A 106,697-nucleotide genomic window follows, 5' to 3' on the forward strand; every position below is an offset into this window, starting at 1 on the left:
GGAGACAGTTACCTACAAATGAGTTCCTGTAAGACTATGAGTTCATTTCTTAAAAGCAACCTCACAGGCAAGAAGGGACTGGGAAGAAATGTTTAAAGTCATGAAAGGCAAGGACCTACATCCTAGGTTACTCTATCCAGCAAAGCTTTCATTTAAAATGGAGGAGCAGAAAAGCGCTGCCCAGATAAGGTCAAGTTCAAGGAGTTCATCATCACCAAGCCATTATCATATGATACATTAGAGGGACTTATCTAAGAAAAAGACGATAAAAAATATGAGCAGTAAAATGATAACAAACTCACAACTATCAACAAATGAACCCAAAAGAAAAGAAAAACAATGAAAACAAAAACTAAGCAAAGATCTAGAACAGGAAGGGAACCAGAGAAATGGACATCACACAGAGGTATTTCAGTGGGAAGGGAGAAGGGAAAAATAAGGAGGATAGGGTACAGGGAAGAAGAAGCATAATTAGTAGGAATAAAAGAGACAGGGAGAGCTAAACAATGGTATAGGAAACAGAGGACTCAAAGAAGTTATATGTACAACCCATGGACCTGAACTAAGTGGGGGGAGGGGATATGGTGGAGGGTTGGGGGCACGGGTGGAGGGGGGATAAAGAGGGAAAAATTGGAAAGACTGGAATGGCATAAGCAATAAAAACTACTTAAAAACTAAATAAATACTATAGCATAAAAGATCATTTGAAAAGCCACCCAACTCTTACTTGCCTGCTGTGGGCAGCAGAGCTCACTGAATATGAACAGCAGATGGGCTCTTATCATAACAGCTAACGTGTTTGTCAGTCCCTCACCCAGTGCTGTGCACTACACATCGATAGCACCTAACACACAACCTCTCCTCCAGCCATCGTAACCCGTGCATGCAGAACGCCCCATTATCAGTCTGTGTTATGCGTGCACGTACCAGAGAGTAGCAACTGTCTGACGTTTACTGAGTTGCTGTCACTGTCTAGCCTTCCTTCCCTCTGGTCATCAACCCTTATGGAGCAGCACAGGTTCTCCTCTGCCCCTGTGCACTGTCAGTGTGACGCAGACGGGACCTTAGAGGAAGGGCCTGTGGCTCACAGGGCTGCCTGTGACTAGCTAGCACGTTCGCTTCAAGGTAAGGAGTCAGCAAACCTCTCTGTGCTTCACAGCTGAACCTCATCTTCCAGTTAGTGTTTTTAAAGGAATTCTTGTGTGTGTCCCTTAATGAACTCTCAGTGTGAGTGATGTGGAGGCTGTTCTTTATGGATAAACTTGAGACCCCAGCATCTAGTATCCAGCTTACAATTTTTCTTAAACATATTGGGACATTTGGACTATTGATGTTTATTTCTAATCCTCACCAAAGGCCATGCTTATTGAATGTTTAGAGAGAGGGAATGGGAAGGAGAGAGGCAGAGAAACATAAATGTGAAAAATATCAGGGTTGCCTCCTGTATGTGTGCCCACTGGGACCAAACCCCCAACCTAGGTATATATGAGCCCTGACCAGGAATTGAACCCATAAACTTTCAGTTTATGGGACAATCCTTCATCCTACTGAGTCACACCAGCCAGGCCAGATTATTAATATAGTGACTTCCAATTGCTTGTGTTGTGTAGGCAGGGAGCTCTAAAGCAGACTGGGAGCCTGGAGCAGGAAAAGGACCTTGCCCCTTCCTGTCTGCCTGCTGCTCTTGTCAGCCTTGCCCAACAGCTCTTGGCAGTGGCAGCAAAGCCCCTCTGCCCAGCCTCAGGTACTGAGTGTCTCAGAACCAGCATGTCATTCCCTGCTGGGGCCACAGTGCTGCTGGGACACTCCTTCTCCTCATAGGGTCAAGTCTGAACCCCGACTTCCCTGACCTGGATTCTCATCTCCCAGCTTTGCTCTGTGCCCTTGAACCCTAGGGATGGCAGCTTCACTCAGTTCTGCTTGCTCATCTGAGAGCTCTGTGTTTCCTGTTGCAGTTCCCCAGTGTCCTTGTAACCACTGTGTGGTGTGAAAGTCTCTCTACTATCGTACCACACCAGCACGGTTTCTGTTTCCTGTTGGATCCCATCTGATTCAAAGCGAAGTGAGAAAACACTGTGAAATTAAGACACTTACAGAAATGATTGCAAACAAAAATGTCTGAGCAGGTTCAAGAGTGGAAGAACAGAAAACTAGTAAAAATACTTCTAAAGTTACCTGATGCTTTTCAGAGTGATTCTGTTCTTGTCGATGTATGCATCTGTATTACTTGTACCCTGAGGGAAAATACTGAATAAATTTAGAAGTTTGGTCTGCAATGGAGGGCAAAACATGAAAGAGGTAAAATTAAGGGAGAGCCAGGCCTGACAATGCTGTGGCCTCTGTCTGTAAAGCTGTCAGAGGACAGAAGCATAAAAGCCCAGGAAAGGATGCTACCCAGAAAACCCAAGTGCTGACAGGTCTAAATGTCTCAGTATTTACATTAAGCACTAATAGATTAGATCCTCTTATTTTCTCACTGATTCTTTTAAACCCACAAAACACAGCTGTATACAGTTGTTAAGAACAATGAAAACACAACCGCAGAGACAGGCTGGGGTAATGGCAATGAAGAGCACATGTTCTGCAAATCTGTAATTAGTTGGTGCAACAAGAGAATGAGAGATGTTTGTACTTACATTTATATAAGGCAAAAAGAATTGGTATAATGAGAGATACTAGATAATAATAAAGGTAATAGCCTACAAAGAAGATATAACAGTCATTAATATGTATAGCTATAACAACATGGTCACAGTATAGAATTAGGAAATAAAACAGAGAAGTCTATTGAAAAAATTTGTAAACCTCATTATAAAAGTGGGGAATTCAGAAATAATTGATAATACTGAAAAAAATGGATATCCAAGCTGTGAATATCAAAATTAACAAGCTTGCCCTAGTAAATATTTAAACAATCCAATGCCTGAGAAACAGAGAATATGTTACATGGAAATTAATATAAAAATTGCAAAGTGACTATATACAAACCAATAAAAGTCCTCAGATGTTTGAAAGAATCAATATCCCAAGGATTCATTATTTTACACCACAGGGATTATAAATTAAAAATAAGTGTAAAGATAATAAAAATATTTGGAAACCTGAAAATGCACTTCTACATAACTTGTGTTTTACTGACGGTGTTAGTTGTGAAAATTCTGAGTATCAGACTTGAGATGTGCAGCCAAAGTGGTGAATTAACAGCCAATTTAGAACCCAAATTACATTTATTAACAAAACAAGACAACTTAAAAAGTTAAATATTTAACTCAGGAAAATATCATGATCAAGAATGAAAATACAGATATGATATAATTTATCTAAGAGCAAATTTTATTGCCAAACATTAAAAAATTATGAAGATCATTAAAATATAAACCAGGGTCTTTTAGAAATGCCAGTAAAATAGATACGACTGATGACAACAAACAGGAAAGGTATATATGAAATAATGTGAGGAACAAAAAGTTATAGGATCAAAAAGTAGAGATATTAAAATGACACTATCAGTGTGAGGGCACTGTATCTGTGCAGTATGGGAGGGTGGTGTCTGGACTCCCGTCACCGATGCGCCCCTCACGGGACAGGGTTAACGGGGGAGAGCCCATCTCAGACCTCCTGCAGGGGGTGCTCTGGCAGTTGAAATGGTCCCTCTATGGTTTCCTTGTAGGGTGGCCTGTACACTGAAATAACTTTAGGAAATGGTCTTGTACCACCTTTGTATTCCAGTGTGAGGACAGAGGTAGATAAGAGAATAAAAGAGAAATTTAAATCACCAAGGCACCACCAGATTGTCTCAGTTGCAATGCCCAGAAGTCAAAAAGGAGGTCAGTTGCATCGCAGGAAGGGGAGGAAACAGTAGTAGTTGGAGTCCCGGGGGAAACCTGTGTCTTCCCCCCTTGACTCAGGATCTCTGGAGGTGAGAGGATAGAGATTGTTTCCTGGTGAGAGTTTCCCTTCCCTTTTGGCACTGCAGTTAAATCCTACCAAACAGGATTTAACAAGTCCCCTTGGGATGCCTTCTCCTTCTCCTGACCCCTCTTCTCCAGGTCCTGCTACCTGGTCTCTGGTTTCTGGTCTTACTTCATGAGTTGTGTTCCTTGTGGTGACTTGGTGAAAGAATGCAGAGGATCGTATGTTGTGGTCAGGTGTGAGAGAAAACTCAGCCAAGACTGAGGGTGGGGAAACCTAGGGGCCCCATCTGCCCTGTGTACCACCTGCTCTATTTAGAGGGTTAGTAGGTGGGGAAATTGAGTTCTTGAGCCATAGTGACTGCAAGGTGTGGTCATTGTCATGTGTGAAGGAGTCCCAGAAATCATTCTAGAGCTTGTAAATAGATGAACACACATCCCACAGTGAGTGAAGAAATCATCAACACCGCCGTCTTGCCACAAGTGTCCCTGTGGAGAACAGCAGAGATGAGTCCCTGTGGGGCCCCTTTCCCCTGGACGGGAGCTGATGGCAGTGTGCCTGGCAGGTCCTTCTCCCTCCCTACACCAAACACTCAGCAGTATATTGAGAGGTGGTGGGGCTGAGCAGAGAATAAATCATCTCTGTTTGTGTGGGTACCTTTTCTCCTAAGAGATCCTTATGAAATGACAATTTCCACACTAAGTCACAGATACTTTTCTCTGTATTAGTGTGTTTTTGCTCAACCCAAGTCACATTCAGCTGGGTCTTGTTTTTAGCTGTAAGTCTGTGGTAAGTTTCTTATGTTGTTCAGTCCTTTATCATTATTCATTTTCAGGCAGGCAGTGATGAAAAATCACAGTGAACAACGGAATTGTTATTGTCTGTCAGTGCCAGGTGTTTTCTAATTACAGACTTAGCTAACCGGATCCTTTAAATCACCAGGTTATTTAGAGACACCTAGTGTGGATCATTTACTTTGATAGATTTATTGTAAAATTGCTTGTTTAAATGATAAGATTAGCTGTTTGCCAGAGTTGCTTCAAAGTGTTTCCATTGTCCCATGAAACTCAGTCACGTTGTCAAGAAATCATGGACCAAATTGACCACAAAAGGAGTTTGTTACAGAAGAGTGTCTTGAAAGTTTTATTTGTGAAAATGAAAATCCACTTTCTGAGTTATTTGAATATGAGATTCATCGTCTTTTGAGTCCTTTTAGCAGACCTGTCACTCCGAGCAGGTTCCATACACCAGCACAGAGGGGTTGTCTGTCTGTCCTCAGCCAAGGCATGTGGGTGAACATTGAATATGTTTAGTAAATATCTGCAGTTTTTGTTTTGTGTGTTAGCTGTGTGCAGCAGATAGGAGGAAGATGAGATGACAGTCCCTGGTCCTTCTGCTTTAGTTTATTGTGTCCTTCGTCATAGGACATTTTAGAGATACCACTGCTGTCTTCTTTCACCCCAAATGTGGCAACAAAGCTGAAATGAAAACAACCAACACTTTTGTATACATTTAAGGCCAATGAGTGTTACAGTTAGAAGACACCTGAGCGTTTTTCTTGCTCAGCTTCTCCTATGACACGGGAATCCATATCTGTGAGTTAAAGCATCCACTGACATAAAGCTCGGCCCTACTAAAAGTACCAGTTTTCTTCCCAAAGGTGATTCTAACTGTTATGATGTTATTTCTTGCACCAGGATAAAATCATCTCCCAGTGTTTCTGCTGTAAACTCTGATTCTTTCTTTGAAGCAGGGTGACACCTTCACACTTTTGCTTATTAAACCTGCAAACATTAACTTATGAGGAAATTTGAATGGAGAATTGATATGGGATGGCAATTATGAATTCTTTTGAGATTCTTACTTTAGTGAAATTCAGATGGGTGTTTGACTGAAGAAGGACATGGAGTCAGAGAGACAAGGAAACAGAAGCAGGGGTTTAATAGTTACAAGTCAAACCTCAGAATTCCCCCTCTGGGACAAGTCCTTTTCTAAAGACTCATAAACCCCAGAAAGTAAAGATTCATGATGAATAATGTTTCCATGTTAGAGTTAAGCTGTAAAATATGTTAAGGGTACTATGGATATCAGTATCTAGTTATAGCTTTAGCTCTAGCCTTGGATATTGATCAGTAGTTTTACATCCCAGGCCATGACCCATCAAGAAATCATCCAACCAGCATTTTACTGGTGAAGTAGAGTAGAAAATAACATAGAAAATAGAAACCAGTCTTCCACTTAATAAGGATTCAAGCACATGTGTGCATATATGTGTATATAGAGCTATATATAAAACACATATATTATCCACACACATACAGGAATGGAATATAAATGCTCATACAGGGATAAGTGTGTGAGGGGTAATATCCAGTCGTGAAACAGCATGATCACAGTAGAATGTCTGTGGGTACAAAAGTGAAAAGACAAAGTTCTCTCCCTTAAATCCAGCTAAAGTTCAGGCAGTCTGCCTGCCATTCCTCAAATTAATTCAAGATGATGCGGCCAGTAAAAATTATAAGCTAACCAATAAGTCATCTAATGAAGACACAAATCTTTGAGATCCCATGATAGGAGGATCTCCCACAGGCTCCTGGTCCTCATTCCCACCCTCACGTGTGGGTGCAGATCCAGGCCCACAGCCCCCTCCTCACAGTGGCTGTGTGTGCACTGTGGGTTGGGACTCTCCCAGGCAGGTCTCAGAAACAGTGCTGCTGACTGAGGGAAGTGTCCGCTGTTAGGGAGGGAGTAGGTGTCTTAATGTGTTTTGAGCTGTGGTGGAAGTTTGCAAACAAAGTTAAGATTTACTGAACAGTGTAATACAACACTAGCATTTAATTTATCAGGATAAAAAAAATTTCTTTCTGTGTCATTTTCCGTGCATAGTATTCACTTAGGAACTAACAGTACAGAAGTGTCACTGAATTTGTTTTGTGTGGAAACAAATGATGACACACACACGTCTCCATGTTAAACACGCCCTTCAGACACTCAGACTTGATGAGCTCTCTCCCTTGTTCTTTCCCAGGAAAATGGGGGTCAACCAGACTTCTGTCACTGAGTTCCTCCTGGTGGGATTACCGCTCAGCCCAAGGATGAAGGTCATCCTGTTTGGGCTCTTCTCCCTGTTGTTTGCCTTCACCCTGCTGGGCAATGGGGTCATCCTGGGGCTCATCTCACTGGACTCCAAACTGCACACCCCCATGTACTTCTTCCTCTCCCAGCTGGCCACTGTTGATATAGCCTATGCCTGCAACACAGTGCCCCAGATGCTGGTCAACCTCCTGAGCCCAGCCCAGCCCATCTCCTTTGCTGGCTGCATGACACAGACCTTTCTCTTTTTGATTTTTGCTCACACTGAATGTCTTCTCCTGATGGTGATGTCCTATGATCGGTACGTGGCCATCTGCCTGCCTCTTCGGTATTCTACCATCATGAGCTGGAGAGTCTGCATTACCCTGGCAATGGCTTCCTGGACTTTAGGGTTCCTCCTGTCCCTAGTAGATATGTTAGTACTCTTACCATTGCCCTTCTGTGGTCCCCATAAAGTGAGTCACTTTTTCTGTGAAATTATAGCCATTCTCAAACTTGCCTGTGCAGATACGCACTTGACCAAACTTGTGGTTTTGGCTGTGGCAACGTTGGTGCTGGTGGGACCATTCTCTGCAATTGTGGTCTCCTATGGTCACATTGTGTGGGCAGCCCTGAAGATCCAGTCAGCAGAGGGGCGCCGGAAAGCTTTCTCCACCTGCTCCTCCCACCTCTGTGTGGTGGGGCTCTTTTATGGCACAGCCATTATCATATATGTTAGACCCCAACATGGGGACCCCGAGGAGCAAAAGAAATACCTCCCCCTGTTTCACAGCCTTTTCAATCCTATGCTGAATCCCCTGATCTACAGTCTGAGGAATAGAGAAGTCAAGGCTGCTCTGAGAAGGAGGCTGGACAAGGAGAGACCTTCGTGAGAGCCTCACTGAGAAAAAGTAACTGAGCTTATGGGGACCTGAGAAGTCACATCACCCAATATGTACACAGATTACAGAGACGTGCTCTAGGCCTAGGGCATCCTTTGCATATTGTCGAACTGCTTCTGTTACTACCTGCAGAGAAAGCCCATTCTGGTGCATTCCCCCGAGGATGCTGCACAAGAAAATGAGCCCTTCTTCTAGCTCTCTGTGTGGTGTGCTCACTTGTAACATGGTCATGAGGGATAATGTGAATAGAGGAAGTCAATTTATATATTCCATAATCAGGACTTGTAGACAAAATTTTATTTTAGAAAACAAGGTATTGGCAGATTATTTAAAATATAGAAATTGAGACTGATTACATAGCAATTATTTGAAATACTTTAAATTTAACAACTGTCATCTTCAAAGAATGGGTCTGCATTTAAAATACTTGGTCATTTTCCTGCATTTGGCTATGACAGTGATGTTTTCTGAGGCATCAGCAATATAAAATAGGAAGAGCATGAGCCAGGACTACAAGGGAAAGAGGATGAAGGGTGTAACTCCGATACAACTAAGAACAAGAAGAGAGCCCTGGAGGATGTCAGGCTGAAACACAGAGACACACTGGACCTGTCCCTGCCGCTGTGCTTCTCTGCCTGTGCAGCACTGCTGGGGGTCCGGGATGCTGGAGATGAGAGGAAGAAGGCAAAATGGACGTAGCTGGGAGTCCTTGGCAGAATTAACATTTTGTGTCATTGGTTCAGTCACTTGTCTCCTGTAGGAAATGATCAAAACTTAGAACATTCTCACAAATAAGGGCAGACTGTGTAATGGCTGTGATGACTGTTTTATCAATGATACAGGACTATAAATTATCAGTAATAATATGCTTTTTAAAGTAAGAGATATGAGGTGAGTTAAATAACCATTTCAGTTAAACATGAAATCCAACACAATTATGGAGTGATAGAACCCAGTGAAGAAGTAGTGGAAAGTCGTATAGAGTGTTTTGTAAAACTTTCCTCAAATTATATACTAAATTAAACCTGAATTCTTAAAGTGTATCAAAGGGAAATATTTGCTTTTAAAATAATGTTTCTTTTGTGTGTGTGTATGTGTGTAAAGACTTTTTAAAGAGGAAATACTATGGATTTCTTTCTTACAAAGCATACCTTTTATAAGGGAGTCTGCTATGTACATAGACATTACTCTACTACCTAAAAGAAAAGAAGGTTGAAATCAATGATTTTGAATTTAGATAAAGCTGGGATTTTTACCAAGTCTTGCTAGTTGCTAGATGAGAAAACTGATACATTATACTGAAATTATTTGGAATTTACATTTAGTATGTGTAAAATAAGTTCATGAAGGAAGCTCACAAGTTTGTAGAGAAGAAATACTATGCACAAAATGTTTAGCAATCCACGAGTTTTCATAAGAGATCAATAAATTGTAATTATTAATATTATAGCCTAGATATATTTATCATTTTTAAATATCAAGGACTATGACTTCAAAATGAAACAATGTAAAATAAAATTTTCTCTAGAAAATTTATACTAGAAAATGTAGGGATATTACACAATGTGGCCCCTCACGTGATGCAAAATGCCAAGATTTCAACTAATGTGTGAAGTAAATGAGTCATAGAGTCTTTCCCAGCAATCTCTGTTCTCTGAAGAAATAATATTTTAAAAGTACACAGATCAATACAATTCAGAATTGCAAAAATTTTTATCTGTATGTGCCTACACCCAAAATGTACACTCTTTGTTACAATACTGTTTGTGAGATTCATTAGGTTGCTAGAGGTAGCTCTATTTCATTAATGTAATTGTTTCATAGCATTACATTCTAAAAATCTATCACAATTTATGTATGATACTTCTGGTCGTACATATCTGGTTGTCTCCAATTCCGGCTGTAACACAGAATTAGTCCATGGATGTTATTATGCACCTTCTTTGGGGGCCATATGCAATCATTTCTATTGAAGACGTACTCAGGGAAATTCTGGGTCACGAATGTCCTGGACTTGGATCTGCTTTGGCGTGAACATCTGATAGGCTGTTGGTACCATGATTTTTACCTTTTACTCATCATTTCCACATTTCTCACACTAAGCTGGACATTGGTGAAGCAGTGATGAGTAAACACAAGTGACCCTTGTACAACACAGGGTGGAATTGTGTGGATTCACTTCTGTGCAGATTTTTTTCAACAAATACTGTAAATGTATTCTGTCTTCCCCATGATTTTCTTAACATTTGCCTATTGCTTATGTTATTGTAAGAGTGCAGTGTGTAGTACATGTAAGAAATATGAAAGGGACCCCAGAACCCTCAAAATTTATTTATAAAATATTATGCATTTATTCTTATGTGTTTAAACATCATCACCTTCAAAGTACTCTCTATTTGATGCAGGACACTTGTCAGGACATTTTTTCCATGCTCAAGAGTTTGAACTTACTGATTTTGATTCCTTTTAGTGCTTCTGCCTCTTTTGCTTCACCTCTTCTACATCAACAAAACATTTCCCTTTCAGGACTTTTCATGCAGGGAAAGAAATAAAAGCTCACTTGGGGCAAGATTGGGTGAATGTGGAGGGTGGGTCAAAAACAGCTGCACACTCAGTGTGGTGTGGGCAGGTGCACCCAGAAACCACCCATCATGGAATGGGCAGATGTGTTGAAATAGTCTCCAAAATAAAAATTCATAGCAGTTAAACGCAGCCTCTCACAACCATGCCAAAAGGTACCCCGATACACATGAGTCCTAGAACACTCACCTAGTGTGTGAACACTGTACCATAAGGGGCCCGCCCTCCAGAGGATACTTCCAGGTATGTTTGTCTTCTGTCTTTGTGGGTATTATTTGACTATGTCATGGGTACGCCTAAGGTCAACATCATGCTGTTAGTAATTGAGGTTTTCGGAAGTCCCATATTTTTGAATTCATGGGGGATCCATTCCCCTAGCCTCTGCATATAGGTGGGTTCCCCTAACGCCTTCATTTTTCATGGTCAATTGTATGAAATTTCCAACTACAGACAGGTGGGTTTAGAGTCCATATAAATGTAAAGAAATTGTCATTACTCTAATGTATTGTATACATAAATACGTTATTGGGTCATAAGTGTATTTTTCTTTTTTATAGATTTTATTTATTTATTTTTAGAGAGGGGAAGGGAGGGAGAAAGAGAGGGAGAGAAACATCAATGTGTGGTTGCCTCTCACAGGGCCCCCACTGGGGATGTGGCCTGCAACCCAGGCATGTGCCCTGACTGGGAATTGAACCTGCAATGCTTTGGTTTGCAGCCCATACTCAATCCACTGAGCTACACCAGCCAGGGCGTATTTATCTTTTCTTCTAAATAGTTGAATCAACAATAAGAAATTTATTCTATTATCATTACCTTATGTTCTTCATTAGCAGCACTGGAGGTTTGGGAGTGGGGAAAAGGAAGCTCTGTACGTATGTCAGGGCTATGTGAATTTGTAGACATTTCTGCTGCAGCTCTCTCAGTCTTGCTTGCCTGGTTTAACGAGCCTCTTTCCCACAGCATGCTGTCTGGGTCCATGTGTCAGTCTCTCTGTGGACTTGAGTTCCTTGGTGAGGGCAGCTGTGACCTGCTGAGATCTGGCCTCTCGGGAAGTGTCCCAGGACTTGTGTTGTCTCTGACCTGGAGCATGGGGCTGTGGGAAGTCGGTTCTCTGGTACATTGAGTCAGTGTCAGTTAGACGTCCTTGGTGTGTCACCCCCACCTTAATCACACCTTCCCTGGTGCTGTGAACCTCTGGGAAATTTGGCCAGGCCTTTCCTTTTGATCTCAGACATCATTGGACCCCCCTGACACCCTCAGGTACCAGGTTACTTCCCTGGCATCATGGCGATTCCCTGTTGAAGTGGTCACCCTACTTCTCCAATATTTGCACCCACTACCACCACTGGGGATGTGCAGAATCATCTGAATTCTTTCCAGAAACCATGGAGGCAGCAAGGAGCCAGGAGAACCTCCTCAGGCCTGTCTGTGTAGACAACTTAGTCCTGCAGCACTTGTCTCTCCTCGCTCCCCGGGCCGTGACGTCTTATGCACTTGACCTGCATGTTGGCCTCCACCCAGAGGCACTAATGGGAGATGTGGGGAAATGCTCATATGCTTTTCAGGGTCATTCTTGTGAGACCTAACAAACCTATCTCTGTCCTCAGATCCCAGCGGGAAAGCCAGCGTGCACATGCATCTGACCACCTACCTTTCTTACCTGTCTTCCTTTTCCCTTATACTTCATTGGGATCAGAGAAACAGAATTTTTACTCTTCCATATTGGGAGAGAGTGCCCTTACATCTCAGGCATTCTCTCTACTACTTGCTTTTGTCAAGGTCAGTGGCTTCATTTGCCTGGGTTCTCCCAAAATAAAACCCGAATAAAAGCTCATGCACCAACAATTAATTATAAGTGAGGAAAAAGCAGAGTGACAAAAGAGTAGGGAAAGCAAGTTCAAGGGTGACTTACTGAGGCTGCTCACTGTGTGATGTTAGAAACAGCGAATGCTTCTACCTCATAGGATTTCCTTATGAGAGGCCTTAAGCAGCAAGCACCTAAGGCAGCTGCTACCAGGAAGAGTAAAGGGAAGAACTTAAGCCCTGGCTGGTGTGGCACAGTTGGCTCAGTGCTTTTCCCACAAAGCAGATGGTACTGGTTCAATTTCCAGTCAGGGCAGGTGCCTGGGTTGTAGGTTCTGTCCCTGGTTGGGCTGTGTACAAGAGGTGACTAATCAGTGTTTCTCTCACGTAAGTGTTTCTCTCCCTCTTTTTCTCCCACCTTGTCCCATCTAAAAAAATATTAATGTGACGAACTTCATAGCTTACTGTTATCTTTCATCAGTAAATGGTGTGTCTCACTCCACAGGGTGTTGATTATCCCACAGGACAATTGTGTGTACACTGTGGCCACCAAGTAATCCAGAGATACTTTCCTCAGGGGCGAAAGGAAACCTTGGGTCAGGAAGCAAGAGGCCTGTGAAGTGACGTGAGTGAGGAGGCTAAGATGGAATAATCAACTGAGGGCCCCAGAGAGGTCTCAGAGCCCGAGAGGCCTGAGGAGGTGAGGGAGAGGCGTCTGCCCTAAGGGTTAAGTCCCAGAGAAATAGGTCTTGAAGCATTCATGAAATGTGAAGAATGTGGAGATCTTTCTTTAGACAAAGCCTCAATGTTAGGACTTGCATGTAGGTGTGGATCAGAAACTCCATGTTGGCCGTGAGAAGCAGATCTAGAGTGACTGAGGGAGTCTGCTGCAAGCTGGTCAGTGTTTTTAATAGAACGTGCTTTAGCATTTAGATATGAAACTGAAATGACTCCGTGGGAACTTTGTTGATTGATTTCAGCACAATTTACAATAGCCAAGTGCTGGAAGCAAACTAACGCCCCACGTGTAAATGAATGAATCAAAAAACTATGGTACATTTACACAAGGGAATTTTATACAGCAGAAAGAAAGAAGGAGCTCCTTCCCTCTGTGAAAGCATGGATGGAACTGGAGAGCATTATGCTAAGTGAAATAAGTCAGGCAGTGAAAGACAAATACCATAGGATCTCACCTTTAACTGGAACCTAATCAACAAAATGATGAAGCAAGCCAAATATAACCAAAGACATTGAAATTGAGAACAGGCTGAAAGTGACCAGAGGGGAGAGGAAAGGGGAGAATGGAGGAAGAGGGTAAAGGGTTTACAGGAACAATGATAAATGACACATGGACAATAACAAAGGGTTTGGAAACAGGGGAAGGAAGTAGGGAGGGCAGGGGTGATGTGGAGGGGTGGGGGGAAAAGGCAGAAAACTGTTCTTCAACAACAATAAAAAATGTTAAAAAATAAAAAGTGTTTAGAGGAATTCGTGTTCATTTTCCAAATGTGTAATATGGTGATTCTAATCATTAAAATATTTTATTTGTATTGTTTATAAGTTTGTTTCCATTTTTGACATAAATTATAGTTATTTGAACTCTTTTTTTTTACTGGTGTTACTGAAGCAAATCAAGGTCTTCCTGACCAGGGCTCTGGATTACTGGTCACTGCGGCCATTCATCTAGACTGAAGACACCCAGGGAACTTGAATCCTTGGGCCAACTGGTCAGTTTCCTGTGCTTTTACTTAGCGGGGCCCCTGTGCGTGGTACTGGTGTCCACGGGCATCCCCTTTGCCCTCCTGAGGATCCAGCCTGGGGAGGGCTGCAGGAAGTCACTCTCCACCTGCTCCTCTCACCTCTGCCTGGTCTGACTGTACTTTCGCAGTGCCATCATCATGTGCATGACCCCTGATCACTTGTCCAATGAGCAACAGGAGATCAATTCCCTGTTTCACAGCCTTTTCGAGCCCATGCTGAACCCAGTGATCTACAGTCTGAGGAACACCGAGGTCAAAAGTGCCCTACAGGGAGCGCTGGGGGAAAAGAGTCATCTCTAATTGCAATGACATTTGAATCCCCACTCTAAGTGCTCAGCTACCACCTGAATCCAGAGAAGCTCACTGCTGCTCCCTTCTGCCGCGGTTCATGATGCAAGATCAGGCCTTCCCTCTTCCTCTGAAGGAAGCTTTCCATAGGTTACACTCACTGATTTTTTAAATCAGATATAATTTTTCCTTTGTTGCTCATTGATTTGAATATCTGTGAAATTAAAAATTATATTAATTCCTATTCTGGGTCCAAACAGTTAAATAAAGTCTTTTTCCATCTGTACCCTGTGTAAACTCGGAAACCCCATGTGTCACAGTATTTGGGAAGGACTAGTAGAGTGTAGCTGGCTCTCCTGCCTTGCTGGCAGATTGACTTTTACTGATTCCGTCTACTTCTCAAACACAGTGGTCGGGGATGGGTCCCACACACCTAGGTGGCCTCTGAGGATGTTACCATTAACTGTACCTTCTAACCTGCTTTGAGGTGAAGTTGGCCACTTGCTCCAGAGTCTTTCTCCATCTCACACTGAGAGTGAAAAGGAGACTTGATCGGAGGTGTAAGTGTGTGCCCTTCACTTGGGGAGTAGTGATTACTCAGTAGCCCTCTTTTTTCCCCTCTGAAATTATCTTTAGTATGAAAGTTGTAAACAAAATTTAAACACAAGGATAAATTGGTCAAATTATCCCACATTAAATAAATGAGCTATTATACAGTCATTAAAATGATACTCAGAGAGATTTAAAAAAATATATTTTATTGATTATGCTATTACAGTTGTCCCATTTCCCCCCTTCACTCCCCTCCAACCTGTACACCCTCTCCTATCCACATTGCCCCCCTTTAGTTCATGCCTATGTGTCATACTTATAAGTTCTTTAGCTTCTACATTTCTCATACTATTTTTACCCTCCCCCTGTCTATTTTCTACCTACAATCTATGCTACTTATTCTCTGTACCTTTTCCCCCTCTCTCCTCCTCCCACTCCCCTGTTGCTAACCCTCCATGTGATCTCCATTCTGTGGTTCTGTTCCTGTTCTAGTTGTTTGCTTAGTTTCTTTTGGTTTTGCTTTAGGTGTGGTTGTTAATAATTGTGAATTTGCTGTGATTTTACTATACATTTTTTTTATCTTCTTTTCTTATATAAGTCCCTATAACATTTGATAAAATAAGGGCTTGGTGATGATGAACTCCTTTAACTTGACCTTATCTGAGAAGCACTTTATCTGCCTTTCCATTCTAAATGAAAGCTTTGCTGGATAGAGCAATCTTGGATGTAGGTTCTTGCCTTTCATGACTTGGAATACTTCTTTCCAGCCCCTTCTTGCCTGCAAGGTCTCTTTGGAGAAATCAGCTGACAGTTTGATGGGAACTCTTTGTAGGTTACTGTCCCCTTATCTCTTGCTGCTTCTAGTATTCTCTCCTTCATTTTTACCTTTGCTAATGTAATTATGATGTGCCCTGGTTGTTCCTTCTTGGGTCCAACTTCTTTGGGACTCTTTAATCTTCCTGGACTTCCTGGAAGTGTATTTCCTTTGCCAGAAAGGGGAAGTTCTCCTTTATTATTTGTTCAAATAAATTTTCAATCTGTTGCTCTTCCTCTTCTTCTTCTGGTACCCCTATAATTCGGATGTTGGAATGTTTAAATATGTCCTGGAGGTTCCTAAGCTTCTCCTCATTTTTTAAAAATTATTTCTCCATTCTTTCCTGTTCAGTTGTTTCTTTCTTCCTTCTGGTCCACTCTATTGTTTTGAGTCCCATCTGCCTTCCCATCACTATTGGTTCACTGTGCATTTTTCTTCATTTCTCTTATTGTAGCCTGCATTTGTTCATCTAATTTGCGACCAAAATCAACCAATTCTGTGAGCTTCCTGATCACCAGTGTCTTGAACTGTGCACCTCATAGGTTGGCTATTTCTTGGTTGCTTAAAAGGATGGGTTCTGGGGCTTTGATTTGTTCTTCTGTTTAAGCCATCTCTTTTTTTTTTTTTTGGTGTAGTCACATCTGTTAAGGTGAGGGGTGAAGCCTTAGGTGTTTAGGTGTTCACGGGGGTGGGGAGGCACCCCAGTCACTGAATTGTGACGTTGTGTGTGGGGGCGGGGCCGAGAGGGAACAATGGTGGTTGCTCCATTCTCCGTGGGACCTCAATCCCTTCTGCTGCTTCCCCCAAGCAAACTGGGCCCCTCTGGTGACAATTCCCATGTGGGTGGGCTTGTGCACACCATGGGACCTTCCAGGGGCCTCTCCTATGAGGCTGGGTATCTCTCCCTGTGCCTCAACCCCCACAGGTGTCCTCAACCAGTGTCCTGAGGCTCTATTTCCCAGTGCTGGGATCCTGGGTTGCTCCTGCTGCCTTGCTTTACAATCGTTGCCTTACTGGGTTTGCTGGTTGCCACCCCTCGGCTGGGGTCTGCCAGCTGCTGCTTGCACACTCAGGGTCCACCTGCTGCGGTCTTGCACGCCCCAGATACCTTACACCCCCAACTCTCTCTGCTCTCCGTGTCATGACCCATGCTGGCTGCTCGTCTCCACCCCTCCTACCAGTCTGATGAATGGGTCTATTTCAACTTCTTGGTTGTCCGACTTCCATTCAGATCAATTTTATGTCAGTTCTGGATGTTATTCTGTTTCTAAATTGTTGTTGTTCCTATCTTGGTTGTGCATGGAGGTATGGTGCCTCCATCTTGGCTCCATCTTGGCTGGAAGTTGATACTCAAGATAGATTTCACAGATACAGAAGAAAGAGTTACTATAAGATTTAAAGGGAAAATGTGAACCAATAATTACAAATGTTATGTAACTGCAATTATGGTATATATGCACAGTAAGTAGAAAAATGTACTCATACAATAGTATAGTACTGATTGTAGAGTGGTAGGATGATGAATGTTTATAACTTTTAAAAATTAAGTTTCATGCTGTAGGAAGGTTTGGAGATGTCAGGTCACTATGTTTACACCTGAAATGATCTAACCAGTAAGAGCTTGTACATCAACTATGCTGGAGTTAACATATATGTGAAAATTTAAAAAATGGAAACAAATTCAGCTACCGAAGTTCATAAAATGTAAAAGAAAACTCTTAAATTTTATCTCTGCCTTTATTTTACATAATGTAGCATAAAAGATCACGTGAAGAAGCCACCCAACACATACTTACCTGCTGTGGGCAGCAGAGCTCACTGAATATGAAGAGCAGATGGGCTCTTATCACAACAGCTAACGTGTTTGTCAGTCCCTCACCCAATGCTCTGCACTACACATCGATAGCACCTAACACACAACATCTCATCCAGCCATGTTAACCAGTCCAGGAAGAATGTCCCATTATCAGTCTGTTTTATGCGTGCACGTACCAGAAAGTAGCAACTGTCTGACTTTTACTGAGTCGCTGTCACTGCCCAGCCCTCCTTCCCTCTGGTCATCAACCCTTATGGAGCAGCACAGGTCTCCTCTGCATCTGTGCACTGTCAGTGTGACGCAGACTGGATGTTAGAGGGAGGGCCTGTGGCTCACAGTGCTGCCTGTGACTAGCTAGCACGTTCGCTTCCAGGTAAGGAATCAGGAAACGTCTTTGTGTATCACATCTAAACCTCATTTTCCAGTTAGTGTTTTTAAAGTAATTCTTGTGTCTGTTCCTTAAAGAACTCTCAGTATGAGTGATGTGGAGGTTGTTTTTTACTGATAAACTTGAGCTCCCAGAATCTGGTATCTAGTTTACATTTTTTCTTAACCAAATTGGGGGACATTTGGACTGTTGATTTTCATTTTCAGTCCTCATGAAAGGACATGATATTGAATTTTTAGAGAGAGAAAATGGGAGGGAGAGAAACAGAAAAGCATGTATGTGTACCAACTAGGACCAAACCCTCAATCTAAATACTATATGGGCCCTAAATGGGAACCAAACCCAGGAACTTTCTGTTTATGGAATGATGCTGCAACTTAGTGAACCACACCAGCCAGGGCAGATTTTTTATTTTAGTGGCTTCCAATTGTTTATGTTGTATAGATAGGGAGCTATAAAGCAGACTGGCACGTGGAGCAGGGAAAAGGACCTTCCTCCTTCCTCTCTTCCTGCTGCTCTTATCAGCCTTGTCCCAACAGCTCTTGGCAGTGGCAGCAGAGACCCCCTGCCCAGCCTTAGGTACTCAGCATCCCAGAGCCAGCCTCCTCATTCCTCACTGGAGCCACAGTGCCGCTGGGGCACCCCTTCTCCTCATAGGCTCAAGTCTAAACCCTGACTCTTCTGCTCTTCTGGATTCTAACCACCCAACCTCTGCTCTGTGCCCTTGAACCCTGGGGATGTCAGCCTCACTCAGTTCTGCTTGTTCATCTGAGAGCTCTGTGTTTCCTGTTGCAGTTCCCCAGTGTCCTTGTAACCATTGTGTGGTATGAAAGTCTGTGTACTATCGAACCACACCAGCATAGTTCCTGTTCCCTGTTGGATTCCCATCTGATTCAAAGAGAAATATTAGAGGATACATGTTGAGGTCAGGTGTGAGATAAAACTCAGCCAAGACTAGAGTTTAGGAATAACCTATGAGCCCCAGCTGCCCTGTGTACCACCTACTCGATTTGGTGGGTTAGTAGGTGGGGAAATTGAGTTCTTGAGCCATAGTGAATGCAAGGTGTGGTCATTGTAATGTGTGAAAGAGTCCCAGAAATCATTCTAGAGCTTCTTAATGCATGAACATGGACCTCACAATGAGGTCCATGAATGAGGTCCACAGTGAAAGAATGATCAATGCCACCATCTTGCCACATGTGTCCCTGTGGAGAACATCAGAGATTAGTCCCCAGAGAGCCCCTTTCCCCTGGAAGGGAGCTGATGGCAGTGTGCCTGGTGGATCTTTATCCCTCCCTACACCAAACACTCAGGAGTATATTGAAAGGTGGTGGAGCTGAGCAGAGAATAAATCATCTCTTGTCTGGGCACCTTTTCTCCTAAGAGATCCTTATGAGATGGCAATTTTAACACTAAGTCACAGATACTATTCTCCTTATTAGTGTGTTTTTGATTAACCCAAGTCACATTCAGTTGGGTCTTTTTTTTTTTTTGGGCTGTAAATCTATGGTAAGTTTCTTATATTGTCCAGTCTTTGTTCACTATGCACTTTCAGATAGGCTGTGGTGAAAAATCACAGTGCAGAAGGGAATTGTTTTTGTCTGTTAGTGCTGGGTTCTGCTATGTAGACTTAGCTAATAGGATCATTTAAGTCCCCATCTTGTTTAGAGACACCTAATATGGATCATTTACTTTGATACATTTAGTGGAAAATTCCTTGTTTAAACGATAAGATACATTAGCTGTTTGATAGACATGCTTTAAAGTGTTTCCATTGTCCTGCAAAATTCAGTCATGTTTTCATGAAATAATGGACCAAATTGACCACAAAAGGAGTTTGTTACAGTATGAGTGTCCTGAGGTTTTAATTTTGAAAATGAACTTCTACTTGGTGAGTTATTTGAATGTGAGAATTTTCATCTTTTGAGGCTTTGTCACTCCAAGCAGGTTCTATACACCAGCAGATAGGAATTGTCTTATATATCCTCAGCCAAGGCATGTGGATAAACATGGAATATGTTTAGTAAATGTCTGTGGATTTTTCTTTTGTGTGTTAGCTGTGTGCAGCAGATAGGAGGAAGATGAGATGACAGTCACTGGTCCTTCTGCTTTTGTTTATTGTGTCCTTCATCATAGGACATTTTAGAGATAGCAGTGCTGTCTTCATTCACACCAAAGGTGGCAAGAAAGCTGAAATGAAAGAGGCTAAAACTTTTCTATATATTTAGGGCCAGTGAGTCCTATAGTTGGAAGAGACTTGAGCACATTTTTTGCTCGACTTCTCCCATAACATGAGAATCCAAATCTCTGAGTTAAAGCATTCTCTGACACAAAGTTCAGTCCTACTAAAAGTACCAGTTTTATTTCCAAAGGTGATTCCAACTGTTATGACGTTATTTCTTGCACTAGGATAAAATCATCTCCCAGTGTTTCTGCTGTGAACTCTGATTCTTCCTTTAAAGCAGGGTGAAACCTTCATATTTTTGCGTATCAAACCTGGAAAATATTAACTTATGAGGAAATTTGAATGGAGAATTGATATCTGACCACAATTATGAGTTTTTGTGAGATTCTTATTTTCATGAAATTCAAATGGATGCTGGACAGTAGAAGGATATGGAGTCAGAGACACAAGGAAACATGCAGTAGTTTAATTGATACAGGTCAAACCTCTGAGTTCCCTCCCTGGGTCAAGTCCTTCTGTAAAGATTGATAAACCACATAAAGTAAAGATTTGTGGTGAATAATGTTTTCCTGTTAGAGTTTAGCCATAAGATATATTAAAGGTTCTAAGGTTATGAGTATCTAGTTAGAGCTTTAGCTCTAGCCTTGGATATTGATCAGTAGTTTTTAATCCCAGGCCATGACCCATCAAGAAATCATCCAACCAGCATTTTACTAGTGAAGGAGAGCAGAAAATAACATAGAAAATGGCAAGTAACGTGCAAAAGTGCACATAATAGTAGTTCAAGTGCATATGTGTGCATGATTTATGTATGGAACTGTATACATACCACATAATTTATCCACACATACAGGCATAGAGTATGAATATTCATATAGGGATAAGTGTGTGACAGGTAATATCCGATCATGAAACAGCATGATCAGAGTAAACATCTGTGGGTACAAAAGTGAAAAGACAAAGTTCTCTCCCTTAAATCCAGTTAAAGTTTGGCAGTCTGTCTGCCATGCTCACAAGTTAATTCAAGATGATGCTGCCAGTAAAAATTACAAGGCTAACACATAAGTCATCTAATAAAGGCACAAAACTGTGAGATCCCCTGATAGGAGGATCTCCCACAGGTTCCCCATCCTCCTTCCCACCCTCACATGTGGGTGCAGACTCAGGCCCACAGCCCCCTCCCCACGGTGGCTGTGTGTGCACTGCGGGTCAGGACTCCTGCCATGCAAGCCACTGAAGCAGTGCTGCTGACTGAGGAAAGTGTCCACTGTGAGGGAGGCGGTGGGAGTGTCAAGGTATTTTGAACTGTGGTGGAAGTTTGGAAATAAAGGTAAGATTGACTGAACAGTGTAATAGAACAGTAGCATTTAATTTACCAAGGTGAAAAAAATTCTTTCTGTATCATTTGCCATGCCTAGTATTCACTTAGAAATTGACTAACAGGACAGAAGTGTCACTGAATTTGTTTTGTGTGGAAACAAATGATGACACACACGCGTCTCCATGTTAAACACGTCCTTCAGGCACTCAGACTTGATGAGCTCTCTCCCTTGTTCTTTCCCAGGAAAATGGGGGGCAACCAGACTTCTGTCACAGAGTTCCTCCTGGTGGGATTCCCGCTCAGCCCAAGGACGCAGGTCATCCTGTTTGGGCTCTTCTCCGTGTTCTATGCCTTCACCCTGCTGGGCAACGGGGTCATCCTGGGGCTCATCTCACTGGACTCCCGACTGCACACCCCCATGTACTTCTTCCTCTCCCAGCTGGCCACTGTCGACATAGCCTATGCCTGCAACACAGTGCCCCAGATGCTGGTCAACCTCCTGAGCCCAGCCCAGCCCATCTCCTTTGCTGGCTGCATAACGCAGACTTTTCTCTACTTGACTTTTGGTCACACCGAATGTCTTCTCCTGGTGGTGATGTCCTATGATCGCTATGTGGCGGTCTGTCTCCCCCTTCGGTATTCTACCATCATAAGCTGGAGAGTCTGTGTCACCCTGGCAGTGACTTCCTGGACTTTAGGATTCCTCCTGACCCTAGTAGATGTGGTATTACTCTTACCATTGCCCTTCTGTGGGCCCCAGAAAGTAAATCACTTTTTCTGTGAAATTCTAGCTGTTCTCAATGTTGCCTGTGCAGATACTCACTTTAACAAAGTTGTGGTTTTCAGTGTGGCATCATTGGCACTGGTGGGACCACTGTCTGCAATTGTGGTCTCCTATGGTCGCATTGTGTGGGCAGCCCTGAGGATCCAGTCTGTAGAGGGTCGTTGGAAAGCTTTCTCCACCTGCTCCTCCCACCTTTGCGTTGTTGGGCTCTTTTATGGCATAGCCATGATCATGTGTGTTGGACCCCAACATGGGGACCCCCAGGAGCAGAAGAAGTACCTCCCCCTGTTTCACAGCCTTTTCAATCCTTTGCTGAATCCCCTGATCTACAGTCTGAGGAACCGAGAAGTCAAAGCTGCTCTGAGAAGGAGGCTGGAAAAGGGGAGACCTTCGTGAGAGCCTCACAGATAAAAGGTAACTCAGCTTACAGGGACCCTAGAAGTCACCTTGCTGGCAACTTACACAGGATACATACAGAGATGGTCTAGTTTCAGGGCATTCTTTGCATGTTCTTGAACTGCTCCTGTTACTGCCTACGGAGAAAGACCATCCTGCTCCCTCCCCCCGAGGATGCTGCACAAGGAAATGAGCCCCTCTCTGCTTGGTACGTGCACTTGTAATATTGTCATGCCGGATATTCTGAGTAAGATGAAATAAATTTATATATTCCATGACCAGAATTTATAGATAAAATTTTATAGAATAAATCAAGGTATTGGCAGACTACTTAAAATGTAGGAGTTGAGACTGATTACATAATAATTGAAATATTTTAAATTTAACAACTGTCATCTTCAAAAAATTGGTCTACATTTAAAATATTTGGTTGTTTTCCTGCATATTTCTTGGACACTGATGTTTTCTGAGGCATCAAGAACTTAAATTAGGAAGAGCATGAGCCAGCACTTCAAGGGAAAGAGGGTTAAGGGCGTAACTCTGATGGAACTAACAAGAAGAGAACCCTGAAGGATGCCAGGCTTCTCTCTGGAGAACCTGCCAATGGAGAACATTGGAACTTTCTCTGCCTGTGTATTTCCCTGCCTCTGGAGCGTATGTGGAGATCCAGAATGGTGGAGATGAGAGGAAGAAGGCAGAATGGATATAGCTGGGAGTCCTTGGCAGAATTTACATTTTGTCTCACTGGTTCTGTCTCTTGTCTCCTTTGGGAAATGACCAAAACATAGAACATTCTCTCAAATAAGGGCAGACTGTGTAATTCCTGTGATGACTGTTTGACCAATGACACGAGACTATAAAATATCAGTAATATTTGCTTTTAAAGTAAGAGATATTAGGTGAGTTAAATAACCATATTAGTCAAACATGAAATCCAACACAATTATGAAGTGATAGAAGACAGTTTAAGAGGTAGTGGGAAATGATGCATAAAGCAACTTTTTCAAAACTTTCCTCAAATGATATATGAAATTCAACTGGAACACTTAATATGGGATAAAGGAAAATATTTAGTTTTAAAATAATGTGTGTGTGTGTGAAGAGTTTTTAAAGAAGAAAAAATAGGATTTCTTTCTTATATGACATTTGTCTTATAAGGAAATCTGCTATGTAGATAGACATACTACCTAAAAAAATAAATAAAGAGGTTAAAAGCAATGATTCCTCCCCCTACCCACCCAAAAGCAATGATTTTGAACTTAGGAAAAGCTGGGATTTTTACCAAGTTATTCTAGGTGCTAGATGTGCAGACTGATGCATTATACTTAAATTATTTGGAATTTACATTTACTATATATAAAATAAATTCATTTAAGGTGTCTGCCTTAAGGGTTAAGCCCCAGAGTAATAGGTCTTGATGCATTCATGAAACATGGTGAATGTGGAGATCTTTCTTTAAACAAAGTCTGAATGTTCCCACTTGTGTGTAGGTGTGGATCAGAAACTCCATGTTGGCCGTGAGAAGCAGACACAGAGTGACTGAGGGAGTCTGCTGCAAGCTGGTCAGTATTTTTAATAGAACGTGCCTTAGTATTTAGTTATGAAATTGAAATGACTTCATATGAACTTTGTTGATGGATTTCAGCACAATTTACCAAAGCCAAGTGCTGGAAGCAACCTAAGTGCCCATGTGTAAATGAATGGATCCAAAAACTATGGTACATTTATACAATGGAATTTGATGCAGCAGAAAGAAAGAAGGAGCTCCTACCCTCTGTGAAAGCATGGATAGAACTGGAGCACATTATGCTAAGTGAAATAAACCAGGTGATAAAAGACGAATACTGTATGATCTCACCTTAAACTGGAACCTAATCAAGAAAATGAACAAGCAAGCAAAATTCAAGCAAAGGCATTGAAACTGAGAGCAGGCTGACAATAACCAGAGGGAAGAGGGGAGGGGATGATGAGGAAAAAGGGTGAAGGGTTTACAGGAACAATTGTAAAGGACACTGGGACAATAACAAGGGCAGGTGGAAACAAGGGAAGGAGGTGGGTAGGGCTGGGGTGGTGGGGAGAGGTTGAGGGAAAAGGCAGAGAATGGTACTTGACTGACAATAAAAAAGTGTTTTTTTTTTTAAAGACATGTTTAGAGGAATTCATGTTCATTTTCCAAACCAGTTGCAAAAACAGTTGGCTAGTCATGAGGAGGGGATCACTCAAAGCTGTGAGTATGGTGATTCAGGGGCTACAGTAGATGTGGTTCTGCAGGTTAGGTCATTCACTCATTGCTGCACTGTGCATGTGGGTCCCTGTTAGTGTCAGCAGCTGTGCCTTAAAAACACAGAGAAGTCAGCCCAGCGCCAGCAGCAGAGCAGCTCTGCAAGACCCCCTGGGGATGTGCTCACAGTGGGGAACAGGAGGAGACCTTTCTGAGACAGAAGACTGCTGGCCCAGTCCCCTTTCAGGAATCCTTATTAATCCTCCAGTTTCTAACTGGATGTCTCCTCTGAATGAAGTATTTTAACAAGTTTCTTTCCCAAAGTGTTTTAAAAGTTTAAAGAAAAAAAAGACCAAGCAGGATCAGAACACAACATTTAAGTATCTTTGTAAACATTCTCAGACACTTTAAAAATAATTCCTGAAATTATCAGGACAAATATAATAGTAAATATTAGAATAAAAAAGATACAATTGGTTAATAAAATTATATAGGTTTCAGCCCTGGCTGATGTGGCTAAGTGGATTGAGTGCTGGCCTGAGAACCAAAGGGTCACCAGTTCAATTCCCAGTCAGGGCAATGCCTGGGTTGCAGGTTAGGTCCTGAATAGGGAGCACATGAGAGGGAGCCGCACATTGATGTTTCTCTCCCTCTCTTTCTTCCCTCCTTTACTCTGTGTCTAAAAAGAAATAAATAACATTTTTAAAATAAAATTATATAGGTTTCAGCTGTACAATTCTGTAATACATCATCTGTACATTGTACTGTGTGATCACCACTCTGACTCAAGTCTTTTTTCATCACCATTTATCCCTCCTTTACCCTCTCCTACCTCCCGCCACTCCTCTCTCCCTCTGGTAATCACCATACCGTTGTCTGTGGCTATGCATTGATTGATTGATTGATTTTTTCTTAATCCTTTCAACCTTTTTACACAGCCCCCTAACCCTCTCTCCTCTGACACCTCTCAGTCTGTTCTCTATCTATGAGTCTTCTTTCTATTTTATGGTAAAGCTTTGAGAAAGTAGGCAATACCACACAGTGCTTATCTTGCCCAGGACAATTTGGTACATAAGAGCAGAGATGAACACCAGAAGTTTATTTCGATCCAGTAATTCCCATTCAAAGAATTTATCCAAGGAAATTATATGTGAGCAAAGATTCCTCTTTGTAGTGTTAGTTTGTAGTAGCTAAATATTGAAAACATCCAAGATTTCCAATACTAGGAGACAGGTAAAATACATATTTATACACAATGTGCATATGAAATAATATCTTCTTCAAATTCAGTTTTTGTTGTATATTTATTGGCTTGCAATAAATTTACAATTCATATTAAACGAAAAAAAGATTACTCATACCACATGTATAATATGCAATTATTGAAAGAAATCTCACAGCAATAATAAAATGTTTTTCTTCTATGTGCATATTTCACTTTTCAAATCCAAATATGATGAATTGTCTCTATAACAAATATACATGTATAATGTATTGTCTATTTAACAAATATAAACATTTTTAAAATTATAGTTTTAAAAGCAGAAAATCTATGAAACAAATAGAGGTTTATAACTCTGAGCATGTACAGACAAGAAAATACTATGGACTGGAATAAGGGAGAATCGAAGAAAATAGGAATGGAGGCATGCATGAAAGAGGTTGTCAAATTTGTCATGAGACAGTCTGTTCTTTGTTTGGATCTCTTTGAGAAATGCTGCTACTCTGGGACCCCCTGGTGTGTATCCTGGAAGGTGTGTTTATTTTTCATATTTAGAATGAAAGGCCACCTGAAATTTATCTCGGGCCTCATGTGTGGCGGCCAGGTTAGAGTTTTCTCCATGGAAAGCTGACAGGTCTCGTGGACTTCACTGAAAACACTGGCACCGCCTTTGTGTGTCTGAACTTCCGAGTCACCCAAGCTGCTGTGTCGCTTTATTGGTTTATCTTTGCCCCAGTCCCCCAGTGATTTAATTATTTTGTGTTTATGATAAATGTTACTAGTCAGTAGTTTAAGTCCTTTTCCTTCATTCTCTTTTCTGAAGGTCTGTTGGCTATCCTTGACATTTGCATTTTCATATGTGATATTTAGGAAAAGATTATTAATTTCCACACAATAAAACACCTGCTAGGAGTCTGACTTGATTTTCATTGAATGTATAGGCCAATTTGGAGAGATTTTGAATTTTTACATATTTCCCAATCCTTTGTTATATATACATTTTTTATTTTGCACACTGACCTTGAATTCAGTGTTTTTATAAATTTGCTTGTGAATTTCAGTAGCTCACCTGTAGAAACTTTTCTTTGTAGGCAATTGTGTTTTGTGAATAATGACATTTTATATTCTCCATTTCAATTCTTATGGCTTTTACTTCTTTTTGTCTTTTTGTTGACTAATTATTGAGTCAACTGTCAGCAGAAACTCTGTTAGTGGAGTACATTTTCTAAATCAGAGAAAAAGCTTTTACTATCTCACCATTAAATATAATGTTTCTGAAGATTCCAGGGACAAAGTGATTAAAAGAATCACTTTCACTTTGTAATTAAAATTTGTAGCAACTAGATCCTGAATTTTTTATGGAATATTCCTTTTATTATTATTGTATAGAAGCTCTCATATGACTATAAATGCTTTGAGGTGATATCAATAATGCTACTACCAGTTTTTTTATGACTAGACTTTTTTTGTAATTTCATATTTAACTTTTGGGTGTGTATGCATGTGTGTGTGTGAGACAGAGAGAAAGGGAAAGAGGATGAAAGAGGGGGAATTTAGGTATTTCAGGTGTCCTTTTTGTAAAGCTTTTGTACCTTGTTTTTTTTTTCTCCTATTCTGATTATCTCTGTGTTTTAGTGTCTTACATTAGTGTGGTAATCAATACACATAGATTTATTAAGACCCCCTGTTTCATGTTGTCTATTGGAAAATTTAGTTACTTCTTTATTTCTCCTTTGTTGCTTTCTGCCTGGTTTTGGCTTAATCATGCTTTGAGTTTCTTTCACTTGTCATGTAATTTTGAAAACCATAGTTTCTATGTCTATTTTTGATGAGGTATATTAGGTGGTAACATCCCAGTTGAGGAATTACACTAACAAATGTAAAGTCACTCGGGGTTCCAGTTCTCATCAAGAGTCTTAGCAGGCTTTAATGATGAAGCATCTGTTCCTCATTTACTTATTAATTCCAAAAGGTTTAATTGTATTCTTTTAAAATACCAGAGTAATTATTTTAAGTCAATAGGTATAAAGTTTGCCAAGACAGTTTTCAAATTGTGTTTCTATATTGTTTTCATGTATTGCTTTACCTATGGGTTCACTGGGATTTGTGTTGAGGAATACACTGTATTTGTACATGAAGGATCTGTAGGGCCTCATACCTCCATATTCACATATTTAATAACACCTCACTTTGCTCTCAAGCACTCAGGAGTGTTCTTGACGATATCAAAATGTAGAAGAGTGGCTTACCCCTTCTTGGAACACTGAAGACAGTATCTGATTGCCTTCAGACCCTTTCCTATTGATGAGAAATCACCATCAGCTGGGTGGTTGTTCCTGTGAATCTAATTGTATTTTACCTTTGGTAGCTTTTAATTTTCCTCTTAATCCTGCAAAATATGGATTGTGTAAAATAGTCAAACAAAGACTGCTGAAGAGGCAAATTAAATTGCACCTTCTATGAAATACCATAACACTGGTGAAACAGTAAAGGGATTCTAAGGGATCAAACAAAACAATAGACGTAGAAAGAATCCACTTAAAAATCTTAGAAAGCAAAAATAAAGTTACTTAAAAATGATTTGTAAGCTAGGCAAATGAGACAAATGTCTAGCAGCTGTCAGTCATAGAATAGGTGTGCAATTTGAATATAGTTGTGACATGCCTAGAACAGTGTGAAGGCAGCAAAAGGGAAACAATCTGAAAGGGTAATTAATGAAGAGACATGAGAGAGGTCCATTGACTACGTCACTGTTTGAATGGGGTTCCAGCAGGTGTAGACACAGTGACATGTAGGGAACGGAAGAAAGACAATAGTCAAAGAGATCATTGCTAAGAAATTCCATTCATTGAGAATTTATTTTTTATTTGTGCTCTTCCATCCCCAGAGTACATTTTTTACTTAAAGATTTATGTCATCTTTACTTATAAAAAGTTTTGAGTGTACATCTATCTTCCTTTATTGCACTCACTAAATAGAAATTTTTTTTGCAAATTAAGGACTTTAGTCTGTTTTCAGTTTTGTAATGTTTTTGGTTAAGTCTCTTCAAATAATGTTTCTTTACCATTCTCTTTATCTTTTGTTTTAGGAACTTTATAATATGTAAGTTTAGTCTCTCAATCTAGTATTTGGGTCTCTAAACAGCACTTTCAAAAGTGTATCCTTGTATGTGTGTGAGCCCCAGCCCAGGTGCTTGGGTTCGGGGAATCGTGTTGGGGCCCCATCTCCCAAAACTTTCCTGGACTCCACACAAGCTGAGGCCCAGGTGTGACACTCTGCTTTCATGATGGAGCATGTCGTGTTTCTGATTTATTCCTGGTGTATGAAGGAACTGTCCCATTTAAAACTCTGACTGTGTAGTTGGGGGTTTACATTTTATATTTTGATCTTTTGTGTTCATGGGTTTCAAGTAGAGGAGAGCTAAACAACTCACTTTGAGCATCAGTCTTTTCTTAAAACTGTGGAACACAACCAAGCGTGTAAGTGCTGTGATAAAATTAGGTGTCACTCCCCTTCAATTTCTGGAAGAAAACAGAGATTCCTAGAAGTTGTGATAAATGAAAAGGCATCTGTCTTTCTCTCTTCATTAGCTTCAGCTGGTTATTGCTCATAGTGTATTCTAAAAAGTATCAAATGTTCTATTTATTTAATGGAAGCCAGAGACCCTAATTTTTTGTGAAATCTCTCAATTTTTAATAGTGGCTAACATCTAAACTTTCTAAATATCTTCAAAGCCAAATTTGCAGATCAGAATCACTGGACTGTGGGTGGGATTAAATCCATCACTTACTGATTCGGTGGCTTTTGGTGCAAATTCTCACTCTATGTGAGCATACCATTTCTTTTCTCCTTTTCTGCTTTTCAACTGTGAAGTTTCTGTCCTAAGGGCAGCCTTCTATTCAGCAGTCAAAAGGAGATGGAAAACAATCAGACATGGATCACAGGGGTTATCCTGCTGGGCTTCCAGGTTGACCCAGAATTTGAAGTTTTCCTCTTTGGGTTCTGCCTGCTATTCTACCCTGTCACCCTGCTGGGCACTGGGGTCATCCTGGGGCTCATCTGCCTGGACTCCCGCCTGCACACCCCCATGTACTTCTTCCTCTCAAACCTGGCTATTGTTGACATATGTCTCAACTACTGTTCCTAAGATGCTGGCAAATCTGGTGACGCACAAGAAAACCATCACCTTTGGTGCATGCATCCTTCAGGCTTTCCTGTATTTGATATTTGCTGTCACAGAGTGCACATGTTTGGTGGTGATGTCCTATGATCGGTATGTGGCCATCTGCCACCCCCTCCAGTACACTGTCATCGTGAGCTAGAGAGTGTTCATGGTTCTGTCCACCACATCCTGGGTGTTTAGCTTCTTCCTGTCTCTTGTCTACATTACTCTCTCCCTGAGGCTGCCCTTTTGTGGGCCTCAGAAAATCAATGACTTCTGTCAAATCATGTCAGTGTTCAAATTGGCCTGTGCTGACATTAGGCTCAATGAACTTGTGGTCTTTGTGGGCTCCGTGTTTGTTCTAGTGGGGCCCCTGTGCTTGGTGCTGGTCTCCTACACCCTCATTGTCTGTGCCATCCTGAGGATCCAGTCTGGGGAGGGCCGCAGGAAGGCCTTCTCCACCTGCTCCTCCCACCTCTGCTTGGTCAGGCTTTTCTTTGGCTGTGCCATCGTCATGTACTTGGCCCCCAAGTCCCCCCACTTTCGAGAATAAATGAAGATCCTGTCATTGTTTTACAGCCTTTTCATCCCCATGCTGAACCCGCTGATCTACAGCCTGAGGAACACAGAGGTCAAGGGTGCCCTGCGGAGGTTTCTGGGGAGAAGGAGGTCCCTGGGAGGGATGGTTGGGAGTATTTTGTGTGTGTAAGTTGGTCCTCATCACGCCGGGACCTTGAATGCCTTTTTGAATGTTTTACTTTAACCAACCCAGGATTCTGTCCTTGAACCTGTTATAAAGTGAAAAAATAACTACTCTTGCTGTGTATGTCATTGATACCAAATGTAAGATAAAGTATGAAGCTGAAAATCAGTCTAAACCTATTCATGAAAGAGATGCAAATGACTTAAAGAATATATTAGTAGAACAAATTCATAAAATAAAATAACTTTATGTTTCAAGAAAGTTTTTATGCCCGAATGCTAGAATTGTTTAATGTTAAAACAATGAACATAATCTGCCACATTAACAAATTAAAGGTACATATCAGTAGATCTAATACAGTTCTTGACAAAAATTAACATTAATTCATGATAAAATCCTTTACATGCTAGTGTTAACAAACAGTAAGCATTTCTAAAGAGGACCTACAGAGAAAAAGAAAAGGAAACCCACACAGCTAACATGGTACTTAACGATGAAATGCTAAAATTTCTCCTGTAAGTAAAAAATGACATAAAGCTGTACACCATTGGCCTTGTTTTCATCTTTTTACTAGAGATTCTACCTAGCTGTATATTTTACAGACTAATTATTTAGAGGTACTCAAGATTTGGTTAATTTTTATTGGTGAAGAGTTATCCATGTGATGGAGATTTACTTGGAAAAGATGACACCAGGAAAAGAAGAAATTTTTTTGTTATGAATTACATGGAATAATTTCCCTAGCCAAAGGAAATTGTAGTGGAGTATATTATGGAGAGAGGTTCCATTTGAGGACAATTAACATATTGGCTATTGTGTAAAATATGCATTTACTTATTATCAGTGTCCTCACAGTTCCTCGTGAGTGTGTGGGAACGTATTTACTGCTGCAGAATGTGAAGCCAAATGAGAACTAACTAATGTCAACCTGTGTGTCTCACTGAGCATAGCATTAAAGACAGGGTCAGGGGGCTAGCATGTGCTCTCTAAATATGTTTGATTCCTGTGGTTCACAGGCTATGTTTTTATGGTGGGGATGGAGAAAGTACAGACAAGAAACCAAGATGTTAGGTGTTGGCAGAGTGAGGTGGAGGAAGGCTGAGCTAGTCAACAATAGTTTAACTTTCTCTTTATAGGATTTCGTGTTGAATGTGCACCTTTTTTTTTATTCTGCCCTTTCTCCCAAAACACATTTTCATAGTAAAATCTTCTTGGAGCTCATCACCTTTAACCTGCTTGTGTGATTCAGGTCCTGTATGAGGAATTTCTGATCCATGCTTTAGATTTCTTTTTTGTCCAGGTGATTTGGCAGTTTATCAATAGTACTTATTTATGAAAAAAAAAAGGCGCCTCATCTCTTGTTTTTGGGAAGGGATTCGTTTTATTCCCAAGTGTTGCTCAAATGAGGCTAATTTGGTTGTGGGTCTGGTTTTCACGGTTTAGATCCATTTTGCAAATTTTCTTCAGGGACTGCATCTTGTTCTCCAAAGCACAATGGAATGATGCATAAGCCAGGATACCTAAATTTTTATTCATTTAAAATTGGAGATGCAGCTGCGTAAAGAGCAAGGAAGTGTGCTGATCTTTGCTATAGAAGTATCCACCCTGGAAGATACTTTACCACCTAATGGGTGAGCAGTGAACCTGGAGTCAGACTCAGAGGGGCTAATCAGAGGTCCTCCTGACCAGGGCTCTGGATTCCTGGTCACTGTGGCCATCCATCTAGACTGAACACATCCAGATGACTAGCATCCGTGGACCAACCTGTCATTTCCCTTGAGCTTATACTTAGTGGGGCCCCTGTGTGTGATGCTCGTGTCCTCCACACAGATAATCTGGGCCATCCTGAGGATCCAGTCTGGGGAGGGCCGAAGGAAGGCCTTCTCCATCTGCTCCTCCCACTCTGCATGGTTTGCCTCTGCTTTCGTAGTGCCATCAACATGTACATGGCCCCCAAATTGCGTGATCCTGAGGAGCAGCTGCAGATCCTTTCTTTGGTTACAGCCTTTCCAACCCCAAAGTGAACCCGCTGATCTACAGCCTGAGGAACACTGAGGAAGTGTGCCCTTTGGAGAGCACTGTGTGAGGAGAGCCATTTCTAATTGCTGTGACATTTGAGTCCCCAGCCTAAGTGCTCAGCTACCACCTGAATCCAGAGAAGCTAAGTGCTCCCTTCTGCCGTGGTTCCTCATGATGGGAGATCAGGCCTTCCCTCTTCCTCTGGAGGAAGCTCTCCATAGGTTACACTCACTGATTTTTTTAATCAGATATAATTTTTTCTTTATTGTTCATTGCATTGAATATCCATATACTTACACATATATTAATTCCTATTCTGTATCCCAAAGGTTGAATACAGTCTATCTCCATCTGTATCCTAACTGTGTAAACTCAGTAACTGCATATGTCGTAGGATTTGGGAAGGAAGAAAAAGCTGCAGTGGAAGGACGTGGTCCTGCAAACCCAAGGGCTGCTTATCGGTTTTCCCAGGTTGTACTTGCCACTTAAAGACCATCTCAGGGAGCTCAAGTTTCTTGTGTTGCATGATGCAGAGACTTTTCATGTGAAAATTACTTACTCCTATTGGCAAGTGAACAGGCTGAGTGAAGGAACAAAATTAATACAGGGTGTGTAGGGGAAAGGGGAGAAGGAGAAACATGTTGTGGGAGCCGAGCTCAACCTTGGGGGCAAGCTGCTGAGCCAGTAGCTGGCAAAGTGCACAGCTGGGCATTGGGTCTCAGAGAAACAATTTGGGCTGTGTGTGGTCCCCACGATCTTTTGAGTGTTGAGCTGTGATTATGTAGATATACAAATTGTTTCCATGTTCTCCAGTGTCTTTCACCAGCATTTTCACCCTGGTTAGTCCAGGTCTGTGCTATTTCCCTCATGAGAATGCTAATCCTGACATTTTACCAGACGCTGTAGGTGACTAGTAGAGTGTGGCTGGCTCTCCTGCCTTGGTGGCAGATTGACTTTCACTGATTCCTTCTACTTCTCAAACACAGTGGTCGGGGATGGGTCCCTGAGGGTGTTGCCATAAACTGTACCTTCTAACCAGCTTTGAGGTGAGGGTGGCCACTTGCTTCCAGAGTCTTTCTCCATCTCACACTGAGAGCACACAGGGGACTTGATCAGAGGAGTAAGTGTGTGCCCTTCCCTTGGGGAGTAATGATTACTCAGTAGCCTTCTTTTTTCCCCTCTGAAATTATCCTTAATATGAAAGTTGTAAACAAAATTTTAACACAAAGATAAATTGGTCAAAGTATTCCACAGTAACTCAATGAGCTGTTTATACAGTCATTAAAATGATAGAGATATTTTACAGTTACACAGGAAAGAATTATTATAATATTTAAAGGGAAAATGTGAAGCAATAATTGCAAATGTTATATAACTACAAAATGCTACACATATATGCAGTAAATAGTGAAATCTATGACATACAATAGTATAGTATTGGTTGTATAGTGGTAGGATGATGACTGTTTACAACTTCTAAAAATTATGTTCCGTGCTCTGGTAAGGTTTGGAGATGTCAGATCACTATATTTACATGTGAAATAATCTAACCAGTATTAGCTTTACACCAACTATGCTTAAATTTAGATGTATGTGATATTAAAAAAAGGAAATAAATATAGCTACTGAAGTTCATAACATGTAGAACAAAACTCTTAAGTTTTATCTCTGCCTTTATTTCAAATACTATAGCATAAAAGATCATTTTAAAAAGCCACCCAACTCTTACTTACCTGCTGTGGGCAGCAGAGCTCACTGAATATGAAGAGCAGATGGGCTCTTATCACAACAGCTAACGTGTTTGTCAGTCCCTCACCCAGTGCTGTGCACTACACATCGATAGCACCTAACACACGACATGTCATCCAGCCATGGTAACCCGTGCATGCAGAACGTCCCATTATCAGTCTGTGTTATGCGTGCACGTACCAGAAAGTAGCAACTGTCCGACTTTTACTGAGGTGCTGTCGCTACTCAGCCCTCCTTCCCTCTGGTCGTCAAGTGTTAGCAAGCAGCACACATTCTCCTCTGTGTCTGCTCTGTCATCGAGACCTAGGCTGGACCTTAGAGGGAAGGCCTGTGGCTCCCAGGGCTGCCTGTGACTAGCTAGCACGTTCCCTTCAAGGTAAGGAATCAGCAAACCTCTCTGTGCATCACAGCTAAACCTCATCTTCCAGTTAGTGTTTTTAAAGTAATTCTTGTGTCTGTCCCTTAATGAACTCTCAGTCGGAGTGATGTGGAGGTTGTTTTTCACTGATAAACTTGAGACCCCAGCATCTGGTATCCAGTTTACAATTTTTCTTAACCAAATTGGGACATTTGGACTATTGATTTTTATTTTTAAACCTTACGCAGGGACATGCTTATGGAATTTTTAGAGAGAGGGGATGGGAGGGAGAGAGGCAGAGAAACATGTGAGAAACATCCATTGGTTGCCTCCTGTATGTGTGCTGACTGGGACCAAACCTTCAGCCTAGGTATATATGGGTCCTGACCAGGATTGAACCTGTGAACTTTCTGTTTAAGGGACAATCCTCCAACCTACTGAGCCACACCAGCCAGGGAGGATTATTGCATTTCGTGGCTTCCAATTGCTTATGTTGTTAGGTATGGAGCTCTAAAGCAAACTAGGAGCCTGGAGCAGAATATGGACCTTGCTCCTTCCTGTCTGCCCATTGCTCTTGTCAGCCTTGCCCAACAGCCCTTGGCAGTGGCAGTGAAGCCCCTCTGCCCAGCCTCAGGTACTCAGGGTCCCAGAACCAGCCTTGTCACTCCCTGCTGGCGCCACAGTGCCCCTGGAATGCCCCTTCTCCTCATAGGGTTAAGTCTGAACCCCAACTCTTCTGACCTTCTGGATTCCAGTCACCAAGCCTCTGCTCTGTACCCTTGAACCGTTGGAATAGCAGGTTCACTCCATTTGCTTGTTCATCTGAGAGCTCTGTGTTTACTGCTGTAGTTCCCCAGTATCCTTGTAACCATTGTGTGGTATGAAAGTCTCTCTACTATTGTACCACACCAGCATGGTTTCTGTTCCCTGTTGGATCCCATCTGATTCAAAGAGAAAAAATACAGAAGATACCTGTTCTAGTCAGGTGTGAGATAAAACTCAGCCAAGCCTAGAAGATGGGAAAAACTTATGGGCCCCAGCTGCCCTGTGTACCACCTACTCTGTTTGGCAGGTTTGTAGGTGGGGAAATTGAGTTCTTGAGCCACAGTGAATGCAAGGTGTGGTCATTGTCATGTGTGAAGGAGTCCCAGAAATCATTCTAGAGCTTGTAAATAGATGAACACACACCCCACAGTGAGTGAAGGAATCATCAGCACCACCGTCTTGCCACAAGTGTCCCTGTGGAGAACAGCAGAGATGAGTCCCTGTGGAGCCCCTTTCCCCTGGACGGGAGCTGATGGCAGTGTGCCTGGCGGGTCTTTCTCCCTCCCTACACCAAACACTCAGCAGTATATTGAGAGGTGGTGGAGCTGAGCAGAGAATAAATCATCTCTTCTTGTTTGGGCACCTTTTCTCCTAAGAGATCCTTGTGAGACGGCAATTTCCACACTAACTCACAGATACTTTTCTCTTTCTTAGTGTGTTTTAGGCAACCAAAGTCACATTCAGCTGGTCTTCTCGTTTTTAGCTGTAAGTCTGTGGTAAGTTTCTTATGTTGTCCAGTCTTTGTTCACTACTCAATTTCAGACAGGGAGTGATGAAAAATCACAGTGCAGAAGGGAGCTGTTATTGTCTGTCAGTGCCAGGTGCTGCTATTTACAGACTTAGCTAATTGGATCATTTAAGTCACCTTCTCATTTAGATACACCTAAGGTTGATTATTTAGTATAAAACTCCTTGTTTAAATGATAAGACACATTAGGCATTTGAGAGATTTGCTTGAAAGTGTTTCCATTGTCCCATGAAATTCAGTCATGTTTTCATGAAATAATGGACCAACCTGACCACAATAGGAGTTTGTTACAGTAGAGCACCCTGAAGATTTTTTGAAAGTGAACTTCTACTCGGTGAGTTATTTGAATGTGAGAATTATCATCTTTTGAGACTTTTTAAGAAACTTGTCACTCCAGGTAGGTTCTGCAAACCAGCAGATAGGAATTGTCTTGTGTGTCCTCAGCAAAAACATGTGGATGAACACTGAATATGTGTAGTAAATATTTGTGGATTTTTGTTTTGTGTTTTAGCTATGTGCAGCAGATAGGAGGAAGATGAGGTGACAGTCACTGGTCCTTCTGCTTTAGTTTATTGTGTCCTTCACCATAGGACATTTTAGACATACCACTGCTGTCTTTGTTCACTGCAAAGTGGCAACAAAGCTGAAACAAAAGTGGCTAAAACTTTTCCATACATTTAGGTCCAGTGAATCCTATAGTTAGAAGACACCTGAGCATTTTTCTTGCTCACCTTCTCCCATAACATGAGAATCCAAATCTCTGAGTTAAAGCACTCACTGATATAAAGCTCAGTCCTACTAAAACAGCCAGTTTTCTTCCCAAAGGTGATTCTAACTGTTATGGCCATATTTCTTGGACTAAGACAAAATCATCTCCCAGTGTTTCTGCTATGAATCTTGATTCTCCCCTTGAAGCAGGGTGAAACCTTCACACTTTTGCTTATCCAGCCTTGCAAATATTAACTTATGAGGAAATTTAATGGAGAATTGATATAGGACTGCAATTATGAGTTTTTGTGAGATTCTTACTTTAGTGACATTCAGATGGATGCTGGACTGAAGAAGGACATGGAGTCAGAGAGACAAGGAAACACAAGCAGGGGTTTAATTGTTACAAGTCATACCTCAGAATTCCCTCCCTGGGACAAGTCCTTTCCTAAAGACTGATAAACCCCAGAAAGTAAAGATTCATGATGAATAATGTTTCCTCTTAGAGTTTAGCTGTAAGATATGTTAAAGGTTTTATGGAGATGAGTATATAGTTAAAGCTTTAGGTCTACCTTTGGATATTGATCAGTAGTTTTAAATCCCAGGCCATGACTCATCAAGAAATCATTACACCAGCATTTTACAAGTGAAGTCAAGTAGGAAATAATATAGAAAATAGCAACTAGTCTTCCATATAATAAGGATTCAAGTGCATGTGTGTACATATATGTGTTTATGGAACTATATACATAACATATACATTCTCCACACACAGGGATAGAATATAAATATTCATATAGGAATAAGAATATAATAAGGTTTATATTCACATAACATGCACCTACATGCACATGATATTCACATGATATACACATATATGCACATAAGGATTGAAGTGCATGTGTGTGCATATATATGTGTGCATGTAACTAAATACATAACATGGACTTCATCCACACATACAGGAATGGAATATAAATGCTCATGTAGGGATAAGTGTGTGATGGATAGAATCCGATCATGAAACAGCATGATCAGAGTAGAATGTCTCTGGGTACAAAGGTCAAAAGACAAAGTTCTCTCCCCTAAATCCAGTTAAAGTTGTGGCAGTCTGCCTGCCATGTTGTCAACTGAATTTAAGATTGTACAGCCAGTAAAAATGACAAGGCTAACCAATAAAGCATCTAATGAAAGCACAAATCTGTGAGATCCCCTGATAGGAGGATCCCCCACAGGCTCCTGGTCCTCCTTCCCACCCTCACGTGTGGGTGCAGACTCAGGCCCACAGCCCCCTCCCCACGGTGTCCATTGTGCACTTTGGTTTGGGACTCGACCCCAGAAAGCCTCCAAAGCAGTTGTGTGACTGAGGAAAGTGTCCACTGTTAGGGAGGGAGTAGGCATGTTAATGTGTTAGGAACTGTGGTGGAAGTTTGGAAATAAGGTGAGATTTACTGAACACTGTAATAGAACACTGGTGTTTAATTGATCAGGGTGAAAAAATTCCTTTTGTGTCATTTGCAGTGCATAGTATTGTCTTAGTAACTGATGAACAGGACAGAGGTGTCACTGAACAAGTTTTGTGTGGAAAGAAACGATGACACACCTGTTTACCATGTTAAACATGTCCCTTGGGCATTCAGACTTGATGAGCTCTCTCCTTTGTTCATTCCCAGGAAAATGGGGGGCAACCAGACATCTGTCACAGAGTTCTTCCTAGTGGGATTCCCACTCAGCCCAAGGATGCAGGTGCTCCTGTTTGGGCTCTTCTCCCTGTTGTACGCCTTCACCCTGCTGGGCAATGGGGTCATCCTGGGGCTCATCTCACTGGACACTCAACTGCACACCCCCATGTACTTCTTCATCTCCAACCTGGCCACTGTGGACATAGCCTATGCCAGCAACACAGTGCCCCAGATGCTGGTCAACCTCCTGAGCCCAGCCCAGCCCATCTCCTTTGCTGGCTGCCTGACACAAACCTTTCTCTTCTTGACTTTTTCTCTCACCGAATGTTTTCTCCTGGTGGTGATGTCCTATGATCGGCATGTGGCCATCTGCCTGCCCCTTCGGTATTCTACCATCATGAGCTGGAAAGTCTGCATCACCCTGGCAGTGGCTTCCTGGACTTTAGGAGTCCTCATGGCCCTAGTAGATATGGTGTTACTCTTACCATTGCCCTTCTGTGGGCCCCAGAAAGTGAATCACTTTTTCTGTGAAATTACAGCCATTCTCAAATTGGCCTGTGCAGATACACACCTCAATGAGGTTGTGATTGTGGCTTCGGGAGTGTTGGTGCTGGTGGGACCAGTGTCAGCAATTGTGGTCTCCTATGGTCACATTCTACATGCGGTCCTGAAGATCCAGTCAGCAGAGGGGCGCTGGAAAGCTTTCTCCACCTGCTCCTCCCACCTCTGTGTGGTGGGGCTCTTTTATGGCACAGCCATTATCATGTATGTTGGACCCCAACATGGGGACCCCCAGGAGCAGAAGAAATACCTCCTCCTGTTTCACAGCCTCTTCAATCCCATGCTGAATCCCCTGATCTACAGTCTGAGGAACAGAGAAGTCAAAGCTGCTCTGAGAAGGAGGCTGCAAAAGGAGAGACCTTTGTGACAGCCTCACTGATAACAAATAACTGAGTGTAAGAGACACAATGACTTACTTCACCCAATATGTGCACAAGTTACAGAGACGTGCTCTATGCCTAAGGCATCCTTTGCATGTCTTGAACTTCTCCTGTGACTACCTCCTGAGAAAGCCCATTCTTCTCCCTCTCTACAAGGATGCTCCACAAGAAAATGAGCCCCTCTTCCAGCTCTCTGCATCATGTATGCACTTGTAATATGGTCATGAGGGATATTCTGGATAAGAGGAAACAAATTTATATATTCCATAATCAGGACTTGCATACAAAATTTTATTGAAGAAACCAATGTATTGGCAGAATATTTAAAATATAGGACTTGAGACTGATTACATAGCATTTTTGAAATATTTTAAATTTAACAACTGTCATCTTCAAAAAATTGGTCTGCATTTAAAATACCTGAATGTTTTCCTGCATATGTCTATGACAGTGATATGCTCTGAGTCATCAACAACTCACATACGGAAGAGCATGAGCCAACACTACAAGGGGAAGAGCATTAAGGGTGTAACTCTGATGGAACTAACAAGAAGAAGAGAACCCTGAAGGATGTATCTGTCACACAGACACACTGGAACTTTCTCTGCCGCTGTGTTTCTCTGATGTTGCAGTGTTGGTAGAGATCTGGGATGGTGGAAACAAGAGGAAGAAGGCACAATGGACATAGCTGAGAGCCTTTGGAAAAATTACACATTTTGTCTCATTGTTTTGGTCACTTGTCTCCTATGGGAGATAACCAAAACTTAGAACATTCTTGCAAATAAGAGCAGACTGTGTAATTGCTGTGATGACTGTTTGACCAGTGATATAAGGCTATAAATTATCAGTATTAATTCTCTCTTTAAAGTAAGAGATATGAGGTGAGTTAAATAACCACTTTAGTCAAACATGAAATCAAACACAATTGTGAAGTGATGGAACACAGTTAACAAGTAGTAGGAAAGGTTGTATGAGACTTTTTCAAAACTTTCCTTAAATTACATCCTAAATGAAACCTGAGTACTTTAACTGCATCAAAAGGAAACATTTACTTTTAAAATTATGTTTTATGTGTGTGTGAGGAGTTTTTAAAGAAGAAAATGTATGGATTTCTTTCTTACAAAGCATACTTAAATTCTTTGAGTAATTCTTGCAAAGCTTAAACTCTCAAGGTTTGTTGAGAGGAAATACTATGTGCAAAATGCTTAGCAGAATCCATGAATTATAATAAGAGCTCAATGTTGTAATTATTAACAGTGTACTCTACATACTTTTATCATTTTGAAAGAACAAGGACTATGACTTAATGAGACAAATAAAATGAGATTTGCTCCTAAACATCCTGGGCGTTCAGCTTCCTCCTGGCCCTTGTCCTGGTGTTTGCTGTCCTGAGGCTGCCCTTCCGTGGACCCCGTGAGGTCGACCACCTCTTCTGTGAGATCCCGTCTGTCCTCGTGCTGGCCTGTGCTGCCACTGGGTTCAACCAGCTTGTCACCTTTGTTGCTTCTGTGTTTGATCTTAGTGGGGCCCCTGGGCTTGGTGCTGGTCTCCTACACACACAACCTCTTTGGCATCCTGAGGATCCAGTGTCAAACTCCTCAGTTCATTCATGTCACATCTCCCTCTTTTTTGGTTTACTCCCTTGTTTTGGTGGAGTACATCCTACAATAGCATTGCACAGCTAAAAAGGTCTACCATGGCAAGTTATGGTAGGAACAGTTATGAACACTTCTAATTTCTCATCATAGCTTATATTATTTTATTTTTCTCAGACAGCCCAGTGAAAAATGCTCTGGACCAAGTGGTGTTGAAAAACTAAGACAGGACTGAAGCCTGTGAAGCAGGAATTTCTGTCTCAGCAGAAATAATATTAAAAGGATATTAGGTATAGCTATGGGTTTGCATCTAATTGTGATTTGCAAACATTTTTATTCCTAAATTGACCTTCATTTAATAAAGGTCCATCCCTAATGATTGCACTGTTTATGCTTTGTAATGTTTATTCTTACTGAAATGTAAAATAGTAATCCATATAAATATTAATAACACACAAGAAATCTAGATTTTTGAGAGTAAATATTTTTGGTCTAGTGTTTCAAATATTAGCAGCAAAAAATTAAAAATGATGATGAACCATGACACCTTTTGGTACCCACTGTGAGCTGTGTTCAATGCCCTCAGGTTGTCCTCATCAAAAGAAATAAACACAGTGTCCTGACTGGGTGGCTCAGTTGGGTGGAGCATCATCCCCTACACCAAAAGGCTGTGGGTTCAGTCCCCAGTCAGTGTGTGTACATGAGGCAACCGATGGATGTTTCTCTCTCTTCACCTTTCTCTCTCTCAAAAATCAATGAACATATCCTCAGGTGAGGATCTAAAATTTTTTTAAAAAGGAATTAAAACTGGTCATTATGCATATCTGAATGACCATACAGCCAGTCATCCTGAGCTCTCTCTGAGTATTGATGGGTGAAATTTATTTTTCTATAATAATCTTGTTTTGCTTGTAAAGTATAGGAAAGGTGAGCAATATAAAAATATTAAAACTAAAAAAGTGACTTCAGCACAACCGTGATGGGCGTTACAACAAGGGCATTCAGTCTGCTGGTGCAGGGAGTCCAGCTCCAGCTGAGACAGCAGAAGAGGGCTCCAAGAGCGCTCTGAGGGACAGGGATTCTGTCTGAACTCAAGTGGGTGATACAAGGATGAGACAGACTTGTAACCAGGAATGAGAATTTCAAGAGTGGCAGTATTGTGATGCTCAGTCAAGTGCAGCCACAAGAGGAGACACAGCAGAGGCTGAGGAAAGAACAAAGTTTATCATCTCCACAGATCCTAGAGAGAGAAGGCATGCAGGGCCACATGGCACAGACAGCAGGAGGCAGGAGCAGGGGACCCGTGAAGGGGGTGTATGCTAACAGATTGGACTGCTTCTAATAGATGAATCTGCACTGTGGACAGATGGGGGCAGTGTGTGCAGGTGGTGCCAGAGGCTTCCACAGCTGAGGACTGCTCTGATACTCGGAGCAGAGTTATCTCACACTTAATAACCTCACTTGAAATCCATCTGGCCTCTCTTTCCCCTTTGAAATGTAATTTTTCAGGTTGCTTCTACTGCACCGGCTCTCTTTTGGGAAGAGGTTTCCAGGAACCACTCTCCACGAGGCCATCTGACTGTGTGTTGTTCAGTTCTCAGCTGGATGGTCATGGAGTAACTATACACCTTGATGATCACAGGCTAAGAAATGTCCCTGGTTAAATGGACGGAAGGCACCAGCTGGGGTGCTGGGCACAGGTGTATGTTTATTTCTGTGGGTGGAAAGCTACTGAACAGAACAGAGGAAGACGATGGGTCACTGTGGGAACAAAACATAGACCTCACATGGCAGGTATGAATTCCCTGGGAGCGGGCCCCACACGGCAGGAGGAAGTTTCTAGGAGACATTATGATCTCTACCCAGACTCAGTAACATTGAGGGGGGACTACCACTTCTCTAGAATAATATGGGTGGCCCAGTTTTTGTGGGCTAACAAAACATATCTTGGAACTGCACTCATGCCATGGTATTCAATGGAAATAACGAGTGTGGTGGATTGTCCCCCAAAATGGAAGAAAAGGGCTATGGGAGAGACAGGTGGCTCTCGTGGGATCACCAAACAAGCTGAGTTTACTTTGATGAGGACGAACAGTCCGTGGAAAAAGACTTGTTACCAGGAATGAGCAGATTAGGAAGATCCAACTACCTCACCTAACTCAGTCATCTCGAATACCCATCTGGACAGTCAAAGGTATCAGAAGATCAGGTTAAAGCCTCCTCAGAATGTAGCACCAGTGGTGAATGCAACCCTAGGAAGGTGGTGATTTATCTGTCTGCTCATTTCTGTGCCTGAGAGTTCTGCACAGGTTATTACAAGGCAGGAATAACACAGCTCAAAGGGGAGAAGGTACCAATCCAATTAGCACAGAAGTATCAAGAGGTATGTCATGGCTTTATACAGGATGCAGCTGTCACTCTGAGTTGTCCCTGGGCCGCAGTGGCTCCTCCAGGTGTGGGGCACAGCTGCGCTGGGGCCGTGTTTCTTGTGCTAAATAAACCGTGAATGTGTCTGTTGTGTACATGCCCCCTAAACCTAGGGCCCCCTAAGGGTAATGCTCAGGGGGTCTGTGCATTTTGCTGTAGAAGGTCCATGGGCCAGGTGGGTGGACTGTGCACCCAACTGTTCACTCAGGTAAGTTTACATGAACTGAAAATGAAAAGACACTTGGAACACTGTAGTCCTGTCCCTGAGAGGGAGGCACAGGAGTGGAAATTGTGTTCTTCCGAGGTGGGGCTCAGAATTGCCCGGACAGTGTGGGGTGGGAGTTCTGGAGGTGGGTGAGCTGATAACAAAGACGCTGGGAGGGGGGTGTCTCCCTAAGGACCAACCCAGGATGTAAGGGGTGGGGACCCGGCACAGCGGGTAAGAAAAGGACTCGGCGGGCAGGTGGGATTCTGAGGAAGGCCTCCCAAGTCACCTGCCCCCTCGTCACCTAACCAGGCCTGGTTTGGGACTGCTGGGAAGGGATTTGGGGACCAACTGATCCTGAAAGGGGGAGGCTTTGGTGGTGGGCTGGACCCAGTCAGGGGAGCCCCCTAAGAGCAGAAGTCCCCTCATCCCCAGGCAGAGAGGAAGTCAGAGGGGGAAGTGAAGAGTGAAGGTGGAGGGACCACAGGCAGGACCACAGATGGTTTGAACACTCGGCCAGAGCCTGGTCTGCACCTGCGAGTCCTACCCTGAGGATGCAGCCCAGCCCACCGGGCCTGCAGCCCATGGTAACCCGGAGACACTACCACACACGGTGCTGGTGGAAGCCCGTTCTCACGTTTGTGTTCATCTGCTGCAGCGACAGGAACCTGAAACACTGTTGATGTCCCATGGAACTCACTCCCTTCCAGCTCGGACCCTTGCCAGACTGGTCGTCTGTCATTCCATGCAGGACACCCTTGAACTCTGAAAAATCACTAAGGACCCGAAGACACTTTATTTGAGTGTTTATATGTGTTGGTGTGTGTGTCACAGAGAAATGAAAACAGAGAGGTTGTTAAATATGTTCTTTTAATTCACTTAACACCATTTCCATTACATGTTAACATAAAGAATGTATTTTGATGGAAACTACCTTGTGTGGAACATGAAAACAGTGACAGGAGCAGCTGCGGTGTGCAGCTCCGGAAACCCTCTAAGTGTGGGGCGAGCAGAGACAGCTGGGCTGACGTCCCCTGCGCTCCCTCTGCTGCCGCATCGAACGTCACGGCGCCCTGGGGAGCCCCCCTGTGCACTCCCGAGAGGGGGAGGGTGAAGAAGGCAGAGCATCTGAGTGTCATTGTGGGAACAGGTCGGACCCCGCAGAGCCTTGGAAAGGTTCTCAGAGACTCCCTGTGGTCCCCGGGCCACACTCAGAGGACTCGTGACAGAGCACTCAGACTTGGAGCTCCACATCTGTGAAGGGAAAACTGTGATCACATTGAACTGTGTGGTGTCACTATAATGTTCTGGCACAGTTTCTGAAACATAAGAAGGACTCAGTAATTGTTGCTCATGGATGTCACAATCCTTCCTCCTTTGTACCTATGAACCCTGATTGCAGAGGGTGACACCTCCTGGCCTGGGGACCTGTTCTCTCTCAGGGTCACCCTAACAGTTTCCACAGAATCCCACCCTCTACATGATGTAGAGGAGCACAAGTTCATAATGCTCGTCATTTCAAGAGTGTGGCTGCCATCACTTGTGGTGTCTGTCTCAGGGTTACAGCCCCTGAGACCGCTGCAAGGTCACGCAGAAGCTGCACAGTGCTGACAGCCGCCCTGCCTGGTCCCCAGGGCTCTCCCACCAGGGACAGTCAGACCCGGTCTTCACTCTCCTCCAGAGAGGGAATCCAGAGAGTGTTTTCTTTTCCTGTGGGGAGAAGATAACTAGGCAGAATACCTTATGATCCTCGTGGGAATCTGAACTCTCAGTAGAAACCCCTGGGGTTCTCTGAAGGACTCGCAGAAAGGCCTGCGGCCCCTCTGGTGTCTGGGTCTCCACCTGCAGAAGCTGCACAGGGGCTGCCCCTGCTCACAGGGGCATCTCTCTCCCCCGTGGGGTTTATCCCAGGTCAGAGTAGGTGCTCATGGGAAAATCCCTTGCAGAAGAGACTGATTTGTGCTGGGAGGTCGAGTTCAGTGTGGGTAGTTGGGGCCAAACAGGAGAGCAGTAGGCACCCCTGAGACTGTGTGCACGAGACTGGCATTGCTGCTGCTCTGTCCTCCTGACTCCCACGGGGCACTGCAGGTCAGTGGAACCAGCACCTAGATTTCTTCCTTCCCCACCTTCGGGACTGTCTGCCTCCTGTGCTGTGAGCAGGGCCCTGAGCCCCCTCAGCGTCTCTCACACTTGCCTCTGGATGTGCTTGCCTGGAGGTGGTCAGAGCCAGCACTCAGTCTCAGCCAGGGCTTTATAGCCAGGCAGTGGCTCTGAGCAAGGCTCTGAGGAGCCAGATTCTGGACGGTCCAGGTTACCTAGCCTGGACAGAGAGAGTGATGTCCGGAAAAGTTCTCTCCATGGAAGAGAATCTCCCAAGAAGGGTGACAGTAAATCATTTCTTTGCGGAAACCAGGTAAGATGTAAGTTTACCATATAGTTACTTCCTTTCCTGACCATCCCAGGTAATCAGCTCATGGTGATGACTGTCCGACTGGAAATCACAGTGTGTGATGGAGAATTCTCTCTCCCATCATCCAACAGGACAGAATGAGTGCGAGACTCCCGGCCAGAGCTGGGGAAGTGGGGTACAACTCCAGAGCTGAAGAAACTCTGAGTCCCCGGACTGCCCAGGGGAAGAGCTGCGGCTGCCGCCCTTTGGGGGAACCTCTGTCTGTGTGCTCCTAGTGTTTTATTCTCGCCGTCGTAGTTTCTTCTCTGCTCCAGTATGTGTCTGCTTACGGGATCTAATGTGTCTTCCCTCTTATTTTCATGTTGCTTATTTTTTAATAGCCAAATGATAACAGTGGTAATAAAAATAAAAATAAAATGGTAAATACATCTAAAATAAAATAATCTATTTACAGAGATACAAAAAGAATAAACTAAAAAGTTAGTAAACAAATGTTCCTACTGACTACTGATAGATTGAGTTACATTCAACAAAACTATTATTCTTCATGTTCAGAGATTATATGTGTTTCAAACATTACTTTTGTGTCCAGCTGTGTTTAAGGAGAATTTGGCAATACTTTTGTGGCTCTCTTACTTTATATAAGAAAGGAGTATTCTTTAATTGTAGGAAAAATTAATATCACACAGTTAACTCACATTTACATAGAACCTTCCCAAGTGTACTCATATTCTTGAGAGTGAAAAGCTAGGATTTCATCTGTGTCTTCCAGGGATCAAGTTCTAACTGTGTGCTTTTCTAATAAAATAGAAACCGTGTCTTACTTAATAGACCCTGGCAAACAGAAGATGTTTAACATATATATTTTTTTAACTAAAAATAACAATAATCTATTTAACAAACATTTCCTGAGTGCCTATTTCATCTAGAAGTATACTAATGGTTATGAGACATAAAAATATGTAAGACATATAAGGATAAAAAGTTAATTATTTGGTGAGAGGGAATCTCAGCTTAAATAAGTGACATTTGATATGAATCTCTTTATCTTTGACATGTTCTGAAGTTTCCCCACACCCTTATAGTGAGGATATAACTGTTGTAACTGTTCAACAGAGTGAACCCGGTGAATTTAGGAGGAAAGGTGTCAGGGCTGTGGAGTTAGACAGCCTTCGCCCTTGGCTGTTTCTGAGAGAGCTATCTCCCTGCCACCAGCATTTTGTTGTTTGATCTTTAGATGCCTAGAGATAGAGTGGTACATGAACACAGATACATAAATTGTGTGACTGATTTCAATGAGCACTGTCACATCTCAGAATTTCCTAGAAGGATTCATGAGTCAAAAATTTACTCACTGAAGCATTATATTGCACAAAGCTAATGAGATAATAAAGAAAATATTTGTACTCAAGGAAATAGTGTGCAACTGTTCACAGCATGTTACATAGAAATATTTTGACATGGGAAATAGTTTCTGATATGTTTCTAAATGAAGACATGGGCAAACTAGCAACATTGGTTGATATATATAATTAAATTCATGATCCATATGAAAATGTAAAGTAAAATGGTATAATTGTATGTACACATTATTAATGATGCTTATTTGGTTTTTTTTCAGGGTATGACCTCTTTAGTCCTAAATAGAGTTTCGTCATGTTTTTCTAAGGGAGTTTTGAGACTTGGTGTCAGAAGCTCATACAAGGTAAGAACCACTGTATTCACACAATCACCCATGTTCTTAAACTCTAATCTTTAAAATGTTCAATTTTGTGATTTTTTAAGTAGGAATAAAACAATAATATAAACTTGGTAATTAACAATCTGTTACTTACAAATATATATTTTGCCTAACACTAAACTACTAAATAACATCAAGACCATTTCCTTCAATGCTAATGTTAATTTAGTGAATAATTTGACTCCATAAAAGGGAAGTCAGTTCAGCTGTTTTCAATTTTCAGAAACATGAGAATGTGTTATCCCAGGAACAATTTGTATTCCTTGCTAAATTTTGTGCTTGCTGTTTTAAAAGAGGACATCAGAAATGGGACAAAGGTCATGATAAAAGTGTAAATTATCGAGATTAAGATTCTGGTTTATGAATATGATTCTTCCCTCAAGTAATCAGACCCTTGGAGAAGAGTCTGTGTCCCTGGCTGAAGTGGGGAATGTGTAAAAGTGTGAAAAGCCATCAGAAGTAAGGAAGTGCTCAAAATTATGGAGATGTGTTAAAAAACAAAAGGACAAATATGGTAGGTTTATATCTAGAATAATTAAGAATAAATAAATAAAGAGAAGAAATAATTGTAATCCCTTGATTACAAAATTCATGAGTCCATACTGACAGACAGATGATAGATGCAGACGTATAAAGATATATAGATGATTGATAGATAGGTGGGTAGACGATAGAGCCTTTCCTTGTGAGGAAATTGACAACCATTAATGTAATAACAGTGATGGAATGAGAACACCATGTTTTGCAATAATGACTACTTTTCAGGCAAGATAATCAATAGGCACTGAAATTAGTGGCTGAGAAGCTCTATGAGGAACAGAATATTAGATAGTAACTTTAATAGATGCTCCAGAAATTACACTAGGGAAAATGGTAATGATTTCATAATGGAGGCACCGTGTTTACCCACTGATCCGAGTGAGTGTCACCAGTGACAGAACAGTGAACTCATGCACCTACCCATGAAGCCCAGTGGAGGATACTTAATTTCCCTGCAGAAAGGGAATAATCTCAATGAAAAAATGAGGAGCTTCCATGCAGTCCCATTTGGAGAACATTGTAGTGAAGAACTCTATAATCTTCCATAATTCAGTGTTCATGATGGCACAGGCAGACGGGGTAGCTATTTCAGATGAAAGGAGACTAAAGATGAATGACATTAAATATCACATGTCATTTTGGATTGGGTCCCAGGTGAGGGGAGCAGAGAGAGAATGTTACAGAGGAAAGAATCACGTCAATATTAAGTTGCCTGATTTTGATAACTGTGGTTAGATTACTGAATATCTTTGCTTTGGGTGGAAAAGAAGAGAAATTTAGGGGTACATTGGTATCATGTTTATTTATACTTTAATCTCAAGTGCCTCAGAAAAAAGTAATATATAATAATATAGAGAAAAAGAATTATATAGCAAATATGAAATAAATACTCAAATTTGTTAAATCTGCACATATGGGTATATTGGAGTTCTTTGCATAATTCTTGACTGTTTTCTATAAGTTTAAATTTATTTCATAGTAAAGTTAAAAACAGGTTACCAGTTTTTACCTGGGGGAGTAGGGGAATCTTTCAAACAGTGACAAGGATACAACCTTTCTCTGAGCTCATATTGAGATTAATTCCACTTTTTATTGCTTGTCCAGCCCTGCCCTTTATCACACTTCAGTTCTTGACCAGCTGCCTTTAAGGAATGGGGGGAAACCGGTCACGGGTCACAGAGTTCGTGCTGCTGGGATTCCAGCTCAGCGCACAGACGGAACTGCTCCTCTTCTGGGTCTTCTCCCTGCTCTACAGCTGCAGTCTGCTGGCAAACGGCATGATCTTTGCGCTCATCTGTCTGGACCACAGATTACACACCCCCATGTACTTCTTCCTCTCCCACCTGGCCGTCATTGACATGTCTTATGCTTCCAACAATGTCCCCAAGATGCTGGCAAACTTAGTGACCCAAAATAGAGCCATCTCCTTTGTTCCATGCGTCATGCAGACATTTTTGTATTTGGGTCTTGCTGCTACAGAGTGCCTGATTTTGGCGGCGATGTCCTATGATCGGTACGTGGCCATCTGCCACCCCCTCCAGTACACAGTCATCATGAGCTGGACTGTGTGCACGGTACTGGCTGCCATTTCTTGGTCATGTGGATTTGTCCTGGCTCTGATACATGCCATTCTCCTTCTAAGACTGCCGTTCTGTGGGTCTCGTGAGGTAAACCACCTGTTCTGTGAGATCCTGTCTGTCCTCAAGCTGGCCTGTGCTGACACCTCGCTCAACAAAGTGGTCATCTTCGCTGCTTCTGTCTTGGTCTTAGTCGGGCCCCTCTGCTTAATGCTGGTTTCCTACACACACATCCTCTGGGCCATCCTGAAGATCCAGTCTGGGGAGGGCCGCAGAAAGGCCTTCTCCACCTGCTCCTCCCACCTCTGCGTGGTCGGGCTCTTCTTTGGCATAGCCATGGTGGTTTATATGGTCCCTGACTCCAGTCAACGAGAGGAGAAGGAGAAAATACTGTCCTTGTTTCACAGTCTCTTTAACCCGATGCTGAACCCCCTCATCTACAGCCTGAGGAATGCCCAGGTGAAGGACGCCTTGTGTAGGGTGCTGCAGGTGAGGGCCAGGTGAAGGGAAAACTCAGGAAGTTTTCCCAATTAGAAGTTTCATATTCAAATAGTAATTGTTCAAATTCTAGCTCTGAAAATAGGGTAAACTTCCATGGAAGAGCATAGCTTTTAAAGTTGTAATGGGACAACTAAATTATTAGAATTTTTAGTTTTTCTTTTAAAAACAGTGAATTCTCATTTTCTCAAGCCAGGAATAGTATACGCAGAAGAAATTAAATGTGAGAAAATTATATCAATACACTTCTCTGGCTTAGATATTTGCCTTCTTATCAGCTTTTTGTAGCTGGAATCAGCACAGTAAAAGTAATGCCCTATGAGAGAACCTCCAAAGTGAACTGAAATTTTACTACAGAAAATACTGCAGAGTTATATAAATCTGCCTCACCAGTTGTGTGGTGAATGAAATCAAAGTTTAAAGAAACTCTAAATTCCTTATGAAATAATTTAGTAGCCAAGGGGAAAAGTTAGGGAAATGTGTAGTACAACAAGAAACTATGTAAAAAATCCTAAAATGTCTTAGAGGTCAAATGAAGGAAATATGTCAGTAAATGTTTAAGTGGTTCTAGAGGTAAACATTTTGAGCACTACTCAAACTTTACACTTATTCTTGGGTTATGATAATTTCTAACACAGCAAGATTAAATCCCCTGTTGAGGTTCTTGAAATTTTTCCCAACAATATTTCCTCAGTGTCTGAACCCCTCAGCTGAAGATGGCTTGAGGTAGCAGCAAGCAGCACAAGACAACTGTGACAGAGCTGAGTAGGCAAGGGGGGAAGGGATGTGGTGGGAGAGGATGCTGGGGAAGTGAATCCCTTCACCTTTTCACCCAGCCCCCACCCCCTCCCTCTGACAGCTGTCATCTGTTCTCTGTATCTATGAGTCTGTTTCTATTGTGTATGTTAGCTGATTGTGTTCATTAGATTCCACATGTAGATGAGATCCAGTGGTACTTGTCTTTCTCTGACTGGCTTACTTCCCTTAGCATAATGCTCTCCCAGATCCATTCATGCTGTCCCAAAGGGTAAGATTTCCTTTTCTGTGGCAGTGTAGTATTCCATGGTGTAATGTTCCACAACTTTTTTATCCGTTCATCTACTGATGGACACTTGGGCTGCTTCCAGTTTTTCCTACTGTAAACAACACTGTAATGAACATAGGGGTGCATGTGCAGGGTCCGGCAGAAGTAACACCTGCTTGAGTGTGGTTGGGAGGGTAATGATATGGGCATAATAATCTATAGTTTTAATGTGAACATTTCACCTAAATTGTCATGTGGTGTGCTTGAGTGTGATATTGTTATGTTACAGAATTATATGCTTATGATTTTGTAATAAGAGGTTTTGTAATAAAAATTTTGTAATACTATTTGTGCCCACCCTATATTCTCTCAAATTAGTGTTGTAGGCTTCTTTGGATTCATTCCCAGAAGTGAATTGGCTAGGGCATAAGGCAGTTCCACTTTTAATTTTTTGAGGAAACTCCATACCGTTGTCCACAGTGGCTGCATTCCCAGTCTGCATTCCCCCAAACAGTGCAGGAGGGTTCCTTTTCTCCACATCCTCGCCAGCACTTGTTGTTTGTGGATTTATGGATGACAGCCATTCTGACAGGTGTGAGGTGATCTACTTTGTGGTTTTCATTTGCATCTCTCTAATGTTTAGTGACATTGAGCATCTTTTCTTATGTCTGCTGGCCATCTGTCAGTCCTGTTTGGAGAAGTGTCTACTCAGGACCTTTGCCCATTTTTTAGCTGGATTGCTTGTTTATTGGTGCTGAGCTGTCTGAGTTCTTTATAGGTTTTGGACATTGTTAACACCTTATCAGATATATCATTGATGAATATTTCTCCCATTCAGTGGGTGGTCTTTTTGTTTTATTGATGGTTTCTCTTGCTGTGCAAACACTTTTCAGCTTGATGGAGTTCCATTTGTTTACTCTTTCTTTTGTTTCCCTTGCCTGAAGAGATGTACCAGCAAAAATATTTCTAGAATAAATATCCAAGATATTACTGCCTGTTTTCTTCTAGGATTTTTATGGTTCGGGTCTTACATTTAAATGCCCCAGTTCTCTTTTCAAAAATCTGAGAAGCCCTGTCCAGGTGGCTCAGTTGGCTGGAGCATCATCCCATGAACCAAAAGGTCATGGATTCAGTTCTCACCCAAGGCACACACAAAGATTGCAGGTTAAGTCACAAGTTGGGGTGCATGTGAGAAGCAACCTATCGATGTTTCTCTCTCCCATTGATGTTTCTCTCCCTCTTTCCCCTCCCTCTAAAATCAATAAGCATGTCCTCAGGAGAGGATAAAAACATCTGAGAAATGTATAAAAATAAAAATATGATTCAAGGAAGCCAGTGTCAGAGAAAATGGAAACTGTAGAAATACATTCCCCTCATTCAGTCACAACTCTCATAGTCAGAACCCAGGCTGCTACCAACTGAAGTGTTTGTATCTCCGTCTGTGCTTGATACACTGCAGTCCATTCTTTATTCTCTCATTTTTCAAAATGCAAAGGAAAACATCAAACTTTTCACTTTTCAACATAAAGTGCTCCATAAATACACTTACCAACAATTTATAATTATTTCCATCAATTATACATCTATTGCGACTTTCTGAATATCCATTCATTCTTGAATTGGGTATTTCCCACATCATTGAAACACCAACAACTTGAAAACGGATTTTCAGGTAATTTAGTTTGGGAGTCATTTAAATGATCAGTATGTTGATTTTCACTCATTCTGCTTTCAAATTGAAAGTATAATCAAATGCTACAGGACCTTGCTAGAACCACAGGAGCTATCAGTGCAGGTTGAAATGAGAGCTGTGGTCACAGGAAGTCCCTAGTGCTGACAGATAACGTACATACCTAAGAACGTGTTTATTGCAGTTAAGAGCTGGCTGTGTTGTGTGTGTCCTTGTCCCTTGTGTATATTTGTGTTTTGTGTATGTGTATTTTTTGCTGTGATCACATTTAGAAGTTAGAGGATAGTCACCTTGATAATGCAACAAAAACGTGTCACTTTGAGATGATGCATTTCCCAAAGTTATAGTTTGTTTGGTATCATAATCATTAATATTTTATTATTTATTGTCTTCTAATTTTTTATTGTTATAATTGATGGTCAGATGATGACAAACTTGGAAAACTATGTCCTAAACTACTGTTTTCACAGGATCAGTTGGCTACTAATTTTGTCACCTATATGTCAGTTTTCAGATTTTCTGATTTTCTGAAGATCACCTGCACCATAAAACAAAAAGGGAAGAAGAAAAATGCCAATATTTATGGATTGCCCAGTAGGCACCAGGGTTTTCACATCATTGCAAGCCATTTTTGATGTTCCTTGTCACCGTGGAAATGTAGAGTCACAGCACAGGTGGGCTTCTTCCCAAAACTTGATTAACTGCTCAGTCTTCCCAAGTTCAGGTCGTGATCCCAGAAAGTCAGGAATCACACTGTAATGAATGAATGAGTTTGTAAACTGCATGCTTTATTGATATGAGATTTCCAAAATAACATTTTGACTCCATTACATTCAGCATGAGATTGCAGCAGAGCACAAGTAAATATGACAAAGTCTTAGGTAGAAGATCCTCTCCTGGTCCCAGAAGAGGCATGAAGCTTAGAGGGAAAGCCACCTCAGAAAGGGTCCTTTGCTCCCCACCCTTGAAGGGCTGGACTCCCACTTCAGGATAGAGACTAGTGGGTACCTCCAATGCTTTGTGCCCTGGAAAATCCTCTCCCAGGTAGATTCTAATAAGCCCCATGTTGACACCTTGACCATACTCTGGAGTCCCCAGGCCACCCACTACTGCCTCCATAACCCGCTGTCTACAGCATCTCAACACCTTGAGTTGCCCCTTGGACTCTGCTGGTCTTTCTGGGTCCTTTCTGGCCATCTCTGCTGTGATTCATGGGACCCAGCTTAAACATCAAGGTTAATGCCAGGAACTTACTCCTTGTCACACTGGTTCTGCTTCCTTAGGGGTTCACCTGGACCAGGTTTGGGGACCAGGGCGGTGCTGGGATGAGAAAAATCCAAATAGCACTGAGTATCCAGGTTGGGTAATGAGTGCTGTCATCTCAGAGCAGTGCTCTGTGGCTGTCTGTGGCTGTGTGTCCTGTGGGCTCGAGAGCAGAAACAGGAGAAGAGAGTTGCTCTGTCTCCTTCCCGGTGGCGGGGGCAGGCAGTGCATGTCAGGGCCCGCCCTCCAGTGAGACCCAAGGGCTGCCACCTAGGTCGAGCCCATTAAAGACGAAAACCCCCTTTTCTGAGGATTCTGCCCCATTTTCAATCAGGAACAAAGGGGAGGGTCTGCAGTTCCCACAGGAGCTCCCAGAAGGCAGGAACCTGCCCACACTTCAGGTGCTTTCCCTTCTGAGGTCGTTGGGGACAAATGCAGGTGCTAAATAGGTTGACTACTTTTACTTTACTTCCTTGGTGTGAATGCCTAGCTCACTGTTTACAACCTTAGGGGTAAGCTGCTGAGCCAGTAGCTAGCCAAGGGCAGAGCTGGGCATTGGGTCTCAGAGAAACAGTTTGGGCTGTGTATGGTCCCCAGGAACTTTTGAGTGTTGGGCTGTGAATGATGTAGATGTACAGACTGTTTCCATGTTCTCCAGTGTCTTTCACCTGCACTCACCTGGTTAGTCCAGGTCTGTGTCATTTCCCTCAAGAGAATGCCTCTCCTGACACAGGACATTTTACCAGACGCTGGAGGTGACTAGTAGAGTGTGGCTGGCTCTTCTGCCTTGGAGGCAGATTGACTTTCACTCATTCCTTCTACTTCTCAAACTCAGTGGTTGGGGATGTGCCCACAGATTTTAGGTGGCCTCTGAGGGTGTTACCATAAAGTGTACCTTCTAACCCACTTGAGGTGAGGTTGGCCACTTGCTTCCTAAGTCCCTCTCAATCTCACACTGAGAGTGAAGAGGAGACTTGATTGGAAAAGTTAATGTGTGCCCTTCACTTGGGGAGCAATGATTACTCAGTGCTACTCTTTTCTCCACTAAAATTATCTTTAATATGAAAGTTGAACAGTCATATTTAACAAAATGATAAATTGATCAATTATTCCACTTAACTCAATGAGCTTTATATACAGTCATTAAAATGATACTCGGAGAGATTTTACAGATAGATAGGAAAGAGTGATCATAAAATAGAAAGGAAAACATGAACCAATAATTGCAAATGCCCTGTGATTACAATTAGGTACACATATATGCACTAAATAGAGACATCTAAGACACAATAGTATAGTATTCATTGTAGTGACAAGATGATGACTGTTTATAACTTTTAAAAATTATGTTTTATGCTGTAGGAAGGTTTGGAGATGTCAGATCACTATTTTTACACCTGATATAATATAACCAGTAAGAGCTTGTACGCAAACTATGCTGAAATTAACATATATGTGAAAACTTAAAAAATAGAAGTAAATTCACTTACTAAAGTTTCTAAGATGTAAGAAAAACTCTCCTATTAAGGAATTCCAGCAAGATGGAGGAATAGGTGGATGCACCATGCCTCCTCGCACAACCAAGAATAGAACAACAATGATTTGCAGACAGAATATCACTCAGAACCGACAGAAGATTTATCTGATTGGAAGTCGGACAGCCAAGAAGTTGAAGTGGACCCGTACATCCAGGCTGGTAGGAGACGACGAGCCGGGCGGGCATGGGGCTGGCACGGGTCGGCGGCGCTCGGAGGTTGGGGAAAATTTGGTGAGAAATCGGCGCGACAGCCATCTGGGGTGTAAGAACGCAGCAGTGGTCCCTGAGTACGCAAGCTGTGGCTGGGGACCCAGTGAGGCAGCCATTGTGGACCAGGGCAGAGCTCGCAGCCCAGGATCCCAGAGAAGGGTCTGAGCCCAGGAGAATGGAACTACCGCCATTGTTCCCTCCCGCCCCCGCCCCCACCCGCACATATAATGTGCGGAATTGATTGATTTTGGGCGCAATTGATATGAAAGGATGCAGGTTACCATAAAAGAGATGCAGGAAGATATACGGAGGAGAGCCAATAGTGAAAGGAAGGAATCTGAGTCTCAAAACAATACAGTGGACCAGAAGGAAGATAGAATCAACCAAGCAGGAAAGCATGATGAAATAAGAATTCAAAAAATTGAGGAAAAGCTTAAGAGCATCCAGGACACCTTTAAACATTCCAACATCCGAATTATAGGGGTACCAGAATGGGAAGGAGAAAAGCAACAGATTGAGCACATATTTGAACAAATAATAAAGGAGAACTTCCCCAGTCTGGCAAAGGGAACAGTCTTCCAAGAAATCCAAGAAGCTCAGAGAGCCCCAAAGAAGTTGGACCCAAGAAGAAACACACCAAGGCACATCATAATTACATTAGCCAAGGTAAAAACGAAGGAGAGAATCCTAGAAGCAGCAAGAGATAAGGGGACAGTCACCTACAAAGGAGTTCCCATCAGACTGTCAGCTGATTTCTCCAAAGAGACCTTACAGGCAAGAAGGGGCTGGAAAGAAATATTCCAAGTCATGAAAGACAAGGATCTACATCCCAGATTGCTCTATCCAGCAAAGCTTTCATTTAGAATGGAAGGGCAGATAAAGTGCTTTTCAGATAAGGTCAAGTTAAAGGAGTTCATCATCACCAAGCCCTTATTTTATGAAATGCTAAAGGGACTTATCTAAGAAAAGAAGATAAAGAAAAGACATGTGTAGTAAAAGGACAGCAACCTCACAATTATTAACAACCACACCTAAAGCAAAACCAAAAGAAACTAAGTAAACAACTAGAACAGGAACAGAACCACAGAAATGGAGGTCACATGGAGGGCTAGCAGCAGGGGGGTGGGAGGAGGAGAGAGGGGGAAAAGGTATAGAGAATAAGTAGCATAGAATGTAGGTTGAAAATAGGGGAGGGCAAGAATAGTACGGGAAATGTAGAAGCTAAAGAACTCATAAGTATGACACATGGACATGAACTAAAGGGGAATGTGGGCGGGAGAGGGGGTACAGGGTGGAGGGGAAAGAAGGGGGGAAATGGGAGAACTGTAATAGCATAATCAATAAAATACATTAAATATATATGTATATGTATATATATATAAATAAAAGAAAAAATCTCCTATTTCATCTCTGTCTTTATTTTACATACTGTAGCATAAAAGATCATGAGCAAAACCACCCAACTCGTACTTACCTGCTGTGGGCAGCAGAGCTCACTGAATATGAAGAGCAGATGGGCTCTTATCACAACAGCTAACGTGTTTGTCAGTCCCTCACCCAGTGCTGTGCACTACACATCGATAGCACCTCACACACCACATCTCCTCCAGCCATCTTAACCAGTCCATGCAGAACGTCCCATTATCAGTCTGTGTTATGCCTGCATGTACCAGAGAGGAGCAAATGTCCAACTTTCACTGAGTCGCTGTCACTGCCCAGCCCTCCTTCCCTCTGGTTGTCAACCCTTATGGAGCAGCACAGGTTCTCCTCTGCCCCTGTGCACTGTCAGTGTGACACAGACGGGACCTTAGAGGGAAGGCCTATGGCTCCCAGTGCTGTCTGTGACTAGCTAGCACGTTTGCTTCAAGGTAAGGAATCAGCAAACCTCTCTGTGCATCACGGCTAAACCTCACCTGCCAGTTAGTGTTTTTAAAGTAATTCTTGTGTCTGTCCCTGAATGAACTCTCAGTATGAGTGATTTGGAGGTTGTTTTTATGGATAAACTTGAGACCCCAGAATCTGGTATCCAGCTTAAATTTTTTCTTAACCAAATTTGGACATCTGAACTGTTGATTGTTATTTTTAATCTTCACGGAAGGACATGCTTTCTGAATCTTTAGAGAGAGGATGGGAGGGAGAGAAGCAGAAAAGCATGTATGTGTGCCAACTGGGACCAAACCCTCAATCTAAATACAATATGGGCCCTGACCAGAGGCCAAAACCGGGAACTTCCTGTTTATGCTGCTGCAACTTAGTGAATCACACCAGCCAGAGTGGATTATTGATTTCAGTGGTTTCCAATTGCTTACGTTGTGTAGGTAGGGAGCTCTAAAGCCGACTGGGAGCCTGGAGCAGGGAAAAGGACCGTGCTCCTTCCTGTCTGCCTGCTGCTCTTGTCAGCCTTGCCCAACAGCTCCTGGCAGTGGCAGCAGAGACCCTCTGCCCAGCCTCAGGTACTCAGGGTCCCAGAACCAGCCTTGTCATTCCCTGCTGGGGCCACAGCGCTGCTGGGCCACCCCTTCTCCTCATAGGCTCAAGTCTAAACCCTGACTCTTCTGCTCTTCTGGATTCTAATCACCCAGCCTCTGCTCTGTGCCCTTGACCCTGGGGATAGCAGCTTCACACAGTTCTGCTTGTTCATCTGAGAGCTCTGTGTTTAGTGTTGTAGTTCCCCAGTATCCTTGTAACCATTGTGTGGTATGAAAGTCTCTCTACTATCGTACAACACCAGCAAGGCTTCTTCTCCCTGTTGGGTTCCCATCTGATTCAAAGAAAAGTATTAGAGGATACATGTTCCAGTCAGGTGTGAGACAAAACTCAGCCAAGACTAGAGATTGGGAAAAACCTGTGGGCCCATCTGCCCTGTGTACCACCCACTCCATTTGGAAGTTTAGTAGGTGGGGAAATGCAGTTCTTGCACCATAGTGAATGCAAGGTGTTGTCATTGTAATGTGTGAAGACAGAAACCATTCTAGAACTTCTAAATGGATGAACATACACCCCACAGTGAGTGAAGGAATCCCCAATGACACCATGTTGCCACGAGTGTCCCTGTGGAGAACAGCAGAGATGAGTCCCTGTGGAGCCCCTTTCCCCTGGACGGGAGCTGATGGCAGTGTGCCTGGCAGGTCCTTCTCCCTCCCTACACCAAACACTCAGCAGTATATTGAGAGGTGGTGGGGCTGAGCAGAGAATAAACCATCTCTTCTTGTTTGGGCAACTTTTCTCCTAAGAGATGCTTATGAGAAGGCAACACTAAGTCACAGATACTATTCTCCTTATTAGTGTGTTTTTGCTCAGCCAAAGTCACATTCAGCTGGTTCTCATTTTTAGCTGTAAGTCTGTGGTAAGTTTTGTGTGTTGTCCAGTCCTTGTTCACTACTCAATTTCATATAGGCTGTGATGAAAATTCACAGTGCAGAACTGAATTGTTATTGTTTGCCAGTGCTGGGTGCTGCTATTTACAGACTTAGCTAATAGGATCATTTAAGTCCCCATCTCGTTTAGAGACACCTGGTGTGGATCATTTACTTTGATACATTTAGTGTAAAATTCCTTGTTTAAATGATAAGATACATTAGTTGTGTGAGAGACATTCTTTGAAGCATTTCCATTGTCCTGTGAAAATCAGTCATTTTTTCATGACCTATTGGACCAAATTGACAAAAAAAGTAGCTTTTTACAGTGGGGTGTCCAGAAAGTCTTATTTTTGAAAGTTAATTTACACTTGATGAGTTAATTGAATATGATAATTATTAGGTTTTCAGTCTTTTTAACAGACTTGTCACTCTAAGCAGGTTTTATACACCAGCAGATAGGAATTGTCTTGTATGTCTCAGCCAAGACATGTGTATGAACATGGAATATGTTTAGTAAAAATCTGTGGATTTTCGCTTTGTGTGTTAGCTCTGTGCAGCAGATAGGAGGGAGATGAGATGACAGTCCCTGGTCCTTCTGCTTTAGTTTATTGTATCCTTCATCATAGGACATTTTAGAGATACCACTGCTGTCTTTCACCCCAAGTATGGCAACAAAGCTGAAATGAAAATGGCTAGCCCTTTTTGTACATTTAGGGCCAATGAGTCTTATAGTTAGAAGAGACCTGAGCATTTTTCTTGCTCGCCTTCTCCCATAACATGGGCATCCAAATCTCTGAGCTAAAGCATCCACTGACATGAAGTTCAGTCCCACTAAAACAACCAGTTTTCTTCACAAAGGTGATTCCAACGGTTATGACATTATTTCTTGGACTAGGATAAAATCATTTCCCAGTGTTTCTGCTGTGAACTCTGATTTTCCTTTGAAGCAGGGTGAAACCTTCACACTTTTGTTTATCAAACCTGGAAAATATTAACTTATGAGGAAATTTGAATGGAGAATTGATATATGACCACAATTACAAGTTTTTGTGAGATTGTTATTTTAGTGAAATTCAGAAGGATGCTGGACGGTAGAAGGATATGGAGTCAGAGAGACAAGGAAACAGAAGCAGGGGTTTGATTGTTATTTTCCAAACCTCAGAATTCCCACCCTTGGACAATTCCTTTTCTAAAGGTTGAAAACCCCAAGAAAGTAAAGATTTGTGATGAATAATGTTTTTATATGAGAGTTAAGCTATAAAATATGTTAAAGGTTCTAAGGATATGAGCATCTAGTTAAAGCTTTAGCTCTAGCCTTGGATATTGATCAGTAGTTTTAAATCCAATGCCATGAGCTGTCAAGAAATCATCCAAGCAGCATTTTACTAGTGAAGTAGAGTAGAAAATAATACAGAAAATAGCAAGTACCTTACAAAAAAGCACATAATAATAGTTCAAGTGACTATGTGTGCGTGGTGTGTGTATGTAACTATATACATACCATATACTTTATCCACACAAGCATAGATATGAATATTTATATAGGGATGAGTGTGTGATGAGTAATATCCAATCATGAAACAGCATGATCAGAGTAGAATGTGTGAGTACAAAAGTCAAAAAGCCAAGTTCTCTCCCTTAAATCGAGCTAAAGTTGTGGCAGTCTGCCTGCCATGCTCTCAATTTAATTCAAGATGATGCTGCCAGTAAAAATTACAAGGCTAACACATAAGGCATCTAATGAAGGCACGAATCTGTGAGATCCCCTCATAAGAGGATCTCCCACGGGTTCCTGGTCCTCATTCCCACCCTCACGTGTGGGTGCAGACCCAGTCCCACAGCCCCCTCCCCACGGTGGCTGTGTGTGCACTGTGGGTCGGGACTCATCCCAGGCCAGCCTCAGAAGCAATTGTGCTGACTGAGGAAGTGTCCACTGTTAGGGAGCCAGTAAGTGTGTTAATGTGTTAGGAACTGTGGTGGAAGTTTGGAAACAAACTTAAGATTTACTGAACACTGTAATAGAACACTAGCATTTGATTTTTTAGGGTGAAAAAATTCCTTCTGTGTCATTTTCCATGCATAGTATTCACTTTGTACCTGATGAATAGGATAGAAGTGTCACTGAAGTTGTTTTCTGAGGGAAGAATTGATGACACACAGAGGTCTACCATGTTAAACACATTCCTCAGGCACTCACAGTTGAACAGCTCTCTCCCTTATTCTTTCCCAGGAAAATGGGGGACAACCAGACTTCTGTCACAGAGTTCCTCCTGGTGGGATTCCCACTCAGCCCAAGGATGCAGCTGCTCCTGTTTGGGCTCTTCTCCCTGTTGTTCACCTGCACCCTGCTGGGCAATGGGGTCATCCTAGGGCTCATCTCACTGGCCTCCCGACTGCACACCCCCATGTACTTCTTCCTCTCCCAGCTGGCCACTGTCGACATAGCCTATGCCTGCAACACAGTGCCCCAGATGCTGGTCAACCTCCTGAGCCCAGCCCAGCCCATCTCCTTTGCTGGCTGCATGACACAGACCTTTCTCTCCTTGACTTTTGGTTACACTGAATGTCTTCTCCTGGTGGTGATGTCCTACGACCGGTATGTGGCCATCTGCCTGCCCCTTCGGTATTCTACCATCATGAGATGGAGAGTCTGTGTCACCATGGCAGTGGCCTTCTGGACTTCAGGATTCCTCATGACCCTAGTAGATATGTTGTTACTCCTACTGGTGCCTTTCTGTGGTCCCCAGAAAGTGAACCACTTTTTCTGTGAAATTCTAGCTGTTCTCAAACTGGCCTGTGCAGATACGCACTTTAACCAGGTTGTGATTGGGAGTGGGGGAGTGTTGGTGCTGGTCGGATCAGTGTCAGCAATTGTGGTCTCCTACGGTCACATTCTACATGCGGTCCTGAAGGTCCAGTCAGCAGAGGGGCGCTGGAAAGCTTTGTCCACCTGCTCCTCCCACCTCTGTGTGGTGGGGCTCTTTTATGGCACAGCCATTATCATATATGTTAGACCCCAACATGGGGACCCCCAGGAGCAGAAGAAATACCTCCCCCTGTTTCACAGCCTCTTCAATCCCATGCTGAATCCCCTGATCTACAGTCTGAGGAACAGGGAAGTCAAGGCTGCTCTGAGAAGGAGGCTGGAAAAGGGGAGACCTTTGTGAGAGCCTCACAGATAGAACATAACTGATCTTATGGGGACCTGAGAAGTCACCTCACCTGTGACTTACACAGGATACACAGAGATATTCTAGTTCCAGGGCATCCTTTACGTGTTCTTGAACTTCTCCTACTACTGCCTCCAGAGGAAGCCCATTTTGGTTCCTCCCCGCGCGGAGGACGCTGCACAAGGAAATGAGCCCCTCTTCCAGCTCTCTGCTTGGTACATGCACTTGTAATATGGTCATGCCGGATATTCTGAATAAGATGAAATAAATTTATATATTCCACTATCAGGATTTGTAGATAAAATTTTATTAAATAAACCAAGGTATTGGCAGACTATTTAAAATGTAGGAGTTGAGACTGATTACATAATAATCGAAATATTTTAAATTTAACAACTGTCATCTTCAAAAATTGGTCTACATTTAAAATATTTGGTTGTTTTCCTGCATATGTCTATGACACTGATGTTTTCTGAGGCATCAAGGACATAAATTAGGAAGAGCATGAGCCAGGACTTCAAGGGGAAGAGCATTAAGAGTAAAACTCTGATGGAACTAACAAGGAAAAGAGAACTCGCAAGGATGCCACGCTGAAACACACAGACCCATTTGGAAATTTCTCTGCTGTTGTGTTTCTATGCTTTTGCAGTGTAGGTGAAGATTTGGGATGCTGGAGATGAGAGAAAGAAGGCAGAATGGACATAGCTGAGAGTCCCTGGCAGAATTAACATTTTGTCTCATTGGTTCAGTCACTTGTCTCCTAGGGGAAATGACCAAAACTTAGAACATTCTCACAAATAAGGGCAGACTGTGTAATTGCTGTAATGAGTGTTGGACCAATGATACAAGACTATAAATTATCAGTAATACTGTGCTTTTTAAAGTAAGAGATATGAGGTGAGTTAAATAACCATATTAGTCAAACATCATGCCCTGGCTGGTGTAGCTCAGTGGATTGAGTGCAGGCTACAAACCAAAGCATTGCAGGCTTGATTCCCAGTCAGGGCACATGCTTGGGTTGTAGGCCGCGGCCCCCAGCAACTGCACATTGATGCTTCTCTCTCTCTTTCTTTCTCCCTTTCTTCCCTCTCTAAAAATAAATAAATAAAATCTTTAAAAAATAACCATATTAGTCAAACATCAAATCCAACAAAATGATGAAGTGATAGAAGACAGTTTAAGAGGTAGTGGGAAATGATGTATAAAGAGATTTTTTCAAAACTTTCCTCAAATAATATATGAAATTCAACCTGAACATTTAATATGGGACAAAGGGAAATATTTAGTTTTAAAATAATGTTTGTGTGTGTGTGTGTGTGAAGACTTTTTAAAGAGGAAAAATAAGGATTTCTTTCTTACACGGCATTTGTTCTGTAAGAAAGTCTGCTATGTAGATAGATATTACTACCTAAAAATAAATAAAGAGGTTAAAACCAATGATTTTGAACTTAAGAAAAGCTGGGATTTTTACTAAGTTCTGCTAGTTGCTAGATGTCCAAACTGAAGCATTATACTTAAATTGTTTGGGATTTACATTTACTATATATAAATAAATTCATTTAAGGTGTCTGCCTTAAGGGTTAAGCCCCAGAGTAATAGGTCTTGATGGATTCGTGAAACATGGTGAATGTAGAGATCTTCCTTTAGACAAAGCCTGAATGTTCCCACTTGTGTGTAGGTGTGGATCAAAACCTCCATGTTGGCCATGAGAAGCAGACACAGAGTGACTGAGGGAGTCTCCTGCAAGCTGGTCAGTGTTTTTAATAGAACGTGCTTTAGCATTTAGATATGAAATTGAAATGATTCCATGGGAACTTTGTTGATTGATTTCAGCACAATTTACAATAGCCAAGTGCTGGAAGCAACCTAAGTGCCCATGTGTAAATGAATAGATCACAAAACTATGGTGCATTTACACAATGGAATTTGATGCAGCAGAAAGAAAGAAAGAAGGAGCTCCTACCCTCTGTGACAGCATGGATGGAGCTGGAAAGCATTATGCTAAGCGAAATAAACCAGGTGATAAAAGACAAATACTGTATGATCTCACCTTAAACTGGAACCTAATCAACATATGAACAAGCAAGCAAAATACAACCAAACACATTGAAATTGAGAGCAGGCTGACAATGACCAGAGGGAAGAGGGGAGGGGATAATGGGGGGAAAGGGTGAAGGGTTTACAGGAACAATTGTAAAGGACACATGGAAAACAAGGGGAGTGGAAACATGGGAAAGAGGTGGGGAGGGCTGGGGTGGTGGGAGGGGGTTGGGGGAAAAGGCACAAAACTGTACTTGAACAATAAAAAAGTGTTTTTTAAAAAGAAATGTTTAGAGGAATTCATGTTCATTTTCCAAATCAGTTGCAAAAACAGTTGTCTAGTCATGAGGAGGGGATCACTCAAAGCTGTGAGTATGGTGATTCGGGGGCCACAGTAGATGTGGTTATGCAGGTTAGGTCATTCACTTATTGCTGCACTGTGCATGTTGGTCCACGTTAGTGTAAGCAGGTATTCCTTAAAAACAGAGAAAGTCAGCCCAGCTCCAGCAGCAGAGCAGCCCTGTAAGACCCCCTGGGGATGTGCTCACAGTGGGGAACAGGAGGAGACCTTTCTGAGACAGAAGGCTGCTGGCCCAGTCCCCTTTCAGGAATCCTTATTCAGCCTCCAGTTTCTAACTGGATGTCTCCTCTGAATGAAGTATCTTAACAACTTAGTTTCTTTCCCAAAGTGTTTTAAGAGTTTAAAGAAAAAAAAAAAAAGGACCAAGCATGAGCAGAACACAACATTTAAGTATCTTTGTAAACATTCTCAGACACTTTAAAAATAATTTCCCAAATAATCAGGACAAATATAATAGTAAATATTAAAATAAAAAAGATACAATTGGTTAATAAAATTATATAGATTTCAGCCCTGGCTGATATGGCTAAGTGGATTGAGTGCTGGCCTGTGAACCAAAGGGTCACAAGTTCAATTCCTAGTCAGGGAACATGCTTGGGTTGCAGGTTAGGTTCCAGATAGGGGGCACACGAGAGGGAACCATACATTGATATTTCTCTCCCTCTCTTTCTCCCTCCCTTCCCCTCTGTCTAAAAATAAATAAATACATTTTTTAAAAAATTAAAGTATATAGGTTTCCGCTGTACATCTCTGTAGTATGTTATCTGTACATTGTAATGTGTGTTCACCACGCTAAGTCAAGTCTCCTTCCATCACCCTTTATTCCCCCTTTACCCTCTTCTCCCTCTCCCACTCCCCTCTCCCTCAGGTCATCACCATACTGTTGTCAGTGGCTATGGCTTTGATCTATTTATTTATTTTTGCTTAATCCCTTCAACTTTTTCACCCAGCCCCCTAACCCTCTCTCCTCTGACACCTCTCAGTCTGTTCTCTAACAAGTCTTGTTTCTATTTTATGGTAAAGATTTGAGAAAATAGGTAATACCACACAGTGCTTATCTTGCCCAGGACAATTTGGTACATAAGAGCAGAGATGAACACCAGAAGTTTATTTTGATCCAGTAATTCCTATTTAAACAATTTATTCCAGGAAATAATTAGGTGAGCAAAGATTCCTCTTTGTAGTGTTAGTTTGTTGTAGTTAAATATTGAAAACATCCAAGATTTCCAATACTAGGAGACAGGTAAAATACATATTTATACACAATGTGCATATGAAATAATATCTTCTTCAAATTCAGTTTTTGTTGTATATTCATTGGCTTGCAATAAATTTACAATTCATATTAAACGAAAAAAAGATTACTCATACCACATGTATAATATGCAATTATTGAAAGAAATCTCACAGCAATAATAAAGAAAATGTTTTTCTTCCATGTGCATATTTCACTTTTCAAATCCAAATATGATGAATTGTCTCTATAACAAATATACATATATAATGTATTGTCTATTTAACTTGTATAAAAATTTTGAAAATTATAGTTCTAAAAGCAGAAAATCTATGAAACAAGTAGAGGTTTATAAATCTGAGCATGTATGGACAAGAAAAGACTAAGGACTGGAATAAGGGAGAATCCAAGAAAATAGGAATGGAGGCATGCATTAAAGAAGAAGACAAGACATTTGGAAAAGGACGGGGGTGGTAAGCGTCCCATGACAGAACACAAGCCGGAAAGTGGAGCGGGAGGGAGGGGCAAGGGTGAGGAACGTGCGTCACAGGAATAACTCGTGTCTGTGGGCGGGGCCTGAGACGGGAGCCGGCACCCTTGCAGTGCAGCTGTGTTTGCATCAAGTGCTCCTCTGTGAGGGGAATCAGCAGGCATCTGACTCCCTCCCCGGGTAGGTTACCTCTGGGATTTCTAGAATAGAAACCGTGGCAATACAGCAGAGTGGCCGTCCTGAAAACCATGTTAGGACAAAGCACCTAAAACTACTGGATAGAACATTTTAAAAATCATAAATCTTAAATGTATAACTGTGCTTGAAAGAGAGTAAGGCAAACTCTCCAAGGACAAGAAGGAGGCAGAATCAGGAACCGAATGGGGAGATCTGCGGCCAGCACCTGGCTTCAAGTCCCTTTCAGTCCCTAAGGTCCCAGGTTGAAATGATGGCAATGGCCTATGAGACCAGGCCTTCCCTCATGCAGGGCGGGGAACTAGAGTACAGGTGCCCTCATGGAACTGGGTCCTCCCTGTAGTACCATGAGGGATACAGCAATAATAATAATAATAATTTCTGACTGCTCCGTGGGAACCTTTGAGGTCAGAGGTCAATGAGCAGTATCCGCAAAGTGGTGAAAAAATAGCTGTCAATTCAAAAGTTTATATACAGGAAAATATGCTTCCAACATTAAGATGAAATGAGCATGTTTTCAAACAGAAACACAAGTCAAAAATAAAACAAGCAAACAAACCCAAGCAACCAACCCAAGTCTTTATGGTCGGCAGGACTGCATGCAAATGACACTGAAGGGTATCATCTTTTTTCTACCTAAAGCAACAATTCCTGTTGATAATGGTTAATAAATAAGTATTTTTTCTGAGTTTTAGGAATATTTACTTTATCATTGGTTTTCAGAAATGTCACTGTAATACTGCAGGATCGTGGTGTTTATGTAAATGTATCCTACTTGTGATTTGCTGAGATTTCTGTGCTCATGGGAGCATATCCCTCATCACAGTTGGGAAATTCTCACAAATAACATCCTCAGTATTATCTGTTTCCCCATTTAATGTTTCTTTCTTCTTGAGTATCTGTTAGAACACTTTTTAGAACTTTTAAGACATCTTTCTGACTCAACTTCAGTTTTTTATTTTATGCCTGTATATAATAATTTTCTCTTAATTTTCATTTGAGTTCATTGGTCCTGCTGTTTGTTGGGCACAGCCCTCTGTTGTATTTGATGTTTTCTTAATTGAAGTCATTACATATTGCTGTTTAAGAATGAATCATTGTTTTCTTGCAGATTGTAAAACTTCATTGAAATATTTTATTTTTCAATTTTTATGACTTTGTTTCCCTTTTTGACATAAATTACAGTTATCTGAAGTCTTTTTTTACTGGTGTTCTATTTCACTTGTCCCAATTTTCTCTTGTTGCTCCCACAGTCAGTCCCCACCCTGGTGTCCATATCCATGGGCCACTTATACCTGTTCCTTAACCTTCTTTCTCCTTCCCTACTTATCACCCTCCCGCTTTCCCTCTTGTCACTGTCAGTCTGTTCCTCGTTTCCATGCCTCTGGTTCTATTTGTTTGTTTGTTTGTTTTGTTTGTTTTGTTCATTAGGTTCCCCTTGTAGGTGACATCATATGGGATCTACCCTTTACTGCCTGGCTTATTTCACTTAGCATGATACTCTTCAGTTCCATCCATGTTGTCATAAAATGTAGTAGTTTGTTCTTTCTTTCTGCTGCATAGTGTTCTGTTGTGTAAATGATGGCCAGTTTTTTGATCCACTCAATTACTAATAGGCAATAGGCTGTTTCCAGCACTCAGCTATTGCAAATAACACTGCTGTGAACATTGGGGTGCATGGGTTCTTTTGAATTGGTGTTTCTTGGTTCTTAGGGTGTAATCCCAGCAATGGAATCACTGGATCAAAATACAGTTCCATTTTTAATTTTTTGACAAAATTCCACACTGTTTTCCACAGGAGCTGCACAAGTTTGCATTCTAACCAACAGTGCACTAGGGTTCCCTTTTCACCACATCCTCACTAGCACTTTCTATTTGTTGATTTGTTAATGATGGCCATTCTGAATGGTGTGAGGTGGTATCTCCTTGTGGTTATAATTTGAATCTTTCTGATGGCTACTGATGTTGAGCATCCTTTGATATGCCTATAGGCCCTCTGTTTGTTCTCCCTGTACAAGTGTCTGTTCAGGTCCTTTGCCCATGTTTTCATTGGATTGTTTGCCTACCCGGTGGTGAGTTCTTTATATATTTTGGAGATCAAAGCCTTGTCTGAAGTATCATTGGCAAATATGGTTTTTTTAAAAGATTTTATTTATTTATTTTTAGAGAGGGAAGGGAGGGAGATAGAGAGAGAGAAACATCAATGTGTGATTGCTGGGGGTCATGGCCTGCAACCCAGGCATGTACCCTGACTGGGAATCCAACCTGCAACACTTTGGTTCGCAGCCAGTGCTCAATCCACTGAGCTACACCAGCCAGGGCTAGCAAATATGTTTTTCCATATGGTTGATTTCCTTTTCATTTTGATGATATTTTGTTTAGCCACACAGAGCTTTTTAATTTGATGTAGTCCCATTTGTTTAATCTTTCCTTTATTTCCCTTGGGTAGAAGGATATATCAGCAAAAATTTTGCTGCATGGATATGTGAAATTTTACTGCCTACATTTTCCTTGAAGACTTTTATGATGTCACAGCTTATGTTTAAGTCTTAGGTCCATTTTGAGTTAATTCTGATGTGTGGTTTACTAGGTGGTCTAATTTCATTTTTCTTTGCATGTAATGTTTCAGTTCTCCCAACATTATTTGTTGAAGATGCTATTTTTCCTCCATTTTATGCTCCTGCCCTCTTTGTCAAATATTGTTAACCAAAGAGACATGAATTTATTTGTGGGCTCTCTCTTCTGTTTCACTGATGTATGTATCTGTTCTTATGCCAATGCCAGACTGATTGCAGTAGCCTTATAATTCAATTTGATATAAGATATTGTGATCCCTCCTACTTTGTTATTCTTTCTCAAGATTGCTGAGACTATTTTGGGTTGTTTTTGTTTCCATATATATTTTTGAAATATTTGTTCTAAATCTGTGAAATATGTCATTGGTGTGTTAATAGAGATTGCATTGGATCTATGGCTTGCTTTCGGTAGTGTGGACATTTTATTGATGGTAATTCTTCCAATCCGTGAACACCATATATGCTTCCATTTATTTGTATCTTCCTTAGTTTCTTTCTTCAGTGTTGTGTAGTTTTCTGAGTACAGGTCCTTTACCTCCTTGGTTCAGTTTATTCCTAGGTACTTTGTTTTTCTTGTTGCTACAGTAAAGAGGATTTTTTTTTTGCTAGTTTCTGTTTCTGATATTTCATTGTTGGTGTACAAAAATGCTTTCAATCTGAATATTGAGTTTGCATCCTGCTATTTTGCTCATTAGGTTCAATATTTTTTTGGTGGAGAGTATATGATTTTCTATGTACACTATCATGTCATCTGCAAACAATGAAAGTTTTAATTTTTCCTTTCCAATTTGGATGTCCTTTATTTTTTTTCTTGTCTGATTACTGAATCTTGAACTTCTGATACTATGTTGAATGAAAGTGGTGAAAGTGGACACCTTTGTCTTATTCTTGATCTTAGTAAGAAAGCCTTAAATTTTGCCCATTGAGTGAGGTGTAGGCTGTAGATTTCTCATATATGGTCTTTATTATGTTGAGGTATGCTTCCTCTATTCTCACTTTGCTGGGTGTTTTTATCATAAATGAGTACTGTACTCTATCAAATGCTTGCTCATTGATATGATCATTTGATTTTTATCTTTCATTTTGTTTATGTTGAAGTCCTTATTTGTTCCTTTTATTGCCTGTGTTATATCTGGAATTCTGCTGTTGCCTATTATGCTATACTCCTCTAAAAATTATTGAGGTTTTGTGCATCTCCCCTGAACAAGCACTTTCTATGGGACGTCATCACTCCCAGTGACTTAATATATTTTATATGCTCCTAGCACATAATTTAATCTCTCATGCCAGGCCTCCTCCCAAATTGCAGTGTTTGAGATTCGTGTTTACTATTGCACACCATTTGTGCACAGCAGTGCCCACTGAATCCAACCTCAGCATAGCAAACTCAGTGTCCTTGAAGTGACCTAACGGGCACTAAATATAAGGAAATAGGCTTTGATCTCTCTGGGTTTCCCAGGAAAAATGGCACAATGCAGCAGACCAAGATGGTTCACTCCCTCAGGGGGAAGCAGTCCTTTGAGGTGCTCACCTTAACAAGCTCCACAGTGGCCACACACACCACATCATGAAGCTTAAACCATTCTCCTCGGAAGTACAGAGGTGGGCTCCACCTCAGATCAGCTGCTCAGAATCCAGATACTTAGGTACTGTGGAGATTGTGCTGTGACACATCCTGTAACATCTGACTTGTCTACCTGTTACCTTTTCATGCCAGGATCCTGCTGAGTAGGATCACCCCTATCATTTCTCCTGAATTCTCTCTTCTGTAATAGTACCACACATACAGTCACTCACACACTCACACTCACTCATACTCTCAGTTAGAAAGCTGGAGTCAAGAGAAGAAGGTCAGGATTGTTCTGCTTAGTAGGAAAGGCATGGAATGGTGGGAAGACGCTTTGTAATTTGTTCCCTGGACTCCACAGGTATGTGTCTGGAGAATGGGTGGGCTTTAGGTGGTCAGAGTGTAAAACCCTCTTATTTAGAAGCCTCTTTTGAGCTCCTCTGTGTCCTGTTCTTGTGTTCAGGACAGGAAGGGCATCTGTGACTCATCACCCAGGGAGCCCACCTCAGGCAGTAGGTGCTTCAGCTGCAACCTCTCCCCTTCCTGGCATTCACACACCCTATGAAAAAAAACCATGCACAGTACCCTCCTACAGACGAATCATTATATATAAACTGGTTAATGACTAACAGAAGAGCAGGACAAAAGGTTGGCCAAAGTCCTCAGGGTTAGGTGAAGGGAAAGACATCTTTCTGAAGACCCTTTCCTTGCACTATGCCATGGTGGGGGTGCTCAGAGTAACATCTGACACCCATGCTGTCAAAGCCTAGGTTTCTCACTCCTCTTAGTCAGAACGCCTCCCTGGTCACATTTCTGGGGAGGGCCTGGTTCCACTACATGTCCCTGTTTCATGGTGCATGAGAGGGGCATGAAAGCCATATAATACTGTTGCCTCCTTTTACAGTGGAAGGTGAAGCTGGAGCTGTTACACAATTTCTCATTCATGTCTTCCTATGTGAGAACTATCTGCTTCTACCACCTCCTGGAAAAACTTCCTTTTCTTTGTTGCCCTGTACAGAGGTGCTGACATATGGCAACCAAAATATCCTACAAGAATTTGATAAAAACTCCCATTGTATTTTTCTTGTTTCAGTGAAGCTGGTAGAGGCGGCCGATTCGCTTTTCCTGATTCGGTGTTTCGGGCTTGCTGTCCATGGATGGCTGCCCTGATCCCAGGGAGACCCATTGTCAGGTCCTAGAATGGGATTATGTGGCTGACAGTGCCACTCACCCGAGTTTAGGAAAAGTATTAGCTGGTGGAATACGGTAAATCTGTTCTACTAGGAAAACAACTTCTCTGCCTCACTTCTCTACCTGGCATAGGAATCCATGAAAACATGTGCTCTACACAAAATGGTAAACGTAAATGCATTCCTACTCTGTTTACTTTTTAAGTCACTTTGAGAAGTGGTGTTCAAAACTACTGATGCTGAAGTGAAAATGTGTTGTTCTTCAACTTTAAAAGTAGAGGAACAAACGTGAGAGAAGCCAGCCTGTGCGTGCAAAGTTGTCATGAGACAGTCTGTTCTTTGTCTGGATCTCTCTGAGAAATGCTGCTACTCTGTGACTCCCTAGCTGTATCCTGGAAGGTGTGTTCATCTTTCATATTTGGAACGAAACCCCACCTGAAATTTATCTTGGACCTCATGTGTGGTGGTCAGGTTAGAGTTTTCTCCGTGGATAGCTGCGGGACCACAATGACTTCCCTGAAAACACTGGCACCGCCTTTGTGTGTCTGAACTTCGAGTCACCCAAGCTGCTGCATTGCTTTCTTGGTTTATCTTTGCCCCAGTCCTCCAGTGATTTATTTTGTGTTTATGATAAATGTTACTAGTCAATAGTTTAAGTCCTCTTCCTTCATTCTCTTTTCTGAAGGTCTTTTGGCTATCCTTGACCTTTTGCATTTTCATAGGTGACATTTAGGAAAAGATTGTGAATTTACACACGATAAAAACAGCTGCTAGGAGTCTGGCTTGATTTTCATTGGGTGTATAGGCCAAATCAGAGAGATTTTGAATCTATAAATATTTCCCAGTCCTTTGACATATATACATTTTTTATTTTGCACATTGACCTTGAATCCAGTGTTTTTATAAATTTGCTTATGAATTTCAGTAGTTCACCTGTAGAAGCTTTTTCTTTGTAGGCAATTGTGTTTTGTGAATACTGACATTTTATATTCTGCATTTCAATTCTTATGGCCTTCATTTCTTTTTGTCTTGTAGTTGGTTAGTTATTGAGTCAACATTCAATAGATATTGTGTTAGTGGAATACATTTTCTAACTCAGAGAAAAAGCTTTTAATATCTCACCGTTAAATATAATGCTTCTGAAGTTTCGGAGGAGAAAGTGATTAAAAGTATCACTTCCACTTTGTATTTAAAATTTGTAGGGACTAGATCCTGAATTTTGTTTTTGGTGGAATGTTCCTTTTATTACTATTGTATAGTAGTTCCCATATGGGCATAAATGTTTTGAAGTGATATCAGTAATGCTACTACCAGTTTTTTTATGACTAGTCATGTTTTTTTATAATTTCATCTTTAATTTTTGGGTGTGTGTGCAAATGTGTGTGTGAGAGAGAGAGAGGGAGGGAAGGAGGGAGAGGGGATGAAAGAGGGGGAATTTAGGTATATTGAGTATCCCTTTTGTAAAGATTTTGTACCTTGATTTTTTCCCTCATATTCCTATTATCTCTGTGTTTCCGTGTCTTACATTAGTGTGGTAATTGGTATACATATATTTATTAATACCAGCTCTTTTGTGTTGTCTATTGGAAGATTTAGTTGCCTCTGTATTTCTCCTTTGTTGCTTTCTGCCTGCTTTTGGCTTAATCATGCTTTGAGTTTCTTTCACTTGTCATGTGATTTTGAAAACCATATTTTTTATGTCTATTTTTGATGAGGTAGATTAGGTGGTAACATCCCAGTTGAGGAATTACACTAACAAATGTAAAGTCACTCGGGGTTCCAGGTCTCATCAAGAGTCTTAGCAGTCTTTACTGATCAGATGTCTCTTCCTCTGTTTTCTTATTAATTCCAAAAGGTTTAATTGTATCTTTTTAAAATACTACAGTAATTATTTTAAGTCAATAGGTATAAAGTTTGCCAAGATAGTTTTCAAATTATGTTTCTATATTGTTTTCATGTATTGCTTTACCTGTGGGTTCACTGGGATTCATATTGAGGAATACACTTTATTTATACACGGAGGATCTGTAGGGCCTCATACTTCCATATTTGCATATTTAATAATGCCTCAATTTGCTCTCATACACTCAGGAGTTCTCTTGACGATATCAAAATGTAAAACAGCAGCTTACCCCTTGTTGGAACACTGAAGACAGTATCTGATTGCCTTCAGACCCTTTCCTATTGATGAGAAGTCACCATCAGCTGGGTGGTTGTTCCTGTGAGTGTAATTGTATTTTACCTTTGGTAACTTTTAATTTTTCTCTTAATACTACAAAATATAGATTGTGTAGGACGGTCAAACAAACACTGCTTAAGAGGCAAATTAAATTGCAGCTTCCATGAAATACTGTAACACTGATGAAACAGTAAAGGGATTCTAACGGATCAAACAAAACAATTGACGTAGAAAAAATCCACTTAAAAATCTTAGAAAGCAAAAATAAAGTTACTTAAAAATGTTTTGTAAACTAGGCAAATGAGACAAATATCAACAAGGTGTCAGTCATAGAATAAGTGTGCAATTAGAATATAGCTGTGAAATGTCTAGAACAGCGAGAAGACAGCAAAAGAGAAAACAATCTGAGAGGGTAATCAATTAAGAGACATGAGAGAGGTTCATTGACTACATCACTGTTTGAATGGATGTTCCAGAAGGTGTAGACACAGTGAAATGTAGGGAATGGAAGAAAGACAATAGTCAAAGAGTTCATTGTTAAGAAATTCCATTTATTTAGAATTTATACTTTATATCTTCTATTCCATCCTCAGAGTACATTTTCTACTTAAAGATTTATGTCATCTTTAGTTATAAAAAGTTTTGAGTATACATTTATCTTTCTTTATTGCACTCACTAAACAAAAAGATTTTTCGCAAATTAAGAACTTTAGTCTGCTTTCAATTTTGTGATGTTTTTTTGGTTAAGTCTCTTCAAATACTGTTTCTTTACCATTCTCTTTATCTTTTGCTCTGGAAATTTTATAATATCTAAGTTTAGTCTCTCAATCTAGTATTTGGGTCTCTAAACGGCACTTTCAAAAGTGTATCCTTGTGTCTGTGTGAGCCCCAGCACAGGTGCTTGGGTTCGGGGAACCGTGTTGGTGCCCCATCTCCCATAACTTTCCTGGACTCCACACAAGCTGAGTTCCAGGTATGACACTCTGCTTTCATGATGGGGGGTGCCATGTGTCTGATTCATTCCTGGTTTATGAAACAATTGTCCCATTTGAAACTCTGGCTGTGTAGTTGGGGGTTTGCATTTTATATGGTGATCTGTCGTGTTCATGGGTTTCAGGTAGAGGAGAACTGAACAATTCACTCTGAGCATCCATCTTTTCTTAAAACTGTGGAACACAACCAATCATGCAAGTGCCACGATAAAATTAGGTGTCGCTCCCCTTCAATTTCTGGGAGAAAACAGAGATTCGTGGAAGTTGTGGCAAGTGAAAAGGGATCGGCCTGTCTCTCTTCATTAGCTTCAGCTGGCTATTGCTCATAGTGTATTCCAAGGACTATCAAATCTTCTATTTATTTTATGGAAGCCAGAGACCCTAATTTTTCTGTGAAATATCTCAATTTTTAACATTGGTTAACATCTAAAGTTTTTAAGTATCTCTAAAGCCAAATTTGCAGATCAGCATCACAGGACTGTGGGTGGGACTGAATCCATGACTTACTGATTTGTGGCTTTGGGCATAAGTCCTGACTCTGTGTGAGCATACCATTTCTTTTTTTCCTATTCTACTTCTCAGCTCTGAAGTTTCTGTCGTAAGCCTCAAGTTTGTTGTGTTGCATGATGCAGAGATATTTCATATGAAAATTACAGATTCCTATTGGGGAGTGAACGAGCAGGCTGAGTGAAGGAACACAAATAATGCAGGGTGTGTAGGGGAAAGGGGAGAAGGAGAAACCTGCAGACAGTGTGGGAGCCGTGCTCACTGCTCACAGCCTTGGGGGCAAGCTGCTGAGCCAGAAGCTTGCAAAGGGCGGAGCTGGGCATTGGGTCTCCGAGAAACAGTTTGGGCTGTGTGTGGTCCCCAGGAACTTTTGAGTGTTGGGCTGTGAATGATGTAGATGTACAGACTGTTTACATATTCTCCAGTGTCTTTCACCAGCACTTTCACCTGGTTCGTCCAGGTCTGTGTCATTTCCCTCATGAGAAGGCTTGTCCTGACACAGGACATTTTATCAGACCCTGTAGGTGACTAGTAGAGTGTAGCTGGCTCCCCTCCCTTGGAGGCAGATTGACTTTCACTGATTCCTTCTAGTTTTCCAACACAGTGGTCGGGGATGTGCCCACAGACTTTAGGTGGCCTCTGAGGGTGTTACCATAAACTGTATGTTCTATCCCACTTGAGGTGAGGGTGGCCACTTGCTTCCAGAGTCTTTCTCCATCTCACACTGAGAGCGCACAGGGGACTTGATCAGAGGAGTAAGTGTGTGCCCTTCCCTTGGGGAGTAGTGATACTCAGTGCAACTCTCTTTTTTCCCCTTTGAAATTGTCTTTAACATGAAAGTTGTAAACAAAATTTTAACACAAGGATAAATTGGTCAAATTATTTCACATTAACTCAATCAGCTGTTTATACAGTCATTAAAATGATAGAGAGATTTTACAGATATATAGGAATGAATTATTATAAGATTTAAAGGGAAAATATGAACCAATAATTTCAAATGTTACGTAACTGCAGTTATGGTACATATATATGCAGTAAATAGTGAAATCTATGACATAGAGTAGTATAGTCCTGGTTGCACAGTGGCAGGATGATGACTGTTTACAACTTTTAAAAATTCAATTTCATGATGTAGGAAGGTCTGGAGATGTCAGATCGCTGGTGAGAAATAATCTAACGAATACTATCTGGTACACCATCTAAACTTAAATTAACATATATATAAAAATTTAATATATGGAGACAAATTTATCTACTGAATTTCATAAAATGTAAAAAACCTCTTAAATTTTATCTCTGCCTTTATTTAAATACTATAGTGTAAGAGATCATTTTAAAAAGCCACCCAACTCTTACCTACCTCCTGTGGGCAGCAGAGCTCACTGAATATGAAGAGCAGATGGGCTCTTATCACAACAGCTAACGTGTTTGTCAGTCCCTCACCCAGTGCTGTGCACTACACATCGATAGCACCTAACACACAACATCTCCTCCAGCCATCGTAACCCGTCCATGCAGAACGTCCCATTATCAGTCTGTGTTATGCGTGCACGTACCAGAAAGTAGCAACTGTCCGACTTTTACTGAGTCACTGTCACTGCCCAGCCCTCCTTCCCTCTGGTGTCAACCCTTATGGAGCAGCACAGGTTCTCCTCTGCCCCTGTGCACTGTCACTGTGATGCAGACTGGACCTTAGAGGGAGGGCCTGGGGCTCACAGGGCTGCCTGTGACTAGCTAGCATGTTCGCTTCCAGGTAAGGAATCAGCAAACCTCTCTGTGCATCACAGCTGAATTTCATCTTCCAATTAGTATTTTTAAAGTGATTCTTGTGTCTGTCCCTGAATGAACTCTCAGTATGAGTGATGTAGAGGTTGTTTTTACTGATAAAATTGAGACCCCAGCATATGGTATCCAGCTTACAACTTTCCTTAATCAAATTTGCACATTTGGACTATTGATTTTTATTTTTAATCCTCAGCCAGGGACATGCTTACTGAATTTTTAGAGAGAGGGGATGGGAAGGAGAGAGGCAGAGAGACATAAATGGGAGAAACATCCATTGGTTGCCTCCTGTATGTGTACTGACTGGGAACAAACCCCCAACCTAGGCATATATGGGCCCTGACCAGGATTGAACCTGGGAACTTTCTGGTTATGGGACAATCCTTCAACCTACTGAGCCAACCAGCCAGGGCAGATGATTGATTTCAGTGGCTTCCAATTGCTTGTGTTGTGTACTTAGGGAGCTCTAAAGCAGACTGGGAGCCTGGAGCAGGGAACAGGACCTTGCTCCTTCCTGTCTGCCCACTGCTCTTGTCAGCCTTGCCCAACAGCTCTTGGCAGTGGCAGTGAAGCCCCTCTGCCCAGCCTCAGGTACTCAGTGTCCCAGAACCAGCCTTGTCATTCCCTGCTGGGGCCACAGTGCCCCGGAATGCCCCTTCTCCTCATAGGGTCAAGTCTGAACCCCAACTCCTCTGACCTATGGATTCTAATCACTCAGCCTCTGCTCTGTACCCTTGAACCCTGGGGATGGCAGCTTCACTCAGTTCTGCTTGTTCATCTGAGAGCTCTGTGTTTCCTGTTGCAGTTCCCCAGTGTCCTTGTAACCTTTGTGTGGTATGAAAGTCTCTCTACTATCGAACCACACCAGCATAGTTTCTGTTCTTTGTTGGATGTCAATCTGATTCGAACAGAAAAAATATACAGGATACATGTTCCAGTCCGGTGTGAGAGAAAACTCAGCCAAGACTGAGGATAGGAACAACCTTTGATCCCCAGCTGCCCCATGTACCACCTACTCTGTTTGGAGGGTTAGTAGGTTGGAAAATTGAGTTCTTGAGCCATGGTGAATGCAAGGTGTGGTCATTGTAATGTGTGTAGGAATTCTAGAAATCATTCTAGAGCTCCTAAGTGGATGAACACAGACCCCACAGTGAGTGAAGGAATCATCAACACCACCATCTTGCCACAAGTGTCCTGTGGAGAACAGCAGAGATGAGTCCCTGTGGAGCCTCTTTCCCCTGGACAGGAGCTGATGGCAGTGTGCCTGGCGGGTCCTTCTCCCTCCCTACACCTAACACTCAGCAGTATATTGAGAGGTGGCGGGGCTGAGCAGAGAATAACCATCTCTTCTTGTTTGGTTCACACCTCCTCCTAAAAGATGCTTGAGATGGCAATTTCAACACTAAGTCACAGATACTATTCTCCTTATTAGTGTGTTTTTGGTTAACCCAAGTCACATTCAGCTGGTTCTTTTTTAGCTGTAAGTCTGCGGCAAGTTTGTGTCTTGTCCAGTTTGGTCGCTACTCAATTTCAGACAGGCTGTGATGAAAAACCACAGTGCAGAAGAGAATTGTTATTGTCTGTCAGTGCCAGGTGTTTCCAAATTATAGGCTTAGCTAATAGGATCATTTAAGTCATCAGGTCACCTAATGTGGATCATTTACTTTGATACATTTAGTGTAAAACTCCTTGTTTAAATATTAAGATACATTAGCTGTTTGACAGATTTGGTTGAAAGTTAGTCCATTGTCCCGTGAAATTCAGTCATGTTTTCATGAAATAATGGACCAAACTGACCACAAAATAAGTTTGTTACAAAGAACATCCTGACGATTTTATTTTTGAAAGTGAACTTCTACTTGGCGAATAGTTTGAATGTTAGAATTATCATTTTTTGAGTCTTTTTAACAGACTTGTCACTCCAAGCAGGTTATATACACCACCAGATAGGAATTGTCTTGTATGTCCTCAGCCAAGACATGTGGATGAACATTGAGTATGCTTAGTAAATATCTCTGGATTTTTGTTTTTTGTGTTAGCTACGTGCAGCAGATAGGAAGAAGATGAGATGACAGTCACTGGTCCTTCTGCTTTTGTTTATTGTGTCCTTCATCTTAGGACATTTTAGAAATACCACTGCTGTCTTCATTCAGTCCAAAGTGGCAAGAAGGCTGAAATGAAAATGGCTACCACTTCTCTATACACTTAGGGCCAATGAGTCTTATAGTTGGAAGAATCCTGAGCATTTTTCTTGCTCAGCTTCTTCCATAACATGGGAATCCAAATATCTGAACTAAAGCATTCTCTGACATAAAGGTCGGTCCTACTAAAACAACCAGCTTTCTTCCCAAAGGTGGTTCTAACTGTTATGGCCTTATTTCTTGGACTAAGACAGCATCATCTCCCAGTGTTTCTGCTGTGAATTCTGATTCTTCTTTTGAAGCACGGTGAAACCTTCACACTTCTGGCTACCAAACCTTGCAAATATTAACTTATGAGGAAATTTGAATGGAGAATTGATATGGGATTGTAATTACAAGTTTTTGTGAGATTCTTACTTTAGTGAAATTCAGATGGGTGCTGGAGTGAAGAAGGACATGGAGTCAGAGAGACCAGGAAACAGAAGCAGGGGTTTAATTGTTACAAGTCAAAGCTCAGAATTCCCACCCTGGTGCAAGTTCTTTTGTAAAGATGGGTAAACTATAGAAATTAAAGATTCATGATGAATAATGTTTTCAAGTTAGAATAAAGCTGTAAAATATGTTAAAGGTTCTAAGGATATGAGTATATAGTTAGAGCTTTAGGTCTACCTTTGGATAATAATCAATAGTTTTTAAATCCCAGGCAATAATCCATGAAGTAATAATTCAGCCAGGATTTTACTAGTGAAATAGAGTAGAAACTAAGATAGAAAATAGCAACTAGTCTTGCACATAATAAGAATTCAAATGCATGTGTGCACATATGTGTGTATGTAACTATATACATAACATATACATTCTCTACACACACAGGCATAGAATATAAATGTTCATATAGGAATAAATATATAATAAGAATTATATTCACATAATATGCACATAGGTGCACAAGATAGTCATGTGATATACATATGTATGCACAAAAGGATACAAGTGCATGTGTGTGCTTATATGTGTGTATGTATCTATATATATAACATATAGTTTATCCACACATCTAGGCATAGAGTATGAATATCCATGTAGGGATAAGTATATGGTGGGTAATATCCAATCATGAAACAGCATGATCACTGTAGAACGTCTGTGGGTACAAAGGTGAAAATACAAAGTTCTCTCCCTTAAATCCAGCTAAAGTTGTGGCAGTCTGCCTGCCATGCTCTCAATTTAATTCAAGATGATGCTGCCAGTAAAAATTACAAGCTAACAAGTAAGTCATCTAATGGAGGCATGACTCTGTGAGATCCCCTGATAGGAGGATCTCCCACAGGCTCCTGGTCCTCCTTCCCACCCTCCCGTGTGGGTGCAGACACAGGCCCACAGCCCCCTCCCCATGGTGGCTGTGTGTGCACTGCGGGTTGGGCCTCTCCCAGGCAACCCTCCAAAGCAGTTGTGTGACTAAGGAAAGTGTCCAGTCTTAGGGAGGGAGTAGGCATGTTAACAAGTTTTGAACAGTGGTGGAAGTTTGGAAATAAAGGTAAGTTTACTGAACAGTTTAATAGAACACTGGCATTTAATATATCAAGGTGAAAAAAATTCTTTCTATGTCATTTGCAGTGCATAGTATTCACTTAGTAACTGACGAACAGGACAGACATGTCGCTGAAGATGTTTTCCGAGGGAAGAAATGATGACACACATATGTCTCCCATGTTAAACACGTCTTTCAGGCACTCAGACTTGATGAGCTCTCTCCCTTGTTCTTTCCCAGGAAAATGGGGGGCAACCAGACTTCTGTCACAGAGTTCCTCCTAGTGGGATTCCCGCTCAGCCCAAGGATGCAGCTACTCCTGTTTGGGCTCTTCTCCCTGTTGTTCACCTTCACCCTGCTGGGCAATGGGGTCATCCTGGGGCTCATCGCACTGGACTCCAAACTGCACACCCCCATGTACTTCTTCCTCTCCCAGCTGGCCACTGTCGACATAACCTATGCCTGCAACACAGTGCCCCAGATGCTGGTCAACCTCCTGAGCCCAGCCCAGCCCATCTCCTTTGCTGGCTGCATGACACAGACCTTTCTCTTCTTGACTTGTGGTCAGACTGAATGTTTTCTCCTGGTGGTGATGTCCTATGATCGGTATGTGGCCATCTGCCTGCCCCTTCGTTATTCTACCATCATGAGCTGGAGAATCTGCATCACCCTGGCAATGACTTCCTGGACTTCAGGAGTCCTCCTGGCCTTATTAGATATGTTGTTACTCTTACCATTGCCCTTCTGTGGTCCCCAGAAAGTGAACCACTATTTCTGTGAAATTCTAGCCATTCTCAAACTGGCTTGTGCAGATACCCACCTTAACGAGGTTCTGATTATGACTGGGGGAGTGTTTATGCTGTTGGGACCAGTGTCTGCAATTGTGGCCTCCTATGGTCACATTGTACATGCAATCCTGAAGATCCAGTCAGCAGAGGGGCGCTGGAAAGCTTTTTCCACCTGTTCCTCCCACCTCTGTGTGGTGGGGCTCTATTATGGCACAGGTATTATCATGTATGTTGGACCCCAACATGGGGACCCACAGGAGAAGAAGAAGTACCTCCTCCTCTTTCACAGCCTCTTCAATCCCATGCTGAATCCCCTGATCTACAGTCTGAGGAACAGAGAAGTCAAGGCTGCTCTGAGAAGGAGGCTCGAAAAGGGGAGACCTTCCTGAGAGCCTCACTGATAAAAGAGAACTGAGCATGAAGAGACCCAATGTGTTACCTCACCTGATATGTGCCCAGGATACAGAGATGTGCTCTATGACTAGGACATCTTTTGCATGTTCTTCAACTTGTCCTGTGACTAACTTCCAAGAAAGGCCATTCTCCTCCCTTCCCCCGAGGATACTGGACAAGGAAATGAGTCCCTATTGCAGCTCCCTGCTTGGTGCACACACTTGTAATATGGTCATGAGGGATATTCTGAATAAGATGAAATAAATTTATAGATTCCATAATCAGGACTTGTAGACAAACTTTTATTGAGGAAAACAAGGTACTGGGAGAATATTTAAAACAAAGGAGTTGAGACTGATTACATCATAATTGTTGAAATATTTTAAATTTAACAACAGTCACCTTCAAAAAATTGGTCTACATTTAAAATATTTGGTCGTTTTCCTGCATATTTGTTGGGCACTGATATTTTCTGAGGTATCAAGAACTTAAATTAGGAAGAACATGAGTCAGGACTTCAAGGGAAAGAGATTTAAGGGTGTAACTCTGATGGACCTAACAACAAGAAGAGAAAGCTCAAGGATGTCAGGCTGAAACACACAGAAACATGGGAACTTTCTCTGCCGCTGTGTTTCTCTGCCTTTGCAGTGTAGGTGGAGATCTGGGATGGTGGAGACAAGAGGAAGAAATCAGAATGGACGTAGCTGTGAGTCCTGGGAAGAATTACACATTTTCTGTCATTGTTTGAGTCACTTGTCTCCTATGGGAGATGACCAAAACTTAGAACATTCTTGCTAAAAAGAACAGACTGTGTAATTGCTGTGATGACTGTTTGACCAATGATATGTGGCTATAAATTATCAGTAATAATGTGCTTTTTCAAGTAAGAGATAGGAGGTGAGTTAAATAACCACTTTAGTCAAACATGAAATCCAACACAATTAGGAAATGATAGAATACAGTTAAGAAGTAGTGAGAAGGGTTGTATAAAGGCTTTTTCAAAACTTTCCTTAAATTCTGTTCTGATTTAAACCTGAATACTTAAACTGCATCAAAGAGAAATATCTACTTTTAAAATTATGTTTTATGTGTATGTGAAGTGTCTTTGAAGAAGAAAATATATGGATTTCATTCTTGGAAAGCATGCTTAAATTCTTTGAGTAATTCTTACAAAGCTTACTTAAATTCTCAAGGTTTGTTGACAGGAAATACTATGTGCAAAATGCTTAGCAGAATCCATGAATTATTATAAGAGCTCAACACTGTAATTATTAATAGTGTACTCTACATACTCTTATCATTTTGAAAGAACAAGGACTATGACTTAATGAGACAAATAAAATGAGATTTGCTCCTAAACGTCCTGGGCGTTCAGCTTCCTCCTAGCCCTTGTCCTGCTATTTCCTGTCCTGAGGCTGCCCTTCCGTGGACCCCGTGAGGTCAACCACCTCTTCTGTGAGATCCCGTCTGTCCTCGTGCTGGCCTGTGCTGCCACTGGGTTCAACCAGCTTGTCTCCTTTGTTGCTTCTGTGTTTGATCTTAGTGGGGCCCTTGTGCTTGGTGCTGGTCTCCTACACATGCATCCTCTTTGCCATCCTGAAGATCCAGTGTTAAACTTCTTAGTTTGTTCATGTCATGTCTTCCTCTTTTTTGGTTTACTCCCTTGTTTTGGTGGAGTACATCCTACAGTAGCATTGTACAGTTAAAAAGGTGTACCATGAGCCCTGGCTGGCGTAGTTCAGTGGATTGAGCACGGGTTGCAAACCAAAGTGTCCCAGGTTTGACTCCCAGTCAGGGCACATGCCTGGGTTGCAGGCAATGGCCCCCGGCAACCACACATTGCTGTTTCTCTCTCTCTCTTTCTCCCTCCCTTCCCTCTCTAAAAATAAATAAATAAAATCCTTTAAAAAATAATTAACCCTTTTAAAAAATTGTGCCATGGCAAGTTATGGTGGGAACAGTCATGAACACTTCTAATTTCTCATCATTGCTTATATTATTTTATTTTTCTCAGCTAGCACATTGAAATGTTCTGTGGCAAGTGGTCTTGAAAAAGCTAAGAGAACACTGAAGCCCTGTGAAGAAGGAATTTTTGTCTCGGCTGATATAATATTAAAAAGATATTAGGTATAGCTATGGGTTTGCATCTAATTTTGATTTGCAAACATTTTTATTCCTAAATTGACCTTCATTTAATAAAGGTCCATCACTGATGATGCTGCCATTTATTCTTTGTAATATTTATTCTTACTGAAATGTAAAATCATAATCTATATAAATATTAATAACACATAAGAATTCTAAAATTTTTGAGACTAAATATTTTTGCTCTAGTGTTTCAAAGATTAGCAGCAAAAAATTAAAAAAAAGATGATGAACCATGACACCTGTTGTTACCCACTGTGAGCTGTGTTCAATGCCATCATACTGTCCTCATCAAAACAAATAAACACAGTGCCCTGACTGGGTGGCTCAGTTGGGTGGAGCATCGTCCCCTACACCAAAAGGTTGTGGATTCAGTCTGCAGTCAGTGTGTGTACATGAGGCAACTGATGGATGTTTCTCTCTCTCCCCCTTCCTCTCTCTCAAGAGTCAATGAACATATCCTCAGGTGAGGATTTAAAATTTTATTAAAAAGGAATTAAAACTGGTCATTATGCATATCTGAATGACCATGTACCTAATCATTATCCTTAGCTCTCTCTGGGTATTGATGGGTGAAATTTATTTTTCTATAATAATCATGTTTTGCTTGTAAAATGTAGGAAAGGTGAACAATATAAGAATATTAAAACTAAAACAAGTGACGTCGGCACACCCGTGAAGGGCGTTATGAGAGCATTCAGTCTGCTGGTGCAGGGAGTCCAGCTCCAGCTGAGACAGCAGAAGAGGGCTCCTCGAGCACTCTGAGGGACAGGGATGCTATCTGAACTCAAGTGGGTGATACAAAGATGAGACAGACTTGTAATCAGGAATGAGAATTTCAAGAGTGGCAGCATTGTGATGTTCAGTCAAGTGCAGCCACAAGAGGAGACACAGGAGAGGCTGAGGAAAGAACAACGTTTATCATTTCACAGGTCCTAGAGAGAGAGAAGGCCTGCAGGGCCACAAGGCACAGACAGCAGGAGGCAGGAGCAGGGGACCCGTGAAGGGGGTGTATGCTAACAGATTGGACTGCTTCTAATAGATGAATCTGCACTGTGGACAGAAGGGGGCCGTGTTGGCAGGTGCTGCCAGAGGCTTCCACAGCTGTGGACTGCTCTGATACTCGGAGCCGAGTTACCTCACACTTAATAACCTCACTTGAAATCCATCTGGCCTCTCTTCCCCTTTGAAATGTAATTTTTCAGGTTGCTTCTACTGCACTGGCTCTCTTTTGGGAAGAGGTTTCCAGGAACCACTCTCCACGAGGCCATCAGACTGTGTGTTGTTCAGTTCTCAGCTGGCTGATCACAGTGTAATGGTACACCTGATGGTCGTAGGCTAAGAAATGTCCCTGGTTAAATGGATGAAAGGCACCAACTGCGGTACTGGGCACAGGTATGTATTTATTTTTGTGGATGGAAAGATATTGAACAGAACAGAGGAAGACGATGGGTCACTGTGGGAACAAAACATAGACCTCACCTGGTAGGTATGAATTCCCTGGGAATGGGCCCCACGTGGCAGGAGGAAGTTTCTAGGAGGCCTTATGGCCTCTACCCAGACTAAGTTACATTGAGGGGGGACAACCACTTCTCTAGCATTAATGTGGGGAACCCACTTTTTGTGGGGTAACAAAACATACCTTGCAGCTGCACTCATGCCATTGGTATACAATGGAAATAATGAGCGTGGTGGACTAACCCCCAAAAGAGAACCATAGGGCTTCGGGAGAGACAGGTGGCTCACATGCCATCATGGGACAAGCTGAGTTTACCTTGATGAGGAGGAACAGTCCGTGGAAAAAGACTTGTTACCTAGAATGAGCATATTAGGAAGATCCAACTACCTCACCTAAGTCAGTCATTTGGAATACCCATCTGGACAGTCAAAAGTATCAGAAGATCGGGTTAAAGCCTCCTCAGAATGTAGCACCAGTGGCGAATGCAACCCAAGGAAGGTGGTGATTTATCTGTCTGCTCATTTCTGTGCCTGAGAGTTCTGCACAGGTTATTACAAGGCAGGAATAACACAGCTCAAAGGGGAGAAGGTACCAATCGAATTAGCACAGAAGTATCAAGAGGTATGCCATGGCTTTATACAGGATGCAGCTGTCACTCCGAGTTGTCCCTGGGCCGCAGTGGCTCCTCCAGGTGTGGGGCACAGCTGCACTGGGGCCGTGTTTCTTGTATTAAATAAACCATGAACCTGTCTGTTGTGTACATGCCCCCTAAACCTAGAAGCTCAGGAGGTCTGTGCATTTAGCTGTAGAAGGTCCTCGGGCCAGGGGGGCTGGCTGTGCATCCAACTGTTCACTCAGGTAAGTTTACGTAAACTGAAAATGGAAAGACACTTGAAACACTGTAATCCTGTTCCTGAGAGGGAGGCACAGGAATTGTGTTCTTCCGAGGTGGGACTCAAGATTGCCCGGACGGTGTGGGGTGGGAGTTCTGGAGGTGGGTGCGCTGATAGCAAAGAGGGTGGGACGTGGTGGTCTCCCTAAGGACGAACACAGGATGTAAGCACAGGATCCGGCACAGTGGGTGAGAAAAGGACTCGGGGGGCATGTGGGATTCTGAGGAAGGCCTCCCAAGTCACCTGCCCGCTCATCACCTAATCCAGCCCTGGTCTGGGACTGCTGGGAAGGGATTTGGGGATGAACTGATCCTGAAAAGGGGAGGCCGAGGTGGTGGGCTGGACCCAGTCAGGGGAGCCCCCTAAGAGCAGAGGTCCCCCTGCCCCTGACAGAGAGGAAGTCAGAGGGGGAAGTCAAGACTGAAGGCGGAGGGACCACAGGCAGGGCCACAGACGGGGTCGCACACCTGGCCAGAGCCTGGTCTCCACCTGTGAGTCCTGCACCCAGGATGCAGCGGAGCCCGCCAGGCCTGCAGCCCACGGGAACCACGAGACACTACCACACACGGTGCTGGTGGAAGCCCGTTCTCACGTTTGTGTTCATCTGCTGCGGTGACAGGAACCTGAAACACTGTTGATGTCCCATGGAGCTCACTGACTTCCAGCTCTGGCCCTTGCCAGCCTGGTCGTCTGTCACTCCATGCTGGACGCCCTTGAACTCTGAAAAATCACTAAGGGCACGAAGACACTTTATTTGAGTGTTTATGTGTGTTTATGTGTGTGTCACAGAGAAATGAAAACTGAGAGTTTATTAAATATGTGCTTTTAATTCATTTAGAACTACTTCCATTACATGTTAACATAAAGAATGGATTTTGATGGAAACTACCTTGTGTGGAACATGAAAACAGTGACAGGAGCAGCTGCGGTGTGCAGCTCCGGAAACCCTCTAAGTGCGGGGCGAGCAGAGACAGCTGGGCTGACGTCCCCTGCGCTCCCTCTGCTGCCGCATCGAACGTTACGGTGCCCCGGGGAGCCCCCTGTGCACTCCCGAGAGGGGGAGGGTGAAGAAGGCAGAGCATCTGGGTGTCATTGTGGGAACAGGTCGGACCCCGCAGAGCCTTGGAAAGGCTCTCAGAGACCCCCTGTGGTCCCCGGGCCACACTCAGAGGACTCGTGACAGAGCACTCAGACTTGGAGCTCCACACCTGTGAAGGGAAAACTGTGATCACATTGAACTGTGTGGTCCATATGGGTATTTGCATATTTTCTGAAACATAAGAAGGACTCAGTAATTGTTGCTCATGGATGTTATAATCCTTCCTCTTTGTACCTATGAACCCTGAGTGCAGGCGGTGAAACGCCTTGTCTTGGGAGGGCTGTTCTCTCTCAGGGTCACCCTATCAGGTTCCACAGAATCCCACTCTCTACAAGAAGAGAAGCACAGGTTCATAATGCTCATCATGTCTGAGTGTGCTGTCTGTCTCAGGGTTACAGCCCCTGAGATGGCTGCAAGGTCACGCAGAAGCTGCACAGTGCTCACAGCTGCCCTGCCTGGTCCCCAGGGCTCTTCCTCCGGGGACTTTCAGACCCGGTCTTCACTCTCACCCAGGGAGGGAACTCACAGAGTGTTTTCTTTTCCTGTGGGGAGAACATAACTAGGCAGAATACCTTATGATCCTTCTAGGAATTGGAACTCTCGGTAGAAACTAAAAAAAATTTCAGTTCGTCTCATGGACGCTATGCCCCTGGGGTTCTCTGAAGGACCTACTGCAAGGCCTGGGCCCCTCTGGTGTCTGGGTCTCCACCTGCAGAAGCTACACAGGGGCTGCCCCTGCTCAAAGGGGCATCTCTCTCCCCCGTGGGGTTTATTCCAGGTCACAGTAAATGCTCCTGAGAAAATCCCTTGCAGAAGAGACTGATTTGTACTAGGAGGTCGAGTTCAGTGTGGGTAGTTGGGGCTGGACAGGAGAGCAGCAGACACCCCCGTGGCTGTGTGCACGAGACTGGCATTGCTGCTGCTCTGTCCTCCTGACTCCCACGGGGCACCGCAGGTCAGTGGAACCTGCACCTAGATTTCTTCCTTCCCCACCTTGGGGACTGTCTGCCTCCTGTGCAGTGAGCAGGGCCCTGAGCCCCCTCAGCGTCTCTCACACTTGCCTCTGGATGTGCTTGCATGGAGGTGGTCAGAGCCAGCACTCAGTCTCAGCCAGGGCTTTATAGCCAGGCAGTGGCTCTGAGCAAGGCTCTGAGGAGCCAGATTCCAGACTGTCCGTGTTACCTAGCGTGGACAGTGAGACTGATGTCCGGAAAAGTTCTCTCCATGGAAGAGAGTCTCCCAGGAAGCATGACAGTAAATCATTTTCTTGAGGAAACCAGGTAAGATGTAAGTTTACCATATAGTTACTTCCTTTCCTGACCATCCCAGGTGATCAGCTCATGGTGATGACTGTCAGACTGGAAATCACAGTGTGTGATGTAGAAGTCTCTCTCCCATCATCCAACAGGACAGAATGAGTGCGAGACTCCCGGCCAGAGCTAGGGAAGTGGGGTACAGCTCCAGAGCTGAAGGAACTCCAAGTCCCAGGACTGCCCAGGGGAAGAGCTGCGGCTGCCGCCCTTGGGGGAACCTCTGTCTGTGTGCTCCTAGTGTTTTATTCTCGCCGTCGTCGTTTCTTTTCTGCTCCAGTGTGTGTCTGCTTAAGGGATCTAATGTGTCTTCCCTTTTATTTTCATGTTGCTTATTTCTTTAAAAGGAAAATGATTACAGTGGTAATGACAATAAAAATAAAATGATAAATACATCTCAAATAAAATAATCTATTTACGGAGATACAAAAATAATAACCTAAAAAGTTAGTAAACAAGTGTTCCTACTGACTACTCATAGAGTTACATTCAACAAAATTATTATTCTTCATGTTCAGAGATTAAATGTGTTTCAAACATTACTTATTGTGTCCAGCTGTGTTTAAGGAGAATTTGGCAATACTGATCTGTCTTTCTCACTTTATACAACAGGAATATTCTTTAATTATAGGAAAAGTTAATGTCACACACTTAACTCACATTTACATAAAACCTTCCCAAATGTCCTCATATTTCTGAGAGTGAAAAGCTAGGATTTTGTCTGTTTCTTCCATGGATCAAGTTCTAACTGTGTACTTTTCTAATAAAATAGAACCGTATCTTGGTCGATAGACCTTGGCAAAGAGAAGATGTTGAACATAAGCATTTTTTAACTACAAATGACAATCATCAATTTAACAAGCATTTCCTCAGTGCCTATTTCATCTAGAAGTATACTAATGGTTATGAGACATAAAGATGTGTAGGACATATGATGATAAAAAGTTAATTATTTGGTGAAAGGGAATCTCAGCCTGAATAAGTGACATTTGATCTGAATCTCTTTATCTCTGACATGTCCTGAAGTTTCCCCACACCCTTATAGTGAGGATGTAACTGCTGTAACTGTTCAACAGAGTGAACCGGGTGAATTCAGGAGGAAGGGCGTCAGGGCTGTGGAGTTAGACAGCCTTCTCCCTCGGCGGTTTCTGACGGAGCTGTCTCCCTGCCACCAGCATTTTGTTGTTTGGTCTTTAGATGACTAGAGATAGAACAATGCATGAACACAGATACATAAACTGTGTGACTGATTTCACTGAGCACTGTCACATCTCAGAATTTCCTAGAAGGATTCATGAGTCAAAAATTTACTCACTGAAGCATTATATTACACAAACCTAATGAGATAACAGAGAAAATATTTATACTCAAGGAAATAGTGTGCAGCTGTTCACAGCATGTTGCATAGAAATATTTTGACATGGGAAAGAGTTTCTGATATGTTTCTAAATGAAAGAAATAGGTAAACTAGCAACATTCGCTGATATATGTATATATTTAAATTCAGGATACTCGTGAAAATGTAGAGTAAAATGGTATAATTGTATATACACATTATTAATAATGCTCATTTGGTTTTTTTCAGGGTATGACCTCTTTAGTCTTAAATAGAGTTTCATCATGTTTTTCTAAGAGAGTTTTGAGACTTGGTGTCAGATGCTCATACAAGGTAAGAACCATCGTATTCACACAATGACCCATACTCTTAACCTTTATTCTTTAAAATGTTTGATTCTCTAATTTTCTAAGTAAGAATAAAACAATAATGTAAACTTGGTAATTAACAAGGTGTTACTTACAAATATATATATTTTGACTAAAACTAAACTACTAAATAATATCAAGACCATTTCCTTCAATGCTAATGTTAATTTAGTGAATAATTTGACTCCATGAGAGGGAAGTCAATTAAGCTTTTTTCAGTGTTTAGAAACATGAGAATGTGTTATCCCAGGAACAATTTGTATTCCTTGCTAAATTTTATGCTTGCTGTTTTAAAACAGGACATCAGAAATGTGACAAAAGTCATGATAAAAGTGTAAATTATTGCGATGAAGATTCTGGTTTATGAATATGATTCCTCCCTCAAGTAATCAGACCCTTCTGGGGAAGAGTCTGTGTCCCTGGCTGAAGTGGGGAATGTATAAGAAAAGTGTGAAACAGCCGTCAGAAGTGCTCAAAAGTTACGGAGATGTGTCAAAAAACAAAAGGGCAAGCTTGGTGTGTTTCTATCTAGAATAATTAGAAATGAGTAACTAAAAAAAAAGAATTATACTCCCTTGATTACAAAATTCATGAGTCCATACTGACAGACAGAAGATAGATGCAGACGTATAAAGATATATAGATGATTGATAGGTAGGTAGGTAGACGATAGAGCCTTTCCTTATGAGGAAATTGACAACCATTGATGTAACAGCAGTGATGGAGTGAGAACACCACGTTTTACAATAATCACTACTCATCAGGGAAGATAATCAATAGGCTCTGAAATTAGTGCTGAGAAGCTCTATGAGGAACAGAATATTAGATACTAACTTGAATGGATGCTCCAGAAACTACACTAGGGAACAAGGTAATGATTTTATAATGCAGGCACCGTGTTCACCCGCTGATCCGAGTGAGTGTCACCAGTGACAGAACAGTGAACTCATGCGCCTGCCAGTGAAGCCAATGGAGGACACTTAATTTCCCTGCAGAAAGGGAAGAATCTGAACAAAAGTATGAGGAGCTGCATGCAGTCCCATTTGGAGAACATGGTAGTGAAGAACTTCTCTATACTCTTCCAAAGTTCAGTGCTTATCATGATGGCAAAGGCAGACGGGGTAGCTATTTCAGATGAAAGGAGACTAAAGATGAATGACATTAAATATCACATGTCATTTTGGACTAGGTCCCAGGTGAGGGGAGCAGAGAGAGAATGTTATGGATCAAAGTACCATGTCAATATTAAGTTGCCTGATTCTGATAATTGTGGTTAGATTACTGAATATGTTTGTCTTCTGTGGAAAAAGAGGAATTTAGGGGTAAATGGGTATCATGTTTATTTATACTTTAATCTCAAGTGCTTCAGAAAGACTAATACTCATATATAATAATATAGAAAAAATGAATTATAAGGCAAATATGAAATAAATAGTAAACTTTGTTAAATCTGGGCATATGGTTATATTGGAATTCTTGGCATAATTTTCTACTGTTTTCTATAAGTTTACATTTATATCATAGTAAAGTTAAAAACAGGTAACCAGTTTGTGGGAGTAGGGCAAGCTTTCAAACAGTGACAAGGATATAACCTTTCTCTGAGCTCATGTTGAGATTAACCCTATCTTTTGCTAATTATCCAGCCCTGCCCTTTATCACACTTCAGTTCTTGACCAGCTTCCTTTAAGGAATGGGGGGAAACCGGTCATGGGTCACAGAGTTCGTGCTGCTGGGATTCCAGCTCAGTGCACAGACGGAACTGCTCCTCTTCTGGGTCTTCTCCCTGCTCTACACCTGCAGTCTGCTGGCAAACGGCATGATCTTTGTGCTCATCTGTCTGGACCAGAGATTACACACCCCCATGTACTTCTTCCTCTCCCACCTGGCCATTATTGACGTGTCCTATGCTTCCAACAATGTCCCCAAGATGCTGGCAAACTTAGTGACCCAGAATAGAACCATCTCCTTTGTCCCATGCATCATGCAGACATTTTTGTATTTGGGCCTTGCTGATGCAGAGTGCCTGATTTTGTTGGCGATGTCCTATGATCGGTATGTGGCCATCTGCCACCCCCTCCAGTACACGGTCATCATGAGCTGGACTATGTGCATGGTACTGGCTGCCACTTCCTGGTCATTTGGGTTTGTCTTGGCTCTGGTACATGCGGTTCTCCTTGTAAGGCTCCCATTCTGTGGGTCTTGGGAAGTCAACCACTTCTTCTGTGAGATTCTGTCTGTCCTCAAGCTGGCCTGTGCTGACACCTGGCTCAACAAAGTGGTCATCTTCGCTGCTGCTGTCTTGCTCTTAGTCGGGCCCCTGTGCTTGGTGCTGGTCTCCTACACACACATCGTCTGGGCCATCCTGAAGATCCAGTCTGGGGAGGGCCGCAGAAAGGCCTTCTCCACCTGCTCCTCCCACCTCTGTGTGGTGGGGCTCTTCTTTGGCATAGCCATGGTGGTTTACATGGTCCCTGACTCCAGTCAACGAGAGGAGAAGGAGAAAATACTGGCCTTGTTTTACAATCTCTTAAATCCGATGCTAAACCCCCTCATCTACAGCCTGAGGAACGCCCAGGTGAAGGACGCCTTGTGTAAGGCCCTGCAGGTGAGGGCCAGGTGAAGGGAGAACTCAGAGAGTTTTCCCAATTAGAAGTTTCATATACAAATAGTAATTGTTCAAATTCTAGCTCTGAAAATAGGGTAAACTTCCATGGAAGAGCATAGCTTTTAAAGTTGTATGGGAAAACCAAATTATTAGAATTTTTAGTTTTTCTTTTAAAAAACATAGTGAATTCTCATTTTCTCAAGCCAGGAATATTACATGGAGAAGAAATTAAATGTGAGAAAATTATATCAACACACTTCTGTGGCTTAGATATTTGACTTCTTATCGCCTTGTGGTAGTTGGCAACAGCACAATAAACATGATGCCCTATGAGAGAACCTCCAAAGTGGACTGAAATTTTACTACAGAAAATACTGCAGAGTTATATGAACCTGCCTCACCAGTTGTGTGGTGAATGAAATGAAAGTTTAAAGAAACTCTAAATTCCTTCATGAAGTAATTTAGTAGCCAAGGGGAAAAGTTAGGGAAATGTGTAGTACAACAAGAAACTATGTAAAAAATCCTAAAATGTCTTAAAGGTCAAATGAAGGAAATGTATCAGTAATATTTAAGTGGTTCTATAGGTAAACATTTTGAGCACTACTCAAACTTTACATTTATTCTTGGGTTATGGTAATTTCTAACAGAGCGAGATTAAATCCCCTGTTGAAGTTCTTGACATTTGTCCCACCAATATTTTCTCAGTGTCTGAACCCCTCAGCTGAAGATGGCTTGAGGTGGCAGCAAGCAGCACAAGACAACTGTGACAGAGCTGAGTAGGCAAGGGGGGAAGGGATGTGGTGGGAGAGGATGCTGGGGAAGTGAATCCCTTCACCTTTTCACCCAGCCCCCACCCCCTCCCTCTGACAGCTGTCATCTGTTCTCTGTATCTATGAGTCTGTTTCTATTGTGTATGTTAGCTGATTGTGTCCTTTAGATTCCACATGTAGATGAGATCCAGTGGTACTTGTCTTTCTCTGACTGGCTTACTTCCCTTAGCATAATGCTCTCCCAGATTCATTCACACTGTCCCAAAGGGTAAGATATTCTTCTTTTTGTGGCAGTGTAGTATTCCGTGGTGTAAATGTTCCACAGCTTTTTTAATCCCTTCATCTACTGATGGACACTTGGGCTGCTTCCAGTTTTTCCTACTGTGAACAACACTGTAATGAACATAGGGGTGCATGTGCAGGGTACGGCAGAAGTAACACCTGCTTGAGTGTGGTTGGGAGGGTAATGATATGGGCGTAATAATCTATAGTTTTAATTTGACCATTTAACCTAAAATGTCATGTGGTGTGCTTGGGTGTGATATTGTTATGTTACAGAAATACATGCTTACAATTTTGTAATAAGAGCTTTTGTAATAAAAATTTTATAACACTATTTGTGCATGACCCTATATTTTCTCAAACTAGTGTTGTAGGCTTCTTTGGTTTCATTCCCAGAAGTGAATTGGCTAGGGCATAAGGCAGTTCCACTTTTAATTTTTTGAGGAAACTCCATACTGTTGTCCACAGTGGCTGCATTCCCAGCCTGCTTTCCCACCAACAGTGCAGGAGGGTCCCTTTTCTCCACATCCTCACCAGCACTTGTTGTTTGTTGATTTATTAATGACAGCCATTCTGACAGGTGTGAGGTGATCTACTTTGTGGTTTTCATTCGCATCTCTCTAATGTTTAGTGACATTGAGCATCTTTTCTTATGTCTGCTGGCCATCTGTCAGTCCTGTTTGGAGAAGTGTCTATTCAGGTCCTTTGCCCATTTTTTAGTTGAATTGCTTGTCCATTGGTGTTAAGCTGTCTGAGTTCTTTATAGGTTTTGGACATTGTTAATGCCTTACCAGATATATGATTGGTGAATGTCATCTCCCATTCAGTGGGTGGTCTTTTTGTTTTGTTGATGGTTTCTCTTGCTGTGCAAACACTTTTCAGGTTGATGGAGTTCCATTTGTTTACTCTTTCTTTTCTTTCCCTTGCCTGAAGAGATGTACCAGCAAAAATATTTGTAGAATAAATATCCAAGATTTTACTGCCTGTTTTCTTCTAGGATTTTTATTTTTTCAGGTCTTCCCTTTAAATGCCCCAGTTCTCTTTTCAAAAATCTGAGAAGCCCTGTCCAGGTGGCTCAGTTGGCTGGAGCATCATCCCATGAACCAAAAGGTCATGGATTCAGTTCTCACCCAAGGCACACTCATGGATTGCAGGTTCAGTCACAAGTTGGGGCGCATGTGAGAGGCAACCTATCGATGTTTCTCTCTCCCATTGATGTTTCTTTCCCTCTCTCCTTGCCCCTCCATTCTCCTCCCTCTAAAATTAATAAACAGGTCCTCAGGAGAGGATAAAAAAAATCTGAGAAATGTATAAAAATAAAAATATGATTCAAGGAAGCCAGTGTCAGAGAAAATGGAAACTATGGAAATACATTCCCCTCACTCGGTCACAACTCTCATAGTCAGAACCCAGGGAGCTACTAACTAAAGTGTATGTAGCTCGGGCTGTGCTCAATAAGCTGTAGTCAATTCTTTACTTTCTCATTGTTCAAAATGCAAAGGAAAACATCAAACTCTTCACTTTTCAACACACAGTACTCCATAATTACAGTTAGTAACAATTTACAATTATTTCCATCAGTTATACATCTATTGTGACTTTCTGAATATCCATTTATTCTTGAGTTGGTTATTTCCCACATCAGTGAAACACCAACAACTTGAAAACGGATTTTCAGGTAATTTAGTTTGGGAGTCATTTAAATGATCAGTGTGTTGCTTTTTACTCATTCTGCTTTCAAATTGAAAGTATAATCAAATGCTCCAGCACCTTGCTAGGACCATAGGAGGTATCAATGCAGGTTGAAATGAGAGCTGTGATCACAGGAAGTGCCACATGCTGACAGACAATGTACATACCTAAGAACATGTTTGTTGCAGTTGAGAGCTGGCTGTGTTGTGTGTGTCCTTGTCCTTTGTGTATATTTGTGTTTTGTGCATGTGTATTTTTTGCTGTGATCACATTTAGACATTAGAGGAATGTCACCTTGCTAATGCAATAAAAACATGTCATTTTGACATGATGCATTTCCCAAGGTTAAAGTTTCTTTGGTATCATAATCATTAATATTTTATTATTTATTGTCTTCTAATTTTTTATTGTTATAATTGATGGTGAGATGATGACAATCTGGGAAATCTATGTTCTAAACTACTGTTTTCACAGGATCACATGGCTATTAATTTTGTCACCTATATGTCAGTTTTCTTTTTTTCTAATTTTTTCTGAAGATCACCTGTAACATCAGACAAAAAGGGAAGAAGAAAAGTGCCAGTACTTGTGGATTGCCCTGTACACCCTAGGCTTTACAAATGATCGGAAGCCTTTTTTGGTGTTTCTTGTCACCATGGAAATGTAGAGTTAGAGCACAGGTGGACTTGTTCCCAAACTTGATTAACTGCTCAGTGTTCCCAAGTTGAGGCCATAATCCCAGAAAGTCAGGGATCACACTATAATGAATAAATTAGTTTGTCAACTGCATGCTTTATTGATATGAGGTTTTCAAAATAATGTTTTGACTCCATTACATTCAGTATGAGAGTGCAGCGGAGCACAAATGAATATGACAAAGTCTTAGGTAGCAGATCCTCTCCAGGTCCCTGAAGAGCCATGAATTTTTGAGGGGAAGCCACCTCAGAATGGGTCCTTACTCCCTTCCCCAGAGGGGCTGGACTCCCAATCTCCCCACTTCAGGATAGAGATTAGAGGGTACTTCCGATGCTTTGTGTGCTGGGAAACCCTCCCTCAGGTAGATTCTGTTAAGCCCAATGGGGACACTTTGACCATACTTTGGAGTCCCCAGGCCACCCACTACTGCTTCCATAACGAGCTGTCTACAGCATTCCCACACCTTGAGTTGTCACTTGGACTCTGCTGGGCTTTCTGGGTCCTTTCATGCCACCTCTGCTGCAACTCATGTGATCCAGCTTAACACCAAGGTTAATTAATGCCAGGAGCTTACTCCTTGTCACACTGGTTCTGCTTCCTTAGAGGTTCACCTGGACCAGCTTTGGGGACCAGGAAAGTACTGGGATGAGCAAAATCCAAATAGCACTGAGTATCCAGATTGGGTAATGAGTGCTGTCAGCTCAGAGCAGTGCTAAGTGGCTGTCTGTGGCTGTGTGTCTTGCGGGCTCAAGAGCAGAAGCAGGAGAAGAGAGTTGCTCTTTCCCCTTCCTGGTGGCGGGGGGCAGGCAGTGCATGTAAAGGCCCGCCCCCCAGTGAGAACCAAGGGCTGCCACCTAGGTCAAGCCCATTAAAGACTAAAACCCCCTTTTCTGAGGATTCTGCCCCATTTTCAATCAGGAACAAAGGGGAGGGGCTGCAGTTCTCACAGGAGCTCCCAGAAGGCAGGAACCTGCCCACACTTCAGGGGCTTTCCCTTCTGAGATCGTTGGGGACAAATGCAGGTGCTAAAAAGGTTGACTTCTTTTACTTTACCTCTTTGGTTGAGAGCCTACCTCACTGTTTACAACCTTGGGGGCAAGCTGCTGAGCCAGTAGCTGGCTAAGGGCAGAGCTGGGCATTGGGTCTCAGAGAAACAATTTGAGCTGTGTATGGTCCGCAGGAACTTTTGAGTGTTGAGCTGTGAGTGATGTAGATGTACAGACTGTTTCCATGTTCTCCAGTGTCTTTCACCAGCACTTTCACCTGGTTCGTCCAGGTCTGTGTCATTTCCCCCATGAGAATGCTTATCCTGACACAGGACATTTTACCAGACCCTGGAGGTGACTAGTAGAGTGTAGGTGGCTCTTCTGCCTTGGTGGCAGATTGACATTCACTCATCCCTTCCACTTTTCCAACACAGTGGTCAGGGATGGGTCCAACAGACTTCTGGTGGCCTCTGAGGCTGTTACCATAAACTGTACCTTCTAACCCGCTTTGAGGTGAGGGTGGGCACTTGCTTGCAGAGTCTTTCTCCATCTCACACTGAGAGTGCACAGGGGACTTGATCAGAGGAGTAAGTGTGTGCCCTTCACTTGGGGAGTAGTGATACTCAGTAGCACTCTTTTTTTTTCCTCTGAAATTATCTTTGATATGAAAGTTGTAAACAAAATTTTAACACAATGATAAATTGGTCAAATTATTTCAAATTAACTGAATGAGCTATGTATACAATCATTAAAAGGATAGAGAAATTTTACAGATATATAGGAAAGAATTATTATAAGATTTAAAGAAAAAATGTGAACCAATAATTTCAAAAGTTATATAACTGCACGTATGGTACATATATATGCAGTAATAGCGAAATCTATGACATAGAGTAGTATAGTATGAGTTGCAGAGTAGTAGGATGATGAATGTTTACAACTTTTAAAAATAAGTTTCGGGATATAGGAAGGTTTGGAGATGTCAGATCACTGGTTAGAAATAATGTAACCAGTCCTATCTTGTACAACATCTAAACTTAAATTAAGACATACATGAAAATTTAATAAATGGAAACATATTTAGCTACTGAAGTTCATAACATGTAAAAAATCTCTTAAATTTTATCTCTGCCTTGATTTTAAATACTATAGCATAAAAGATCATTTTAAAAAGCCACCCAACTCTTACTTACCCGCTGTGGGCAGCAGAGCTCACTGAATATGAAGAGCAGATGGGCTCTTATCACAACAGCTAACGTGTTTGTCAGTCCCTCACCCAGTGCTGTGCACTACACATCGATAGCACCTAACACACAACGTCTCCTCCAGCCATCGTAACCAGTCCATGCAGAACGTCCCATTATCAGTCTGTGTTAAGCGTGCACGTACCGGAAAAGCAGCAAATGTCCAACTTTTATTGAGTTTCTCTCACTGTCGAGCCCTCCTTCCCTCTGGTAGTCAACCCTTATGGAGCAGCAGAGGTCTCCTCTGCCCCTGTGCGCTGTCAGTGTGACCCAGACTGGACCTTAGAGGGAAGGGCCTGTGGCTCACAGGGCTGCCTGTGACTAGCTAGCATGTTCCCTTCCAGGTAAGGAATCAGCAAACCTCTCTGTGCATCAGGGCTAAACCTCACCTGCCAGTTAGTGTTCTTAAGTAATTCTTGTGTCTGTCCCTTAAGAACTCTGTCTGAGTGATGTGGAGGTTGTTCTTTATGGATAAACTTGAGACCCAGCATCTGGTATCCAGCTAACAATTTTTTAACCAAATTGGGACATTTGGACTATTGATTTTTATTTTAATACTCACCCAGGGACATGCTTATGAAATTTTTAGAGAGAGGGGATGGGAAGGAGAAAGCCAGAGAAACATAGATGTGAGAAACATCCATTGGTTGCCTCCTGTATGTGTGCCCACTGGGACTGAACTCTCAGCCTAGGTATATATGGGCCCTGAGCAGGAACGGAACCAGGGAACTTTTTGTTTATGGGACAATCTTTCAACCTACTGAGACAACCAGCCAGGGCAGATTATTGGTTTTCATGCTTCCAATTGCTTATGTTGTGTACTTAGGGAGCTCTAAAGCAGACTGGGAGCCTGGAGCAGGGAAAAGGACCTTGCTCCTTCCTGCCTGCCCCCTGCTCTTCTCAGCCTTGCCCAACAGCTCTTGGCAGTGGCAGCAAGGCCCCTCTGCCCAGCCTTAGTCACTCAGGGTCCCATGGGAAGCCTTATCATTCCCTGCTGGGGCCACAGTGCTGCTGGGGAGCCCTACTCCTCACAGGGTTAAGTCTGAACCCCGACTCCTCTGACTTGCATCCTAATCACCCAACCTCTGCTGTGTGCCCCTGAACCCTGGGGATGGCAGCTTCACACAGTTCTGCTTGTTCATATGAGAGCTCTGTGTTTACTGTTGTAGTTCCCCAGTGTCCTTGTGACCATTGTGTGGTGTGAAAGTCTGTGTACTATCGAACCACACCAGCAGAGTTTCTGTTCCCTGTTGGATTGCCATCTGATTCAAAGAGAAAAAATACACAGGATACATGTTCCAGTCAGGTGTGAGAGAAAACTCAGCCAAGACTGAGGATAGGAACAACCTTTGATCCCCAGCTGCCCCATGTACCACCTACTCTGTTTGGAGGGTTAGTAGGTTGGAAAATTGAGTTCTTGAGCCATGGTGAATGCAAGGTGTGGTCATTGTAATGTGTGAAGGAATCCCAGAAATCATTCTAGAGCTTGTAAATGAACGGACATGGACACCACAGTGAGTGAAGGAATCATCAATGCACCATCTTGCCACAAGTGTCCCTGTGGAGAACAGCAGAGATGAGTCCCTGTGGAGCCCCTTTCCCCTGGACGGGAGCTGATGGCAGTGTGCCTGGCGGGTCCTTCTCCCTCCCTACACCTAACACTCAGCAGTATATTGAGAGGTGGTGGGGCTGAGCAGAGAACAACCATCCCTTCTTGTGTGGGCACCTTTTTTCCTGAGAGTTCATTATGAGACGGCAATTTCCACACTAACTCACAGATACTTTTCTCTTTATTAGGGTGGTTTTGCTCAACCCAAGTCACATTCAGCTGGTTCTCCTTTTTAGCTGTAAGTCTGTGGTAAGTTTCGGATGTTGTCCAGTCTTTGTGCACTACTCAGTTTCAGACAGGGAGTGATGAGAAGTCACAGTGCAGAAGGGAGTTGTCTCTCAGTGCCAGATGTTTGCTACTTATAGACATGGCTAATAGGATCATTGAAGTCACATCTCGTTTAGAGATACCTGAGGTGGATCATTTACTTTGATACATTTAGTGTAAAATTCCTTGTTTAAATGATAAGATACGTTAGCTGTTTGAGAGATTTGCTTCAAAGTGTTTCCATTGTCCTATGAAATTCAGTCGTGTTTTCATAAAATAATGGACCAAACTGACCACAAAATAAGTTTGTTACAGAAAAAGGTCCTGAAGATTTTATTTTTGAAAGTGAACTTCCACTTGGCGAATTGTTTGAATGTGAGCATTATCATCTTTTGAGTCTTTTTAACAGACTGGTCGCTCCAAGCAGGTTCCATACACCAGCAGATAGGAGTTGTCTTGTAGGTCCTCAGCCAAGAGATGTGGACGAATGTTGAACATGTTTGGTAAGTATCTGTGGATTTTTGTTTTGTGTGTTAGCTCCGTGCAGCAGATAGGAGGAAGATGAGATGACAGTCACTGGTCCTTCTGCTTTAGTTTATTCTGTCCTTCGCCATAGGTCATTTTAGTGATAGCACTGCTGTCTTTGTTCACTCCAAAGTGGCAACAAAGCTGAAACAAAAACGGCAAACACTTTTCTGTACATTTAGGGCCTATGAATCCTATAGCTGAAAGACACCTGAGCATTTTTCTTACTCACCTTCTCCCATAACATGGGCATCCAAATTTCTGATTTAAAGCATCCACTGACATAAAGTTCGGTCCTACTACAACAACCAGCTTTCCTCACCAAGGTAGTTCCAACTGTTATGGCCTTATTTCTTAGACTGAGAGAAAATCACCTCCCAGTGTTTCTGCTGTGAATTCTGATTCTTCCTTTGAAGCAAGGTGAAGCCTTCACACTTTTGCTTATTAAACCTTGCAAATATTAACTTATGAGGAAATTGGAATGGAGAATAGATATATGACCGCAATTATGAGTTTTTGTCAGATTCTTATTTTCGTGAAATTCAGATGGATGCTGGACTGAAGAAGGGCATGGAGTCAGAGAGACAAGGAAACAGAAGCAGGGGTTTAATTGTTACACGTCAGACCTCAGAATTCCTTCCCTGGGACAAGTCCTTTTCTAAAGATGGGTAAACCCCAGAAAGGAAAGATTTGTGATGAATAATGTTTTCATGTTAGAAGTAATCTCTAAAATATGTTAAAGGTTCTAAGGATATGAGTATATAAGTAGAGCTTTAGCTGTAGCTTTGGATATTGATCAGTAGTTTCAAATCCCAGGCCATGACCCATCAAGAAATATTCCAACCATCATTTCACTAGTGAAGGAGAGTAGAAAATAATATAGGAAATAGCAACTACTCTTCCACATAATAAGGATTCAAGTGTATGTGTACACATATGTGTGTATGTAACTATATACATAACATATAGATTCTCCACACACACAGGCATAGAATATAAATGTCCATATAGGGATAAAATATAACAAAGATTATATTCACATAATATGCACATATATGCTCCAGATAAGCACATGATATACATATATATGCACATAAGGATACCAGTGCATGTGTGTGAATATGTGTGTGTGTGTAACTATATCCATAACATGGACTTTATCCACACATACAGGAATGGAATGTAAATATTCATCAGGGATAAGTCTGTGACGGGTAATATCCGATTATTAAGCAGCATGATCAGAGTAGAATGTCTGTGGGTACAAAAGTCAAAAGACAAAGTTCTCTCCCCTAAATCCAGCTAAAGGTGTGGCAGTCTGCCTGCCATTCTGTCAATTTAATTCAAGATGATGCTGGCAGTAAGAATTACAGGGCTAGCCCTGGCTGGTGTAGCTCAGTGGATTGAGCGCGAGCTGCGAACCAAAGTGTCTCGGGTTCCATTCCCAGTCAGGACACATGCCTGGGTTCCCGGCCATGACCCCCAGCAACTGCACATTGATGTTTCTCTCTTTCCCTCTATCTCCCTCCCTTCCTTCTCTATAAATAAATAAATAAAATATTTTTTTACAAAAGAATTACCGGACTAACCCATAAGGCATCTAATGAAAGCACAAATCTGTGAGATTCCCTCATAGGAGGATCTCCCACAGGCTTCTCGTCCTCCTTCCCACCCTCCCCTGTGGGTGCAGACTCAGGCCCACAACCCCGTCCCCACAGTGGCTGTGTGTGCACTGAGGGTCGGGACTTCTCTCAGAGAAGCCTCCAGAGCAGTTGTGTGACTGAAACAGTGTCCACTGTTAGGGAGGCAGTAGGCGTGTTAACGTGTTAGGAACTGTGGTAGAAGTTTGGAAAGAAAGGTAAGATTGACTGAACACTGTAATAGAACACTGGCATTTCATTATCAAGGTGAAACAATTCTTTCTGTGTCATTTGCAGTGCACACTATTCACTTAGTAAGTGATGAACAGGAGAGAGATATCACTGATGATGTTCTCTGAGGGAAGAAAGGATGACACACACACACATGTTTCCATGTTAAACTCATCCCTCAGGCACTCAGACCTGGTGAGCTCTCTCCCTTGTTCTTTCCCAGGAAAATGGGGGGCAACCAGACTTCTATCACAGAGTTCCTCCTAGTGGGATTCCCGCTCAGCCCAAGGATGCAGCTGCTCCTGTTTGGGCTTTTCTCCATGTCCTATGCCTTCACCCTGCTGGGCAACGGGGTCATCCTGGGGCTCATCTCACTGCACTCCAAACTGCACACCCCCATGTACTTCTTCCTCTCCCAGCTGGCCACTGTCAACATAGCCTGTGCCTGCAACACAGTGCCCCAGATGCTGGTCAACCTCCTGAGCCCAACCCAGCCCATCTCCTTTGCTGGCTGCTTGACACAAACCTTTCTCTTCATGACTTTTGCTCGGACTGAATGTTTTCTCCTGGTGGTGATGTCCTACGATCGGTACGTGGCCATCTGCCTGCCCCTTCAGTATTCTACCATCATGAGCTGGAAAGTCTGTGACACCCTGGTAATGGCTTCCTGGACTTCTGGAGTTCTCATGACCCTAGTAGATATGGTGTTACTCTTACCATTGCCCTTCTGTGGGCCACAGAAAGTGAACCACTTTTTCTGTGAAATTATAGCCATTCTCAAACTGGCCTGTGCAGATACACACCTTAACGAGGTTGTGATTGTGACTGGGGGAGTATGTATGCTGGTGGGACCAGTGTCCACAATTGTGGTCTCCTATGCTCACATTGCACATGCAATCCTGAAGATCCAGTCAGCAGAGGGGCGCTGGAAAGCTTTCTCCACCTGCTCCTCCCACCTCTGTGTGGTGGGGCTCTTTTATGGCACAGCCATTATCATGTATGTTGGACCCCCACATGGGGACCCCCAGGAGCAGAAGAAGTACCTCCTCCTGTTTCACAGCCTCTTCAATCCCATGCTGAATCCCCTGATCTACAGTCTGAGGAACAGGGAAGTCAATGCTGCTCTGAGAAGGAGGCTGGGAAAGGGGAGACTTTGTGAGAACCCTACTGATAACTAATAACTGAGCATGAAGAGACCCAATGTTTGACCTCACGTGATATGTGCACAGGATACAGAGATGTCCTCTAGGACTAAGGAGAAAATGTATGGATTTCTCCTGTACAAAGCATGCTTAAATTCTTTGAAGTTTAGATTTTTTATGTGTAAAATGAGTTCACTAACTAAGGTTTATTGAGAGGATATAATATGTGCAAAATGCTTAGCAAAATCCACGAATTATAATAAGAGCTCAACATTGTAATTATTCATAGTACACTCTACATGCTCTTACCGTTTTGAAAGAACAAGGACTATGACTTAATGAGATAAATAAAATGAGATTTGCTCCTAAACATCCTGGGCGTTCAGCTTCCTCCTGACCCTTGTCCTGGTGTTTGTTGTCCTGAGGCTGCCCTTCTGTGGGCCCCGTGAGGTCGACCACCTCTTCTGTGAGATCCCGTCTGTCCTCATGCTGGCCTGTGCTGCCACTGGGTTCAACCAGCTTGTCACCTTTGTTGCTTCTGTGTTTGATCTTAGTGGGGCCCCTGGGCTTGGTGCTGGTGTCCTACACATGCCTCCTCTTTGCCATCCTGAAGATCCAGTGTCAAACTCCTCAGTTCATTCATGTCATGTCTCCCTCTTTTTTGGTTTACTCCCTTGTTTTAGTGGAGTATGTCCTACAATAGCATTGCACAGCTAAAAAGGTGTACCATGGCAAGTTATGGTGGACCAGTCATGAACATTTCTAACTTCTCATCATTGCTTATATTATCTTATTTTTCTCAGGTAGCCCAGTGAAATGCTTTGGGTCAAGTGGCCTTGAAAAACCTAAGACAGGACTGAAGTCTGTGAAGGAGGAATTTCTGTCTCAGCAGAAATAATATTAAAAGAATATTAGGTATAGCTATGGGTTTGCATCTAATTGTGATTTGCAAATATTTTTATTTCTAAATTGACCTTCATTTAATAAAGATCCATCCCTAATGATGGTGCTGTTTATGCTTTGTAATGTTTATTCTTACTGAAATGTAAAATCGTAATCCATTTAAATGTTAATAACACATAAGAAATCTAAGATTTTTGAGACTAAATATTTTTGCTCTAGTATTTCAAAGAGGAGCAACAAAAAATAAAAAAAATTGATAGACCATGATACCTCTTGGTGTCTACTGTGAGCTGTGTTCAATGCCCTCACATTGTCCTCATCAAAAGATACATACACGTGGTGCCCTGACTGGGTGGCTCAGTTGGG

At 42.2% G+C, this 106,697-nt stretch overlaps 8 protein-coding genes and 1 pseudogene across 9 annotated transcripts; all 9 read left to right on the plus strand.

Moving 5' to 3' along the window:
* The first annotated feature begins 6,944 nt into the window (after window positions 1–6,944).
* On the plus strand, window positions 6,945–8,328 carry LOC114507847 (olfactory receptor 2A25-like). The gene has a single exon (XM_028525868.2). The coding sequence runs from the start codon at window positions 6,945–6,947 to the stop codon at window positions 7,875–7,877; it is 933 nt and encodes a 310-aa protein (XP_028381669.1). The 3' UTR covers window positions 7,878–8,328.
* A 13,298-nt stretch (window positions 8,329–21,626) lies between these two features.
* LOC114507878 (olfactory receptor 13-like) lies at window positions 21,627–22,620 on the plus strand. Its single transcript, XM_028525923.2, has one exon. The coding sequence runs from the start codon at window positions 21,644–21,646 to the stop codon at window positions 22,574–22,576; it is 933 nt and encodes a 310-aa protein (XP_028381724.1). The 5' UTR covers window positions 21,627–21,643; the 3' UTR covers window positions 22,577–22,620.
* Window positions 22,621–29,935: 7,315 nt separating this feature from the next.
* Window positions 29,936–33,101, plus strand: LOC114507960 (annotated as a pseudogene).
* Window positions 33,102–36,171: 3,070 nt separating this feature from the next.
* On the plus strand, window positions 36,172–83,175 carry LOC114508080 (olfactory receptor 13-like). 2 transcript variants are annotated; one of them, XM_028526080.2, is made up of 2 exons: window positions 36,172–36,551; window positions 82,189–83,175. In XM_028526080.2, exon 2 carries the CDS (start codon window positions 82,193–82,195, stop codon window positions 83,123–83,125), a length of 933 nt encoding a protein of 310 aa, XP_028381881.1. In that variant the 5' UTR covers window positions 36,172–36,551; window positions 82,189–82,192; the 3' UTR covers window positions 83,126–83,175. The 2 variants fall into 2 exon arrangements, with proteins under 2 accessions (XP_028381881.1, XP_035866891.1); XM_036010998.1 differs by lacking the exon at window positions 36,172–36,551 and adding an exon at window positions 71,632–71,984.
* Window positions 38,942–39,952, plus strand: LOC114507832 (olfactory receptor 13-like). The gene has a single exon (XM_028525850.2). It carries the CDS (start codon window positions 38,969–38,971, stop codon window positions 39,899–39,901), a length of 933 nt encoding a protein of 310 aa, XP_028381651.1. The 5' UTR covers window positions 38,942–38,968; the 3' UTR covers window positions 39,902–39,952.
* On the plus strand, window positions 49,935–51,181 carry LOC114507843 (olfactory receptor 2A2-like). Its single transcript, XM_028525863.2, has one exon. The coding sequence runs from the start codon at window positions 49,984–49,986 to the stop codon at window positions 50,911–50,913; it is 930 nt and encodes a 309-aa protein (XP_028381664.1). The 5' UTR covers window positions 49,935–49,983; the 3' UTR covers window positions 50,914–51,181.
* LOC114508113 (olfactory receptor 2A25-like) lies at window positions 62,225–63,257 on the plus strand. The gene has a single exon (XM_028526120.2). It carries the CDS (start codon window positions 62,225–62,227, stop codon window positions 63,155–63,157), a length of 933 nt encoding a protein of 310 aa, XP_028381921.1. The 3' UTR covers window positions 63,158–63,257.
* An 8,007-nt stretch (window positions 83,176–91,182) lies between the features above and the next one.
* LOC114507856 (olfactory receptor 2A2-like) lies at window positions 91,183–95,264 on the plus strand. Its single transcript, XM_028525881.2, has 2 exons — window positions 91,183–91,704; window positions 93,383–95,264. The coding sequence occupies exon 2, from the start codon at window positions 93,430–93,432 to the stop codon at window positions 94,357–94,359; it is 930 nt and encodes a 309-aa protein (XP_028381682.1). The 5' UTR covers window positions 91,183–91,704; window positions 93,383–93,429; the 3' UTR covers window positions 94,360–95,264.
* Window positions 95,265–104,502: 9,238 nt separating this feature from the next.
* On the plus strand, window positions 104,503–105,464 carry LOC114507400 (olfactory receptor 13-like). The gene has a single exon (XM_028525235.2). It carries the CDS (start codon window positions 104,514–104,516, stop codon window positions 105,462–105,464), a length of 951 nt encoding a protein of 316 aa, XP_028381036.1. The 5' UTR covers window positions 104,503–104,513.
* The last annotated feature ends 1,233 nt before the right edge of the window (window positions 105,465–106,697 follow it).

This window comes from Phyllostomus discolor, chromosome 10 (assembly GCF_004126475.2).
Source record: "Phyllostomus discolor isolate MPI-MPIP mPhyDis1 chromosome 10, mPhyDis1.pri.v3, whole genome shotgun sequence".
Classification (NCBI taxonomy): domain Eukaryota; kingdom Metazoa; phylum Chordata; class Mammalia; order Chiroptera; family Phyllostomidae; genus Phyllostomus; species Phyllostomus discolor.

Coding starts and splice junctions, on each gene's coding strand:
- LOC114507847 (XM_028525868.2), top strand. CDS start 6,945: ATGGGGGTCAACCAGACTTCTGTCACTGAGTTCCTCCTGGTGGGATTA.
- LOC114507878 (XM_028525923.2), top strand. CDS start 21,644: ATGGGGGGCAACCAGACTTCTGTCACAGAGTTCCTCCTGGTGGGATTC.
- LOC114507832 (XM_028525850.2), top strand. CDS start 38,969: ATGGGGGGCAACCAGACATCTGTCACAGAGTTCTTCCTAGTGGGATTC.
- LOC114507843 (XM_028525863.2), top strand. CDS start 49,984: ATGGGGGGAAACCGGTCACGGGTCACAGAGTTCGTGCTGCTGGGATTC.
- LOC114508113 (XM_028526120.2), top strand. CDS start 62,225: ATGGGGGACAACCAGACTTCTGTCACAGAGTTCCTCCTGGTGGGATTC.
- LOC114508080 (XM_028526080.2), top strand. CDS start 82,193: ATGGGGGGCAACCAGACTTCTGTCACAGAGTTCCTCCTAGTGGGATTC.
- LOC114507856 (XM_028525881.2), top strand. CDS start 93,430: ATGGGGGGAAACCGGTCATGGGTCACAGAGTTCGTGCTGCTGGGATTC.
- LOC114507400 (XM_028525235.2), top strand. CDS start 104,514: ATGGGGGGCAACCAGACTTCTATCACAGAGTTCCTCCTAGTGGGATTC.